At 36.3% G+C, this 144179-nt stretch overlaps 9 protein-coding genes and 1 pseudogene across 12 annotated transcripts; 8 read left to right on the top strand and 2 right to left on the bottom strand.

Moving 5' to 3' along the window:
- The first annotated feature begins 14085 nt into the window (after positions 1-14085).
- Positions 14086-22805, top strand: LOC132187246 (Mitochondrial substrate carrier family protein). 2 transcript variants are annotated; one of them, XM_059601492.2, is made up of 6 exons: positions 14086-14224; positions 14377-14517; positions 18143-18237; positions 20285-20618; positions 21408-21645; positions 22299-22805. In XM_059601492.2, exons 1-6 carry the CDS (start codon positions 14168-14170, stop codon positions 22547-22549), a joined length of 1116 nt encoding a protein of 371 aa, XP_059457475.2. In that variant the 5' UTR covers positions 14086-14167; the 3' UTR covers positions 22550-22805. The 2 variants fall into 2 exon arrangements, with proteins under 2 accessions (XP_059457475.2, XP_059457476.2); XM_059601493.2 differs by lacking the exon at positions 14086-14224 and having other exon boundaries at positions 14258-14517.
- Positions 22806-36842: 14037 nt separating this feature from the next.
- LOC132187390 (stearoyl-[acyl-carrier-protein] 9-desaturase, chloroplastic-like) lies at positions 36843-39292 on the top strand. Of its 2 annotated transcripts, none has more exons than XM_088517150.1 (4): positions 36843-37176; positions 37631-37703; positions 37814-38300; positions 38544-39292. In XM_088517150.1, exons 3-4 carry the CDS (start codon positions 37824-37826, stop codon positions 39096-39098), a joined length of 1032 nt encoding a protein of 343 aa, XP_088373276.1. In that variant the 5' UTR covers positions 36843-37176; positions 37631-37703; positions 37814-37823; the 3' UTR covers positions 39099-39292. The 2 variants fall into 2 exon arrangements, with proteins under 2 accessions (XP_088373276.1, XP_059457671.2); XM_059601688.2 differs by having other exon boundaries at positions 37544-37703.
- A 14147-nt stretch (positions 39293-53439) lies between these two features.
- Positions 53440-53877, top strand: LOC148584894 (uncharacterized). The gene has a single exon (XM_088517560.1). The coding sequence runs from the start codon at positions 53440-53442 to the stop codon at positions 53875-53877; it is 438 nt and encodes a 145-aa protein (XP_088373686.1).
- A 7216-nt stretch (positions 53878-61093) lies between these two features.
- LOC148584893 (uncharacterized) lies at positions 61094-61531 on the top strand. Its single transcript, XM_088517559.1, has one exon. The coding sequence runs from the start codon at positions 61094-61096 to the stop codon at positions 61529-61531; it is 438 nt and encodes a 145-aa protein (XP_088373685.1).
- A 920-nt stretch (positions 61532-62451) lies between these two features.
- On the top strand, positions 62452-63492 carry LOC148584892 (uncharacterized). Its single transcript, XM_088517558.1, has one exon. It carries the CDS (start codon positions 62452-62454, stop codon positions 63490-63492), a length of 1041 nt encoding a protein of 346 aa, XP_088373684.1.
- Positions 63493-73443: 9951 nt separating this feature from the next.
- On the bottom strand, positions 73444-86182 carry LOC132187193 (reticulon-like protein B22). The gene is made up of 4 exons (XM_059601416.2): positions 85770-86182; positions 85245-85386; positions 79680-79749; positions 73444-73607 (listed from the first exon to the last, which is right to left on the bottom strand). The coding sequence occupies exons 1-4, from the start codon at positions 85997-85999 to the stop codon at positions 73492-73494; spliced, it is 558 nt and encodes a 185-aa protein (XP_059457399.1). The 5' UTR covers positions 86000-86182; the 3' UTR covers positions 73444-73491.
- Positions 86183-91753: 5571 nt separating this feature from the next.
- On the top strand, positions 91754-92719 carry LOC132188468 (uncharacterized). The gene has a single exon (XM_059602922.1). The coding sequence runs from the start codon at positions 91793-91795 to the stop codon at positions 92396-92398; it is 606 nt and encodes a 201-aa protein (XP_059458905.1). The 5' UTR covers positions 91754-91792; the 3' UTR covers positions 92399-92719.
- A 1101-nt stretch (positions 92720-93820) lies between these two features.
- Positions 93821-110153, bottom strand: PUM5 (pumilio 5). Of its 2 annotated transcripts, none has more exons than XM_059600748.2 (10): positions 109980-110153; positions 107700-108320; positions 105437-106905; positions 105194-105335; positions 104960-105067; positions 98367-98579; positions 98165-98275; positions 96726-96920; positions 95332-95503; positions 93821-94321 (listed from the first exon to the last, which is right to left on the bottom strand). In XM_059600748.2, exons 2-10 carry the CDS (start codon positions 108219-108221, stop codon positions 94299-94301), a joined length of 2955 nt encoding a protein of 984 aa, XP_059456731.2. In that variant the 5' UTR covers positions 108222-108320; positions 109980-110153; the 3' UTR covers positions 93821-94298. The 2 variants fall into 2 exon arrangements, with proteins under 2 accessions (XP_059456731.2, XP_059456732.2); XM_059600749.2 differs by having other exon boundaries at positions 107700-108261.
- Positions 110154-130656: 20503 nt separating this feature from the next.
- On the top strand, positions 130657-131220 carry LOC132187882 (uncharacterized). The gene has a single exon (XM_059602313.2). The coding sequence runs from the start codon at positions 130657-130659 to the stop codon at positions 131218-131220; it is 564 nt and encodes a 187-aa protein (XP_059458296.2).
- A 5227-nt stretch (positions 131221-136447) lies between these two features.
- LOC148584891 (zinc finger BED domain-containing protein RICESLEEPER 1-like) lies at positions 136448-138588 on the top strand (annotated as a pseudogene).
- Positions 138589-144179: the final 5591 nt, after the last annotated feature.

The following is a 144179-nucleotide window of genomic DNA, read 5'->3' as shown; positions in this document are numbered from 1 at the left end:
AAGAACATACAAAGAATGAATCGCTATTTAACAACAACAAGAACAAGAATGAGTTACATCGAAGATCAACAGCCAATTCTATGGCTTTTGACAAAAGAACTTCTCTTTTGATCTTCATGAACGCAAAAGATCGTAGCCTCTAGATATTCTCACCAATGACAGGTTATATAACCAAGAGAGTATAGGCTCTTGCTTGGCTCCTCAAAACTTAAACATTTGTTCTTCGTGAGTTAACACAAAGAACTAATATAGTTTTCAAAGAATTTCTAAAAACTATGATCAAGAACACTTGATTGACTATTTTTGATAGCCCTAGGCTTATCTCTATTTATTAGGCACAACTGGAAAGAGAAATTTCAGATCTAAGTAATGTGGGACATGAATCAAAATAAGAGTTCTAGTCCTACTAGAACAACGTGGATGGCTAGGGTTTAAGGGTTTAAACCCTAGCCTCCTCTATGCTTGCTGCATGGTCCATGGAAAAAAATCCCTGGCCAAGCGGCCAATGTCTTGAGAGTTGGGCCAAGGATTTTAATCCCAGGCCTTTCTCACTGTACCCATTACACAAGCCCAAAAATAAACTTATGGACTTATGCTTTCACGTTTCATTTAAAGTCCATGGGTTTTATCCTAAGCCCAACTTTAAATCATTTCTCTAGTCCATGTTTTACTTAAATAAAACATATAGCCAATACATAAATAAGATAGCCTATTATATGGTTAACATATATATGAGCTTAGTAAGGGACCTAAATGAAAAAAAAAATAATCATTGGCTTAAATATTTACGTAATCATGTCTCCTGACATTCGTTACGTGATAATATTTTAATTACAATTAATTCCACTAAATAATTGTGACTGCACTCCAATAAATATTTTTGCTCAAAACAATTAATTCATTTGACTTAACAATAACTTGTGACTCCTCCATTAAATCTTGCGTAACAGAATTAAAGATGCACTCTCAAGCGCACGAATCGTTTTGCAATATAAGGATGCAAATGAGAGGTCGAACCCACAGGGAATTGTATTTTTAAAAACTAAATATATCTAAATCTCTCAACCTATTTCTAAAAGATGAGTGATTTTTTTGTTTGCAATAAAAAGAAAACATAAATTAAACAAAGCTAAATTAATCAACAGATAAGGTACTAAGGTTTTGGAATCTACAATCACCAAATCATAGCAACATATTCTCATATTCATCAATATATATCCGAAGTTCTCACAATAAAAATTTTATGTATGTTCTACTATGCTTGAAATATAAATTAGATCATTCAATGAATCTGTTCTTTGCACAAATAACAAAAGATATCTAGTTTAAAACCAAATCATCAAATGTATCTGTAAATCACAAAAGATATCCAAGAATCATCCCACTAATTGAATTGAAGTAGAACAATTGAAATACTAAAGCTCATAAAATCGTATAATATCAACTTACATGAAAATATTGTTGCTTTTCATTGGTGAGGCTTCATCCTCAACCTTAGTTGATAAATTAGCTACACATGACTAAAATAAATCCTAAACCTAAAGAAAAACTAAGCTAAAGGGAGAACTACTATGAAAATTTCGTACTAAGCAGCCTCTGTAGCCTCCTCTGGAGTCTACTCTATTTATAGAGCTATTTCTAGGGTTTTCTAGGGCTTTTTTCCCCTAGAAATGGCATTGGGCTTTGAAGCTACTGAATTTGATAAGCGGCCCGTCCGAACGGGCATTTTCAGCTTCCGGACGCTTGTGCTTCTCCCGAATGCGCTCGAGCGCGTGATTAGTGCGCTAGAGCACACACCCGTTCGGACGAGGCTTTTTACCATCCGGACGGGTTCCACTCAGAACCTTATGCACACTTGATCCTTTGCTCCTAAATAGCTTGTTTTCCAAATTTTGCATTCCTCACCTCAAATCAACAGTTTTCCTTTAGCAACCTACAAAACACTAAAACCATAAAACTAATACAAGACGTTAGATTATAATACTGCTAAAGGATTAACAAATGTAAATTAAGGGGCTCAAATATGCAATATTTGGCACTCATTGGTGTTTCTTTACCTATGAATGATTTGAGGATGTTTTGGGAATTTCAACGCTTTAGTTTTTAAGTTATTCCATTTGAGAGACTTCATATTTGCTCTGGATAGTCATAGATTAATGAGCTTATTAGATATGCTATCTTGTATTAAGTTACAAATATTTTTGATGTTTTATTTATATAGAGTTAACTAGTTAGTTAAATTCCTTCAGGCTTATTTTCATTGTAAATGAGTCAGTGGGAAGCTCGTCGAGTTAACTATAGGTTAGTGGACGTTACAACTCTTATAGCCCCAATGGCCACGACTCCAGTGCTTCTTGGCCCTACACCTATTTCCTAGAACTTGCAGTGCAAATATCCACCTAAATTAATAGGCAAATAAGTGTACGTTTAACTCGCAGGTGCACAAGATCAAAATAGTAGTATAAGGTGCAAGTACAAGATCATTCCCACGAGTATTGCCATAAATTATGCTTAAAATAAATTCCGTAATTAAAACAGAACAAAGATTTATTTTTGAGTTAATAAAGATAAAGGTAGGGCTTTGATATCCACCATTAATCATCCTCAAATAATATGCTTTAATCATATTATGAATACCTAATGTTTGTCAACCTAAGGGTATGGGTGTATACTCCTTAAGCTATAGATTTCCCTAAGCAACGAATTAGGCATGGGTGTATAATCTAACTATTTTTTTTTCTTAAAGGATTTAGCATGGGTGTATACTAAGTTGTTCTTTAAGAAAGCATAAATCTATGGAAATCGACAAACACACGAAACCTAGGGCATGGCTATATACTCCCGGTTTTCCATGTTGATTAACCCAAGAACCCGTGAGGAATTCTTTTGTTACTTTATTAAGCCCAGGACTCGATCATCCAAATTGACTTAAATAACTAATCAATACCACATCCATATAATGGTCAGTTACATACATATGAGGAATTCAATAAAACATGAATTAATCAAGTTAAGCATCACAATATGATTATCACAAAGGCACAAATATTGAAATATTAAATAAACATAATTAGGGCTTCAATCTAGCCATACTAAGGAGTTTAGTTACACATGAGTTTGATGTTAAACATCTTCATAAAATAAAATAGAAAGGAAAAGCATAAACCTGAAACTTGAGCTTGAAGAGCCTCCAATTCTTCTCCTTAAAATTGTGTGTCTATTCTATAAGCTTAAAGGTCTATTTATAGGCTTTAGGAACACTCTAGAAATCCTAAAAATCGTAGGTTTTGAGTCCTAGTTCGCCTAGGGTTTTGAAAACCCTAGTTAGGGTGAAAAAGGGCACTTTCCATAATAGGGCCGCTGCTGCCTTGCTCTTCACGCACGGGTGTGCTCAATCGCGGCTTGTGTGTGCTTGATCGCAGGTCTACAATCGAGCCTTCTTCTTGTGCGCGTGAGTGCAAGCCTGGGCTTGTCTGGACATTCTCTGGTAGTGCGCTCGAGCACAGGTCCACTGCGATCGATCGCACTATCAGAACTTAAGCCCAATATTTCTAGAAATGCTTCTTTTTCTTCCAAAAGCCTAAAAAAACACAGAAAACACATAAAAGAAATAAAATAGCACAAACTAACAAAACTAAGGAATTAACAAATATAAGTTAAGGGCTAAAATATGAATATTTTGGCACTTAACAGAACTCCAAAAGGCAACATTTGGTAAATCGCTCTAGCACTATAGCGGAATGCAAGTCTGTGGAAAATACCATTATTGAGCTCATCTATATCTCGTTTCTCTTTCAAGAATTGGGTGTTGCTCTTTCCAAACCCTCCGTCTTATGGAGTGATAATATTTGTTCCACCTATCTTTCCTATAATTTGGTGTTTTAATTATGCGTATACTAAACATGTGGAAATCGACTATCATTTTTTCTGTAACCCTGGTTGGTTGATGTACGGTTATCTCTAGTTGTGAACAACTGGTTGATATTTTCATAAAGCCACTTGTTTCATTTCACTTTCAGTTTCTCAATTCCAAACTCAACGTCACTGCCCCATTGTTGAGTTTTTGGAGTCATGTTAATTCTAAAGATACCGTACCTTCACTAACGGAAACACTAGCTGGCAGCTGTACCTACCACTCCTCACATGGAAAAGGATTCAGATCTCCTCATATTATTGAAAATATGAGATTCTCATATTACGAAATCTTGATTGTTCATTATATCTGATGATCTATGCAAATGCCAATTGCTTTTGTTTTACTAAGGCAATAAATTTTGTTTTCAACGAGCTAGTTGTTTTCAAATACCATTTTGTTTTCCCTCCAAAAAAAAAAAAAATTCCTCTCTTCTTCCTCAAGCTTCTTCTTTATGCTTATTCCTCATCACACCATGAAAGCTTTCTTCTGATTAGTGTTGGATTTCTGCCCTCGAACATACAAAAAGAGGGCTCCAACACAATGTAAGTACTCTTCTCATGTCTTTCTATCTTTTATATTCTATTTTCTCATATGGTCAAGGGCGGAGGGAGGTTTTCCCAAAAAAATATATCACGCTATATTTTCAACATTACATTTAGCCACTCACACACTCATAGGCAAACGACTCGAGGGGCGCTGAGATATATTGATTTTTTTTCTACATAGTTTCAACTTTCAGCCTTTTAGGTTAGACGAGCGAAGATGATGACACTATATTATTTCTTTGGGAAAAATTCATATATCCCCCTCAAACTACCACCCAATTGATAATGTCCCCCCAAACTTTCAATTGCGACAATGTCCTCCCTAAACTACCAAACAATTGACAATGTCTCCCTCAATGACACCAAAAAGACAAAAGTGACCCTAATTTTTTTTCAATAAGATACAAATACTCCAATAAATTCAAAAAATAATAATAATAATAATTTTCTTTTCTTTAATAAAAAAAAAAACAATTTATTTTTTAAAATTTTCACACCTTGAATTTTTATTTTTCTTTTTTAATTTTTTTTATTTTTTTATTTTATTTAATTAAGGGTATTTTCGTCATTAGGAGAGTCATTGTTAATTTTTGGTAGTTTGAGGGGGGACATTGTTGCAATTAAAATTTTTTAGGAGACATTATCAATTGGATGATAGTTTTAGTGGGGTATATAGACTTTCCCCTATTTCTTTAAAACGCATCCTTTCAATAGTTTTGTCTTAGACTTTTAGTTGACACACACTCATTTAACTCCAAACGCAATGTTTAAGAGTACTAGCAACAGACTCTCTATAGCTCATTCTCTTCTCTATGTTTAAGGAAAATCTCAAAAAAACCACAAAAAATAATCCACATCAAAAGCCCTAAATATAACCAACATCAAATGGCATCTACAATGTTTCTCAATGCATTGGGAAACACGGTACATGCCAAATGCATTATTATATTATAAAAAACTGATTGTCTCCTCTCTCCTTCACATGTCCGAACAATTCTCTCTTTTCTACTCTCTCCTTGGTTGTAGTGATAAAAGGAAATAGTATTTAATTCATATAGGAAAAAATAATAGAATCTATTATGAAGTGTTTTTTATAGAGAATCAAAAAGTAGTTTTATTCCCTAAATTGAAGGAAAATTGTTAAGAAGCTACTGCTAGTGCTCTAAATAAGTTGCTATGTCCCTTTGTTTTTTAACGTGTCAATGGCACTGTGGCAATGTGACCATGTGAAACTTCAAACTTTTTATTTTTATTTTTTATTGACTTTAAGCTGCGTCAAACTTTATTTGGTTTGAAAGTCACCAAATATATATGTACCAAGTTGATCTATTTAGATGAAAAAAAAAAACTATTGATTTGTGACTTGGATTCTGCCTAACCTTGAAGTCTACGGCCATCAAATTCTTGTTACCGTAATTCTTTCAAATTATTATTTTTTAAATAATTTAATCAATTGCTTAGCTATTTGTTCTGAACTTTTAAGTAAGTGAGAGGTGTGCAATGAAAATACTGGTCAAACCCAAAAATCAACCCTTCTTTCAACAATTTCTTTGTCTTTAAAAAATTAAGGAATGTAATCAAAGTTTTACATTGATTAAAATTTTATATTTATATTACTACTATAAATAAATTATTTATAAATATATATAGTTTTTATTATGTATTTTATTTGAATGGGATATACAATTGTAGTTACATGGTATTGTAGATAACAACAACGATTTGGTTGAGCTCGTGTTGAAATAAATTTAGCACTTATGTCCATTGTCCGCAAATCCTTGTTTAAATTTTAAATAATAATAAAATTTATTGAATTGTTTATTAGTTTCTTAGATATGCATTGACATTTTTTAATAGTTTAGAATGAATATCAACATTATTGATAAGTTGAGGGAATATTGACATTGAGGTATACTTACTTTTTTTAACTTTTTTTTATTTATTTTTTTATTTTCACAATTCTTGCCATTTTACCAAAAAGCCTCTACCAATTTCTAAATTACCAAACTATCCCTCATGTCTCCCTTTTTAAAAAAATAGAAAACCTAATGGCAAAAATTGTATATTAGACCTAATTCGAAGCCCATTCAATCCTACATGATCCAAATTTATGTACACTTGGCCCAATATCAAAAATCCCAATCCTAAATGGGAAAATCTATTTTACAGAGCCCATTAATAAATCCTCACATCATGTATATTAATTTTACCAAAAGCCTTGGTCCAAAGATTTGATCTGTAATTAATTTTCAAATTTAAATTTAATTATCCTGATTTTAATCAAACTTCGCCTTATAAGTATTCTTCTCTTAAGTTCTTTCATTACTCTTAATACTTTATTATGTTATTTTTCTATTGGCTCTCTCTTAGTTTCACGATTATCTCTTATTTACAAAAGAATACAGTTTTTTCATATGATTTTTTTAGTTTATTATTTAAATATTAGCAAAAAGTTTATATATTCTCTTCAAACTATCACCCAAATTAACAATGTCCCTCATAAGGTCAGCAAAAAGACAAAAATGACCTTTGTCAATAAGACAAAAATACTCTTATTAATTTGGAAAAAAAATTAAGGCTGTGTTTGACAAAGGGCCGGACCGGACTAGACCGGACCCAAAAATCAAAAAAAAAAATTTCTCAAAATCAACTCCAACATTCTTATTTTTTACGTCACATCAATTATTTTTTATTACTATTCAAATAAAAAAATCACTACAAAACAAATTTTTTCACTTTTTTATATAAAACATTCTTACTTTTTCTTCTTATATCAATCAAATCTGCTAAAGTACCATTCAACTTCCTTTTTCCATTCCATTGCCAAACACAACCTTAAATTTTTTTATTTAACAAAAATAATTTTTTTTTTGTTTAAAATTCCACTCCATTTTTTTAATTTTTATTAAGGTTATTGTCATCGTTGGGGGGATATTGACAATTTTTGGTTATGTCAAAAGACATTATCTCAATTAAAAGTTTGATGAAAACATTATTAATTGGGTGGTAGTTTGAGGAGAGCCAAATATTTGATCAAATTTTGTTGGCTTTCAAAATTGGTCATTGTATCACTTATAATATAATTGATCTAAATTCTATATTTTAATTTATTTTGGTTTTAATATAACTCATCCTTTAAATTATTAATATTTTAAATAATATTGATTTATTTCTATGGTCTAAATAAATTTTATATGAGTCGGTGGATAGTTAACGTCATGGCTTTTCATGAATAGTCAAGTGTCCAAAAATGACAAAACGTGTATGGAAATTGCTTGTTTTTCACGGTCTAAAGACTAGATCAATTTGTACAAGTGGCACTTCAACTTTAGCGTGATGGATGGGTTCAGATGATGAACGCTCTTTTGAAGTGGTCCTGGTCACCTTTGGCTTTGGATGGAGGTATCTCGAAGACGACGAAGAGAACAAGAGAAACGAAAAAGGTTAATCACATGGGTGACCAGGACCCTTTGAGTGAGACCCAAAAGTCAGCAGTAAAAGTGACATTGAGGCCTTACATCTTATTATTGCACGTTAAATTAGACATTTTGTATTTTTTAAAAAAATATTCTTGAAGTTAGTAATAAATAAAAATTAAAAATAACCATTTGAAAAATAATAATAATAATAATGGGGCTAATATGAAAAGGGCTACCCTTTTTTTTTGTGTTTTTTTATTATTTTTTTCTTTTATTATTTAATAATTTTAATTTTTGTCAAATGGTTATTTTTTTTTAATAAATCTAAGGTTATTTTGGAAATAAAAATACAAAAGTGTATAATTTGAAATGTCGGTAGTAGAGTTTGGAGGCATACATGTAATATACGTGATAATTCTGGAGTTTAAAGTGTATTTTTTCCTATAATATATGAAAATTGTGTTAATCAGGTCATATCAAGCATTTCAATCAATTTAACTCGTTTATATTTAACCTCTTTTTTTTTTTCCAAAGGAAGTCAGGTTGGGTTGAAAAAAATGTCAAAAATCTGAAAGGGTTTCCAATGTTGAGTCCTACTTTTTTCAAAAATCTAAAGCCAAATATAACGCTACCTCTACATACTATAAGAAGTCGGCTCGTGCTGGTCGAAATCGGATTGGTAGCAAGTATGAGGTTGAAAAATATGTGGTTTGTACAACCTTAGCCAAACAGATAGGTGGTCGACCACCCCAAGGGCCTATGGGGTGAATCGATGATTGCTGAACCTACTTTTTATTTTTTTATTCATGGTTTTGTTTTGCCTTTTAATTTTGTTTTGTTTTAAAGGTAAATTGCAATTCACATGGACTTTATCAGAAAAATTATCAAATTTTGTATAGAATGATCCTTTTGATACAAGAGCTCGTCACATGCAGTTTTAAGATAATTTTTATACCTAGATATCAATTTAATATAAGTTTAAACCTTAGGGACTAATTTAATAATTATTTTTCAAATACAGACTAATTAAAAGAAAAGTAAACAAAGAATTTATCCTACTTCTTATTGAGCAAAGTATCTCCATAACAACTAGGTTTGCAAAGACCTTTTTTTATTATGATTATTATTTTTATAAATTAGGTTTGCAAAGACCCAATTGGCTGGCAAAGAATTTTACAAACTTACTGTTTTTGTCTTTGTTGAGCACTGCATAAAACTTCATTGGTCTAACATCCTTGGACAAGTCCTTTGCTGCCAAGAATGAATCTCCTAAGGACTTCTATTTGATGTCTTAATTAGGAAAGCAATTTGGCCTTCTAGTAGCATAGACAAACTGGCATAATAGATATAAGCAACTTACTAAATAGAGGATTCCAAGCACTACACCTTGACTCCGCACCATAAATTTTGATAAAAATATGAGTAATACTATTTAGTTGACTCTCATACAATTATCATATAATTATGATGATGTGATAGTAAAAATCAACATTTAGATTAACAAGAGCTTATAAAAAGAAAAAGAAAAAATCATTAGTTGATATTCACTGCCACATTATAGTTGTATGTAATCGTATGAGAGTATTAAATATCATTTCCCTAAAAACATATATATTGTCTTCTTTGGATTTTAACTTATTGACAGCACAATGCTCTACAAGTATGGTCTTATCTAGGGGTGGGCAAAAACCCGCCCAACTCGCAAACCCGCCCCGAACCGCCCCGCCCCGCCCGGGTTTCATGTGTTTTTTTTGCGGGTTCGGGTAGAATTCTTTCAACCCATGCGGGGCGGGGCGGGTTGCGGGTTTTAAATATTTTTTCATGCTGGTACCCGCCCCGACCCGCCCCGACCCGCTGCATAAGTATAAAAAGAAAAAAACCCTAACCCTACTCCATTAAGCGTCTCTCTCTTTTTTTTTTCTGCCGCCTCCCCCTTTTCTCTCCCTCTCAGTCTCTCGTCTCCCTTGCTCTGTCTCGTCTTCCTTGCTCTCTCTCCGCCTCTCAAGCTTCTCTCTCTAGCCTATGTCGCCGCTTCACCTCCTTAGATCACCGTTGCTGCGCCGCTCCCACCTCCACAAACCACGATCTTGTAGATCTAAGTTTTTTTTTTCTCTCTCTCCACGATCTTTGGTTTTCTTTTTCGTTCTTTGGTTTTCTGCAAGGTTGTGTGTGTTTGTTTGTTTCTTGGCGTTCTGAGAGGATCAGACGAAAATGGAGGAGAAGAAAGAGGATCTGGAGAAGAACCCGCACAACCCGCAATACCCGCCCCGATCCGCCCCGTCCCGCAATACCCGAACCCGCACGGGTGTTGCTGTTTGTGCTCGGGTGGCGGGTTGAAATTTTGAAACCCGCAGGGTGCGGGGCGGGTTGGGAAAAAGGCCGATACCCGCCCCGCCCCGACCCGTGCCCACCCCTAGTCTTATCCTAGAGATGACATCATACACAAAGGAAGACCATATCCATTCACTTCTGTCCCTTCCACATTTCTCTAAAATCATATATATTGTCTTCTTTGGATCTTAGCTTATTGATAGCACAATGCTCTACAAGTATGGTCTTATCCTAGAGATGACATCATACACTGAGGAAGACCATATCCATTCACTTCTGTCCCTTCCACAGGAGAGAGAAGTATACAACAATTTTTTATTTATTTTTTTTAAGTGGGGACAATTACAAATAAGCACTTAAAAAAAAAAAAAAACTTACTAGATCCAAAATATAAAGATCAAAAAGAAAATTTAATCTTGACAACAATTCGATCACAACTCTAAATAAGATCTTTCAAGATGGAGAAAGCAATCAAAAATGCTGTTGGTGAAGTTCATTGAACTATTCACGATAGACCGTGTGCATATCAACGAAGAAAACCAATTTTAACTTAACTCCTGACTATGCCCATGTAATATCATATATGATAGATGGTGTGTGACTATCACTAAACCCTATTAAGTTATATGCGGGGTTATATTCACTTATATCAATTTTGGCTCAATTTGTTATGATGTACAAAGGTAAAAGGAAAAAGTCCACATACCTCCCTTTAAACTACCACTCAATTAACAATATACTTCAAACTTTCAATTGTGACAATGTCCTTTCAAACTACCAAAACATTATTAATATTCTCCAAGACTAGTAAAAAGATAAAAATATCATTTTATATTTCTTAATAAGACAAAAATAACCCTATAAATTATAAAAAAAAATTAATTAAAAAAAATGATTTTTTTTTTAAAAAAAAATTGATATAAAAAATGAAAATTTTTATTTAAAAAAAAAACGATTTTTTTTTTAAAAAAAATTTTGTTTTAAAAAACGAAATTGTTTTTTTTTTTTTTAAACCAAAATTTTTAATTTTTTTTAAACGGAAATTTTTATTTAAAAATAATTATAAAACAAAAATAAAAATAAAAAACAAAAATTTTCAATTTTTATAAAAAGAAAAAATCGAAATTTTTTAATTTTTTTCTTATAAAATGGATTTTTATTTTTAATTTTAAATTTGGTAACCCAATGGATTTTTTTAGAAGTTTTAGTATTTTTTGTTTTTATTTTACTAAGAGGGGACATTAACAATATTTTGGTAATTTGGGGGGACATTGTCACAATTAAATGTTTGAGGAGGATATTGTCAATTATGTGATAGTTTGAGTGGAGTACGTGAAATTTTTTCAATTTAAAAATAATTTTAAGTCTTTTATATTTTAAATTATTTATTTTCAAAAAATGGAAAACAGAAGCAAAATAAGAATGATTTAACAAAAAATGTGAATCCCACATTACTAGCTTAAAAATTATTATTAAATTATGTGAAGTTCTTAAAATTTATTTGTTGTACATGGTTCTTCATCATTCCAAAAGAGGTTCTTAAAATTCAAGATATCATTAGATGGACGGACCAAAATCACGCAATAAAATCATGCCGATTTGCACTGAATCTCCAATTTCGAATTAGTTTAATTTAATGCAGACAAATGATAGAATTCATTATTTTTTTAACAATCTTTTAACAATTTTTCATAGTGAACGGATGAATTCATTATTAAATAGGGTTCACATAATGATGATTTACGTCAATATTTTTCGTATCTTTTTCTTATCTCATCCTACAAATTAAATATATTAACCATTAAATTTGTTGACTCATATGGCTTCACACAAATTTAATGGTGGATTCATCCATTCACTATAGAGATGATTAAAAATATAATGCATTCTATTATTTTTTAGGGTCCACATGAGTTTACAAATCTAATGGTTGATCTATTATATTTGTAAAAACAAATAATTAAAAGATGGTTTAAAGATGGTTATGTATCTATGGTACATTTCCATAATCTCTTCTTTTTCAAATAAACTATTACAAATCCAGTAGTTTATTTGAAAAAGAGATATATAAGAGATGTACAAAAGATATACATACATATAACAAGTCACAATGATATATAGTACATTTTTATTCTACAACTTAAGGGTGCCAATGCGGTTACAGTTAGTAGTTATTGGCAAAAATCGCTAATCGTAACTACCTTAGCGGTTATTAAATTTCACTAATTGCAACTGTAAGTGCTAGTTACTAGCCGCCGGTTAGCGGTTAGTAAAACATGTAACCATCCGTTTTTTCAAAATTGGGTGTTTTGGGCTTTTTTTGGGAATTTTTTGGGCTTTCTTAATATAAATATATAACCAATTTTCAGTTTTGGGCTTTTTTGGGGGATCACTGTAGCATTTTTACCTCATTTATTTTTTTTTATTTTTTATTTTGCATTTTTAGTGTTTTTTTTTTTGGGCCAAATTGCTATAAAAAGAGCCCATATTTAAAAATAAAAAAAATTTGACCCCAAATTTACATTTACTTGTACTTTAAAAAAAATTCCTTAAATATAAATCATAACCTGTTAAAATTTAATATGATTAACTTGAATAAAGTATTTGAATTGTCATTCAATCATATGATTAAGTATTGATCTTATACATTTATATTATTCATATGCATACATGTATAATTATAATTTATAACATATATAGACTTATAAGTTTATAACATACATTGGAACTAAGTCTCTAGGTACTTAATTGTTATATTAGTATGAATTGATATACTTATGATTTATGTCATATTATATATGTATAATTTGTTATTATATAATTATATAAATTAGAATGATAATACATTAATACTTCAATTGTGGTTATAAGTAACACATTGTTTAATCTAATGTCAATTACTTAATTTGATATTATACGAATTACATTATCATTGTACATTAATAATATGATTCACTTTAATAAGTATTTGAATTATTATTGAATCATATGATTAAGTATTGATCTATACGTTTATATTATTTAATATGCATAATTGCATATATGAATAATGTATAATTATAATTTATAACATACATTGAAACTAAGTCTTTAGGTACTTAATTGTTGTATTTAGTATGAACTTGCATACTTATGACTTATGAGTTATATCATATTATATATGTATAATTTGTTATTATATAATCATATAAATTATAGTAATAATATATTAATATTTAAATTGTGATTTAATTATCTCAAAAAAATTGTGATTTAGTGATCAATTGATTATGTTATATGTATAAATATTATTATAATTATAATTATAAAAATATATTATATAAAAATGCGGTTAGTGGTTACGGTTAGGTTAAGCGATTAGTGGGCGGTTACCCCTACTACAACTATGTCACAATGTTGAGGTAGCAGTTTAATTAATTTTTGGATTATTTTTTAACCATAACTGGTATCCCTCAAAATTTTTAAAATATGAGATTCTCAAAATTTAAAATTTAAGTCCTCCATTACATTTAATGATCCAAACAAATGTAGAATTTTGTGTGTTACCGAGTAATTTTAGTTTTCAACACGTCAAACCCATTTTCCTCGGTGACACAAGAAACTCTGTATTTATTTACACCATTAAATAAAATGAGTGGTTCAAATTTTAAAATATGAAAAAAATTTAAAAGAATCTCAGCAAAGGACACAATATCAAGAAAAAAGTTGAATTCCTTTTCCGACTAGAATCCATAACCTGCACGCGCTCCTTTTTTAAGTCTCCAGTCAAAAAGGCGCCCAAATTTGGTCCTCCAAAAAGAAACCCTAAACAAAACACAGACCATAAGGTAACAGAACACCAAAAGAGAAGAAAAAAAATAAAACATTCAAACCAAAAACCTCCAAAGACCGAAGTCCCCAAAGAAGCCAAAAAAGAAAAAAAGAAAAAAAGAAAAAGCAAAAAATATCTCTCTCTAATGTCCCAAAAATCCTCCTCTCACTCTCAGGCACGTCAATTCTCAACAAAACTCTCTGTATGTCTTGTTTGCTTCCGCTGTTCTTATATGTTTATTCAAATGGACATTCATATGCATATTATATATGTGTGAAATCCCATAAAGAAAGAATATTGTAATATTTTTGCTGACGCAAGTAGAAAAAAAAAAATATGGCATTTGAATCGCAGTCGCTAAAGAAGAAGAGCTCCGCTGGGGTTTTTGGGGACGTGTTGTACGGCACCATGATGCTTCCCAAAGAGCTTGAGATCGAGAAGGAGAGCAATTTCGAACTGAGGTTTCAGGTTCCTGACGTCGGGCGTGTCATCAATGTGAGTGTCAGATCTCTGTTTTGTTTTGTTTTTTTATTTTTATTTTTATTTTTATTTTTATTTTTTTATGTATGAGTTTTGCTTGGTTGCCGGGAAAATTATGGGAAAAAGAAAAGAAAATCAAGAGAGGCTCTGGGTCATTTTAAAGGGTCAAGAAAGGAAAGCCCAACGGAAAGGAACGCCGGCGTTGTTCTTTTTATCATGAATAATTAAATAGTTGTTACAGGCTCATTTGAATCTTTGCAGTTCTGGGATTTCTTCTTTTGATAGATAGTACGACTCACTCACTCACTCATATGGGATTGAACCCTTTACTTGGGGATGCCATGTGTAACACCCTAGCCCGTTAAGGCTTAACGGGCTATGTTTGTTGGAGTAATTCTATTCATTACGCATCCTCTCCTCCCAAGGCTTGTGGCGTGGTTCCTCCAATCAATACCAAATGCTTTGAGGGACTATGCCATATAGGCTTTAGGAGATGAGGGAGTGATGGGGATGATCTATAGCATTATTCATGTTTGTTAACCATGAAGTCTTAGAGGCGCCAAGTTTACATAATAGGATACACAAAGCACATCAAACCACTAAGATGCATGCCATGAAATAAATGTTTTATGGAAGCATAAGGTCAAAAATTAAATTGTCTTAACAAAAATCAAACGAATAAAGTGGCTTTTCCATTTGTGTCCAAAGGCACTTATTTCAAAAATAACATCAATAGGTAATCATGTAAATGCAATCTCCCCAGTAGCCTAAACATCTCAAACTCCTATGGCGTTCATGTCATCCCCTGAAAAAAAAAAACAGAAGGGTGGGCGAAATGCTTAGCAAGTTGACTTCTTGACCCGTTCTAAAACAATGTAATTAGAATACGTTATACTTGAAATTCTTACTTAGAAATTAACTTAGCTTTTCTTATAAAATTCTCAAAAATGTTCTTATGGGGGCTTAGGTCAGAAATAGTCCATTTAGACCTCTTCCTAACTAGGTTTACCATCTAAGGCCCATAAATTTCAAAAGCCCAAACTAGGTAAGTTTGCTGAAACAACTTATCCTTTTGCTTAATGACATACTTAGAATCTTTTACTTAGTATGATATGGATCAATTTGGGTTCTCTTTATGTTTGGGACAGAAAGTTCCAGGACATGAATGAATGCTTATGATGAATTCATATAGTTTAACATGTTTTATCAATGTTATGCAAAATATAATGTAAAACTAATATTTTCAAGACAATTTACTTGGCCATACTACCATGAATTGGCGAGGGTTTACTTGGCCGGTGCATGTGTTCTTCTTTTATAAGTTTTTGTAAACTTTTGTGTTTAGATCAGAACATAAAACGAATGGCTTTCATAAAATTCTTTTGACATTCTAAGAAATCTATGCAACACTTAACAAATTTCTACAAGTCTTAAAACTTTTATCGTATCATTTGATGTCTTTAAAATGCTGCCTTATTAGATTATTTTCAAATCATGATTTCATATTTGCAAACTAATGTACCCTCATTATCTAGGCTATATGATTCGGCCATGATAGCATATGAAAATTAAAAGGAATTGAGCATATAGATGAGCATAAAATCATGTGATCAAGGGAGAGAATCTAACCTACATGCATTTGGCTACCCAAGAAATTTTCATGTCATTGACCAGATTATGACTTCTATGTAAAGATGGAGATATCTAAAAGGTATTTATGCCATGAAATCAGTGACTGATCATGTGAACATGCATGAGATTTACAACTACACAAAATCGGCTAACTATATGATAGCATGTTATTATCTTGAAGAATCTGATATATAATGCTCAAGAACCTCACCAATCATGCTCTGAATGCATTCTTAAAACACAAAACATGAAGGAAATAAGATTACTCATGTTGGATTTCTGATGTGGTAAAAGAAATCTGGTTGATTACTTGCTGTAATTGCTGCTTTGGTGCAGGAAATAAGAGTGGTGATTGGGTGATTCTATAGCTATGTAATTTCGGTATTTGAGAGAGGATTGTGAGAGGACTGAAGGGTTGAAGTGTGTGCTGGAAAAATGAAAGATGAACAAATGAATTGGATGAGAGAATACTAAGTGGTTGAGTGGATTGAGAAGCTCCAAAGTTGACTAGTTCAAATAGCTAGTTTTTAGGAATTGGAATTTGAAATTTCAAAAGGGCTGCTGTAGTTGATTCTTTGGCATTTGAAACTTGAATTATGGGAGTCTAAATGTTGGTTTAACAACCCAAAAATCGTAGGTCTGGAGGCATGGTTGCTGGTCATTGAAGTTTTAACTCAAACTAGCTAGATTGTAGGTCTTTTTGCTTGAAATTCGAATGACAACTAATGGCTGATTTCTAGGTCTTTTAAATTCGAATTTTGGAACTGAAATGCTGACAGTTTGAACCAAGAATTTGTGTGGAATGAGGGCCGTCTGTTCCTCCCTTATAAAACTCGAATTTCAGCCCACCTTTCATGCAATTTTTTTTTTGATAAGTAATATCAAATTTTAACTTCTAAAAACCTAAGTTTGAAATTCAAAATTTTTCCTACATAAACTATATGAACTGGGACTTATTTTTTGACTAAAAATGCATGGAATGTATTGTCTAATTCATGCTAGCCATCTTTTTTAAAACTTGTTTCAAAATTTTAAAGCACTACATGCATGCATTTGGCCATCTAGGTTTTAGTTATAAATTTTTTCTTTTTAAAAATGCTAAGTTGATGTTATGAACTTACCTACATGTTATCAGATGCGAGGGAATACTACTTAGAGCACCCTTCAATAGCCATTGAGGATCTAATGCAATCAGCATATCACATTAGAATAACCCGAATTAGATAACGTGCCAAAGAATCATCTTGCAAGTGAGCATCTTGCATCTGCAAGAGTCTCCTATCCAGCGAGTATAGACATGGACTTCTCTCCCTCTCTTTAATGTGATTTTCCTAATAACATTCTTTGTATGTCCACTGGTTCTTGCCCTTTCCATGTGTATGTGTATTTTTTCATGAACGCTTTGTATAACAGTATTGTTTACACCCCGGGACTTCCCATTGGAAAATTTTGTACATGTTATGCTGTGTGATGTTTCCCCAATTCAGTGACTTTTCTGTACCTACAATGTGGTGCGGTAGGATATATTCTTCCTGCACCAGGGAATGAATATGTCTAGGACTTCTTGGATAGGCTTTTGTGGGTTGCAGTACTTCATGTTCCAGTTTCTTCGTGGACTTTCCTACAGTAAACTTTTGTTGTTTTTGTTTTGATAGGTAATCAGAGAAATTTTATAGAAACTTTCCTACAGTAAACTTGAGTGAGCTACGTGTTCAAGTAGTCCAAATATCATATTTCTTTGGCTCTAATGATCATATCCTTGGATTTGATAACTGGGTTATTAAATAATATCTTTGTCTAGTGCGGTTTGTTGTTCCCATGTATATTAAGTCTTGTGTTACTAGAATTTCATTTTTTCCAATTATTGCACAGATTTTTTTCTACTATTTATTTCTCCCTATTTAAGGTTACTTTTGGCACTTCATTTAGGAGCTGAAAGAGACAGTATTTTTTCTTGTAATTTTTTGTAATGGGTTCTGTCAAATTGACATCCTTTGATGTACTTCAGGATTTCTTGAGGACTAGAGAAGTTGGTGAGTTTCTTAGTGGGGCTTTAGCAGGGGCTATGACCAAAGCTATACTTGCTCCTCTTGAGACCATCAGGTTGGCTTTGGTTATTTCTTACTTCATGAACTAAATGCATATCCTATCACATTTTATATATGATGTTTATAAACTCAGACATCTACAAGCATAATACTTTACGTATCAGTTCAAATCAGTAACAGAAAATTTTCATAGTTGGAAAAGTCAAAGGAGTGTGTAACTTGAGTTGAGATTTTCGGCTGCCTTCGTCAGACATGACCTTTTCTTTTTTTCTTTTTATTTATTTTATTTATTTATTTATTTATTTTTTTAATTGGAGAAGAGAGATATTGAAGGAAAATTCAAATTTGAGGTATTAGCACTAAATTTATGATGATAAAATCCCTTTTAAATGATACCGTCCCTAAAGGGTTAACCTTCCACCCATAGGTTTTAGTTTTAAATCAAAAAATATTAGAAATTAAATATTAACTTATAAAAATTTAACAAAAAAAAACAAAAAAACAAAATCTAGCAGGACTAGGAAGAGAAAGATTTTTCTACATTTTATTTTTTTTATTTTTTTAATAAAGCCACATCAGACTTTGGCAGACACTTGTTTGACTCTTGGCAGCCTGATAGCAGGACTCGTGCAACTTCTCAAGCTTACTTAAACGTCAAAGGCTTAGAACCAAGATTATTGGCATTACATATTTCTGATTAATCATTATGGAAAATGGTTCTTTATGCTACATAGTCTCCCTTTTGTTCCTTCGAAGTTCATTTTGTTGAGGTTAGGGGTGACTACTAGACATGGAAGGTGACTTATAGGATAAACAATTGGAGGTAGCTTTTCCCAAGGCTCCATCCCATACAAAGCTGATTTGATCTCAGGTAGAGGCCAAAAGACTTGGAGCCTATTTGTGATTGCGTTTAAAAAATAGAGCTTTTAAGTCAAAAAGCGCTTATTGGCAAAAGATTCATTTTTAAGCTTTTGCCAAAAGTGCGTTTTGGTCATTTTTAGAGTAAAAATGTTAAAAAAGTACTTTTGAAATTTTTTACCAAACATACTAGCTTTTGTTTGGCACGGATTTTTAAGTACTAAAGGTACTTTTTAAGCTCTCTAACGCAATCCCAAACATGCCCGTATGGGCTTAAGCTAGCTGGAATCTTAATGTGACAATTTGGTGTATTTGTCAAGTGGGTAGTTGTAATTGGTTTCTGTGTAATGCTCTTTAGACCATTGCAGTTATTGAGCTGATTTATTTTGATACATAAATGTTGTTGATTGTAGAACTCTTGTTCTATCGGAACCACAAGAGCTTGAGATAGTAATTGATTTCCTTGAGGTTTGTTAAGTAATTAATTAATTTTTTAATACCATGTAGTTAAGTTTATATGATGTATGTTGGCAGTATATACTTATATGCCATATCATTATTCTAGAATACATCCAGGTAAACTTTCCACGTGATGAAAGAATCAGTCGTTTTTAAACTGGTTTTATTTTAAGTGAATGGCCTTTGGGTCAAATGGCACTGCCACCCTCAATAAGTATCGTGATGAGTGTGGTATTGACCAATGGGGAAAAAAAAAACAAGATAAGAATGGTTACATTTTCAAGGGTTTATGCCCTTTTTTGAGCACATACTATACGTAAGTAGATTATTTTGAACATTTCTATTAGAGGTATTTCCTTCTTTTTCTTTATATGCCAATCTCCATTTTGGTACATGTTGCTCATTTTTTAAATAAAGTAATGCTGAGCGTTGACTTACTACTAATTCTACTTATTTTGTTTCTTAAAGTTGTGTAAATCACATGTTCAATCGATATCATACCTAGTGGGACCACCAAAAGACAGTGAACTCTCACATACCAAAAAATCTTGAATGACCAAGTTACGGTGCTCACATACATCAGTGACTATCTCAACCCATCCAAGTCAATCTAGGAAGTTAAATGATGTTCAAAAGGTTTCCTTATCCACACTGACTTTCTGAAGATTTGGACCTTAATTAAATTGGACAATCTGAGGCGTTTCTCTTTTTTATTAGATTTATCATAACTAAATGTGAGAAGTGTTAATATATGTAGTCTGACTTATAACATGTGAAATATTCAGGACAAGAATGGTGGTTGGTGTTGGATCCAAACACATTGGCGGTAGTTTCGTTGAGGTGATTGAGCAGCATGGTTGGCAAGGATTATGGGCTGGCAATGCAATCAATATGCTCCGCATAATCCCAACTCAGGCAATTGAGCTTGGAACATTTGAGTGTGTGAAACGAACAATGACATCAGCACAAGAGAAATGGAATCATGCTGAATGCCCGAGGATGCAAATTGGTCATGTGAGTTTGAACTTTTCTCTCTCCTGGATTTCTCCAGTCGCCGTGGCTGGTGCAGCTGCTGGAATTGTTAGCACTCTTGCGTGCCATCCCCTTGAAGTTTTGAAGGTATTTGTCCTATGGGACATCCTTGTGAAAATAAAAATTTTAGAATCTAGTCAGGCACTTCTTCTATGTTGTTCTTGGACATTAAATTTTGTCTTTTATCTATTATTACACAAAGAAAATTTGGTGGGGACACCAGACACAAGCCACCCATCACATGCATGTATGGACATTGACGTTGGAGGATGACTCGGCCAATGACCTTGTGGTTGGGTGCTTGAGAGCTAGAGACATTATTATGGGCACTTGCCGCACTTCTGTTATTTTCCACATTTTTATTTGTTTTGTTATTTATTTTTCGGACTGGTTGTGTTATTTTTCTGATTTTGGGCGTTATGTTATTTTAGTGGGCTGTTAGCCCAAGTATCACTAGGGTTAGGACTAGGGTTTAATCCCTAGTCTATTTAAGGATAATATTTTACTTTGATAAGGAGCTTTTGATGAATAAAATTGATGGAGTATTTGTCTTCTTCTTTCTGAATTTTCTTCTCCCGCTTCTTCTGCTTATTCCTTTTCTTCTCTTACTTCTCTTCCCTGCTTCTCTCTCCCTTCAACTTCTCAACTTCTTGTTGCCCTGCATCACAATCTATGCTGGTCTATTTCATGATGATATTATATATCCCTTACGTTTATATTTGGAAATGTCTTTATTGGCTGTTTCAGTTGGCAGTAAATTTTGTATTATGTATTCCCTTTTGTTAATCTTCAATGATTTTGAAGTTTGATGATATTTAAGACATCAAAGAATGTTGCTCCGAAACTGATTGTTTTCCTTCTAACTTCTTATTACAGGATCGGTTGACTGTCAGTCGTGAGGCATACCCTTGTTTAAGCATTGCAATTAGCAAAATTTATAGGGATGGTGGGATTGGCTCCTTTTATGCTGGTATCGCACCTACACTGATTGGAATGCTTCCTTACAGTACTTGTTACTATTTCATGTACGATAAATTGAAGAAATCTTACTGCAAAGCAAAAAATAAGAAGTCTTTAAATCGTCCAGAGATGCTGCTGCTTGGAGCTCTTTCAGGTGAGAAACATGGCCTCTATAATATCATAGGTCTTTATGAAATTCTCTCTTGGTTGCTTTCAATATGCCTAAAAGAAAAGCTCATTCAATTCCTTTTGACAAAGATAATGAGAAATTGACATCCCTCTCCACTTCCCAGTCATTTTTTTCTCTTCCTGTTGATACTGAAAACGTTATGAAGCCTAATGTCTGAACTAAAACTCAAATCTTTCCCCATGTATGAGCTTCACAGAACATATTTATTAGGACTCGATTTCTTATTTTCTTGTATTTGCATCTTGGAGACAAGGTTTCACATGTATAAATAAGAAAAAGGTAAAAAAAAAAAAACCCTCAAAATCTGTTTAAATTAGCATGTGATTGAGTGCCAAAAATGGCAAACTTCCTTGGTCAATATGCCTCGTATTTTTGACAGAGGGAACATCATGCTTGACAAGTGTAAAGGACTGATGGGGCCGATTGCAGCATTCGGGAGCATTTGTACTTTATCACTGTATTACTTGTATGCAGTATATTTGAAGCTTTACATTCTACTCTAACTATGCAGCTTGCCCGAGGAACCTAAATCTATAATGGACTTGTGTTTGACTCAACTATTTAATTTTTTATTTTTTATAAGTAATTGGAATTTCATATACTTTATACGTTGCCAGGTTTTACGGCTAGCACAATTAGCTTTCCATTGGAGGTTGCCAGGAAGAGACTGATGGTGGGAGCTCTACAGGGCAAGTGCCCGCCCCACATGGCGGCAGCACTTTCGGAAGTTATCCGGGAGGAAGGTCTGAGGGGACTCTACAGAGGGTGGGGTGCTAGTTGCTTAAAGGTCATGCCATCCTCTGGCATCACTTGGATGTTTTATGAAGCTTGGAAAGACATATTGGTTGTTGGAAATGGTCATCTATGACAAACGTCCACCATTATTACACACATTGTTTAAATTACAAGGTGAAAGTTATCAATTAGGATGCTGAAGTCTGTAGATGGTTTTGCCTTCTTAATAGGCTGGGGAAGTTATGGTTTTGGGCGAGGGCTTCCCCATGTTATCCACAACATTGTTGACTTCCGACCAAAGTTTTGGTCATCTTCAATTTTGGTACATCAAAGGTTAAATGTATTTTTTTTTTTTTTTTTTTTTTTTTTTTTTTCATGTCAGCATAATAGAATGTTTACCCTATGTGTTGGATCTTTCTTTTCCTACCTATTTTCTTTGTACTTTCTGCTTTCGATCAGCCATGTGGCTTAGTGACCTCAGCCAGGCATAAATATTCTATAATTACAAGGAATGACTCAAAAGCACAGCAACCCACTTAGCAACATGTGCTCTATAATTAGCCTTTCTTCCCACTTTACATGCTACCCAAGACTTCAAAGGAGAAACAATCCATTTGTTTTAGCATAAACCGAAGAACACTAGAGTGAATTTTCTTATTCGTCAAACTTTGAAAAGTTGATGGAGTGTTAGTCAATCCAAAGGACATTACTAGAAACTCGTGAGAATATAGGCAAGCTGTTTTGGTTGCTTGACCAAAACAGTGTTGTATTTCCCTTTATACAGAACAATACAGAGAGCCATCTAAATGTTAAGTTAACAACTACAATGGTAAGCGTACAACTAATACAAAATAAAAGGAAAGTAAATCAAATGAATACAACTATTGTGAGATATATACAGCTGCAGACATTCATGTAAGGAATATGAATCTTGTCACTAGTTGCCAATATGATATGGTGAATCCTCCTGTGTCTTAATGCGATTCTTGATGGAAAGTGCTGGATGTGTGGGAGATTTGATTTGATATTGTATGCTCTTATAGCTGTCTTGTTGATTGCCCGCGATACTAGTGCTTCTGTGCTGATTTTCAGGAATACCTTTAACAATAGTGTCATTCATGTGTCCTAAATACAGTTTTAGGAACATTTTCCATTTAACTCGAATTGACGGTATCTTTATCTCAAAATAAAACTTAAAAGAGTATATTTTAGAGCCATGCAACTCATCCAATAGCTCATCTATCATAGGAATTGAGAATTTATCTTTGATTATCTCATTGTTTAAGGCACGGTAATCCATACACATCCTCCGCAACCCATAAGCTTCTCGGGCTAGCAACACTGGAGATGAGAAGGGGCTTTGAGAAGGTGTAATGACCCTTGGCAAAAGCCAGATTTAAACAATCTTTGCGTTGGGGGTGCGTTATACGAGTCCAAAATTTATCCTTCAGGGGTGGGTACATAAAGTGACCCTTTGAAGAGTTTCTCGTCATCAATTTATATATGGGTTTTGAATTTCGGTTTTTCTTTTCTTGTTAGTAAATGAACTTCTTGCATTGTTTTTTGTTTGATTTGATGATTATGTCGTTTTTTTAGTCTTATGATTCAAGGTTTGTTCTTTACTCTTGCGCTATTTTGTATTTGTTATGTACTGTAACTTTGAGCCACTTTTGGGGTTGTTTCTAAATTTAGGGAATTCTATATAGACTAGGAAGCCTTTTTGAGCTTGATTCGAGATCGGTATGTTAAAATGTTTGACTAAGGTTGTTGGTAAAAGGTAGGGGTAAAAATGCGGATGCGGATGTGGTTATTAAAAATATTAGCTTCCGCATAATACATTTATCACTTTTATGTATTTTGCATCTGTATCTGCATTTGCATGGTTATTAAATGCAGTTATTATCCGCTATCCGCATATCAGGTAATGAACATTTTGAGCCTTAATGTTGTAATTCCTGCTTTTAGAAAATACAAAAAGACATTATCTATAGTTGAACATTATTGTTCATATCACATTTGCTAATCATTATTTTATAAATTAATCCGACAAACATTAAAAAAAATAAATTGAAATTCAAAGCATAAATTTAGTATAAATATAACACATTCCTTCAACACCAGTGTGAATGATATAACACATGCAGGCAAATAAACATACAACACATTGATGCGTTTGAAGCTTCATTTGATATTCAAGCTTCTCGAGAGATGTAAGCAATAAAGAGAAGGTCCTTAGTATGTTTTTCACAACCCCCGATTCGGACCTTTTAAACGGGAGAGGAGTCAATTGCTTATAAAAAAGGATAAAATAGTCTAAATAAACGATTTGGACCTTTTGAACTAGAGATGACCATATTGCTCAGGGATCCAACTCAACTGCTATATTGTGGGAAGTTAGTGTATTTTAGAGGGGTAAAATTGTCCAAAAAAATTAAAATAACAATTTTACTCTTCTAAAAAACACTAACTCGATACTATCTATTTTATTTGAAATGGAGAGGATCCTAATTTTGTATTGGAGCCATTAACCAATAAATTTTACGAACCATAAACCATTCATTCCTTGAACTAAGTCAGCAAACATCATTAAGGAGACATTTAGGTTTTTTTTTTTTTTTTTTTTTTTTTTTTTTTTTTTTTTCTTCGAATTTTTACTTTCTGGATCAATCGAAATGTCGATAAAATCCCTATAGTTAGATTTTTTTCAAAATGGTTAACAATCGTTAGTCTCATTGAAATTGTGTGTTTTACAATATGCCATATTAGTCGAAATTTTTGATCCTACGTGTCCACTGTGGACACGTAGGATCAAAACTCACCGTTTTGGCACCAGCCAAAGCGGTGAGTTTTGAGGGTTCTCTTCCCCAACATAGTGCTCCTTCCCCAAAAATACCATTTCGATGGAACTACAAATACCCATTGACGCCAAGCTGAGCAGGATGCAACTAGCGGTGGTGGGGACTGGGAGGCCAAATGTCATGGACATGATGGCTGAGACCGTGGGGTTGGGGGTAGGAGACGAGAGGGTGACGTGGGTACGCAGCAGCAGTGGAAGTAGCGTTTGCCAGCGTGGATGGGTTTGGGAATGAAGCCACTGCCGGAGGAGGCGAGTTGGTAGCGAAGTTCCCGAGCATGAGAAAATTGTTGTTGGGTTGGTCTGATGGCTTGGGGGGGCTGTGAAGAGTGAGTGTGAGTGTGGGTGTGGGTGTCGGGGTGCAGACATTGGGTGTAGAAGTTGAGACATATTGTTGGGTCTTGTTGATTGCGGTGGTGCGTTCGTGTTCATTTGTGTTTGTGTTTGTGGTGATGGTGGTGGTGCCAATGGTGGCGGGAGAGAAGGGGGGGGGGGGGGGTTGACATAAGAAATAATTCATTACCACCAAATTACCAATTGCTGTTAATCTGAATCCAAAACCTCTCACCCACACCCATGCCCACACCCAAGAAGAAGAAAAAGAAAAAGATACAAGTAGTTGCCAGAGAAATAGAAGAAAAGAGGCCAAAAAACCAGTTTCTGGAAATTCCGTCCAGACTTGATCAACAGCTCCAATCGATAAGTGTTTGTGGTCCAATTGGAGATTGGATTCTGAGGATTCTATATCGATTTGTGAGCCTGTGAATAGTAGCCTCTGTTTTGGTGAGATATTTCTTTATTTCTTCTAGAAGTTGATTTGTGCCAAGAAATTGTATTTCTTGAAGATAGCTACTGATTGTATGTCTCTAGTTGAGACTAGAGAAGACTCATGTATTCCCGTTATTGTTGATAGTGGAATTGTTTGAGTGGACTACGGTCCCGTGCTTTTTCTTTCTCACATTGGGAAGGTTTTCTACGGAAAAATTGTGTGTCTTGTGCTTGTGGTGTTCGGATATATATATTTTCCGCATATATATTGCTTTATTTTATAGTTTCCTATAGAGTCACACAAAGAGGGAGTTTGTGTATTGTTGTTTCTCCCAACAAAGTGGTATAAGAGCTAGGTGCGATCGAGCGCACTTAAGTGGTTAGTCATGGAGGCTAATCTAAGTATAATGGTGTCTTTGAATGGTTCAAATTATCATATATGGAAAGGTAAAATGGAAGACCTACTTTATGTGAAGCAATTTCATTTACCTGTGTTTGCTGCTGAGAAGCCAGACAGTAAATCTGATGAAGAATGAACTTTGATGCATAGACAAGTCTGTGGATATCTTAGGCAGTGGGTAGATGATAATGTTTTGAATCATATTGATGGTGAGACACATGCACACACACTTTGGAAAAAACTTGAGAAGTTGTATGCCTGTAAGGCTGGAAATAATAAAATGTTTTTGATGATGTATTTGAGATACCAAGATGGAACTCCCTTAACAGATCACTTGAACACTTTCCAAGGAATTATTAATCAGCTAGCTAAGATGGGTATCAAGTTTGATGATGAGGTTCAAGGATTCTGTTTACTTGGTACATTGTCGGACTGTTGGGAGACATTTAGAATGTCATTATTTAACTCAGCTCCAAATGGTGTTATCAATATGGATTTGGCTAAAAGTAGTGTATTGAATGAAGAGATGAGAAGAAAATCACAGGGATCCTCTTCACAGTCAGAAGTTTTGGTTACAAAAAGAAGGGGGAGAAGTAAGACTAAAGGTCCGAAGAATAGAGATAAATACAGAAACAAGTCAAACCGGTTTGCTAATGTTGAGTGTCATCACTGTGGCATGAAAGGGCACATCATGAAGCATTGCAGAAAATTAAAGAGAGAGAACAAAGAGAAACAGAAGGAGCCAAGGAATAACGATGGGAAGAATGATGATCGAGTTGCCACCACTACTTTCGGAGACTTCTTCACTGTTTATGATGAGGATGTCATTAATTTTGCTTGCCATGAAACTGGCTGGGTGATTGATAGTGGTGCCTCAACTCATGTTACATCTCGACAGTATTTCTTCATGTCCTATACAGCTGGTGACTTTGGGACAGTGAAGATGGGTAGTGATGGCTTGGCCAAAATCGTTGGTATTGGAGATGTGTGCTTGGAGATGAGTAATGGCATGAAGTTGGTTCTTAGAGATGTGAAGAATATTTTTGACATCCGTTTAAACTTGATTTCTGTAGGTAAACTTGATTATGATGGGTATTGCAGCACCTTTCGTAATGGTTAGTGTAAGCTCACTAGAGCCTAGAGGTGCTATGGTTGTTGCTCGAGCCCAGAAGTTTTCTACTTTGTACATGCTGCAGGTAAAACTCTCCAAAGACATTATTAATGTAATGGATGATGAGTCTTCAGTAGAGTTGTGGCATAAGAGTTTGCCCACATGGGTGAGAAAGGCTTGGCAATATTGGCCAAGAAGAATCTTCGATCTAGGATGAAGAGTGCATCTTTGAAAAAGTGCACACATTGTTTGGCAGGGAAGCAAAACAGAGTCTCATTCAAGAGTTCCCCTTCCACAAGAAAGCCAGGTATACTTGATCTTGTACTTTCAGATGTCTGTGGCCCTATGAAGACTAGAACACTTGGTGACTGCCTTTACTTTGTGACCTTCATAGATGATCATTCAAGGAAGTTGTGGGTAATATACCTTGAAAAGAAAAGATCATGCAGTGGATGTGTTTAAGCAGTTTCAGGCCTTAGCTGAGAGACAAATTGGGAAGAAGCTGAGGTGCATTAGAATAGATAATGGGGGAGAGTATTTGGGTCCTTTTGACAAATATTGCAGGCAATAGGGTATTCGGCATCAAAGGAAACCTCCGAAGACTCCTTAGTTGAATGGATTTGCTGAAATGATGAACAAAACACTGGTTGAGAGAGTAGGGTGCTTGCTGTCACAAGCATAATTGCCAAACTCCTTTTGGGGGGAGGCTTTGAGTACATCAGTACATGTCCTTAATCTCACACCATGTGTTCCTCTTCAGTTTGATGTACCAGACAAGGTTTGGACTGGTAGGTAGAGATGTTTCTTATGATCATTTGCACGTCTTTTGATGTAAGGCATTTGTGCATATTCCCAAAGATGAGAGGTTTAAGCTGGATGTGAAGACCCGACAATGCATCTTCCTAGGCTATGGCCTAGATGAGTTTGGCTACAGATTGTATGATCCAGTTGAGAAGAAACTAGTAAGAAGCCGATATGTTGTGTTTATGGAAGATCAAACTATACATGATATTGAGAAGACAGAAATGGGAGTGCCTCAATACAGTGATGGTTTGATTGACTTGGATCCGACTCTTTTGACAGATTTGCCAGCATAGGTTGAACATGATGTTCAAAATGACCAGCAGGATCCATGTGATATTGATGTTCCTTTACATGATGAGGCTCATGATCAGTTGCCAATACCAGAGATACCACTAGATGTTCCACTCAGGAGGTGTACCAGAGACCGACATCCTTCCACTTGGTATTCTGTAGATAAGTTCGTGTTACTAACTGATGGGGGAGAGCCAGAGTGTTATGCAAAAGCCATGGAAGATGAACATAACTCAGAGTGGGTCAACGCTATGCAGGATGAGATGCAGTCATTGCATGACAATCACACTTTTGAGTTGGTGAAGTTGCCTAAGGGCAAGAGAGCTTTAACGAACAAGTGGATTTATAAGAACGCACTTCACAACCATGGTAAAAAGCTAGATTGGATGTCAAGGGATTCAGATAGAGAAAAGGTATTGACTTTGATGAGATTTTCTCTCCTGTTGTGAAGATGTCATCCATCGTGTGGTTCTTGGTTTAGCCGCTAGCCTAGACTTTAACATTGAGCAGATGGATGTGAAAGTTGCCTTCCTTCATGGTGATTTTGAGGATGAGATTTATATGGAGCAGCCATAGGGTTTCAGGGTGAAAGGAAAAGAGGACTATGTGTGTCGGCTTAAAAAAAGTCTTTATGGTTTGAAGTAGGCACCCAGGCAGTGGTATAAGAAGTTTGAGTCTGTTATGGAGGAGCAAGGCTATAGGAAGACTACTTTTGACCATTGCGTTTTTGTGCAGAAATTCCCTGATGATGATTTTATTATCCTATTGCTTTATGTTGATGATATGTTGATTGTTGGCATGAATTCTTCTAGAATTGACAGGTTGAAGAACCAGTTAAGTCAGTCATTTACAATGAAGGACTTAGGGCCAACAAAGCAGATTCTTGGGGTTCGTATTCATAGATGCAGAAAAGACAAGAAGCTGTTTATATCACAAGAGCAATACATTGAGAAAGTGCTTGAGAGGTTCAACATGAACAAGGCTAAAGTGGTTAGCTCTGCTCTTGCTACACACTTTAAGTTGAGCACAAAGCAAAGCCCTTCAACAGACGAAGAGAAGGAAGATATGGAAAGAGTTCCATATGCCTCAGTAGTAGGAAGCTTGATGTATGCAATGGTTTGTACGAGGCCAGACATAGCCCATGCAGTTGGTGTTGTTAGCCAGTTTCTTTCAGATTCAGGAAAAGAACATTGGAATGCGGTAAAATGGATTATGAGATATCTGAGGGGCACTTCCAAGTTGAGTCTTAGCTTTGGGAGTGGCAAACCAATGTTGGTTGGCTATACAGATTATGATATGGTAGGAGATGTAGATATTCGTAAGTCTACTTCAAGTTATCTGATCACTTTCTCAGGAGGGGCTGTTTTTTGGTAGTCGAGGTTACAAAAATGTATTGCACTTTTTACAACTGAAGCAGAGTTGATTGCAGAAACGGAAGCTTGTAAAGAGTTGTTATGGATGAAAAAGTTTTTAAGGGAGCTTGGTTTCAAGCAACAGCAATATATGTTGTTTTGTGATAATCAAAGTACTATTCACCTTGCTAAGAACTCTTCATTTCATTCAAGATCGAAACACATCGATGTAAGGTACTATTGGATAAGAAAAACTCTTAATGACAAGTTATTAGAACTTGAGAAAATTCACACCGATGATAATGGCTCTGATATGTTAACGAAGGCTCTAGCAAGGGAGAAGCTTGAGACTTGTCGCTCGATCACCGGGATGGCGAATCCCTCCACCTAGTCAGGAAGGGGGAGATTTGTTGGGTTGGGTTTCCTTCCTAAGTGGAGGATGGCCTAAACTTGCCCAAACTTGTGTAGCCCATGTGTGTTTTTATTAAACCCATATGGAGAGGTTCATTTGGGATAGGGTTTGCTAAACTTAATATCATTTTGTTGTTACAAAGAGAGAACAAGAAGAAAAAGCAAAAAGATACAAGCAGCTGTCAGAGAAATAGAAGAAAAGAGGTCCAAAAACAAGTTTTTGGAAATTCCATCTAGACTTGATCAATAGCTCTGATCAACAAGTGTTTGTGGTCCGATTAGCTGAAATTTCTTAGGGATGTTTGTAACATGCGACTCTTCATTATGAACGGTGGAGATTAGATTCTGAGCATTCTATATTGGTTTTGGAGCTTGTGAACAGTAGCCTATGTTTTTGTGAGATCTTTCTTTATTTTTTATAGAAGTTGATTTGTGCCAAGAAATTGTATTTCTTGAAGATAACTGCTGATTGTATGCCTTTAGTTGAGACTAGAGAAGACTCATGTATTCCCGTTATTGTTGATAGTGGAATTGTTTGAGTGGACTACGGTCCCGTGGTTTTTCCTTCTCACATCGGGAAGGTTTTCCTCTTAAAAATCGCGTGTCTTGTGCTTGTGGTGTTTAGATATATATTTTTTCCGCATATATATTGTTCTATTTTATAGTTTCCTATAGATTCACACAAAGAGGGAGTTTGTGTATTGTTGTTTCTCCCAACAATAACTACTGCAAAACACACATACAGAATAACGAAAAAAGATCAAAACATTAATAGTAGTAAAAGAGAATCATTAAAAGTATGCAATCTAAGACATGAATTAAAAGAGATATCAAAAGTGCGCACGGAAAAGGATAGAAAATCAAACCAAAGATTGAAAGTATTCAACTGAAGCCTCAAGAAATCTTTAAAAGAACTTCAGAATCAATGTAAAAAGGATGAAAAGAAAATTGAAAATCGATATTGAAATCTTTGAATACAGATCAAATCTTAAGAAACCTAGATTCATAATTCAAATAATTAGCGAATCCTTTGGCTGCAGCTTCATCCCCAGACCCATCCACCCTAGCAATGCTACTTCTGCTGCTGCTGCGTATAGGCCTGGGTATCGGTCAAAACGGTCCGGTTAAGGACCTTATCGGTTATTAACCGATAATTTTCGGTTAAACGGTTTATTAACCGATACCGAACCAATAAGAATTTTAACCGATAATTTCGGTTAAAACGGTACACGGTTAAACGGTCCGGTTAAACCGGTTAACCGATTTAACCGAGAGCTTTATATTGATTTATTTTGTTGGGCCAAAAACCAAAAATGAGTTTTTTTGACTTTTGAGAGCCCAAATACTTTTTGTTGGGCTAAAATAATTTATTAAAAATGAGTTGTTTTAGGGACCAAATACTTTTTGTTGGGACCCAAATATTTGTTTTTTGGGCTAAAAATTGAAGCTTTTTTATATTGATCCACTTCAACTTTTTTTAAAAAAATATATATATATTATAAAATACATTTTTCCAAAGCAAATTGACTAATTAACATAATGAATGCTAATTAGACTAGCAAAACTAGTTAATGAAAAATGCTTTTACCAAAGGCAAAGAAATCTCATCAAATGCCATCACTTAAAAAAAAAACATCAAACCTACCCAAACCCAAATTAAAATAAAATTCATTAATGAATAATAAACAAAGTATTAACTAATTAAAGTCACTTAGCAAAAGGAAAATAAGTCATGGGCAACACCATTACACAAATTCGGAAACCTGTGTCACTTGTGGGAATTTGGAAACCTCTCTAAAAGACTAAACGACGCCGTTTTGGGACTAGGACTTAAAAAAAAAAAAAAAAAAAAAAAAAAAAAAAAAAAAAAAAATTCCGGTTTCTTATCGGTTAACCGGTTAACCGATAAGAACCGCTTAACCGGACCGGACCGGACCGGACCGAATTCCGGTATACTTTTTTTAACCGATAAGGATATCGGCATATCGGCTACGGTTTATATCGGTTCGGTCGAAGCCGGTAGACGGCCGGTTAAACGGTAACGGTTAATTTGCCCACCCCTAGCTGCGTACCCACCTCGCCCTCTCATCTCCTACCCCCAACCCCACGGTCTCAGCCATCCTGTCCATAACAGTTGCTAACCATTTTGAAAAAAATCTAACGGTAGAAATTTTATTGGCATTTCGATTAATCCAAGGAATAAAAAATTGAAAAAAAAAAAAAACTTAGAGATTTTTTAGTTTTGGCGAGTTGACTCAGAGACTTATAATATATTTATCTTTTTTATTTTTTTTTTATTATTTTTTTTTATTTACTTTTCTAAAAGTACTCGCATCCTATTTTAAGACTTTAGACATTCACTTTCGTTATTATGTTTAAAATATTATTTTTAATCTATTTTTAAATATTTCTAAAAAATGAAAAAGAATTATGTTAAATTTTTGTATTAATTTAATTTTTTTTTCTTTTTTATGCATTGTTGAGCTACAATTTGTTAATTACGAGTTTGTATTTCAGATGACATTTTGATTTTCTATTCTAATTTTTTTTGGAATAGAGCTTGGAAGGATTAAATTAAGAAAACAACGTATACCGTTAGTCCACAATATAGTTGGGGTTGAATTTTTGGGACTAATTAATGAAGTGGTTATGATCAATTTAGTCAATCTTTTTTGCTGGGATGTGACGTGTGAGATATGGGAAAGGAAATAGTTTGGTAACCAAGGGGCTCACAAAGCTAACTCTTTTGTCTTTTTATTTATTTTATTCAAATAAAGTTGAAGAAGGAAGGGAAACTATCTCTCTTGTCTTTACCATATCAAGAACATGAAAAACAATTTCATTTTTTTTTGTCTGTGTAAATAATTATATTAATTATCAGTCTTAAGATATTATCATTTTTTTTTTCACTGCCTTCCTTGAAGCCCCTCCATCTTTTTAATGTATTTCCTGATTTTGTTGCTTCTTTTTCATGAATTAGTATATACTTCTTCGTATTATATTGGCTCTTAATTGAAAACGAAGCACCAATGACTGTTTTAGGAGTGCAATAAATGTGTCTTATCATTTTCGTTTTTTATTTTCCCGTCAAGTCTTACTAACTAAGATTTTAATTAAAGGTCTCAAAGAGGTAGCTTAATCGGTTAAGACCACGCTCAATGAAGCGGAGGTCACTAGTTCGAATCCTTCTCCTTCCTCTTGTGCGGACATGTAAAAAAAAAAAAAAAAAAAAAAAAAATTAAAAAATATTGACTAATTTATTTATTTTTTAATGATAATTAGGAACTTAAACATTTTATTTATTGGAGGAGTCTTAATGTATGTTTGAGATTGCGTTTGAGAAATATAACTTTTAAGTCAAAAAATATTTTTGGCAAAAACTTCATTTTTAAGCTTTTATTTAGCATCTTCGCTCCAATGAAAAGAATTTTACTTCAAATTTTTTTTTGAGGAAAAATATACTTTACCTCTCAAAGTTTGAGCCGATTTTCAATTCGACTTCTAATGTTTCAATTTTTGCAATGCACTTTCCTAAAGTTTAAAAGTTTTGCAATTTAACCTCTTCGTTAGTCAAAGCAGTTTTGACTGACGGAGCAAGTGATAACTTATGCATGTTTCTTCCCCAAAATGCCCCTACCCATTCTCAGACCTGACAAAAAAAAAAAAAAAAAAAAATCTTCATCTTCTGAGGAAGGAATGGGTCGCCGTGACCCGCAGTGGGTCTCGGCTGGGTACGGCCACCAGACCCGCGTGGGTCACGGCGACCCATAAATCATGCTTGATTTGGATACTCCAAGGATGGAATCCTCCGATCAGTCCAAAAACCAAGAAAATCTAAACATGGAGCTTTCAGCAGCATATGCAGAACTTGATGGTTTGAAGAAAGAAGTAGAACAATTGAAATTTTCACCAGAGAAGCCAATGGCGCAACAAATAGCAACCAAGGATTCATCCTTTCAAGATGAAGGTGTATCCCATATTCAGAAGGAACTAAAAGATGAACTGAAGTTTTAGAAAGAGTCCAATGCCGATTTGGCTATGCAGTTGCAGAGGAGTCAAGCATCAAACCTTGAGCTTGTTTCTATTTTTCAGGAGCTGGAAGAGACCATAGAAAAGCTGAAGATTTAGATAGAAAATCTTTTAGCACCGCACTCACAATTTGGTGATATTGAAAACTTTATCCAAGTAAATAAAGAGGAAAACAGAATTGAAAATATAGGGTTAATGACTTTGATTGACGGAATGGGGTTTTGGGTACAAAATGGTAGTTCATGAGGGTAAAGTAGTACAGTTGACAGTTCATAAGGAAAAAGTTCCAAGGCGTTGTAGTTCATGAGGGTAAAGTAGTACAGTTGACAGTTCATAAGGAAAAAGTTTCAAGGCGTTGTAGTTCATGGTGGCAAAAGGTAATTTTTCCTAAATTAAAAAAAATACAATTCTCTCTCTCTTGTTTGCCATTCAGGTCTGACACGTCAGTTTAAAAATCTTTTTAGGTTCATTTGTTTAACTCCCAAACACTTTCCTATGCTATATTGTGACCAAAGAAGATCTCTTGCGTACGTGTGAGATATGGGAAGGGCAATAGTTTGGTAACCAAGGGGCTCACAAAGATATCTCTTTTGTCTTTACCATATCAAGAACTTGAAGAATAATTTCATCTTTTTAATGATGTTTGTCTTTGTAATTAATTATATTAATTATCAGTTTTAATAGATTATCATTTTTTGCTAGCCCTCCATCTTTTTAATGTATTTCTTGATTTTGTTGCTTATTTTTCATTAATTATTATGTACTTCTTATTATATATATATATATATATATATATATATATAACACTTCTTCTTATTATATTGGCTCCTAATAGAAAAGGAAATTTGGTTTTTGTTGCGGAATTTTCACACGCAGCACCAATGACTTCTACGTTATTTTTGCCAAAACAATGTCGTTTTTTTATCACTTGCCACATAATGTCGGCCCTAATAAGTGTATATAAGAGGCAACTTTGGTCGTCACTAATAGATATTTCATATAATTAAGCTAGTTTTTTTTTTTTTTTTTTTTTTTTTTTTTTTTTAATTTTTTTTTTTAATCCTGGCTAGCTTAAAAGAATTTGTCTTCAACATCCCAAAAATTGCTATATAAATCTCAGAAAAGTAAATGTATAAATTTTTGTTTCAAATTGAATAGATTTTTTTTTTTTTCTAATCCACATGGGTTCAAAATGCATGTGTTTTCACATATATTTTCAATTCTTACATATATTTGTAAAAATAAAAAATACTTGTCATTTTAATAAATTAAATTAGAAAAAAAATTCTCCGACACATTTTGCCTTTAAGCTAGGTTGTAACCTACCACCCAAGTACATTAATTAACAGGAAAATGTGTGCCCATCTTGACTCGTCGGCTTGGGGATGGTATAATTAATATGCATGCAGTTCCCCAAAGAACCTATATAAAAGGGCTTGAACGCGAGCATGTCTCCAAATATATCATCAACGAGTTCCTACAAGCAAGAGAGTCAAGGTACACTTGATTGTAAGAAAAGCTTATGCTTTGATGTAAGACCTTCATTCTTGCAATCTAATGTTTTGAATGATTAGATTTTTTGACAAAATATTTGCAAAATTAAATTTTATAAATAGAATTTTCTCTCTATAGTTTGGTATAAAGATGGCTATGCAATTCTAGTTTGGCTTATCATCATCTTTTGATTTTTATTTTTTAATTGATTTGCTTCTAAAAATAGATAAATTTATAGTCTCTAAGAAGTAGCTCAATCAGTTAGAAATCATGCCTCATGAACAGTGACGGAGTTAGGATTCAATTCTTGTAGGGACGGTATTAATAAGTCTTTTTTTTTTTTTTTTTTTTTTTTTTTTTTTTTTTTTTTTTTAATGAGGAAATAAATAAACAATAATAATTAGCTTTTGCATGTAGACATTCACTTTACCGTTACTAGTAAAATAGTTGCATAAGATATGGTTAAATTTTTTTTAATTTTAATTTTAATTTTTTTTTTCTTCTGAAATTACATATACTTTGTATTAATTTGATTTTTTTTCCTAACAGCATAAACTAAACATTGAGTGGATTAGAGAAGTTTCATTGGGTGGGTTTGATTTTTGGAGCTCCGTGGTTCTGTGTAATTGATCAACAGTGTTAGGGTTTCGATTTTTTGGCAATGGAAGATGGAGGAGGGATTTTGATTGTTGGAAATTTTTAGTGGGTGAATTTTCTGCAGATTTTATAAAGCAAATGGGTTAACCAATTTTCTAACAGCCCATTCCTCTTAGCCCAATTATAATCAACTAACAAACTAACCAAACTCACCATTTTCTAACTTTCTATGTACAAAATTAGACAGCTTCTCTAATAATGGATGCCAGATGCATTCCACTGCTTTTCCAAGCCATTCTTTGGCTCACACGTGGCCTTGAACTGCGTGCTTGGTTTTCAACTCACGCTTAACGCTTCACCTCACGAATCCTCTATTCATCTTCTCCCTTTCTTCTAAAATCTACCCGGTCAACTCAGGAAAAAAGAAAGGAAAGAAAAGTGGGTATTAGAGACTGAGAGACAGGTTTTGAGAAAGAGGGGAAGGAAATGGTGAGAGAAAAGTGAGAAAAAGAGGGAAAAAAGAAGAAGAAGCAAGAGTAGAGAACGGAAGAGAGAAGCTGAGATTACTCAGAGAGTCAGCCATTGGACGCTGTTGGAGGTTTTTCTCTTTTCCTTGGTGACTGTCCGACTGTTGGGTCAGGAACTTAGGGTAAGTTTAATTTTTTCTTTTTTTTCTTAGCGTATTGCCGTGCTGGATCGTTGAGAGTAAAAATTGAATTTTTTTTTTTTGTTTTTTTACCAGGGGTGCCCTCAAAATTTTAACTTAAAAATACTTAAAAGAATTTTTTTTAATTTTTTTTTACCCGGGCCCCCGCCCCTGGGTCGCCTCCTGTATATCCGCTCATGAAACGAAGTTACTAGTTTGAATTCTCTTCACCATTTTCCTCCCATTACGTAGACATATAAAAAAAAAAAAAAAAATTAGGAATATATTTTTGTCTATTTTCATTTAAATATAATGCTAATAGACATATTTTATTTATTTATTTTATTATTATTATTATTATTTTTTTCAGTGCTCACTGTTTTAGCAACAAAGTAAATTAAGGTTAAAAGCATGGCTGCAATGCTCAACTATTTCGCCTTTCAATCCCTTCCTTCAGTTGCTCTCCTACCTGCAAGAGCTCAGAGATCTCCCAAGTTTTCTGTGACTTCCACTCTCTACACCAGCTCTAAGTGAGTCCATTCTTTAAAATCTCTCATCATGCTTTTAAGTTGTTGACTATTTTAGCTGCAACCAATTACCTAACAAAATACTAATTAATTTTTTTTTTCTTTAATTCTAGAGGGAAAGCAATGTCTTTAGGTCATGGTAATGTTAACACAGTCCATCCCATGCTACCAGAAAAGGTTGAAATATTCAAATCTATGGAGGAGTGGGTCAGGAGTGACATTTTAACTCTCCTAAAACCTATTGAGAAATCTTGGCAACCACAAGACTTTTTGCCAAATCCTACCTCATATGGATTCATTGAACAACTCAATGAACTCCGGGAGAGAACAAAGGACATTCCAGACGACTACTTTGTTGTCTTAGTCGGTGATATGATCACGGAAGAAGCCCTTCCAACTTACCAAGCACTTATCAATGGCACAGAAATTTTTCACGATGAAACGGGTAGCGATAACATACCTTGGGCAACATGGGCAAGGGGATGGAGTGCAGAAGAAAATAGGCATGGTGATCTTCTCAACAAATACCTCTATCTTTCCGGACGAGTGGATATGAAACAAGTCGAGAAGACAACACACTATCTGATTGCATCAGGAATGGTGAGATATGCAATAATTATTTAACGTACATTTTTTAACTTGCTCATAAGTGTTGTCACTAACTTATAACGAGACCATAATATTATGTCAGAATTTTTATGTGTGGTATGGAATTTCACGTCCAATAATAACAACAAATATGAGTAATTAATATAATACAACTAAATAAACACATAGTTTTGATAAAGAACTTTAAAGTTAGAATGATCAACGAGTTAATGTCCTATATTTCTCTCTAATTAGGATGTGGGCACTAGGACAAGTCCCTACTTTTTTACTATCTACACATCATTTCAAGAAAGAGCAACATTTATCTGCCATGGAAATACAGCTAAGCTTGCCATGAAGCATGGGGACGAAAAGCTTGCCCAAATATGTGGCACAATTGCCGTAGATGAGAAGTGCCACGAAATTGCTTATACCAAAATAGCTGGGAAGCTTTTCGAACTTGATCCAAATGAAACTGTCATAGCATTTGCTGACATGATGAGGAGGAAAATATTAATGCCAGCCCACTTAATGTATGACAGCTATGATGAAAATCTTTTTGATCACTTTGCAAATGTTGCCTCTCGGACTGGTGTGTACACAGCCAGGAATTATAGAGAAATATTGGAACATTTGGTGGCTAAATGGAACGTTGAGAAACTAACTGGACTTTCCGGTGAGGGACGAGAAGCCCAGGACTATGTATGTGGATTAGCTCCAAGACTGAGAAATCTAGAGGAGAGAGCTCTAGCAAGGGCAAAAAAAGCATCCCCCATTTCTTTTAGCTGGATTTTTGGTAGGGAGGTGTAGCCATAGATCTGGCTCGTCCTAAACGCTGGAGGTGAAAAAAAAAACTACAGTAGCCATAATTTAGCAAATTATGGGGGAGTTTGCAATAAACCAAATATTCTCTTCTTTGTATTTTGTAATATTATAGTCATCTAAGTTGCTTTTACTCAGAGTTCATTAGTTTGAAACTAATTATTAGCTTTCCTGTTCATTTGCTGTTAACTGTTTGTTCTTCTTGTTCCTTTCTAGGCTTTTCTAGTTGTTGGTTAAATATAATTTTGTAATGATCACTTATTAGAAAAAAAAAATGTATTAATATAATTTTGTAAGATTATTCTTGCAGTTGTTTCTTTTAGAGTTCCCACTTAATTTTCACATTAAAGATTTTTTTTTTTCTAAATTGTTTTTAAAAAGATAGATAGTATTAAAATTCAATAACATTCAATTCGTAGGATATATCCCCATATCTTCTCCAACCTTCGCTTTTTGAAAGTTATATAGTTCAAAATGGAAAAAAATTAAAAAAAAAATAAAAATTAATAAATGATCATAAGATAAGTTGGAAAGTCTCATTCAAAAAGTCTCCTCTTCTCCATAAATGTGTTAATACATTATTGGCATCATCAGGATAAATGTATAACAGTTTCCGACGGGTCTATTTCACTTCATTATAAACTATATTTCAGTTGTCCGTTGACCAGTTCATTATAAGGGATTCTTATATTCTAACATTTGAATCCTCTATTTCATTTAACGGTCTAATCAAATATAAAAGTTTATGTGTTAGTGAGGTAATTAATTATAGTTTTTAATATGTCAAATTCACTTACCTCGGTAACACAAATTTTTATTTTTGTTTAGACTATTAAATGAAATAAAATATTCAAATTTTAGAATAAGAAAATCTTATATTTAAAAAAATACGAGAGAATCCATGCCAGCATGCAAATGTAACTACATATGATGTATGCTGGCCAAGATTTGAAATGAAGGGATCCTTGTCCCCTCTTTTTAAGACTTTTCTTCTTTTGGGCATTTAATTCCCAATTTATTCAATATAGGTGGCAAATGATGAGGTGGCTTATTTTCCTGAGTGCCCATAAATGTGTCCTATCATTTTCATTTTTTTTTTATTTTACTGGATAAGTCTTAATAGCTCAGGCTTTAATTAAAGAATATTGATTTTTAATGATAATTAGGAACTTAAACATTTTCTTTATTGGAGGAGTCTTTATCATACTAATTATATTTGGGAGCTTTATTCTACTGAAAGTTTTAACCAACCATCTAACTGACATAATGGAAGAGTGGGGCTTGAGACATGATATATGCTGAGCATATATAATTGACAAATCTAGCAAACCAGTTTGGGCATAATATCCAAATCCACTTCTACTCGAATGAACTTGAACATTTCTAGTTCTTACTTGATTTATGAGAAATTCCTATATAGAAAACTTATCTAATTTAAAATCAAATTACATCAAAGTGTTTTGAGTCCCAAAGTAACCAACCTAAAAACTAACAGCTAAATATTAGTTAATTTGGCGATGGAAATGGGGGTTTTGTCCCTCTCCTCCCTCCACTGCCAAAGTTGATAGCTAGGAGTAACTACCGACCTTTTTTTGACTCAATGGCAATTTCGTAATTAACTGCTACCACCAAGTCACATAAACCACAATAAAATTACAACCACAACAACACAAGGATTTTCGTTATGAAATAGAAACCCTTAATTTCAAAAGTAAGATCACTTTAGGACAGTCAAATCTAAGATAACACTTAAATATAAAAGATTAAAGTACATACATCGACACTTACAACCATTTGTAACGCTAAGACTTCGTATAGAGATAAGATCCCCGCTTGCCTTCCTATCTTCTCGATAAGCTCCAGCTCCCCGTTGGCCAATCTTCTATACATAAACTCTTTATTGGCCCACTGGTAGACTTTAAGTGGTTGAAGGAAGTGTATAATATGGTTTGAATGACAAACTCCAAGAGAGGGCCAAGGAACAATAGCTTTTCACAAAGCTCTCTCGGCTCAACAATGGTGAAACTATGAAACTCCTCACAAGAGGTTCTAGGATTGAAGAATAGTCTATACTTCACACCCTACAAATGGGACATCCTATCCTATTTATTGGAAAGGGAAAAAGACTAATAAACATGTAAATAGGTTGCATTTTTACTGTAAGTTTTCGCGTGGTGTAAGGACAGTCTGAAATCAGTACACACTGTTAGTAGGGTTTCATTGCTAACTCCCACAAACAACCAAACAACATAAGCTCAAACAAGTGGCCGAATTCTCTAAAAGTCCATTAAATCCGTTAGTGTAGGCACATCAAGGTGACAATTCTAATTACAAGGCTCTCGGGAGTTTACTGGAACAACTAGCTAAGTATGGTCAAGTGACACATTAGGTGACAATGCTCTCGAGAGTCTACTAGAATTGTAGCGACCCGGAACTTGCTCGTAGGCTCACACAAATAACCTTTTTGCTTGATACTTCTCCATCAATGGTTCTTCGAGAAATAACCAGTGTAAGCATGACCTGGTGGCGTATCAGGTGATAGTGCTCTCAGGTTGAACTGTGAAGTCTTAATTCACGAAATCCACAAGCGCGGTTAGGTGATGATGCAAGTATTGGATTTACAAATTACATACAAAGACTTCAATTTTTACACCAAAACACTAAGGACCTATTTTGTTTGAAGAATTAATAGACCCTAGAAATGAATAGTTATTCTTTTGTTTGGTAATATACTATTGTGAGAATAAATTAATTGTAAAAAACTTGCCACAAAGCCCCAGCCCTCTTGACGCCCACTGCTGAAGAAAATTGCAACCTGTCTTCCTCAAGCGAGAGACTGTCTTCCCAACCAAATATCTCTCTCTCCATCTCTTCTATTGATACTGCAAGTCTATCTCTCATCTCTCATCCCATCTCTCTGTTTCTCTATCTCTGCACTTTCCCTATCGTACTATTCTTTGTCTATGGGTCTATGAAAAAAAAATTGATTACGGGTTTAGGAATTGCTAAAGATTGGTGGAACGGTGGGTTATGTTTGCATTGAATCTAGTAAGATCGTGTAGGACACATGGGCGGAATTAAAATATTTAGTTTAGGGTAAAAGCTAATTTTTAAAGGTATTTTTCAATTTTGTTTTGTTTTTTGGACCACCCCTTGCTTGGGTCCTGGCCTCCAAGCCAGGGGTAGTTCTGCCCCTGATAGGACACAAAAATCACCCAAGTTCTCTTGAAGTGGGAGAAAACAGTATGATCGTATTTGACAAATATGTATGATATAGTATGGGCCAAAATGGCCAAACCTAAACTCTAATAAGCTAAATAAAATTTCTGCTTGAACAAGAATCACATGTGGGAATTCAGTGGAAATAACTTCAGCAAATAGAAGCATGAAAAGCAAATAAAATCACTTTTCTATATCTTTGCAGAACACTACCATTGACAACAAGTCCAGAGACATATGAATCAACTGAATAGACAATGTAAGTATGACCAACCGTCTCCGTTAATACAACCACTTAACGCCCATAACCTAATCAAACTGTAGTAACATAAATATAATTAGGGACACCTATTATGAGAAGCCTTTTTTTTTTTTTTTTTTTTGGTGAAAATGAAAGTCTACTTAAAACATACTACTTATCAGTTAATGAGATAATTCTTCTAACAAACAATTAATTAGGTTATTATCCAACATATGAAGATTATCCATATACAAGATTAAAAAACATATGTGCCAAATACCGTGTAGATGGAAAGATATATGATGTCATAGAACTCAACCTTTTTCCGGCATGTTTGGTTAAATCAAGACAAAAGAAAAAGATGAAGTATGAAACTGGAAAAGTGGGGACTATTGGATTTTCATTGATGTCCTGATGCAGTACTGGATTGAAAATCCTGGCATGTTTTCAATACCGTATGTCATATTTACTCAATTTTATAGTTTTATTTTATTTGTTTAGAAAGTTCAATATATACTTCTTGAATAATTTAGATATTAAATATATTTTATAATATAATACATGTATGATATTATAATGTTAACAATTATAATGATAAGTAACGATGTTAACCATGCGCATTTCACGCCTCATCCCAACTAGTGTTTGACTAAATAAATTTCAATTGGCAGGCACAGCCCTCCAGTGAGGCCCACCACCAACAGACCTCCCCCACTTCTCCAACTGTCAACACCTCGTTAACCGTCTCGGTTCGGTAATTTCTCCCAAAACTTTAACATTGAAGGCGACACCATTTTGGGTCTTTTCCCTTCGTTTAAACTTCGTGGACCATACGTCGACGACTGTTTAGAGTGCAAGGCTCTCTGAGACTCCTCTAATTATTCCAAATTTTTTCTCAAAATTAATTTCGCCTAAAAAGAAACTTTTGGAGATTTCCACAGACACAAGCACGTTGCCCGCTGAGCTTCAGAGGCTCCTCAATACCATCCGAGAACTTGACGAACGCTCCCAATGTAATGCGCTCATGCTTCTGCTTTTCTAATTTTCCAATATCTTTTTTGTGTTTGTAGTTGAAAATTTTGATTTTCTGGGGGTCAAAGCAACGATAAACCAGACGAGGCAGCAGACCCAGTACTGCTTGGGATTGGCTTCACAGAGCTCGAAGAAGGGGAATAATAATTACTATTATAGTAATAATAATTATAGGAAAAAATATAAAAAGGTCTTCCAAATTATTAACTATTTACGATTTCACTTTTTAATGTTCAAGAATCAAAATGTAATAAAGTAGTTTTCAAATTATTAATCAGTTATAATTTGATCACTCTATTAGTCATCACCATCAAATAGGATGAAAAATTCAATACGACGTCATTTTGACAAAATTAAGTTACTAAAATACCTTTTTTTTTTTTAAAAAAAATCAATTTAAAAATACTCCCAAAACCACGTTGTTTGGCAAACCCAACACCCCCCCCCCCCAAAAAAAAAAAAAAAAAAATTTACAAAAAATAAACGTCGCTCGCCAATGCCCTCCGCAGATCCAAGCTCCTTTTCATCGCCACCAGACCCACCATCAGGGCTTCCCCACTACTATAACACCCAAGTCTCAACCCACAGACCCTTTATCTCATCATCGCCATTGTTATTTGTCTTCAACCTGCTCATGGCCTGACTCCCTCAGTGTCTTCACAGCCAGGTACCAAACTTGAATCCTGAAACCAACAAAGCAGCACAGATGACAGAACTAAATTCATTACCCATATGCGAATGAATGCAACGAATTGGTCCAGAGGGAGAGTGCGAGAGAGAGAGATCTGGGGGAAATTGGGCGTTACCATCGGGCGAAAACGGTCCAGTTGTAGAGAGGTATAAGCGTCTGGCCAGGGACAAAAATCCTGCCATTGGAGGAGAATATAGAGGACCAGAGAGAGAGAGAGATGAGCCATCCCTAGGCCTGTGGGGGGCCACCCCATAGACCACCCCGTCGTTTATTTATTTGGGAGACTAAATTATATTTTTCCCATAATTATAATAACAATCAAGAAGACGAGGCGGCGATTGAAAAAATGCGAAAGGATATTGAGGCAAACCAGAATAATCCGTTGAGTTTATGCACCGAGAAGGTTTTGTTAGCACGACAAGCTTGTGACCTGGTAGGCTTCTTTTCTTGATATAGCTTTTATGCATTGCTCAACAATGTTATGTGTTATCACGGTTGTATTTTATAATTGGTTTTGATGGTAGAATGTTCTTTTGCTTTTCTCAACGTACTTAGGGTGTGCATAGTTCATGAATAGGGAATGGTTTTGCTTTTCTAGTAGATTTTGTTCAAATATGTGGTATTTGAGGTTGAAAGAGGAATCACAATTGAGCAATGCGTGATTGGGGCTGAAGGGTTCTAGGATTACCATGTTTAGAAGTATTATATCCAATAGTAAAAGTAATTATGGAAATGTTTCTCTAAAGCCTTATTCTTTTGGAAAAATAATCGAGATATCATTGAAAGCGTAAGGCACCTCAGGTACACAAGATCTCTAAAGCCTTCTTTATGTAAAAGGTTTACCATATCATTTCAATAGGGAGAATGTTCCCAATATCAGAACTATAAATAGAAAATGTTGGCGAATAAGTCGCTTCATTGTATGTTCACACCCATCTTTGATTTAAATGCTTGATGACTAGTCAATTTGAAGTGCATTTTTGTATACCACATCAATCTAACAAATATGGGCACCCCAATTAGTTGTCAAATAACTAAGTTTGTGGTGAAATTTTGTTAGTCGCCTCTATGCGTTCACTTGTTCCATAGGATACTCGGCAAAAGCCGGCATAGATGGACAATTCTGTGCTAAGTGCATAGGACTAGCACAGATGGAACAGCTATCAACATTGAAAGTGTTGGCAGCATTGATGGACTGACCCACAGCGAGAGCATCGACCTTCTTGGTGAGGGCATCTATCTTTATCCTCAAATTAGTGTCCTCCTTAATCTCATAGATGCCTCCTTTCTTGGGAGCATGAGTGGACTGGTCCCGACAACTCGAAAAATCTCACTGCTGTGAGTTGTCGGACAACTTGTCCAATGCCTTATACGCTTCATCCCCCGTCAGACTCAAAAATGCCCCCCTATTCATCGACTCGATCATGCTACAATTGGATTGGGTCAATCCTTGGTAGAAGAACTGGACGAGTCTCCACTTCTCATATCCATGAGGAGGGCACTTAATCAGTAGATCCTTAAAACGCTACCAACTTTCATAAAATTTCTCGTCTTCCTCCTAAGTGAAAGACTTGTTGTAAACTTTCATCATCCGGAAAAACTTGTTGTAAAACTTGCTCAACAAGATTTCCCATGATGTAATTGATCTAGGCGTGTTGGAATCTAACCATGCCCTGGCTTTATTGTGCAGGGAGAAAGGGAAAAGTCTAAGGTGGACAGACTCTTTAGAGAAATTCTGAAATTTAAAGGTGGCATAGATGTCCTTGAATTTCTTTACATGATTGTAAGGATTCTTAAGTTCAAGGCCATGGAAGGAGGGTAGAAGTTGGATGACGTGTGGCTTCAAATTAAAGTGGGTGGCATTGGTTGCTGGCAACACTATGCACGAAGGGGAGTTTGTCGCAACTAGTGCGAACAAATCCCTAACTGATGTGGTGTAGTCCACATTCCAAGCTCTAGCTTGCTCCGCATTTTCAGCTCTAGCATCCTCATTCTCAACCCTAGGCTGCTGCACATTTTGGGGTACGTCTCCCATTTCAACTCTATTCTCACTCTCAACAGGTGCTCTCCGATTTCTCCTAAGGCTTCTATCAATGTCGGGATCTAAAGGTAACATATCTAAGTTCAGGGATCTCCGACCAAGCATACACCAAACAACAAATGCTCAAACAAACTGACTAAACAAAAAGAAAATATTCACAAAAACGAAGAACAACAAACAAAAGATAATGTAATAAAAAAATTAACAAAAATAAACCAAAAGGAAAACTCTAAAACTATACTTAGCTGCTTCTGGTCTGTTGTTGCTGGCTGCAGAGGTGCGCTTGATCGCAGCTTAGCTGCGATCGATTGTAGACGCGCTAGTGCGCTTGAGCACCGATGGTTTGCGCTCAAGCGTCGGTCTGCTGTGCGCTCGCGTGCAAGTGTGGAATTGTCGAGTGCAGGCACGTGGACATTGCTACGATAGGCTCAAGTGCGCTCGAGTGTAGGTGAGGCACGCTTGATCGCATTGGTAGGGACCTAATTTTTGCCAAATCTGCAACAAAATTCAAAAACAACTTTTTTTTTTTTTTTTTAGATCAGAATTGCAGAAACAACAAAAAATGAAAATAAAATAAAAATTAAAAATTGCAAAAGACAAATAAAACAAAAATCTAACTAACTAGTAGAAAAAAAAAAACAATTTAAACAAAAAATTAATTTTCACAAATCAAACAACTCCCCAACAACGGTGTCAAAACTTGATGTGTGCAAATTTAATAACTCGCAAGCACTCGAGTCATGTGTAGTGTAGATTGTGCAAGTGTGAAGTCGAACCATAGGGAGTTGTGTTGCAAAAATTAATTTCAATTTAAACTAACTCTATTTTAACCTAGTTCCGTAGTTTTGAATAATGTCGTGTAAAATGAAATAATTTAATTAAAATGATTAAAAACTATTAATGGAAAAACATTAAGGTTTTCCGAATCCACCTTGCCAAATCAAGCAACTCATTCTTACATTTTATACATACAACCGGCAAACAATAAGCTTTATACATTGTTCAAATTTATAGACATGCATATTAAATCATTCAATGAATCCAACAGTTAAATGAATCACAACGAATATTCAATTGTAATCAAATCATCCACTGTATTTGTTTGATATACAAATCACAATGGATATCCATTCTCAATCAGATCATTCGATGAATCCATGGATGAAACACAACGAATATAAAACTTTGCATGAATAAAAGACACAACATTCAATCAAATGAATTTAATCAAGCAATTGAATTGAATTTGAACAACAATTTGATCAAACATCGAATTGTATACATAAAACGACAAGAACGTGATTGTTTATCAATGACGAGGCTTCATCTTTAACCTTAGTTGAAGGTTTTAGCCTTTCATGATTACAAAACTCATACTAAAAATGAATTAAAATCATAGAAAGCCTAAAACTTACAAAGAGAAACGTAGACGGAGCGTAAGAACGACAACAAGTCAAAAAATGGCTCTAAACTGCACCTTCCAATGTGTGTTTACAAAAGAAAATGTGATATTTAAACTAAAAATTGGGGCTTCAGCGCTGCCAGGTCAGCGCAGGTGCGCTTGATCGCACACTAGGTGCGCTCGAGTGCACTTGGGCATGTTCTAGGGTTTCTGCGGCGCAACACTTGGGTTCTGCGCATCTGGGTGATTGCACGAGTGTGCTCGATCGTAGTCTCCCTACACTCGAGTGCACTTCCAGAGAATGCTCTACTTCACTTCTTCAATTTCTTCGCAATTTCCACACCGAAGACCGTAGTTTTCTCTCAATGATATGCAAAACACTTAAAACACCAAAACTACCCAAAAACATCAAAAAATAACAAAGCTAAGTATTTAACAAATACAAGTTAAGGGGCCAAAATATACAATATTTGGCACTCATCAACCTCAAAATTAGTACCCTCCTGGATTTCCTCCACAGGCTTAGAATCAATTCCACTCATCTCATCAAACCCAACCTCCAGTTTATCAATCCACCACTCAAGTGTCATCACCTGCTTCACAACTATCATTGGAGGACACACTAAAAGCATTCATGTAATTGATCAGCCAGTCCATACAAGAGGTTAAGAATTCCACCATGGTCAACACACAAGCAATTGCTAAGATGGAAAGCCAAATCAGTCAAATAGCGAATCAATTGGGTGGGAGAGAAAAAGGAAAGTTCCCCAGTCAACCTGTGCCTAACCCAAAAGGACAGTTTGTTGTTGGAAGTTCTTCTGACCCTACTCATGGGTAGGAGCATGTGCAAGCAATTGTGACACTGAGGTCAAGGAGACAAGTGAACAATAAAGTGGCTATGCCTGAAGAGAATCCTGATGAGTCAAAAGGGGAGAGAAGCCACAACAATCCTCAAAGAGATTCTGAACCAAACACGGCCATTCCTATTGTTGATGTCTCTTCCAAGAAATTTGTCCATAAAGCTCCTTTTCCAAAGAGACTTAAGGCCCCCAAGAAAGGTGCATAGTTTAGAAATATATTAGAGGTGTTTAAGCAAGTCCAAATAAGCATCCCGTTCTTATATACTATCCAACAAGTGCCTTCTTATGCAAAGTTTCTCAAAGACTTGGTTACAATCAAGCGAAGGACAAATGTTCCGAAGAAAGCCTTTCTGACTTTGTAGGTCAGCTCTATTCTTCAATGTAAAATCTTGATCAAATATAAAGGCCCTTACTGTCCTAGCATTTCTTGCATGATAAGGGATAACCATGTGGAAAAGGCTTTGTTGGATTTGGGAGAAAGTGTGAATCTTCTGCCGTATTCAGTCTACCTACAATTGAGATTAGGAGAATTGAAATCCACTTTAGTGACACTTCAGTTGGCTGACATATGTGTGAACTCCTGAGAGAAATCATTGAGGATGTGTTGATTAAGGTGGACAAATTTTATTTCCTAGTGAACTTTGATAAGCGTCGAATGTTACATATTCAAGCCTCTTAACTCGCATATGTTATTCGTTATCATTGTTATCTATTTGATTTTGTGTTGTTGTAGTGTTTTCAAGTGTTTAATAAAGATACAAGAAAAACCATTAATTTTGGGCTTAAAGCAGACTTTGAGAAGACATAGAAGATGTGGTTAAGGTTAACCAATCATAATAGAGGACCTATATTATGTGATTAAGTTTAATCAAATCAAGGAAATGATTAAATCGAAATTTCTCTAATTGGAGTTAAAATTGGAGTGGATTCAAATTTGGATTTTGCACATGTCTCAGTATTTTGACAATAACGTTTCGTTCAAGTATCAAAGTGAGGTGAAACTAGCGGCATTGGAAAGCTAACTAAAAATACTACAAATCATTGTGAAGTACAATTTGCCTAATTCAGATGTTTGCTATGCCAAAATTGTCCTGCAATAATAGAATGGAAATCTGGACGAATCCTATTCCGATTTGTACTAGGATTGCTTCCTAATTTGACTAGGAAACTGGAGTATGATTTTTCTAAGATTCCTAGGGTTTCTAGGGTTTGTTTTACATCCTATAAATAGGCATCTAAGTCTTGAAGAGAGGTGTGCTTGGTTTTAGAGAAATAATTCATAGAAAATATCTTCTTGGAGGCTTGTAGAGTTGAAGAGAAGATGACCATGGCATGAGGCTATTCTAGCACCACCATGAGCAGCTAAATTCGTAATAGGGTGTTGATGTAGCCCTTTCCAAGTAACAATGATTTAATTATATTTTAATTTGGATTTTTCTATATGCATGATGGTTGTATAAGTGTGAGAATTGATCTTAATGTTTATATTCAATCATTGTGAAATTTTTTTCTTGTCTTAGAAAGCTTTTTATATTGATTGAACTCAATCCTTCATATTTTATGTGATTATATGAATGATTGTTATACAACGAATGTATTTGACACATGATCAATAGGATTTGATAGGCCATGCCTAGGGAATGCGAATTTGTCTACACCCTAGTTTAGTGTAATTTAGGTAGACAATTCGTACTAACCTAAGATGAGTTATGCTTATTCATTGACTGTGTGTAACTTATTAAGATATTTGATAGTCCATACCTGGGGAAGACAGATTGTACCGCATCTATAGGTTAGGCAGTCAGTCCTTGCCAACCAAAGATGGATTATACTTATTTCTTAATGATGATATTTTCTTGACTACTCGAGTGAGACGAGCCCTATATCATGTATAGTATGAATTCCCCTTGTTAATTTATTATTGACCATTGTTATGCGGTTAGTGGTAAAATCAACCCCCTATTCTTTCTCTCATTACTATCTATCTTTACTCTTATGCATTTATTTTTAGAAAACAAAAACAATTAAACAAACTTCTTTTAATTAAGTTATATTTGAACTTGACAAACTTAATAACAACGCTTGTACAGTTCTTAAGGTTCGACACCCTCTATATAGCCCTATCCTACAAGAATCTGTCCTATTGCGAGTGGTAATTTTATTATTTATTATTTTTGCACACAAAAAGACCACAACAGACTTCATAGTGCTAGACAAATAAACTATCCAAAATATGGGGATACAAATTCCTGTGATATTAGGGCGACCCTTTTTAGCTACGGCTAATGCCCTAATTAACTGTAGGACTAGAGTGATGAAGATATCATTTGGAAACATGACAGTGGAGCTAAATATCTTCGATATCAGTAAGCAGCCACTTGACAATGAGGAGGTTAGACATGTTTGTTTAATTGAAGAGATGGTTGAGGAGACTATTAGTCAGTCAAGTATTGAGGACCCTTTGGAAGCATGCCTTGCTAAATTTGGATGCGATCTGGACCCGGGCAAGTTAATTGAGCAAGCTGATGAATTGTTGGTTTCTGCTCTAGTGATGAGAGCTAATGATGGGCAAACCACAGTGATACCTGTCCATAACCCACCATCACCAGTGATAGAGCCACTCAAGTTGGACCTACAACCTCTGCCTGACACCCAGAAGTACAAATTCCTTGGTCTTTATTCTTTGCCTTTGATCATAGCCTCTAACTTGGTTGATGTTTTAAGAGTGCACAAGAAGCTATAGACGGGACCATTGATGACATCAAAGGAATTAGCACATGGTGGTAATGCATAAAATTCACTTGGAAGAGAATGCCAAACCATTGCGAGAACCACAGAGGTTGTCAAACCCTGCCATGCAAGAAGTTGTGCGAGCTGACGTGATCAAACTTTGGATGCAGGTATTATATATCCGATTTTTGATAGCAAATGGGTCAGTCCCATTCACGTTGTGCCGAAGCAGTCTGGTGTGATGATAGTCAAGAATAAGGAAAACGAGTTGGTTCCTATTCGTGTTTAGTCAGGATGGCGAGTGTGCATTGACTACCACAAGTTGAATTCCACCACAAGGAAAGACCATTTTCCCCTCCTGTTCTTTGATCAGATGGTGGAACGATTAGTTGGACATCCCTATTACTACTTCTTAGATGGTTATTCTGGCTACAACCAAGTTCCTTTAGACCTCAAAGACTAAGAGAAGACCACTTTCACTTGTCCTTTTGGTACGTTTGCCTACCGTCGCATGTCTTTTGGGTTATGCAATGCACCCGCTACTTTTCAGTGGTGTATGATCAGCATTTTCCCTGATATGGTTGAATGATACCTTAAGATATTCATGGATGACTTCTCGATCTTTGGCTCATTTTTTGAGGAATTCCTGCACCTTCTAACACTAGTGTTAGTGCGGTGCAAGGAAAAGAATTTAGTTTTCAACTAGGAAAAGTGTCACTTCATGGTGAAGCAGGGATTGTTTTGGGGCATGTAATCTCCCATCACAACATTGAGGTCGACAAAGCAAAGGTTGATTGATTTTCAACCTTCTTCCCCCGCGTACAATGAAGGAGATTCAATCATTTTTGGGACATGCAGGATTCCACTGGCTATTCATCAAAGATTTTAGCAAGATTGGAAGGCCTTTGTGCAAATTGTTGGCCAAAGATACCCCATTTGTCTTTGATGATGATTGTTATAAAGCATTCGAGGCATTGAAGAAAATTTTGAGTTCCACACCTATCATCCAACCATGCAATTGGGATGTGCCATTTAAAATAATGTGTGATGCCTCTGATTACTCTGTCGGTACTGTTTTGGGGTAGCGTGCTGAAAAATTACCCCATGTCATCTATTATGCCAGGAAGACTCTGAACGATGCACAACTCTACTACTCCACCACTGAAAAGGAGTTGTTAGCAGTCGTTTTTGCCTTGGATAAGTTTAGATCCTACCTTTTAGGATCTAAGGTCATAATTTATTCGTATCATGTTGTGTTGAAGTATCTTTTTTTTTTTTTTTTTCCTAAAAAAGGTGCTAAATCTCATCTCATCCGATGGATTTTGTTGCTGCAAGAGTTTGAAATTGAAATTCGGGACAAAAGGGTTCCGAGAATGTGGTGGCTGACCATCTATCCAGGTTAATTGTGGACTTTATTGAAGACACCGTGCCAATTTCTGAGACGTTCCTTGATGAGCAACGGATGCACATCTCCCATAATCCTGCACCATGGTTTGCTGATATTGTGAACTATCTTGTCACCTGCCAAATGCCTTTGCATTGAGGAAGACAAGATAAATCTAAGTTTCTGGCTGTGGCAAAATACTTCTTCTGGCACGATCCGTACTGGTTTAAGTACTGTCATGATCATATAATTAGGAGGTGTATCCTTAAGAGTGATCAAGCCAATGTCATATCCTTTTGTCATGATCATGCATGTGGAGGCCATTTTAGTGCTTGAAAGACAACTGCAAAAATTTTGCAGTGTGGATTTTATTGGCCCTCCATTTTTTCATGACTCTCATGCCTATTGTGTAGGCTGTGAGCGCTGCCAAAAGATATAGAGTATGTCTTGAAGGAATATGATGCCCTTTAACCCCATTTTCATTCTAGAAATTTTTGATGTTTGGGGCATCGACTTCATGAGACCTTTCCCAAACTCTTATGGGTACCTCTACATTTTCGTTGCTGTTGATTATGCTTCTAAGTGGGTGGAGGCCATTGCTTGCAAAACTAATGACCACGGGGTTGTGATTCAATTATTGAAGGATAATGTTTTTGCGCATTTTGGTACTCCTCGAGTGATTATTAGAGATGGGGAAAGCATTTTTGCAATCGGGTTTTTAAATAGCTAATGAAGAAGTATTATATAACCCACAAGGTTGCAACAACGTATCACCCACAGACGAGTGGTCAAGTTGAAATTTCAAATAGAGAGATCAAGCACATTTTGGAAAAGATTGTTAACCCAACAAGGAAAGATTGGTCTCTACGACTTAATGATGCACTGTGGGCATACCAGACAACATTCAAGACCTCGATTGGCATGTCTCCTTATCGACTTTTGTATGGTAAAGCATGTCATCTTCCTGTGGAGTTGGAGTATCGAGCGTACTGGGCCATCAAGCAGCTAAACTTTAATCTTCACAATGCTGGCTTTCAAAAGAAGCTCCAACTCAACGAATTTAAGGAGTTAAGGAATGATTCTTATGATTGTGCCAAGCAGTACAAGGCACAAATGAAGAACGCCCATGACCAAAACATTTTGAGAAGATCTTTTGAAATTGGTTAGAAAGTCCTTCTGTACAATTCGTGTCTGCATCGGTTTCCAGGCAAGCTCAAATCTCGATGGACTAGACCGTTCATAGTTCATAAAGTTTCTACTCATGGAGCCATTGAGATCGAGGATCCCAAGAATGGAAACACTTTCAAGGTAAATGGCCAACAGTTGAAATCGTTCTTGGAATTGAAGAACCCAGAGATTGGACATAAACATAATCATAACCATAATCATAACCAGAGATCCCAAGCATGCTCTTTTTGTGTCTTCCCAGTGTTTCTCGAACTTGTTTTTGGAAATCTATAACCAAAATGAAGTTTGCAAGGCATGAATCTATGGAAGACTCGTCACCAAAAGCTACCGCATGCTCCTCCACGTGCCGGGTCCTTGCCTGTTTTGCCATGCGTTGCCTTAGTCATCCAATCACCTTGATGACCACACTAGTCAATAGATCGACTGCCAACCATTCTATAGCCGCCAAGAACAGCCCATTCCAATATACCACAAGCCATCGTGTGCCAAACATAGTTTCTAGGAAGCACGTCCATCACACGTTTGTTGCCCTTCTGTGCATCAGATCCATGCCTCACACGTGCCCACACAATGTCCTCTAGCACTTTTACGACATGCCCCACACGACTGTGATGTCCTGTAGGCACCACATTCGTGCTCCGCTAATTGGGTTGACCCAATCCATGACCCACTCCACTGGGTTAAGGTCAACCCGGTCCAAATTAGGTTAGTTCGGTCCACTGGGTTTTCAACTCAAATTTTAGTCACCATCTTCATCTCAGAATCCTAGAGTGAGAGAGAGAAAAAGAGTTTATCCTTGGTTTCATTCCCTTCAAGTGGTAACATCTCAATCTCCAGCTTGTTGGTTGTTAGCTTTCAACTCATTTTGTTTATGTTACCGTTGTTTCCTTGGTTTTAATGGCTCTAAATAGTAAATCTAGGTTATGAGCTGTAGTTATGGGTTTTAAGCTTAAATGTACGTCCTTTCAATGGTTAGTTTTTCCTTAATCTTTGGGCGTACTTCTCTTTGCATGAAGGCTTTTTAATGAGTTAGGTTTATAGTTAAAAACTCAAAAGGGCCTTAGGATGTATTAAACTAGGAAAGTTTGGATCTTTAATGGAAATAGAGGTTCTAAGTGATTGTTGAACGTTTGGTAAGATTATCAAATGATCGAAGCTTAGGCCAAATGGTCTACACAATAACCAAACGCTCAATAATCCGTTATAATGACCATATCTGGCTTAATTTAAGTTTTGTGGTATTTTTCTTCTAGGTTGAGGCTTGATGTTAGATCACTTGATAGATTTGGACGTTGGAGGAAGTGTGTAAGAATACATGACTGAAAATTTTGACATGGTATGTAAAACTCACACGAATACTTGTTATTTGCAATTCTACATGGCATGATCTTGGCTTGTAATATTTTCCTTTGGCTTCATGATCGATCTTAAATGTAACATTGGATGGATATTTGCGTTATCTTTTGATGCCTTAGTTTTAACTCTAGTGATTATCTATTTTGGTTTATTTAGTGGCTATCTTGTTGATTATTTAAGTGAAGTCTTCCTCCTTATATAATCCCTTTTACAAGGAGAGATAAATGTCCCCTTGTGTTTCCATTTTGTTCGAATGAGAATAAGGTAGCATCAGGGGTGAACCCAAGCCCAGAATTTTAAAACCCCCCTAATTTTTTGTTTGTTTTTTTTTTTTTCTTAATATACCCTTAAAAACATTTTTTTTGCCCCCCTCCCCCTCGATTTTTTATTTTATAGTTTTACCCCCCCAAACTTAAAATTCTAGTTGCCCACAGCCACTCTTAAGTGTCAAAATATTCATATTTTAGCCCTTAAACTTATGTGTGATAATTCCTTAAGTGTTGTTAATTTGTGCTATTTTAGTTATTTTATGTGTTTTCCATGCTTTTGTAGGCTTTTGGAAGATAATGAAGTAAATCTAGAAGATTTGGGCTCAAAGAGAAAAATTGGGAAAAGTTGGAGCTCCTGATAGTGCGATCGAGTGCACTACCAGAAAAGACTAGCAGTGAGTGCAGCCATGTGTGATCGTGCTCACACAGAAGAGTCTCGATCGCAGACATGCAATCGAGCGCACACGGGTTGCGATCTATCGCACCCGTGCGCTGGTGACACATCAGAGGCGGCCAGACTCTCTTTCCTTCCATATTAGGGTTTTTCAAGTCCCACTTGTAATAGGACTAAAACCCTACGAATTTTCTAGGTTTATTAGTATGTCAAAGACTTCTAAAAGCCTATAAATAGACCTCTTAGCTTCTAGGAATAGTGTGGAGAAAACAAGCTCTGGAAAGGAACTGAAGGCTAGATCAAGATGAGTTTGAGTTTTTCTTCTCTTCCACCTTTTATTTTTGTTATGTAGTTTATATTTTAATTAGGGTTAGATTGAAGCCCTAGTCATGTCTATTTATGATTTCAATATTGGCGCCTTTGCTACAATTATATTTTGATATATTTAACTTGATTAATTCCTGTTATCTTGAATTCCTCATATGCGTTTGCTTGGCCAACATATGCATGTGGTATGGACTAATTAATTAAATCAATTTGGATGATCGAGTCTTAGGTTTAATAAGAGTAACAAAAGAAATCCACACCAGGTTCATAGGTTAATCAACATGGGGAATCAGGAGTAGACACCCATACCCTAGGCTTCGTGTGTTTGTCGATTTCCACAGATTTATGCTTTCTTAAAGAACAACTTAGTAGACACCCATGCTAAATCCTTTAAGAAAGAAAAGAATTAAAGTAAACACACATGCCTAATTCATTGCTTAGGGAAATCAATAGCTTAAGGAGTAGATACCCATACCCTTAGGTTGACAAACATTAAATATACCGGTATGATTGGCGCATTGGCATATTGTTATCATAATTAGTCTGATTAGTGGTGGATATCAAAACCCTAATCCTTTTTAGTTTTAGTTTATCTTTTATTTTATTTCTTTATATTAAATTAAATCGTGACAATTGAATTTTATATGTTTAATTAAATAGGAAATTACTTCTAAATATAATTTACCAATCCTCGTGGGAATGATCTCGTATTTGATTGTTATACTATCGTTTGATCTTGTGCATTTGCGAGTAAAACGTACCAAGTATTTGCCTATTAATTTAGGTGAGTATTTGGCACAACAGCCATCTAGTTCCGCTCTTGGGTAGCATGCCATGAAATGAATTACCAAGTAATTGTTAGCCAACTGGCCCGCTCGTAGCCCATTCAACGTCGTTGGCCTGTTCAGTTCAATTTTTTGACCAGATTCACCGGCTCCATATGGTTTCAGAGCATTCAAACCGGGTTGAACCTGGTTTTAAAGCATTTGTGGCTGGTTCAACCCGGTTTCAAAAAATTTCATATCGGTTCAACCTGATTTCAGACAATTTCAGACTCATTCCGCCAAATTTCAAAACATTTCAAACTAGTATAGCCCAGTTTCATAACATTTAAGACCAGTTTGGCCTAATTTTAGAACAATTTTTGTCGAGTTCAACCTGATTCAGAACATTTTCGGCCCAGTTCTACCTAGTTCATACCAGCTTTGGCTCGGTTTAGCGTGTTCAATTTGATTAAATTCGGTTTCATACCATTTTTGACCTGGGTTAGTGAATTCAATCTGGTTATGTAATACCCCTAAAATTAGCATTGGCTAACCTATCAGGGTTACTAGCAATCACCCTAGTTTAACCAACTTGTGCCGAAATGGGGAATCGCTCTTCTAAGCATTATCAGAGTTGAAACTATTAAATCATCAAATGGACAAGAATAATCCTCAAACTCAAAGGCATGGAGCATCTAACAATAATGAAAAACAAACTTGATAATTGCATGTAAACCTTAAAGCAAAGTCTGTAGTGGCAATCGTACCACTCTTGGGTTCTAGAAACATGTTCCCTATAAGAGTAATAACAACATAAATCTAACGACTTAGTAAGTAGACCTCACAATTGGGTATGACATGAGCTCATTATTAAACAGAAATAAATGTGCAGCTTTGGTAATCATTAAAAAGAAGGTGTTGTCTTCGTTAATACACTTTTGAAAATATGGTTTGGTTAAATAAAGGGTGGTGTACTCCCGGCGGCAATTGCCCAAGTATTTTAATGCAGAAAAACTAGTGCTTTATAGGTCATAACTCTCATGTACGGTCTACCTGAGATATTACCCCTTCTCAGCAGGGTTGGCATTGTCCCGAGGGACCTGTAATACAATGCCGGTGCCCCGGCCATTGTACGCTACCGTCCACCACTAGCAGCCCAACCGAGTTCGATCTCGGGTGACCCACACTACTAGTGATGTCGGTCTTGTAATGACCAACCATTAGGGAATGGTTGCGCCGGTCACGAAAACCAGTGGATCCAAAGCCACACACACATACATTGACCATAAAATGAAGTCTATATAGTAAGCCCATGGCCATTATTCCGCACATACCGGTGTACCATGTCATATGATGCATCTTATCAACTAGTTATTAAAGCAATTACCAAGTTATTACAAAAAGTAAACATGTTTATATCATACACATGGTCAGTCAACTAACATATCCACGTTTTTAAGGAAAGTGTTCATAAGTGTTTACTTACCTCGTGCGCTCGTTTGAGTCCTCCAACATCACAAAAAATCATGCTATAATGAAATACGACACATCGTTAGGCCCAGTACTAGAGGACCTCTATGAGTAAGATGCTAAGTCCTATCTATTAAAAGGGTTGTTGGACTCTAAAATACACAAATGAGGCTAAGGGCAGACAAATAGGTTCCTGGCTATACGTACGGACTCGAGGGCGTATGTCAGGTCAGTCAGTTAGGCATTCCGGCCAAAAGCTCCAAACTGTGTTTTTAAGGCTTCTATTTAATCTAAGGGTTGATACATCTTAGCCTAGGCTACTAAGCTACACATGCAACGTAAGAAAACACATTATCATGCAACAAAAAGAATCAAAGAGATGCTTGAAGGTCTTTTGAAAACATTTCTTGGTTTTGTAAGAAAATGAGTAAAAAGCTTCACATAGTGCTTGATAAGTGCCGAATATTGCATATTCAAGCCCCTTAACTCGCATATGTTAATTCTTTGGCATTGTTATTTGTTTGATTTTGAGTTGTTTTAATGTTTTCAAGTTTTAAATAAAGATGCACTAAATTCCATTGATTTTGTGCTTAAAGCACACTTTGAAAGACCTAGAAGATGTAGTTAAGCTTAACCAATCATAATAGATGACCTATATGAAGTGGTTAAGTTTAATCAAATCAAGGAAAGGATTAAATCGAAATTCTTCTAATTGGAGTTAAAATCGGATTGGATTCAAATTTGGATTCTGCACATGTCTCAGTATTTTGACCATACCTTTCTTTTCAAGTATCATATCGAGGTGAAACCAAGGGCATTGGAAAGCTAACTCAAAATACTACAAATCATAGTGAAATAGGATTTTCCTAATTCGGACGTTTTCTATGCCAAAATTGTCCCGCAATAAAAGAACACAAATCTAGACAAATCCTATTCCGATTTATACTAGTATTGCCTCCTAGTTTGACTAGGAGATTGAAGTATGATTTTTCTAGGATTCCTAGGGCTTCTAGGGTTTGTTTTACACCCTATAAATAGGCCTCTAATCCTTGAAGAGATGTGTGCTTAGTTTTAGACATAAATTATCTTTTTGGAGGCTTGGAGAGTTGAAGAGAAGAGGGTCATGGCAGGATGCCATTCTAGCACCACCATGAGCGGCTAAACCCATAATAAGGCATTGATGTAGCCCTTTCCAAGTAACAATGTTTTAATTGTATTTTAATTTGGGTTTTTCTATATGCATGATGGTTGTATAACTATGAGAATTGATCTTAATGATTATATTCAATCATTATGAATTTCTTCTCCTGTCTTAAAAAGTCTTTTATATTGATTGAACTCAATCATTCATATTTTCTGTGATTATATAAATGATTGTTATACATCGGTTTTGACTGATACATAATCAATAGGATTTGATAGGTCATGCCTAGGGAAGATGGATTGTACTACACCCTAGTTTAGTGTAATTTAGGTAGAGAGTTTGTGCCAACCGAAGATGGGTTATGCTTATTCATTGATTGTGTGTAGCCTATTAAGGAATTAGATAGTCCATGCCTAAGGAAGATGGATTGTACTACACCCTAGTTTAGTGTAATTTAGGTCGACAGTTCGTGCCAACCGAAGATGGGTTATGCTTATTCATTAATTGTGTGTAGCCTATTGAGGAATTAGATAGTCCATGCCTAGGGAAGATGGATTGTACTACACCCTAGTTTAGTGTAATTTAGGTAGATTGTTCGTACCAACCGAAGATGGGTTATGCTTATTCATTGATTGTGTGTAGCCTATTAAGGAATTAGATAGTCCATACCTAAGGAAGATGGATCGTACCACATCTTAGTGGTTAGGTGGACGATTTGTGCCAACCGTAGATGGATTATACTTATTTCTTAAATGATGGTATTTTTATTTAATCTTGACTACTCGAGTGAGATGAGCCCTATATCATGCATAATATGAATTTTCCTTATTAATTTATGATTGACCATTGTTCTGCGGTTGGTGGTGAAATCAACCTCCTATTCTATCTCTCATTACTTTTTATCTATTTAGTTATAATCAAAACAAATCAAACTTCTCTTAATTAAGTTTTATTTAATATTGACAAACTTGTAACAACACCTGCGCAGTCCTTGAGGTTCAACATCCTCAATATAGCCATATCCTATAGGGATTCATATTATTGCGAGTGGTTTATTATTATTAATATATTTTGGTATACAAAAGACCACATCAATTTTTGGTGCCGTTGCCAGGGACTGCTTAACGGTTACGATATTAAGTTTTAAAGATTTAAATCTAGCTTAATTTTTTTTTTCTTTACTTTTCTTCCTAATCTTATTTCCTATTTTCTATTTTGTTTTTGTTTTTGTTGATTTTGATTTTGTTTAGGTCTGAAGCTGCCCAAGAGATCCATCATGCTGCGCTACAATCTCAGGGCCATCTGTGAGCTTTTATTTTCTGTTTTTATTTTTGTTTCTATTTAGTTTATGTTGGGTCGTCGTTCTTTATCATTGCCTTTAATCTCTTGCGACCTTGACATTGAACGCACTCTTAGACAACTTAGATTCGAAAGGAATTCTAATTTGCTAAGAGAGTGTCCCACTGAGACCATGGCCGAAGGACACCCCATGGCTTTGAGAGATTACTATCTCCCAACCACTTACACTTCTCCCTTATGCCTTCGGCTGCCGGATGTTACAGTAGCCCAATATGAAATCAAGTCCAACACTATTCAAATGCTACCATGTTTTCTTGGACTTGGTAACCTGGACCCTTACAAGCCCCTCAAGAAGTTTCTTGAGGTCTACTCCACCATTAAGCTGAACGGCTTCTCTGAAGATGCCTTAAAGATGCGTCCCTTCCCTTTCTCACTTAAGGAACGAGCCAAGCATTGGTTCAATTCCTTAGGACCTAACACCATCACTTCTTGGGCTCAAATGCAACAAGAGTTCTTAAAGAAGTACTTCCCCATAGGAAAGACCAACGACTATAGGAGAGCCATCATGGGTTTCTCCCAATATGATGTGGAACAATTTTATAAGACTTAGGAGAGATTAAATGACCTTCCCAGGAAGTGTCCACATCATGCAGTCCCGAAATGGTAGTTAGTTCAATACTTTTATGATGGCTTAATTGAACCTCATAGACAGATGGTTGATGCCTCCTGTGGTGGAACCTTTATGATGAAAAGTAAGGATAAGGCATGGACTCTATTTGAGAACCTTAGTGACAATTCTACATATCATGCTAGTCGTACACGACCCACATCCAAGGCCCCAAAGACTGAAGGTCTTTTTAAGATAGGAAAGCCTAGTAATAGTATGAACCCTAAGATGGCAATACTATCTCGAAAGATGGACCAAATGTTGGTAGCTATGGCCGCTTCCCCTCACATAACCACAAAGCAAGACCCATGTTCATTTTGTTTTAGTCCTATGCATCAAGATACTGACTGTCCTTCTACTAGACAATTTTCTGACATTCCTAATGAACAGGTAAATGTAGCATTCTTAAGACCAGGCAATGACCCATACTCCAATTCTTACAACCCGGGATGGAGAAATCATCCTAACTTCTCATTGAGAGCTCAAGCTTCAGGCAACTCAACTTCAAGATTACACAATCAAGCACAGACTACCAAGCAGCCCTATTAGCTTCTTCCACATATCGACCCCCACAACAGCAGTATCAGGCCGAGCCACCTGCTTCGAGGAATTTTGACTATGTAGAGAAGATGGTAGCTAATTAGGAGAAAAATGTTCGAGAAGGTGTTAGCTGCCCACAATAGACTGGATGCCAGTAATCAACCGCTGCACTCTTACTCTCAATCTCCATCTCTAAGATAGAAGCTCAAGTCAGACAAATCACTAAGATAGAAGCTCAAGTTGGACAAATTGCCAATGCCCTCAACATGATGGAAGAAGGAACGATTCTAAGTTAGCCAGTGGCCAATTCTAGGGGACAATACATGGTGGAGGGGAGTACTTCTCATCTGAAGCAAGTCCAAGCTATCATAAGACTAAGGAATGGGAAAGTGGTCGACAATCATGTGGAAGAAAAGAAAGATGAGCCAACAGAGGCCCCACAGAATATGCAGAGGGAAAAAGGTAAGCAAGTAAGCACTGGGGCTTCTTCATCATTTGCCCCCACTCCTGAGATACCATATGAGCCTCGAGCCCCTTATCCAGAACGTCTCAAGACATCCTCTCATTTCAAGAAACAAGGAGAAAAGATACAAGACATGATGGAGGTCTTCAAGCAAGTAAAGATCAACCTCCCGCTCCTTGATGCCATTAAGCAAGTTCTTGCCTATGCCAAGTTTCTCAAGGACTTATGCACTCAAAAGCGTAGGATTAGGAGTCACATACCTAAGAAAGTCCGCCTCACCGAGCAAGTAAGTTCTCTCATCCAATACAATAACCCTCCAAAGTTCAAGGACCCGGGTGCTCCTACAATTGCTTGTGTCATTGGTGACCGAGCGATTGATAAAGCACTCCTTAACTTAGGAGCAAATGTCAACTTGCTACTTTACTTGGTGTATAAGCAGCTAGGCTTAGGAGAGCTGAAACCCACGAAGACAGTCTTACAGCTTGCAGATCGATCTATCAAGCATCCTTATGAGATCATTGAAGGTGTCGTAATCAAGGTGGACAAGTTCTACTTTCCGGTAGATTTCATAGTTATTGATACAGAGCCTATCCTTGATTCCCATAAGCTCATACAGGTGATCCTCAGACGACCTTTCTTAGCTACGGCTAATGCATGCATAAATTGTAGAATCGGAGTGATGTCCATATCTTTTGGGAATTTGAAAGCCAAGTTGAACATCTTCAATGCCACACATCAGCCGCCGAATGGGAAGGAATGTTTCCTCCTCGACACCATTGAGGGCCACATAGAAGACCCACCTCCCATCCCCCAACCTAATGAGTGTTGTGAGGACCCCCTTAGAGGAGAGGAGTTGATCACTAACCCCCTTTTGGGAGAGACACATAGAGAATCCTCATAGGGAAACCGAAAATATGCAAGTGTAGACAAGAAGTTTGAGGGTGAAGAACGAAATCCTATCTCTAGAGGAGTGCCTTCTTGTGCTAAAGAGGAAGGGTCAGAAAGGTCTGATTAGACTGCTAAAGGCTTGAGGAAAGATCCTTCAAAATGGAGATTTGGATTGACAGATCTATAGGATCAAGCATAGGCCCTTTGCGCTCGAGTCCTCCAACAAGCCAGGGTACATGATCTTCTTCCAGGTTTTATCTTCTCTATTATTGCTCCATTTTTATAGTTTGATTATATTTTGACAATAATGTGTGCATTTCACTGTTTTGTTGGTTGGAGTATCTGTTTCTTTTTCAGGACATGTGTTTTTGCAATCAAGTTTGGGGGATGATATGCCCCAAATCTGCTCATTCAGGTATTCATATCCTCTTGCTCTTGTTTTTCAATTCTACACACACATTGGGGAAAATGTGTGATTCAAGTTTAGGGGTATGGAAAAACAAAACACCGTACAATAATTTTGTTATGTTATTCTTAGGCATGTGGTTGAGCTTTAATTTTGATTTGAATTTCATTGGTGGGCTTAAAGTTATGAACACATAATCATTTGACTAGGAAATTTGAGTCTTGTTACTTACTTTTGGCAACATGAAATACTTATCGTTTCAATTTGATTTACCATGAGCACACTAGCACATGTCTATAAGGCATAAAATTTGAGACCAATTATGTTTGTTTTCAATATCTTGAATACAGTTGGGTGACTTATTGGATGAATAACCTTGGCATACATAAAAAATTAAAAAAATTAAAATAAAAAAAAAAAAAAAAATTTGATCATATTTTAGTTTTTCACTGAGTAACTGGATCTCTTGCCTCATTAATTATTGAGTGTTCGCGTCAAAAGTGAGAAGTTTGGTTTGATAGATAACATGGCTAGCTTAACTTCGTAGCTTTTTTGACTCGAGTTAGTAAGTCTTTAGGGGTGTCTTTACACCTCATGCCCTAAAACCATTTGGTTTGAGACTCATTGGCTTAACTCTCGATACATGGGTCAATTAAAAAACTTAAGGGAGCTAAGTATTGCACAGCCTGTACAAAAAAAAAAAAAAAAATGTATGCCTTGGTTGTTTCATTTCATAGGAAGTCCAAGAAATTCTGAGATGCTGATTCATTTATATTTGAATTATTTTGAAGCTTCATGATTATGTGTTAGTTCACTCTGCACTAATAGGAACTTGTTGTATCTCAAAAATGCCATTTGTCAGAAATTTAACTTGTGATTTCTTGAAATTTTGAAGATAGAGTTTATCTTTTTAAGCTTGCCAATGAATAAGAACCATTATTTTTGTGATACTTCATCCTTTTGAATAACATAATGATGAAAATATTTGTGGGTAACATTTCTGTTAAACCCTAACGAGATTTCACTCATCCTCTTGGGATGCCTAGGAGTTTAAAATGCTTGTTGCATACGCTAAATGCAATCGTACATCCCACGAAAGAAGTATTTATCCTGTTGTTTTTCAGTTTATTTTCTATTTTGTATTGCTAAGGGATTAGCAATATGTAAGTTTGGGGGTGTGATAAGTGCCGAATATTGCACATTCAAACCCCATAACTCGCATATGTTAATTCCTTAGCATTGTTATTTGTTTGATTTTGTGTTGTTTTAATGTCTTCAAGTTTTAAATTGTCAGATTAGGTGACTTGAATTTGTTCATCAACCTTACCGTGGGCCCCAAACCATTATAGCATCCCATACTTTTTGACTTGTATTGCTCTCCCACGCGTCCATTTTGTCTCTCCATTCATTGAGCTTTTTCTAGAAGCTTTGTGAAAAGGCTTTGTTGTTTTATTATTGAAGCCATTCGGTCATTGAGAAAGCAGAGGTACCAACTTTAGTTGATATATAGAGAAAGAAGAAAAAGCTTAAATTGCCGAGAGAGAAAGAGACTTGTGTTGCAGAGAGAAGAAGAGATACACCATTTTTCTTCAGTTTGATCTCACGTTTGGAGTGCTGAAAAGCTTAGAGAGAATTTTAGAGAATATTTTCTCTTTTGTATCTACTTCTCTTTTGAGTGAGATTGGGGTGTATTGGGGATTTTGGGTTTGAGTGGTTTTATTTGTACTACTCTTTGTACTCCACTCTTTTATTAGTGAATTTCTCCTGGATCGTCTCCGCCAGTGGATGTAGGCTTGTTAAGCCGAACCACTTAAATCTTAGTGTCTTGTGTGGTTGTGTTATTTTCTATTATGCACTTTTCTGCTTCTTTGGTGATCTTGGAATTTGCATTTGTCACAACAAACTAGTATCAGAGCTCGGGTATTTATTTTGTGGGATGGCTACTGCAAAATTTGAAGTAGAGAAGTTTGATGGTCAGAATAGCCTTTGGCGCATCAAGATGCAAGCTTTCTTACGACAACAAGGCTTGACGAAGATTTTGGATGGCGAGGTGCCATCAACATCATCAATGGAGGAAAAAAAGGAACTTGAAGAAAAGCCCATAGTACAATTTTGTTGTCTATTTTAGATGGAGTTTTAAGAGAAGTCGTTGATGAAGAAACAACCGTTGGGCTTTGGAAGAAGCTGGAGAGCTTGTACATGACGAAATCCCTCATTAACCGATTGTATTTGAAGCAACGGTTATATACCCTCAAGATGAAAAAAGGTATGCCTCTTTGTGATCGTCTTGATGACTTTAATAGAATTATTTTAGATCTAAAAAATATTGATATTAAAGTAGATGATGAGGATCAAGCCCTAATTTTGTTGTGTTCACTACCAGATGCCTTTGATAATTTCGTTAATTCAATGTTGTACGGTAGAGATAATATTTCCTTAGCCAATGTTAAATCTACTTAAAATTCTATGGAGTTGAGGACAAGATTGAATAGTAAAGTTAGTGATAATCAGGCAGAGGGTTTATTTGTTAAGGGTTATTCAGAAAATTCTTCTAATTTTAGAGGTCGATCCAGTAAGAGGGATTCAGGTAAAGGTAAATCAAGAGACTGATCGGAGTCCAGGTCAAAGAAGAAAGTAAAGTGTTACTACTGTAAAAAGTATGGGCATTATAAATCCGAGTGTCCAAAGTTGAAAAATAAAGAGGAAGGTGACAAGCAAAGTTCCTCTTCTGTGGTTGGTGTTATCGAAGGAAATTCTAAGGGTTCAGACCTTGTCCTTGCAGTTACCATTTCTGATGATCATTCTAACGACAAGTGGGTCCTTGATACTACTTGTACATTTCATATGTCCTGTAAAAGGGATTGGCTTACTACCTATGATTCAGTCAATGATGGTTCAGTCTTGATGAGAAATAATGTCGCCTGCAAGATTGTTGGTATTGGTATGATCAGAATTAGGATGCATGATGGGATTTTGAGGACTTTGACGAATGTTTGACATATACTAGATTTGAAGAAAAATCTTATTTCATTGGGCACTTTGGACTCCCTTGGATACAAGTATTTCGGTGAAGGTGGAATCATTCGGGTTAGCAAAGGCTCATTGGTTATAATGAAAGGTAACAAGGTTGATGGCCTCTACTTTCTTCAACGTAGTACGATAACAGGTTGATCTGCTATGTCTTCTTCAGATGATCCAGATTCAGACACTACCCGGTTATGGCATATGTGGTTGGGTCATATGAGTGAGAGGGGTATGACAATCCTAAGCAAACGGGGTTTGCTTTGTGACCAGAAAATAGGATCTCTTGACTTTTGTGAGCATTATGTGTTCAGGAAACAGTGTAGAGTCAAGTTTAGTACAGGCATCCACAGAACAAGTGGTACATTGGATTATATCCATTCAAATCTATGGGGTCCCTCTCAGGTTCCATCAAAGGGTGGTGCTCGATACTTTGTTACATTTATTGATGATTATTCGAGAAAAGTCTAGGTGTATTTTTTGAAGAAGAAAAGTGATGTGTTTGTCACTTTCAAGCAATGGAAGACATTAATTGAGAATCAGAGTAGGAAGAAAATCAAGTGACTCAGAACAAACAACGACATGGAATTTTGTGGTGGTGAATTTAATAAATTCTGCAATGAAGAAGGCATCGCTAGACATCGCAGAGTTAGTCATACTCCACAGCAAAATGGGGTCGCTGAGTGGATGAACAGGACTCTCTTGGAGAGAGCGCGTTGCTTACTTTGAAATGCCGGGTTGTTTAGAGATTTTTGGGTTAAGGCAATCAATACTGCTTGCTATTTGGTCAACCGTTCTCCATCAACAGCCATTGATTGTAAAACTCCTTATGGGGTATGGTCTGGTACTCCTACTGATTATTAATTTTTAAAAACTTTTGGTTGTCCTGCTTATTGTCATGTGAATGATGGTAAGCTTGAGCCTAGGTCAAAGAAATGTATATTTCTAGGCTATATGGATGGGGTGAAGGGATATAGATCGTGGTGTTCTAATCCTAAATCACCTAAGTTTATAGTCAGTAGAGATGTTGTATTTGATGAATCTGCCATGCTTCACTCGACTCGAGAAAGGCATCTATTGTTTTCACAGGAAAGGAGCAAGGTTCTAGCAAGGACGTGGAGCTTCAAGTGGAGGCTTCACAGAGGGTGCGAGATAACACTCAAGATCAGCATGTTACAGATGTTCATGATTCCAGTTATGATGATGATGATCCACAAGAAAAGCAAGAGGCCAGTATTGCGGCTGGTAGACAAAGGAGGCAAATTAGGCCACCTCAAAGATATGGCTATGCAGATTTGGTCGCATATGCACTTACTATGGCGGAGGACACTGCAGTCCAGGAGCCTTCCACTTACTCAGAAGCCGTCACAAGTAGTGAGTCTGTTCAATGGGTTATTGCCATGAATGAGGAGATTGAGTCTCTTCATAAGAACCAAACATGGGAATTGGTGAAATTGCCTAAAGGCGCTAAAACTGTTGGTTGCAAATGGATCTTCAAGAAAAAGGAAGGAATCCCAGGTGTTGAAGGTGCAAGGTTCAAGGCACGTTTGGTAGCAAAGGGCTATAGTCAGAGAGAAGGTATAGACTTCAATGAAGTTTTCTCTTCTGTTGTGAGACATAGTTCTATTCGTGTTTTGCTTGCCATGGTTGCTTTAAATGAATTGGAACTTGAGCAACTTGATGTGAAAACTGCATTTCTGCATGGTGAGCTTGAGGAAACCATTTACATGCATCAGCCAGAGGGGTTCATCGCTGAAGGTAAAGAAGATCATGTTTGTCAGTTGAGGAGGTCGTTGTATGGTTTAAAACAATCTCCAAGACAGTGGTACAAGCGCTTTGACAGCTTTATGATCGGACATGGTTACACAAGAAGTAGCTGTGACAGCTGTGTGAATTACAGGCAATTGTCTGATGGTTCTTTTGTTTATTTGTTACTCTATGTGCATGACATGCTTATTGCTGCTAAAAGCATGTTGGAGATTAAGAGATTGAAATCTATGTTGAGTGATGAGCTTGAAATGAAGGATTTGGGTGCTGCGAAGAAAATCCTTGGTATGGAGATTCACATGGATAGAAAAGCTGAAAAGTTGCACTTGTCACAAAAAAAAGTACATTGAGAAAGTACTTGAACGCTTTGGTATGCATAATTCTAAACCAGTGAGTACTCTACTTGCAGCTCATTTCAGACTTTCAGCAGCGTCAGCGTCACAGAGTGAGGAGGAGGAGTAGCTCATGTCGCGTGTTCCTTACTCCAGTGTAGTTGGGAGCATCATGTATGTTATGGTGTGCACTCATCCAAACATTTCACAGGCAATCAGTGTCAGTCGCTACATGGCGAATCCGGGCAAGGTTCACTGGCAAGCAGTGAAATGGATACTCCGTTATTGGGCACTACAGATGTTGGTTTAGTCTATGATAGAGGCAGTTGTATCAATTCCAGTGTCACTGGTTATGTTGATTCAGATTATGCTGGTGATTTGGATAAAAGAAGATCTCTAACAGGTTTTGTTTTCACTCTCTCGAGATGTGCCATTAGTTGGAAAATGACTTTACAGTCGATGGTTGCTTTGTCCACTACGGAGGCAGAGTATATGGCAGCAGCAAAGGCAATGAAAGAAGCAATTTGGCTCAGAGGTTTGGTTAGTGATCTGGGTTTGCAGCAGGATGATACTGTTGTATTTTGTGATAGCCAGAACACAATACATTTGACTAAAAATCAAATGTATCATGAGAAGACCAAACACATTGATGTCAGATATCATTTTCTTCGGGAGGTCGTGACACAAGGTGATATTATAGTAAAGAAAATTGCTACGGCAGAAAATCCAGCAGACATGTTGACTAAGCCACTTCCGATCCTCAAGTTCAAGCATTGCTTGGGCTTGATTGGTGTTTGTCGTTTGTAATTACCCTTAGGGGTGTTGGAGGAGACGTCTTGAGGAGATTTGTGTTGAAGACTTGATGAAATTCAACTCAAGGTGGAGATTTGTCAAATTAGGTGACTTGAATTTGTTCATCAACCTTACCTTGTCCCCAAACCATTATGGCATCCCATACTTTTTGACTTGTGTTTCTCTCCCTCACGTCCATTTTGTCCCTCCATTCATTGAGCTTCTTCTAGAAGCTTTGTGAAAAGGCTTTGTTGTTTTATTATTGAAGCCATTCAGTCATTGAGAGAGCAGAGGCAGCAACTTTAGTTGATATATAGAGAAAGAAGAAAAAGCTTAAGTTGTCGAGAGAGAGAGAGACTTGTGTTGCAGAGAGAAGAAGAGATACACCATTTTTCTTCAGTTTGATCTCACGTTTGAAGTGCTGAAAAGCTTAGAGAATTTTAGAGAATATTTCTCTTTTGTATCTAATTCTCTTTTTAGTGAGATTGTGGTGTATTGGGGCTTTTGGGTTTGAGTGATTTTATTCGCACTACTCTTTGTACTCCACTCTTTTGTTAGTGAATTTCTCCTGGATCGTCTCCACCAGTGGATGTAGGCTTGCTAAGCCGAACCACTTAAATCTTGGGGTCATGTGTGGTTGTGTTATTTTCTATTCTGCACTTTTCTACTTCTTTGGTGATCTTGGAATTTGCATGTGTCACAACATAAATAAAGATGCAATAATTTCTATTGATTTTGCGCTTAAAGCACACTTTGAGAGACCTAGAAGATGTGGTTAAGCTTAACCAATCATAATAGAAGATCTATATGAAGTGATTAAATTTAATCAAATCAAAGAAATGATTAAATAGAAATTTCTCTAATTGGAGTTAAAATCAGATTGGATTCAAATTTGGATTCTGCACATGTCTTAGTATTTTGACCATAACTTTCCGTTCAAATATTGGATTTAAGTGAAACTAGAGGCATTGGAAAGCTAACTCAAAATACTACAAATCATAATGAAATAGGATTTTCTTAATTCGGATGTTTTCTATACCAAAATTGTCCTGCAATAAAAGAACGCAAATCTAGACAAATCATATTCCAATTTGTACTAGTATTGCCTCCTAGTTTGACTACAAGATTAAAGTACGATTTTTTTGGGATTTCTAGGACTTTTAGGGTTTGTTTTACACCCTATAAATAGGCCTCTCAGCCTTAAAGAAATGTATGCTTAGTTTTAGACAAATTATCTTCTTGGAGGCTTGGAGAGTTGAAGAGGAAATGGTCATGACAGGACGCCATTCTAGCACCACCATGAGCGGCTAAACCCGTAATAGAGCGTTGAAGTAGCCCTTTCCAAGTAACAATGGTTTAATTTTATTTTAATTTAGATTTTTCTATATGCATGATGGTTATATAACTTTGAGAATTGATCTTAATGTTTATATTCAATCATGATGAATTTTTTATTGTCTTAGAAAGTCTCTTATATTGATTGAACTTAATACTTTATATTTTCTGCGATTATATGAATGATTGTTATACAACGATTTTAACTTATACATGATCAATAGGATTTGATAGGCCAGACATAGAGAAGACGGATTGTACGACACCCTAGTTTAATGTAATTTAGGTAGACTGTTGGTACCAACCGAATATGGGTTATTCTTATTCATTGATTGTGTGTAACCTATTAAAGAATTAGATAATCCATACGTAGAGAAGACGGATCGTACCACATCATAGTGGTTAGGTGGACGGTCTGTGACAACCAAAGATGAATTATACTTATTTCTTAAATGATGATATTTTCTTGACTACTCGAGTAAGACGAGCCCTATATCATGCATAATATGAATTTTCCTTATTAATTTATGATTGACCATTGTTATACCGTTAATGGTAAAATCAACCCTCTATTTTATCTCTCATTACTTTTTATCTTTACTTTTATGTATTTAGTTATACTCAAAACAAATCAAACTCTTGTTAATTAAGTTATATTTAATATTGACAAACTTGATAACAACACCTACGCACTACGCAGTCCTTGAGGTTCGATACCCTCAATATAGCCTTATTCTACAGGGATTCGTACTATTGTGAGTGGTTTATTATTATTGATATATTTTGGTATTCAAAAGACTACATTAGTGCTTTTAAAACTTGTAACATTAGAAAAGCAACAATAACAACATCAAGAGTATAAAAATGGGCAAGGGGTTACCTTAGGAGATGGCAAGAACACAAGGCTTTCTTCATTCTCTCCAAATCCCTCTCAAACTCACAAGAACACTCACAAAGGTGATTACAAAGAGCCTAGGGGTGGAAAATGAGTTCAAGGTACGAGGGGAAATAGGTTAGTTATAGGTGGGGAAAAGCTGTGAGCACTATAGGCTAATCTAAAAAGTAGCATACGTACGGTACTAGGGGTGTACAAATGGTATTATTACACATTGGGTAAAAGGGTTCAACATACATCCTGGTGTATTGCCCACTGGGTCAAGAGCTAGTCAGCGTACATACAGGTGGTCTCTCGGCGTACGTACAGTGGTCCCCCGGTAAAGACTAAAGACAAGAGTGTACGTACGGTGATCCATCGGCGTATGTCCTTACTAAAGACAAGGGCGTACGTACTCCACTATTGGGCGTACGTACAGCCGAAAATAGGTAGAGTCTGGGTTTTGCCTCAAGGCTTTTTGGTTAAGTATGAGGGCTTGGGTTATGCTAAGGTGGCTTATGGTTTTCTACTGAAGGCTGATTTAGAAGGCTAATAACTTGTTGACTAAGGAGTTAAAACTCTTTTTAAAACGATTTTAAAAAGTTGGGTTATTACAAGATAAATTCAGTTCGACCATTTTTCAACCCAGTTCAATGGGCTCAATCCGATCACCCCTGGCTACAGACCATTTTCAACTAGGTTCACCCCTTGTTGCAGACCATTTTTGACTTGATTCAGCGGGTTTAGTCTTGTTCACCTCAATTTCAAACCATTCGTTGACCACTTTCCACAGCCATTTTCTAGCAGCCTCCTCCAGCCATCCTTGGCATCCTTTTCCAGCAATCTTCGGCAGATTTTTTCCGGCCACCGCCTCCGGCAATCTTACAAGATCATTTCCCTTTCTTTTCCAAACTCAAGCTTACACCTTGAGTTTGAAGAGAGATGTTAAAACATTTTAAATTCACCTTTATTCTATTTCCTATTAGGATTTATTCTCTTCCTTAATTATTCTAGAATTTACTTGCTCACCGCTCATAGCTATTATATAAATACGGACTTATATAATATTGTTTCGTACACTTCAATAAATTCAAGATGTAGCTCCAATGCTTCATCTGTTCCTCTCTCCGCCTTTGCTCTCTTCTCTTTTTCATTTTATACAAAATTCTACAGGGAGCAGCAAAGAACGGTTTCAACTTGGTCATTTTGGCCGGAGCTAGAAAAAAGTTTTATTACCGTCGTTTGGAACAAAAAGATACAAGGTTGGGTTGCAGCAGTTTCGGCGTTGGTAAGCAAGGACATATTCTCCCCCACGCCAGAGAATTCGTATATGTTGTTCACAGTTATCTAAATTTGAATGCTATCTTAACCATGCTCTGTACTTGTCACAACCAGTGCTCTCCACTTGTAACTCGATCAAGAGGGTGACCAAAATAGTAGGAAGAAAACGGTGAACATTCATGATGAATTACAAAAACGTGTAGTCTACATTATCTCCTGCTCTGGAGTAGTGCCATTTCTTCCCCTCAGAAACTGAGACACACATGTGCTGGTTGATTGAAAGTTCTCCGTCAACATGTAAACACAAAACAAGCAGAGTCCTGTCTCAAGATGAAGAAAAAAAAATCCAAATAAGAGTTACTGACATTTCACTCAAGATTCAAAGAAACAGAAAAGCATTGAGATCTATTATGCATATATTTGGACGTGACTATAATGGAAGACGATACACAATAAATGAACTTTTCACATTTTAAGCCTGCTGTAATAGTTTCTCAAGTGACTATTCTTCTTTGAAGAGGTGGTTTTTGGGGCCCGAGTAAAACCGAGGGAAGTGGGAAATTGGCTGCAAAGTGGTGCTGTGAGTGCTTTGTTTTGCGGGGTGAAAATCAGGGCATTACAGGGGGCTGTATTTTATGTTTGGCGTGGGGAGAGAGAGTTGTGCGTCTAATGTGATTGTGTTGTGCCTCTTACGTGTGTGAATTCTGTAAATAGATAATTAAGGGGAGTGGGTTTCTGTTAGGGGGGGTATACTGGTTTGTGGTTAAGTGAAGAGGGGGAATGTGCGTGTAGGGCAGAAGAAGAAACTAATCAGAATTGTTTGTGGCATTTCCAGCCTTAAGTTGTTTAGTAAAATTCTCTTCCATTTACTGAACTTTCTATTCAGTTTTGTGAAACCCAACAGGGCTTCAAAAATTTTCTCCAAACCTACTCCAGTAATATCACATATCATAAAGTATTTAACAATAATGTTATATGCGAATCGGTCATCACATCCATGACAGCATGACAGGGAAAATGCTTAAAGCTAACCCAAACAGCTAGACATGGAAACTACAGCAACATTAGATAAGCCTTCAGTATTATCAGATAACAATGAAAAAGGGAGTATTTTATAAATGGTGAAATCCAAGTATAATTCCTACCTGATACAGGCCATCCACAAGTAAATTAAATTGCCAATGTATCAACGTTCATCTAGGACCAGAGTAATTGTTGTTGCGTATTGTCTCTTAAGTCATGCCAATTACCAAATTATATGCATAATATATGAATGCAATATGGATGCAATAAGAACAGCAAGCCTACATCTTGGAAGCTGCCTCCAAAATTCTAGAAACACTGATTCTTCGCTTCATTAAATGGTTCCCAGAAACAGTGTAAAATACTTTTTTGTAATCTCTAAACATGGTTATAAAATGTATCAAAACTATTTCCCATGATTTAGTTTACCTAATGCCAAAAGGTAGCCAACAAGATGCCATCTCAAAATTATCGAAATAGTAGTCAATCAGATGACCAACTTGGTTTGTATTTCACCAAACACTTGACCAAGCTAATAGAAATTTCTACCATGAAAAGAAAAATAAGCCAAACAGATGAGGGCATTGGCAAGGAAGTATTTTGGGGAAACTCCTCTTATTGACACTCTTTTTGCACTTATCTCCCAAATTACCATTTGTGACAATTGACTCCTTCCAACTACCATTTAGGTGCAAAGAGATCCCTCTATTAGCTATTGGCATTAAAATGGATGGAAAAAAGATCACCTGACACACACGCACATATTTTGGACTTAAAATGTCTAAATTGTCCTTTTATGTTTGAGGCATGTAAAGAAAGGAAGGAGTTGGAAGAGAGGGTGGCCCACCCACCCCTTAGGGTTAAGCGGTTGCTGGTCTGATCACACCCTCGGGAATTTCAGGGATGGTTCAGCCACCCTTGTAACCCCTAAAAGGGGGTGGCTTGACCACACCAAGGTTTTGGCTATCCCAAATCACCTTGGGATGGCACGACTACCCCTAAGGTGATGGTTCAACCACCCTCAAACCACCTAGGGGTGGCTCGCCCATCCCTTAAAGTGTGGTTTGGCCATTCCTGAAGGTGTTTGGGGGTGGTTCAGCTACCCCTAGACACCACGAGGATGACTCGGCTAGCCCTGAAACACCTAGGGGTTGGCTTAGGCACCCTCGAAACACCATGGGGGGTTGTGTAACAGCCTAGGGAAAAGCACTAGCCACATCTGCGCTATTACCCCAAAAGAACTAGTCAATTTGGAACTTCCCTAGAATTCATTATAAAGCCCAGTTTCACCTAACAACTAAGCAATGTGGGACTTAGCAGCCATGACTATCTTTATAAACCACCAGCTCTATATGGGCTTCTTCTCATCTTCCCAATATGGGACCGGGGTGTTACAAACTCCCCCTCTTAAATTTTTGACATCCTCGTCAGGGTCACGTCATGTAGTGCTCCAGTACCATATGACCTGGCATTACTAGGCGGCTTTGATACCACTTGTAACGACCCAGGGAAAAACACTAACCACATCTGCGCTATTTTCCCAAAAGGACTAGTCATTTTGAGGTGATAGTGCAGATATGGCTAGCGCTTTTCCCTAGGTCGTTACAGGTTGGGGGTGGCTTAGCCAACTCACTTGGGTTTCAAAGGTGGTTCGACCACCCCCTAGGGGTTTTGGTGTTGCTGAACTACCTCACTCTTAAGTTTTTTGTTGAATTCTTTTTAAATTATTATTTTTTATACATATTCACAATTGTCGTTTATTTCCCTCCATAGACACCAAAAAAAGCATGAAGGCACCATATTCCACACATTAGCACTCTGAGTGCTACCAGTCCACCAACAAGCATACAAGTCGACTACTCGTCTAGGCATAGCTCAAGGCAGCCCAAATCTACTGAAGAAAACATTTTAAATGGCACAAACAACCTCACAATGGAGAGGATGGTCCATAGACTCCCCACTTCTTTTACACATGCAATACCTATCAACCACAATGACAGGTTGCTTCCTGAGATAGTCTATGGTAAGGATCTTTTCTAAGGCCGCAATCAATGGAACCTTTGTCCCTAAACACTCTTCCAAGGAAAACGAAAGTCATTGTTAAAACCCATGGTACTGCAAAATGATTTAACTTCAAACAACCTTATTTTGGAGGAGACCTATCAACCACAATGACTGGTTGCTTCCTAAGATTGTCTATGGTAAGGATCTTTTCTAAGGCCACCATCAACGGAACCTTAGTCCGCCAAACACTCTTCCAAGGGAAACGAAAGCCATTGTTAAAACCCATGGTACTATAAAATGATTTAACATCAAACAACCCAATTTTGGAGGGGACCCACCACAACTTGTCTTCACCTTCCCGCCTAACTCTAACTAAATACAACACCCTAACGAACGGGGCAAAGACATCTACCTCCTAATCATGCGCTGCTCTAACAAAGCTCATGTTCAACTGAGTGGAACCACCAGAAAACTCCAAGTGTGCCACAACTTAAGCATCATTTGCACAAGCAATACCATATACATCTAGAAAGTGTTCCTTTAAAGGCCATATCTCCACCAAGGCTCTCTCCAAAGCCCATAGCACCAAAGCCATTTTCCTAAGAGAGCACGATTGAACATCAGCAAGTTCCGAACCCCCAATCCTCCCTTCGAGAGTGAACAAGCCTTGGACCAGCTTACCAAGTGATATTGGAACTCTTTGCCTAGTCAATCCTATAAGAAATCATGTTGAAGTTTCTCAATATGGTTTGCAACACCCTCAAGGAAAGTAAAGAGAGACACAATGCAACACCCTCTTGATAAGGGTAACCCTACCATTCTTAGACAAATACATCATTTTTCAACTAGCTAACCAATGCTCTATCTTCTCAATAACACCGTCGCAAATATGCTTGGCCTTATAGGAGGCCCCAACGGTAGGCCAACATATCTCAAAGGCAGAGAAGAAATTCCACAACCCAGAAACTCAGTTAACCCATCCACATTATCAACTTTTGCAACAGAAACCAATTCTGACTTAGGCAAGTTTATCTTCAAGCTTGAAATAGCCTCGAAACATAAGAACAGGCACCACATATGATGTAGATGATCTGGTTTGGCCCCACAGAAAATCAAAGTATCATAAACAAACGGAAGGTGAGAGATATCAATCCATGTACCCACAGATAAACCAAACAAAAACCCCCATTCACTACAGAAAAATCATCTTACCCAACGCCTCCATCACAATGACAATCAACTACAGCTACTAAAAAAATCGGTGGGAGTGCCATTCACCAAAACCGAGAAACGCACGGAGAAAATATAATGAGCTAACCAAGAGCACCATTTCCCCCTAAAGCTGCACCTCCTCACCATATACAACAGAAAATTCCAATTAACATGATCATAAGGTTTTTCTAAGTCCATTTTGCAAATAACACCGGGTTCTCCAAATCTTATTCTACAATCTAGGCATTCATTGACAATAAGAACAAGATCTAGGATCAGCCTACGTAGGATGAACGCATTTTATGACTTAGAAATAATCTTCTCCAACACCATCTTAAGCTTGTTTGCTAGAATCTTAGCAATAATGTGAACATCCTTGGGGTCAACAGCCCCTAGGATCCAAATGAGGGCGATCAAGGTAACATTTAGGCTTCTCTCAAACTTAACTCTAGCATGGAAGTCACGAAAGACCTTCATGGTGTCCTCTTTTAAAGTAACCCAGCAAGCTTGGAAGAACGCTATAGAATACCGTCAGGGCCCAACACCTTGTCACCATTCATAGCTTTTACTACCTCCAACACCTCCCCTTCCTCAAAATCTCTCTCCATCAACTAGCATCAGCCTCATCAATAAAATCAAAAGAAAGACAATCCAATAAAGGCCTCCAACTAAACTACTTGGCGTACAACTTTTTATAGAACTATACAATGTACTCGCAGGTTGGTAGATATTGTACCAGCAATCAACAAGGAATTAACGGATTTCTTCCTTCTGTTGGAATTAGCTATTTTGTGGAAAAAACTTCATGAACTTGTCATCTTCCCTTAACAACAAGATCCTAGACTTTTTGCCTCCAACCCACCTCCTCCATGAGAGTGGCGGTGTGTTTGGCATATATTTTTGAGAGGAGAATGAAGAAAGGAATGGATTGATGTAATATAAAGGTGGGTTGATGTGGCATAAATGTGAAAGAAATTTTAAAACTTTTTTGTAAGTGAAAACTGAATCAAGTTGTTTGCTAATGTAAAGAAAAAAATTTTATTTTTTTTTTCGGTAGAAAGGAGAAAGGAAAAAGGAAAAATGAGTAGGTTGCCAAACAGCCCTCTTTCTAACTCGCTAACAACTTCTGCCTTCTTCATTCTCTCTTCATCACCTAGGGTCCTCTCTTCTTCAACGATATCACAAACATGTAGCTCTTCCAAAAGGATCTTCTTCTTCCTCTCAACATTGCCAAAAACCTCCTCATTCCATCAATTTAAATCAACTTTCAAAGCCTTGAGCTTGCAAGCTAAAATGAAGCTCAAAGAGCCTTGGAAGTGATAAGAGTTGTACTACCGTTTCACCCTATCCACAAAACTCTCAAACTTTAGCCACCTGTTTTCAAATTTGAAGGACCTACTACCCCTTTAAAAGTCACCACAGTCAAGGAGGATTGAGAAATAAGTCGAGCAAAGTCTAGAAAGCCTCATTTGGGACACACTAGGAAACTGAGCTTCCCACGTCGGAGACAAGGAATCTATCAATTATGAACCAAGAGGGTGATTCCTGATTATTCGACCAAGTAAAAGTTTTGCCATCAAGAGGAGGTCCATCAAGCCCTAATAAAAAATGAAGTCAAAGAATTGCATCATAGTTGGGTATAAACAAGCTTCTCCCAATTTCTCACTGGGAAATCTAGAAAGGTTAAAATCACCCCCAATGTACCAAGGCAAGTTCTAGTAGTTGAGCATACTAGTCAAGTCATCCCAAAGAAGCCTTCTATACTTATCAGAATTAGGGTCATTGACACCTGCAAAAACCTAGGAGAAATGATCCTCAATGTTTCTAAAAGTGATAGCCAATGTGAATTTCCCCACACATTCGTTGATCTTCTCCAATACTCTCCTATCCCACGTAATCAAAACACTACTTGAAGCCCTTCTGGAATCCAAACAACACCGATCCACATGATGGCAGCCCCACAAACCACGCACAACACTATGAGGCATGATGTCAAGCTTAGTTTCTTGAGGAAGTAAGTTTCAACCTTCCACTCTGTGAGTAAGTTTCTCACCTTCAGACATTTATCAAGCTTTTTTGCTCTAAGTACCAAAACAAGTAGTAAATCCCAGTTGCAATATATGTATTATATACAGATATGCCAGGGAACATACCAGCATAGGCAACTGTAACACCAGAAACTAATCGTCCCAAAGCTGATAGTATGTAAAGACAAACCACCACCTGAAAAGAGATTTATGTCATGTATTAATTCTCTGGCCACAACAACCATAACAAAAGGGTAGTAGTTTTATTCTCTGATTATGTCACCACAAATTAAAATGGAATGAGCAACCTTAGCACAAATTAAAGGGGGTGTGGGTGCGGGGGTGTGCGGGTGTGTGTAAGTGTGTGTGTGTGTGTGTGTTTTTGGGTGGGCGGGGGGGGGTTGGTGAGGGGTGGGAAGTTGGAGCTGGGATGGACTACTTGCCAAGGATATAGAGTTGCACAGAACTCAGGCCAATAAGTTCCCCAATAAAATCAGTGTAGGTACATTTTATTACTTGGAAAATGAAGACCAATAGGTGCACAATGCACTTCATAAAATTAACTATTTAGTGATACAGGGAGTGATAAGCTGGTTTTGTTTGATTTTAGTTAGATTCCATTTTAGGAATTTGGATATTTTATAATATTTAAATTTGTAGATATAGGCAGAAATTTGAGTGCATTAGATTTAATTTTGGGTTTTAATGATGGATTTAACTGGTTATTTGGCTTTGGGCCTCTAGTAGTTAAAGTCCAAAGAGTCTAAGTCAATTAGGGTTAGGTATTAGACGCTTATAAATATGAATGTAATGCTTTTTAATGAATTCTATATAAAAAAATAAATAATAAATAAAAAAATAAAATAAAAAAAATAAAAAAAATTGAATGGAATCATTTTTTTTATTTTTCTTTCTTTCTATGATGGCTGAATGAAAAAAGATGGCTATGAAATTTCCAGCAAGGATTGTGTGATGCAACCCTTTTCAAAGGTGTGATGCCGAGGAATCCTACATGTGATGCTTAGGAAAACTAGGTGCGATGTTTAGGTTTCTCTCTTTTTTTCTTCTTTCTATTTTCTTTTCAGTTTCCAGCAATTTTGTTTTGAATTCCAGCCAATATTAGATCCGATTTTTCATACATTATTTCCCTATAGTCCAATCTCAAAGAACCCCAATCACCCATCCATCAAATAGCTCCTGAAAAACCCCAAAATACCAAAATTACCTTCTTGGGTTATTGTTCACAGCCCAGGAACAGCAACTTAGAATTGAATTTTCCCCTTTGTTTTGCCTTCAGACTAAATCCCATTCCTAACCTTAATTGAAACCCTCAATCTCTAATATGTTCAGCTCTTTTCACTACAAAACCCTAACCAAACAACCCGATAAACCCCTAGTTTTCCCACCAAAATCCAGGCAGTGGCTTGTCCTAAACCCTAAACAAGTTGCAGTTTAAATTATCCCATATTAGATTTGGTATCAAATCTGTTGTTCTACATCGATTTTGGTATCATAACTTTTGTCCTACATCAGTTTTGGTATCAAAGCTAGGAACTGCATAATGTTTTCACATCGTGGAAGATCCTACAAGAGTGAATTGATTTGGCCAGAGGGTAAATCACTTCTTAATAGAGAGGTTCTTCTACGAGATCTTCAGGATGATCTTCTTGATCAATTTCTATACTCTGAAAAGGTAATTTTTGTGTGATTGATTATGCAACAAAAAGAATTATTTTTTTTGATAAGTAATAATGATATAAAAAAGCGCAAAGGGGCAACCCACATACACGGGAAGTATAAACAGAGAGTGCCTAAGAGGGAGAGAAATGAAAAAGAAAATCAGAGAAACTAATCACTAAAGGAGTTAGCCAAGCGGCCGTCCAAGAGTAAAGAGTAAAGAAGAAAAAATGAGTCAATTCATCTATGGTCCTAGTGGAATTTTCAAAACATTTAGCATTTTTTTCATTCCATATACACCACATAAGACACAGAGGGATCATCTTCCACACAACCGCGCTTCGAGATCGTCCTCCCGACCACCAGCTATCGAACAAGTCGCTCACCCTGCAAGGCATGACCCAATGCAACCTAAACCACTTAAAAATCGTATGCCAAAGAGCACTTGCGAGCTCACAATGGAGAAGAAGATGATCGACTAACTCTCCGGTCTTCTTGCACATATAGCACCACTCCACTACCACTATGTTTCTCTTACGCAGAGTATCATGAGTCAAAATTTTGCCTAGGACCGAAGTCCACCCGAAAAATGCCACTCGCAGAGGCGCCTTAGTATGCTAGATGCTCTTCCAAGGAAACTCCTCTTGATTAGAATTGGACAAGGCCCTGTAGAGCGACTTCACCTCAAACTTGCCCTTCTTGGACGAAGACCAGCAAAAACGATCTACAATGCCTATGGAAACCTTGCAAGAATACAACCGATCAAAAAAAGGAGAAACCAAATCCATCTTCTAGTCTTGGACGGGCCGTACAAAAATGACATTCCACTTGACAACCCCAACAAAAAGAATTATTTTTCAAGTGTGGAATAGTTAAAAGTGAATGTATGAGTATTATTCGATTTAAAAGTGGGCTGAGATCTAAATTTAAAGAAAGATGCCTCGTGTGTGTGTGTGTGTGTGTGTGTGTGTAGGATGAATCTCATGTGTATTTTGAAGATGTTGAAGAAGCTATTGATACGGCTGTTGTGTAGGAAACTTTCATAAAGGTTTTGAGATCTTTAAAAAAAGTGAAGGAAGCCTCAATTTGTAACCCAAAACAGCAAGTTGAAAAGTTGGTAGAAACTTTTGTTGTAAAGAAGGTTCCTAAATAGCTTGATTAATAGAAATTTCAAAACAAAGGCAAAGAGTAGTAGTTTAAAATTCCCATTGTAGTAAGACATCACCAAACCAGCCGCTGATCAGGCTACAAAAATGCCAGGAGTACAAATTAAGTTCTCCAAGGACTGGACTGATGTTTCTTTGAAAGATTTACAAAAGTTCTTGACACCAATGCATGAGTACTCAACAGAATTTAGTTAAGCATAAAAGCTGTCTATTGAGAGACAAAAAACATGCCAAGTTAGAGTCAAAATCAAAGGAAGATATGATAACTAACAAATGTGCTGATAAGGTGTCATTAGGTCATGAATTAGAATTGCGGAAACCGGCCTTGGCTACCATTTTCAATGAAGTTAAAGTTGAAACAAAAGAAAACCACCACGTGATTGAAGTATACATGGGGAGAACAAAATGACAAAAATACCCCCTTCATAAAAATTCTGAAAAAAAAAAAAGAAAAAAGAAAAAAGAAAAGCCACCTAACTTGAAGGATCAAAAAGAACAAGAAACTCATGAAAACTAATCGCCCAAAGGAAAAAGAAAATGTCCAAAGATACAGGGTGTTGAAAAATAAAGACTCAATATCCTTCAATGTCCTCTTGTGGTCCTCAAAACTTCAATTATTCCTTTCCCTCCAAAGACACCACAAAAAGTACGAAGTTACCATCTTCCATACAACAACATTCCGAGTGTTGCCGGGTGTCTACCAACAAACATACAAGTTGACTACTCATCTAGGCATAACTCAAGACAGCCCAAACCGATTGAAGAAACATTTCACATAGCATAAGTAAAACCTAAGAAGAAAATGATCCACATACTTCCCATTCCTTCTGCACATACAACACCTCTCAACCACAATGACACGCCGCTTCAGAAGATTGTCCATTGTAATCTAAGGGCATAGTTGTATTTTAATAAATTTAATAGGGGTATAACAAAATATTTACAACATGTGATGCTTTAACCTACTAATTTAATGAACATTTTTAAATGAAAGGGCTTGGTATATTTGTAGGGTACGTTGCAACTTTTTGGAGTTGTGGAGGACATTGCAAATGTGTGGTAGTTTGAGCGGGGTAAGTGTAGTTTCCCCTTCTAGTTTTATTCAATTTTAAGAGTTTGTATATTTTTATAATTTTCATATTTTAGGGGCCGACAGAAATTTGAGTGCATTATATTTGCTTTGGGTTTTATTTGTAGTTTTCATTGGTTATTTGGCTTTGGGCCTTTAGTAGTTAAAATGCAAAGAGTCCAAATCCATTAGGGTTAGGCATTAGATGCCTATGAATATGGATTTTAATGGTTTTTTTTTTTTTTTTTCTTATGATGGTTAAATGAAAAAAGATGACTGTAAAATTTCCAGCTACGAGAACTATGTCAAGCAACCCATCTCGGAGGCGTGATATTGAGGAACCTTAGATGTGATGCCGAGAAAAACTATGTGTCAAGGTCTACGTTTGTGTCTTTTTCTTTTTCTTTTTTTCTATTTCCTTTTCAGTTTTGAACAATTTTGTTTCAAATTCCAGCCGATATTGAATCTGAATTTCATATATTATTTCCTTAGTGTCCAATCCCAAAGAACCCCAAATCACCTATCCATCAAATAGCTCCTAATTAATTTTCTCGGGTTACTGTTCACAGGCCAGGAACAGCAACTTCGACTTAATTTTCCCATTTGTTTTGCCATCAAACTAAATCCCATTTCTTACCCTAAATGAAATCCTCAATCTCAAATATTTCCAGCCCTTTTCACTACAAAACCATAACTAAACAACCCTAAAAACCCCTAGTTTCCCACCAAAATGCTAGCTGTAGCTTGTCCTAAACCCTAAAAGAAGTTACTGCCCAAATTCTCCTACATCAGATTTGGTATCACATCCATTGTTCTACATTAATGTTGGAACCAGAGCTTCAGTCCTACATCATTCAAATAACCTTACTACCTAACTCATGGCAATTTAGCAAGCCAATATGCTAATAAGCTAGAAATCTTGTCCTGCACAACCCTAAAATGCTATTGATTTGATTGAACTCTTAGTCCTACCAGTAGTTCGACCAGATAAGAGAAAGGAATTCAGCACAAGAATGACAAGGAAACCACCAGAAAATAAAACCCAAGAAATGCTATGAGGAAATAACCCTAGATATTCAATCCACAAAAAGTGCCTCCAGAGCAGTCATTCTCCACACAACTTACTGACACAACAGTACTTTACACAAATATTTGTTTCTCAAGGCATCAAATAACCAACATAAATTGTGATATGGTTTACAAACACTGTAATACAAGTTTAATAACCAATGTGCTTTAACTCAGCAAGGTGGAGGGTGAGGTCATGGGTTCAAGTCGCACCGGGTAAGTGTATAATTTACCAATAAAAAAAAAAAAAAAAAAAAAAAAAGTAAAAGTTTAATAAACTGGCTGACCTTCAAATCCAACATGATAAAGCAAGAAAATATGTCATCTTAAAAAGTGAAATTATCCCTGCTTTCTTGAGTTCTAGAATATGCTTCATCTAATACAACAATTTGGGCTACAGATTCCTTTGTGGTGAGGAAAATCTGTTGCTTTTTCAAAATAGTTTAATATTTATGGTTTCTGCTGAGACAAGCATACAGTCCAAAAGTCTAAAAGAAGATGTTGATGGTTGTAGCAGCATTAGTTTTGTGCAAGCCATACACTTAAAAGTAACATTATTTTATGTGCAAGCTGTATAATTAAAACTTACAGTGCCTTCTCTTTCCATACCAATGATTTTATTTAAAATTTGAAAACCTTAAGTTCTAGAAACCATGTAGAAGCCCAAGCCCGATATCGAGATAGAAAACAATTAAAGTTGTATAATATTACCTTGAAAAACAGCCTCTTGTCATGCCCCGTGGCAGCAACCCTCAAAACAGACTCAGCAGCCCCAATAGTGTTAGCTAACCACGCAACAATGCTATTAGCAGTGTCCTGAGAAATCTGCCACTCAAGTGGATCCACGGGCACCCTATAGAACAACGTTGTCCAATAAAATTAGAGTGTTTAAAAATGATGAAAGTCCTAATTTCACTCTATTCAATACACACAGAAATAACTCAAATTATCAACATTTTGAAATTAGTAAAACAAGAAGAGCAAGAAAGCATAAGAATCAGAGTGTCTATTCAAACTTTGAAACAAGCAAAACCCTAAAATTTAAAACAATAAATTAAATTGGGTCACAATGGAAAATAAATAATTTTTAATTGAATTATGCAAAATAGGTTATTTGGTAAATTTTTTCAAAAAAAAAAGGCCAAGCAAAAATTGAAAACCCTAAATTTCCCAATACAAAGAAATGATTGAAATGAGTGAGAAGAGTGAGAAGAGAATAATCAAAATATAAATTACGAGATGTTCAATTGGCGGAAGAGAAGGCCGAGAATGGCGAGGGAGCAGATGAGGACGATGAGGACGTCGGAGACTAAGGAGAGAAGGCTGGCTTTCCTGTAGGCGCAGTGGTAGTACACCAACGTACCACTGATCAGCACTATCAATGGCTTCCCGAATCGGCTCCTTCTCCTTTGCCTGCTCCCCTTGCTCTTATTATTGTTGTTGTTGTTGTTGCTGCTGCTATCCATTTCCCCTCTCAAAGCCACCACAATTCACTTGATCATTGCCATCATCTCCTGTGTTGTATTATCTCTGTGTTGCTTCATCTTCTATTATTAATTTCTGCTATTACAACCTCTCTCTCTCTCCCTCTGTGTTGCTCTTCTTCAACCTTCTTGTAATACTACAGATTCCTTTCTTCTTCCAAAAAAAAAAAAAATAAAGAAAATTGTCTTGTCTCTACTGAAGTAAATTGTCGGATATCATACGGTGAAAAATTAGTCATTTAAATGCATTATCAAATTATATAATAATTTTCTAAGAATCTATTAAATAATATTACTTAACAAATAAATTATGGTAATATTGTTACGAATAACAAACAAATAAATTATAGTAATTCTTCAATTCAATCTCTAAAAGTCATTGGAGAAGCTGCAACTTTCAAAGTTGGGGACCATACCAGCCGGCAACATGTTGACCAAGAAATCATCAGAAACCGGTACTCGTAATTGTTTTTTTTTCAAGCATTTAAACAAGAGAAACTAAAAGGCCTCAAACTATGACTCATCAATTTTTTCAACTCTTAATATTTTTTTATTTTTATATCATATTAGTTATTTTTTATTATTATTCGAATAAAAAAGTGGGTAACTTCATTTTAGACTTGTGAATTAACACACGATTTGAAAATCCCCAAAACTTCAAAACCTCTTAATTTGAACGGTTGAACCTCTAAACTTTCAATTACAGTCAATTTGAACCATTCCGTTAGATTTAGCCGTTAACTTCCTTGATTTACCCCTAAAAAGACCAAAATATCTCCTTTTTTTTAACTTTATTTTGTTAATTTTTTAAAATTTGGAATTAACAATAAATTTGGAATTTTATAAAAAAGTCAAGGGTATAAACGTCATTGTCTCACTTTTAACGTTTAAAATATAACGGAGTGATTCAAATTGATTGCAATTGAAAATTCAAGAGTTCAAATTGAGAGTTTTTGAAGTTTGGAAGGCTTCTTAAATCGCTTGGTAACTCAGAGTCTAAAGTGAAATTACCCTTTAAAAAATATTACAAAACAAATTTTTTTTTATTTTTTTTTTATATAAATACATTCTTACTTTTTTGGGAAAACTTCACTTTGGCTCCCTGAACTTCCAGCCGATTTTACAAACCCTCCCTGAACTTTCAAATCTCTTACTTTGGACCCCTAAACTTTCACTTTCTATCACTTTGGACCCCTCTGTTAGTTTTCAATGTTAGACTCAAACGATTTGACTTTTTATGCTCATTATACCCCAACGTTAAAACTACACCGTTTTGAGCTCCAAAACTACAACACCCACCCAGCCCAAAACGACGACATTTTGGGCATTAAAAATTTAAAAAAAAAAAAAAAACAAAAAGAAAGAAAAAATCCACTTTACCTGAAGTTTCAGGTGTTTTTTAATTTGAACCCCAAAGTTTAAAAATTGGCAATGTACCCCCCTAATGTTTCAAAAATTTTCAATTTAAACCTTCTGTTACTAATTTCCGTCAAATTTTACGAAAATCTATGAAATTACGTAATTACCCTCAGACTTTTTTCTTTTTTTTAAAAAAAAAAAAAAAAATTTTGTCCAATTCAACGGAAATTAGTAACGGAAGGTTTAAATTGAAAATTTTTGAAACATTAGGGAGGTATATTGCCAATTTTTAAATTTTGGGGTTCAAATTGAAAACCCCTAAAACTTCAAGGGGGTAAAGTGAATTTTCTCTTAAAAAAAAAAAAAAAAAAAGCAAAATATTAAAAAAATAATAAAAATTACAAAAAAAAAACAAAAAAACAAAAAAACAAGAAACAAATTGGAGCCACCCCCTTGGCCAAAATGGGGTGGCCAGACCACCCCATTTTTGGGCAAGGGACCCCATGGCCGGTCTGGGGGTGGTCGAATCATTCTCATGGCCAAGGGGGTGGTAAAAGCCCAAAAAATGAAAAGAAAAAAAAAATTATTCACAATTTTGGGCTTTTCGGGGTGGCTGGACCACCCCCAAGGGCCTGGGGGTGGTTTCGGCCACCCCCATACCGGCCGTAAGGGGTGGCCGAAACCACCCCCAGGCCCTTGGGGGTGGTCCGGCTACCCCCGAAAGCCAAAATCTGTGAATGGGTTTTTTTTTTTTTTTTTTTTTCTCATTTTTTTGGGGTTTTGGGAGTGACCAAAACCACCCCCAGGCCTTTGGGGGTGGCTAGAACCTTTTTTTTTCGTTTTTTTTTTTTTTCTTCTTTTGTTTTTTTGGCCTCTTGGGATGGCCGGACCACTCCCTTGGCCATGGGGTGGTTCGACCAACCCCAAACCGACCATGGGGGTGGCTCCAGCCACCACGATTTTTCTTAGGTTTTCCTTTTTTTTTTTTCTTTTTTTTTTCTTAATATTTTGCCCTTTTTTGAAAAAAGAAAAAAAAAAACAATTTTAATGCCCAAAACGACATCGTATTGGGCTGGGGTGTTTTTTTTTTTTTTTTTTTAATATTTTTAATATTTTGCATTTTCTTTTTCTTTTTTTTTTTTAAGAAAAAATAATAATTTTGATGTCCAAAACGATGTCGTTTTGGGCTGGGGGTGGGTGCTGTAGTTTTGGGCATTTTTGGAATTTGAAGTGGACTGAGTGGGGGTATAATGGGCGTAAAAAGTCAAATCGTTTGAGTTTAACGTCGAAAACTAACAAAGGGGTTAAAAGTAAGAGCAAATCAAAGTTCAGGGGTCCAAAGTGAGAGATTTGAAAGTTCAAGGGGTTTGTAAAATTGGCTGAAAATTTAAGAGGCCAAAGTAAAATTTCCCCTACTTTTTTTTTTTTTACATCAATCAAATCTTATAATTTATGACCAATTGCTATAAAATGGCACTTCTTGAATCTTTCCTTGCCGACCTAGTAAGTTTTAATTGGTCATTGGATGAATTCAGAGAGGACTCCAAAGTGCATCTTAAAAAACAAAAACAAAAATAAAAAAGGGGAAAATGCAGTTTACCCCCTTGAAGTTTCAGGAGTTTTTCAATTTTAACCCCAAAGTTTAAAAATTGGCAATCTACCCCCCTGAAGTTTCAAAAATTGGCAATTTAAACCTTCCGTTTAATTTTTCCGTTAAATTGGACGGAAAGTTTTTTAAAAAAGCCTGAGGGCAATAATGTAATTTTATAGATTTCCGTCCATTTTGACGGAAAAATTAAACGGAAGGTTTAAATTGCCAATTTTTTAAACTTCAGGGGGGTAGATTGCCAATTTTTGAACTTTGGGGTTAAAATTGAAAAACCCCTGAAACTTTAGGGGGGTAAACTGCATTTTTCCCAATAAAAAAACATGTCATTTAGTACCTTCTTATTAATTTTTGGGTTAAATACTAAAAATCTCTCTAGAGTTTGGACGCTTTAATTTTTCCTCCCTAAGTTTTGATTTATATCACAGAAGGTATCTGTGATTTTGATAAAGACCAAATTGATCATTTAATCCATTGACCGTTAATTGACTTAACGAAAGTCCACGTCACTGACATGTGGACTAATTAAAATTCGACACTTGGCATAAGTGGCCATGTCACAGTGATGATGTGGCCACCTAATTAAATTTTTTATTAAAATTTTTTTTTTCTAAAAAAAAAAAAAAAAAAAATGGGGGTGGCCGAAACCACCACCAGTGGGTACTGGGGGTGGCTCGACCACCCCCATGGAGCTAAGGGAGTGGACGAAACCACCCCCATGGAGCTAAGAGGGTGGCCGAAACCACCCCCAAACCACCATTGGAGGTGGTTTCGGCCACCTCCTTGGCTCCATGGGGGTAGGGGTGGTTTCGGCCACCCCCATGGGCAAAGGGGTTGGCCGAGCCACCCCCAAATGGCTGGCCATCCTCAATTTTTTTTTTTCTTATTTTACGAAAAATATATATTTTTTTAATTTTTTTTTAATAAAAATAAAAGATTAATTATGTGGCCACTTATGCTAGGTGTCGAATTTTAATTAGTTCACGTGTCAGTGACGTGAACTTCTGTAAAGTCAACTAACGGTCAATGGATGGAAGGACCAATTTGATCTTTATCAAAACCACATGTACCTCCTGTGATACAAATCAAAACCTAAGAGAGAAAAAATAAAGTAATCAAACCTTAGGGGGCTTTTAGTATTTAACCCTTAATTTTTTAGTATTTTTTTGTTGATGTGTCATATTTAATTATTCTTAAATCAATCTTTAAAAAAAAAAAAAAATCAACGTCAGTTGATAATGTTAAATAAAATTTTTTAATCTAAAAACAATGATATTGGACGCATTTGACGAACAATTGATGATTAAATCGTAAATTTAGGCGAATAATGTAGTTTTTGTTAGAGAATATATTTCTCTGAAGAAAATATATTAAAATGGTAGTCCATTATTTATCTTTTATAAGAGAAAGTGTAATCAAATTTGATGGATTTATTGCCATATTTATCTATTTCAATTTTCTTTTAAATAGGAGTCTTTGTATTATAATATCATCAAGTGAAATAAGAGCAAATGTACCTTTAGGGCTTTATTTATAGACGTAGGTCATAGACCGAATCATGTGTCTATTTATTTTAGGGAAAAACTTTACTTTAGATTACTAACTACCGCTCGTTTTGAGAAGACTCGCCCAAAAATTCAAAAACTCACAATTTACACCCCTGAACTTTCAATTTCAATCAATTTACCTCATTCGTTAGTTGTTAACTTCTAACGGAAATGCCTAAAAAGACCAAATTACCCTTTGATTTTTGTTTTTTATTTAAAAAAAAAAAGAAGAAAAAAAAATAAAATTAAGGGTAATTTTAAAATTTTATAGAAAAGTCAAGGGTATAAACGTCATTTTATTACTTTTAAAGTTTAAAATCTGACAGAGGGGGTAAATTGATTGAAATTGAAAGTTCATGGGTGTAAATTGAGAATTTTTGAATTTTGAAGATTTTTTTAAAATGTACAGTAATTCAGAGGTTTAAAGTGAAATTTATCATTTATTCTATTTTCACTATTATCTTATTTTTTCCATTTGATTATAATTTTCTTTATTTTCCATGTACTGTAGTTCACTTTTCCGTGTACTTTTAGATAACAGTCATAGTATTGATATGCAGGGGAAGTATTTTCAAGTTACAATAATACTGTATATATATATATATATATATATATAAAAGTGATTTTCTGTCTTTTGTTGGGAATTAGCCAGCTAGATAACGTTCTTTAATTCAATTATAAAACACAATTTTGAAGACTTTTTGTTTTCTTAAGCAAAAAAGTAGGAGAAGGCAATCACGGTAGCTTGACTTAGTCCCACCAGTGCATCAGTAGGGCTTAAGATGACTAACGCTATCAAGTTAGTTTGAAGATTCCCCTTGTGAATTTCAACTCGTACAGTAGTGTGTCCAAAATGCATGAGAATTTTCTTGAGAACCACGGAATTACCACCACTTATATATAATAAACTTTTAAGACTATTTCTAAACTTCAGCAGGATACTTGTGTCACAAGAAATCGTAGTCAAATCATCCGTTGGACGAGTGAGCTACCTGGTGAACCCCACTACATATATGTTGGTCCCAAAGTGGTTCAATGACTCATTGACATATTTTGAACCTCCAATGTGTCTACTCTTGGAAGGTTGGCTAACTAATGTACTTTCTTCACACTTCCTACAACCACATCTTATCAAACTCACACGGTTCCTTCAACATTTAGGGATCTATAAATACCAAGTGCAGATACTCTTCAATTCATCACACTTGCCAATATTGGAAGTGAACCAACTCTCAAACCTTGCCTGCTCCTATCATTGAAACCATGGCCTTTTCCAAGTATTGTTTCCCTCTGTCTATGTTCATAGCATTGTTATTCTCAAGCACAGACACAAGTCTAGCAGCTCGTCGGCTCTTGGACACACCGGCGGCTCCACCTCCGGTTGTGACGCTGCCTACAATCCCATCTCTCCCCAAGCCAACGTTGCCTCCTCTGCCATCAGTGGCAACACTCCCTAAAGGCACATTGCCACCATTACCAAGTACGCCTTTGCCAACATTGCCGACTCTGCCAAAGGCCACATTGCCACCACTTCCAAGCACGCCTTTGCCAACGTTGCCGACACAACCAACTCTGCCAAAGGCCACATTGCCGCCACTACCAAGCACGCCTTTGCCAACGTTGCCCACGCAACCAACTCTACCAAAGGCCACTTTGCCACCACTACCTAGCATGCCTTTGCCGACGTTGCCGACGCAACCAACTCTGCCAAAGGCTACATTGCCACCACTACCAAGCAGCCAACTCCCACCTCAGCCAACACTGCCAGCAACTCCATTGCCCACCATCCCAACCACAATCCCGTCAATCCCCACCATTCCAACGGCAATCCCAACAATTCCTTTTCTCTCCCCACCCCCATCAAATTGAAGAACTAATCCTTGGGATGCCACATTTCCATTCTTCTATCCTTTAGTATTGTTTGGAAGATTCTTTACGCCATTACTTATATTGTGTTTGAATATGTTGAACCTGTCTGTGATCTACATCTGTGTTTTTTACACGCTTGAGTGGGGCCATTTGAATTTGTTTGTGTGAGAGATTCTGATGAATTTGCTTGTAGGAGAGATTCTGATGGTTATTCCTATCATTGTCAAATCATTCTTTGTATTTTTAGAGTCACTTGTGAGTGTTATTATTATTGTAATCACCTTACGATTATTGAATATGATTTCTTATTTATGTCAGTCACCAGCTTTTCCTCGAATTGACCGACAAAGTTTTCGATCTTCTAGACTTGATTAGAGGAATTTCTCCAGCCCCTTCTATTAAACTTAAATGTGTCCAAAACACATATGATTCTTACATGCATTTTGGACACATGTCAATTTAATAGACTTAGTTAGAGAAAATTTGTTGAATCCAATTCAAATAAAAACTTTATCCAAATTGACCACTATCATTCTCATATGTTTTTTGAATACATGCCAATTTAACAGATTAAATTATAAAAAAGTTGTCCAACTCGAGTAATTCTATGTGTCCTACTTGTGTCACATTAAAAATGATGTAGCTATTAAAATTACCCCTTGATCAACATTCAATAATGATCAATCATAAGCCCAATGATAATTTTAATAGCCACATCATTCTTAATGGGATACAAGTAGGACACAAGTAAACCACCTAAAATTACTCATCCAACCCTATTCGGAGAATAATTTTATCCAAATTGACTACAAGCGCACGCATGCTCTCCACTTCTTCCTCCAATTACTCAACCTTAAAAACCCTTAGAATTAAGTTACCTTAAGAGTTAGGCAGGTTTGGAATTTATGTTTATTACACTTCAATATTTCTTATCTTCCTCTAATTACTTTGAAAAAATAAATGCACTATAGCATATTTGGACGTCCGACATATTGTGCGACCTCCATAACTTCCTGATTTATCACACATAATGGTCACTCCGTAATTATTAGTGCTCTGAATATAATTTTCCTAATTTCTCAAATTCTACCATGGGTGCATTTTAAAATCGTAAGATATCATTCTTTCGATCCTACGGTTGCTCCCAATCTAGGGATAAATCGGTAAAGGCATCCATTAACCGCTATTAACCACATAATTGTAAGCGGTTGGAAAAAATCGTTAACTGCCCAAAGTGGTGTGGTTTTAGGGTTAGGTTGAAATGGTTAATAACCACTAACCGCCTACCCTTTTATATTATTAGGACAAGATAATTTTCATTTTGCTCATATATATGTTCAAGCAAATCATTTTGTTTTATTGATTTAGATTTGACAACATAAAAAGGAAATCAAGGAAATAACGACCACAACAAAAATAAAATCAGGACATAAATGAAATGTAATCACAGAATAAATAAGAATTATTGGGTTTCCTAACACTTGCATACATAATGATTACATAAAATAAATTGCATGCAATAAAAAGATGCCCTCATATCATTTCCTACTCAAGCAATCAGATACTAGAGAAAATTCAAGAACAGCGACCAAGTCTTCGCACAAGAAACCTCAGAAGAGCGTATTTTCCAGGCATTAAGATTACTTTGACATTTTCTATACATAGATAACATAGACACAATTAGACGATATATAATTACATAAATTTACTTGGCCATACCAAACAGGCAGCTAGCAGTAGCAGATGCAATAATACAAATACATTTGCAAAGAATGAAATGTGTTTGCCCATCTCAAATTTGTGTACTTGCAAAGTAGTTCTTGCTATGTACTTACTACCTCCCTCCACAAAGCAAGGCCTGCATTTAACTTGGACGAAATGCCATCACATTCAGAGCACCTTAAGATTCCAAGCCTTGGCTTTCTGCATGTTAGAAATGAACAACAGAAAATTAGATCAAGAAAGAAAGCCACAAAAATCATGTATACATAGTTTTAGAACATATATTGCATATCTCTAAGGCATTTCCAGTACTCTGATCTCAGACGAGTATCATTGTTGTAAATCTTCAGAAAAATATACCATGTGTACCTGTAACAGATACATCTCCGTGTGCTTGTCAAGTGCTTGGGGGCGTTTGCAGGTGTGGCAGTGTGCAAGCATCAAGCATGCATGTGTAGATCTAGTAAATGGATTCTGATTTGTGCTTAGTTACCCACCTTGAAACTTTCTTTCTAAGACCTAGCTAGATGGTTACACACCAAAAAGTCACCTAAAACTAGCTCTCACTAATCTACTTCTATCCCAGAGACAACCAAGTTAGGTTCCCTTTGAGTTTGCTATACAATTTAGCCCAAAAATGAAATAAATAAATAAATTTAGGCTTTACAATTATGCCAAAAAGGAGCGAGGGCATGTAGATTTATTGCTTAGAGATATGGGCTCATACATCAATGGCTCTATAACTTTTTCTTGCAACTAATGTAGAAACCATGGTATGTTCAAAGAGAAGCCCTCTGACTCTGGTACAATCAAAAGGAGAGATGTAACACTACTTAACATTCTGGCAGTGAGCACTGGCCATGCCATTTTTCTCCTGGATGCTAACCTTTCATACCTAGGGGTTAAGGCTAAAGATTTAAACCGTACAGCAATTCCAATATTACAGGAAACTAGGAGGCCAAGAGTATGGTCCAAGACTCCAAGGAGCTCTGACTGAGAAGCAGCCTCCAGATAATAATATTTTTTCCCATTTGGACCTTTTTGCCAAGTGTTAAATAAGCGTTGTGGTGAAGCAAGGTCAGATGTTTACAAATAAGTAGATGGCACACTACCAAGCTATTCTTTAGTCCCATTCCCCATAGATAAAATGGAGACCAGATAATCATGGATTTAAAACATGAACCTGAATTGCAGATAGAAAATTTACGCACCTTCGCCAACTAGTTGTTCAAATCGAGCAACTATGTGTTTCCCATAAGTGTATTTCTTCAAAGCATGAAGATGGACTCTTATACGATTTAGCAATATTTCCCGCTGTTTATCATTGCTTATTTCAAGAATCTTCTGAACAACGTAATTCGCAAATTGGTCCTTCATCATTGTCTAGCACAAAGGAGTCAAACAACCAACTCAGAAGGCAGAAAACAAGTTCCAAGTTGCATTATACCGGATTTGATATTAATTATTCCACTAACTGTATTTTTGATAAGTAATATCAATTCATTCAAAGCATAAAAGGGCACAATCCTAGTACACATGAAATATACAAGAAAACCCCTAAAGTAAAGAAAAAAAAGAAAAAAAATTTCAAAACCTCAGAAAAATTAGAAATAGGCAACGGTGAATAATGTTAAGCAGAATCTTGAATCCCATCCTTACCTCAATACAGGAATGTCTATATTTGACTTCACAACAAACTCAATAAAGAGAGAAGAACAAGCAGTAGCCTTGGATAAACTACAAAGTTGGTTTATATTATCAGACGATGTCAAAATGTACCCATTTCAAAGGGTTAACAAAGCTCAAAATAAAGAGAACAGGATTTCAAATTAACATTGAGGACAAAATAAAGTCTATAATTAGACTATATGGAGGTGTTAAGAGAAAATTTATTATCCAGCTAAAAATCACTAGGAAAAAGGTCTCAACAGTTAAAAACATTGGGTACTCAATGCAATTGGGTATGTGTCAGCATTAACAAATTAAAGCAGCAATTTAAATTAATTTGAAATGAAGCCCTTGCCCCTTTCGAAATGAATACCCAGAGATATGTCATTCTGGTTAGTAAACACATGATCTAAGATATTTTCATAATTAGCCTTTGAAAGCAATAATATTGTGACAGGCCAAAAAGTTAAGTCCCACATTAGGTAGGTAAATTGTAAAGGTATTATATGAGTGTTAAGTCCCACATGAAACTGAACTATAAGTAACTCAAGGCAGCACCAATTGTCACTTTGACAACCGTTCTTAGAGTATAGCATAATTGTGACTAGCGCTCTTCCTGGGCCATAACAAATGGTATAAGAGACACTTAATAACATCTTGTAATGATGGGGGAATAAATAATTATACGAGCCCTAACAAGGACATTAGGGATTTGAGTTGAGAATTTTGACAACCTAAAAAGTTGAGTTCCACATTGTGTGGGGTGAATTGTAAAGAGATTCTATGAATGCTAAATTTCATATTGGTTCGACTTGAAAGAGCTCCAATTGTAACATTGACTAATCCTTTTGAGTATAGAGCAAACATGTCTAGTGCTTCTATGAGTCGTATATTACCCTAGAAAAATAAAATAAAATAAAGAAAGACAGAAAGGTACCAGTAAATTATCATTATCCTCAGATTGCCCAATAATCTCTTCAATCAAGAGCTCCCGCTCGGGAGTATCTCCATGCTCCAAACATTTCTCAACAACATTTGAAGCGTATTTATGCTGACTCATTGTGACAACATTCCCAGTCAAGTTTCTGATAATTTGACTTCTTGCATGGGGCTTTCCCATCTCCAAAATATGCTGCAAGCAGTATGAACCATATTACTATTAAGCTCAAAGAGAAATATCAGAAACATTGAACAAAACGAGAGAGAGAGAGAGAGAGAGAGAGAGAGAGAAATATCAGAAACATTGAACAATATCAGAAACATTGAACAAAACGAGAGAGAGAGAGAGAGAGAGAGCTAAATTTTCTTTCAGCAAGAAAGGAAATGAGTAAGCCTAAAGACTAAAATAACTTGGAAAGCAAGCTGAGAACTGGACCAGCTGCACCTGTGAAATCAATTAGAAACTACCTGACTGCACACCAATTGACCAACACTAATGAATTCTAAAGTATAACCCTTCTGTTAACATGCTCACAGCTATAAAAGCTAAAATTATAAGGTCAAACATCAAAGCAAGATAAGGATCTGTGTTATAGCAAAATATCAATAGGAGAAATTAGTATACGCTGGAAGTGAGATGTAAGAAGGCATTGGAAGGGCATCTAAGATCGCATCACGGAAAACACCTTTCAATGCCTCAGTTAAAAGTTCATTCTTTCGTATATTTCTCTACAAATACTTTCCCAAGACCTCCCTTCACGACACACTTTCAAACACACCATCTTTTTATTTATTTTTTTTATTTTTATGAATACTTTTAAACTCATGATATCAAAATCTTTCCAATAAAGGCCCTGCTATTCTTTTCACCAAACATCTAGCACAAGCAACAAACACTAAAAACACTATTGATTTCAATTAATTACTTTCAACAGAGCCATTGTTTCTGTGCCAGCACCTTGATCAGACCACCTACCAACCTTAAAACAATCACCATGCCAAGCAACAATTACAAATTGCCTGGTATATAAAAAGCAGATTATTCATATATAGCAATCTATAGAACTGTCACTCAAAAGACAGCAGCCTCTTCAAATGATGCTTGATAACTTCTGCCATTTGCCATCACTTTCACAGAACACAATTTTGTCATTATTTTGATAGAGCTAAATCAATGGTGAACTTCAGTCCCTATAAGTGGGCTAACAACCCCTTCTACCACCCCTCCTAAGACATAATTTATCAACTGAGAAAACAAATGAGAATCAATTAGTTCAGAAATATTGGGGGTGAGGAATTGTGAATAAAACTCGACTACAAAAACTACCTTCAAGGAGCAAAACACAACCAATTAAAATAAATTATTAAGTTTCCAAGATTCACGAAAGGGATGTCAATGCTATTACTGAAAATATTTTTACATTAAGCAAAACCCACCTGCGTGACATAATTGCCATACTGATCTTGAGCAAGACCATAAGCAGACTCCAAAATTTCGTCCATCACACATTGAACTTGCAGCTCATCTGAGCAATGCTCCAAAACTCTCTATCACAAATCAAAACACAAAAATTTCAATACCAAGATACAACAAAGTATAATTAGAGCCTTTACATCCAGCAAACTGTTTGTTAATTACCTGTATGACACGGCAACCATAAGGATGAGTAGAAAGCATTGCAACTTGACCACGGAAAGCAGAAATAATAAATCCAATTTTCTCTGCAGGGATACATTCTATACATTTCTGTATAACATGATTTCCATTTTGATCACGTACACATCTCATGACATGTCCATCAAGCTCGTGCACGAGTTGTATTTTCTGATCAAGCTCTATAACATCAAGTGCCTAAAAAAAATCAATTACAGATCAAGAGTCAAAGAGAATGCTACTGAATTGGGGACAGTTTTCCCGGAGCCCTAGTGTGGGCCATGGCCCACAAAGGCCCCTACATTTTATTTTCGGAAGTAAAAATTTATATTGATCTTACTTGGATCCTTTATAATTATGCTTTCACCAGAAAATTTTGAAATACTTCCATATACCCTAACAACCAATTAATACATTCACTTTGGCCCCCAATTAATCATATGCTACATCCATCCCTGGAAATATAGGATTGAATAATAAATGGTTATTTATATGGCATTCAAACTGATACTTTGAATTCACTCAAATTCATACAGGTTTTTCCCAAAACATAAATTGAGAAGAAATAAATAGAAGAGGACCATTTGGTTACCCCTACTAAGAATTATGTTTTTCACTCTTTAAGAGATAAATGTTAATGTAATGATTAAATGACTAAAATTATCTCTTCCTATCAACTTAAACTTTTAGGATAAATTGTAATTTAACATGGTAGAGCCGATGGTGGTGTTGATATGGTGGAGTGGCATAGGTACAGACAAAAAAAAATTCCCAGGAGTACGGACAAAAAAGTGCAAGGTGTGAGCATGAACAGGTGTCCCTGGAGAAGCAAGGAGGTTCATGGCATAGCACAACACGAGTCCATGAAGTAGGGACAAAGGTGCGTGGCGTGGGCAAAACTCACATAGTCCTCAAGTGATCTTGGAGAGGGCCCATAAGATTTATAAAAGGCTTCCATTTATTGGAAAGTGTAGGAATGTGGTGATGGACTCACACATAAGGGGGGAGATTGTTATATATGTGTGAGTGTAAAAATGATACAATCCCACATTGAAAATATGTAAGAAGTGTGAGTGGTTAATATAGCATTGTTGGGCCCAAACCCATAGCCTACAGTTTTTGAGCTATGTGGTGTCTCAACATGTTATGTTATGGGCTCACTAAAAGACTCCCCAAGGTATCAATCTCCGTAATACGTGGTATCAGAGCCAGACGTCCTGAGTTTGAACCCTGACTCTATCAAATCACCCCCAATTTAAATTAAATATTTCACGTATTGAGTCTAACCAATTAAAAGGGAGTTTGAACCCACACGTGAAGGAGAGTATTAAAATAATAATTAAGTGATTAAATTTACATATTTCTATCAGTTTAAGCTTTTAGGATCAATGAAATACTATGCAACCTATATATATTAAAAAAGTACAGAAATTAAGAAATAGGTCACATTTTTAAACTTTAATTCCTAAGATCTTGAGAAGTTGTCATTTTACCTAAAAGATCAATAACACAATCTATTGTTAAAAAGGATCTTGCGTTTTACTAGAATTCACTATAATTTTGAGCTAGTGACCAATAACATGTACATACAACCTGACTTTGTGCCCAGCAGCAATCTCTATTAACACTTGCAAAAGAAATAATCTAGTTTTAGTTAAAAACAAAATCTTAGATGTATTCCCCAGTTTCAGTAACTAGGATTTCTTTCCCCAAAAAGGGTTTGAAGAGTTAAATATTGTTTATAATATAAATTAAATGATTAAATTCATCACTACTAATAAAAAAAAAGAAAAAAAGAATAAATTCGTCACTTCCTATTAGCTTAAACTTTTGAGATAAGTAGTGATTTAATATGGTATCAAAGCCAATGGTTTAATCTTGTTCCTGATATGGTACGTCCCTTCCCACTTCCCTTCCTTTCCCATCTTTATTTGCTTTGTTTTTCTTCTTTAACAAAAAAAGAAAAGAAAAGAAAACCCTTGTTTTGTTGCTGATCAAAGGAGACTGAGGCTTTGGACTTAATGCCCATGCCCGTGTTAGGAGAGCGATGGCGTCGAGATCACCGTAATCAGTGGTGTGATGTCACCATCATCGCCATGGTTGGCTCCGTTGTTGTTGGGTTTGGTGTAGCAGTTAGACCCATGACCGTGGTTGTAGAATTGTAAGTGTTTTCCTTGTTTCCAAAGAATGCATCAGGGTAGTCGATTGGTGTTCTCAATGATATCTATGGTGGTTGGTGCCTTCTGTAGTGGCCGGAGACAAGTTTAATGGTGGTGTGGTTCTTTCAGTGAGTGGGTTTCAGTGGATATTGCGTGGGTTTGATCATCAATGTTCTCTGTTGTCGTTATCGCTACACGGTATGGTTCGGAAAATTCTCTGAAGTGATGATTTAACATGGTATCAGAATAAAGGTCATGAGTTCGAACCCTAAATCCGTTAATGCACCCCCATCTCAATTAAATATTTCATGTGTTGGGCTTCTCATATTAAAAGAGAGTTTAAGTCTACACGTGAGTGGAAGTGTCAAAATATAAATCAAATAATTAAATTCATCTCTTCTTTAGCTTAAGCTTTTGGAATAAATGGTAATCTAACAACTATAATAAGCATGAATCCCTTCATCACATTTTTTTTGAACACAATGAAATAAATTAATTAATTAAAATGAGAGCAAATGGAAAAGAGCATAATCCTGACTTTGTCTTCATAATCCTTTTGAGGTGACTCCTTTGTCAAGTGCTTCCTAAGAAAGAGGTAATCCTAAGAAAGAGGTAAAAAAAAAAAAAAAAAGGAACAAAAGGGAGCCCTTCACTTTTGAGAAGAAAAATATCCTAAGAGAATTTCTTCCCATGTATGAGATACATCCAGTGTCCCATTTCTCTCAGTTAGTGACGCTTCCCAGAAAATTCTCTCATTCTGAGTTGTTCAATTATAAGGGAAAGGGAAAGGGATGTGAGAGCGAAAGAGCGGGTGGGGATCTCCCCATAATCTGCATAAGGTCGTACAGATGATTTCCTCCCTTCATGTGTCACATTATAAGTAGCAAAACTTGCTTCGAGGACCTTAGGTCTCTTGCAAAAGGTGGGCCTACTAAACAAGGCCCAAAGCTGCAGTGTCAGGCCTGTAAGCTCATCTAGTAAACTCACTCCAAACAAGGGGCAAGTGGGACTCAGTCAAACATAATCATTTTACAATAATCAATAAAAACTAGCAAGAGAGCAAATTCCCCCATAGATAGTCCTAGAAGCTTATCCTTCCAAGCAACACCCCATAGATAATTCTAGAAGTAGTCCCTTAGAACACAGAAAACACAGCCTATAAAACCTCATGGGCTAAATGAGCGGTTCTACAACAAGAGGATAATGCAGACAACCATCGATGGGTGTAATGTCATATGAAAGGAGGCCCACTGAAAGATTGTGTACCTAGTTGGAATAACCTCCTAAATCTATGCTGAAAGCACTTAATGCCATGAAGAAATGCCAAAAACTTGTCAGAGTGTCAGCTTCTCAGTCATTCAAGTGCCTCCAGCACACAGGAGTGATAAAACCAACCTTCTCATCGAGAAACTAATAGCTTCATTAAGCTATCAAATAGATTTTGGACGGGAATATTTATTCAGGTGAATCATCATCACACAACGGATTCTTTTTCTGAGCATCACACAACAGATTCAACCAAACATGATTCTCTCTCCAGCAAAGAAACATTTAATGAATTCACAGCCAAGCAAATGCCTACATCCCACAAAAGTTCCCCTCTGTTACATTACCTTGTTCACAAGACACAAATTTGACAAAAATCAATTTCCATGACAGACATATCTCCTCATCTAAATCCTTATAGAAACTTTGCTCATTAATGAAACTTCAGTGATGCAATCACTTGCTTTATGTTTTTTTTGATAAGTAAATTGTATATATATAAAAAAAAAAAGCGCAATGCGCCTCTAAGTACACAAGAGAGTATACATATGTAGCCCAAAATAAACCCAAAAAACAGACCCCAAAGAAACCCAACCCAACTATAACCACAACCAAACGAAAAACCAAAGCAAGAACCCAAAAAACCCAAACACTGAAGCCCACAAACCCACCACCAGCCCTAAAAAAATACCAGAACCCTAATGCACCTCTGGAGGAAAGGAGAATGCATTTTTGGTCCCAACACAACCCCGACGGCAATAGTACCGCTTCGGAGAAAGTCTCTCTCTAACCTCATAGTTGATGGAGCATTCTAAATTCTTGATTTCCCGCTTCCCTTTTGCCTTAGAGGTAAAGGGCTCCCGCTCCTCTTCAATATTCGAAAAGAGATTCAAAAGACTCTTCTCATCACCTCCTTCACCATTAGACAGTCCCACACTGGAGGCGAAATTCACCGCATCTATAACCACCTCCGAATAGTTCCCCACCCCCTTCTCGGAGGGTTCCGCTACAACGTCGGCAAACAGCTCCTTGTTCTTCTGCAACTGCTTGGCAAGCTTCTCCTTCACCCTCCGGGCATACCCTATTTGAGATTTGGAAACAGAGGAATAAATCGGAGCACCACTCTCCAACATTCGAGGAAAAGGTTCGCTTATTCGCAAACCCAGCTCAGCCGCATGCTTTCCCGAAATAGAACAGGTCTGTGAATCTTCGACTACAACCTTAGAGCCCTTTACCGACGATGAAGCCTCCTTCATCGCAAGCAGAGAGGAAGAAGAAACATTTCTAGACCCTAAAAACCCCCGACATAGCAACCCTTTCGCCGGAGCAGTCTTAACGGGTTCAACCTCCTTCGCCGGAATAGCACCAGCTCCCACCGGAGGAGCAGAGACCACCACCGGAGACAAAGGAGAGACATGGGTACTCACTGGAGTCAACAACCAGTTCTGGGTATTCTCCGGCAACAGAGCAACCTTCATCGGAAAAACAGGGACCATCGCCGTTTCAAGAGACACAGACCCTAACGCACGAACCTGTTGATTTGACTCCGAATGCACCTCCATCAACGACAGCCCCACCAACGCAAGCTCGGAATCATCGCTGGAAACCCCGGTGCGACCACCGGCGACCAGCGCAAATACCTCAGATACGCATGCCTCCCTACGATCGGCCGGAACATCAAACTCTCCCGGCAAGGCAGGTCCACACTGTTGAGACTTGGGCAAACACTTAACATGACGCTTCATACCCCTGCGGCAAACTGTCTTGAAATACCCAGCGTGTTTGGGCTTAAGGAAAGACCCAAACTCACGAACACCCAACCCAACTAAAAGTCCTTTAACTAACCCAGCTAGGACCCGGCCCAAAACAGAACGTAAAAGACCTAGCAACGTCTTATTCTTCTTCTTCATATGATCCGCCGCCGGGATAAAACATGTAACCAGATTAGCAGGATCCGGCGACTCCAACTCCAAACAATCCACCATCACCCGCAACTCATACTCACTGTACCCGGGCTCGAAAGAGTCCTTCATCGGGAAAAGATCAATGAGTTGCGAAGATCTAACCCTCCTCCCAGCGGAAGGCTCCTCAGAACCTCTGCAAAGGAGCGCCCAGGGTGACATCCAGAGATGGATTCTCCCAAACCAAGCTTGAGCTGTGTCCCCGGAACAGGGTGCGCAGAGGCTGTTGGACCCAACAACCTCCGCAACTCATTTGCAAACCGACGCCATCCCCTCCCTCCACGGCCCGCGGGTAGCCAAATGATTCCTTTACGACCTCCCTCAGCAAAGACGGCCACCTCCAGGAAACTACCTGCCTTATTAACACCCCCATGCACCATCAAAGCCTTATCACCCTCACGGTATGACTTGGCAATATCAACCTTCAACAGAGATTGACTCGCCTCCTCGACCATATCCACCAACCATGAAGCACAAGGTTGGCTCACGAAAATTACCCCTACGAACCCTGTTCTCTTTTCCTCCAACCGAAGATCAGGACACCCTTCCTTCGCTGACAGGCAAAAGGATTTCGCTTCTATGGAGAAGCGCCGTTCCATAGCGGCTGACCAGAGCCTAGCGCACAGCGCCTAAACAACGCCGCCGCTAGGGCAGAAAACTATCTTGCTAACCTAAAAAATGTAAAGGGAGAGAGCTGCAGTAATTGGAAAAGCAATTTGAGCATCTACTCCCTCTTTGTTAGGGAGTAGATGCTCCACCAAAACTATCCACCAATCACCTGCTTTATGTAAGGGGTTAGGGTCTTGGGAGATTGTCCATTAGTGCATACTATAATCATAAATAACTTGATTGTGACATTCTTTCCTCATAGCCATAAATCAGAGGCCAAACCCATATATTGCTTTTTTTTTTTTAGAGTAATTCTTCTTTTCTTCAATTTCTATTCGAGATTGAACCCTAGTTCTAAGCCTTGACACAATAGAAATACTTCTACACATGGAGTAATGCAAACACTGTTGTTTTTCCCTTCTTCCTTTTTTTATTTTTGATTATTTTAAGAGGTTGAAAAACACGTGCTTAACATGTTTTGTTTTCTGTTGAAAGTATATGCAAATACTTAACAGGATCAAAATTGAGCAGCACAATTGGCAGAATTATAAGCCTGCACATCTATCATCAGAGTCTAGCATACCTTCTGGATTACACGACAGCCATACATCTGCAAACTTAAAGACAACATCCGTCCAGCAAGTTGATCAGCAAGTTCCTTTCGCTGCTCAAGACTTCCGTGTTCAAAAAACTGTAAAATATCAACATGATTCTAATAATCAAGCAAGCTATTCATGAAAGTTAAAACATCAAGCAAGATATAACGTGATAAAAGAAAAATATTCGAATTTAATGCACACTAATTTTGAGAGCATACCTTTTGAATAACATAATTACCAAAAACATCTATCATTAATTTCGAAGCATGTGGAAGAACTTCTTTGAAAACAGATGCCTTGTCTTCAATACTGCAATGTTCCAGCTTTTGCTGAATAAATCGGCTCCCATGTTGATCAACACTGAAGTTTAATCATGAATGGAATCACATCATTTAGATGAAGGGAGGAAAAAAAAAACAAAAAAAGAACAACAGAGAACATAATTTTGTGTAGATGTGTGCCTGAATTCAACAATACGCCCTGCAATATCTGAGAGTTCAAACTTTCGGGCATTGCTGGATCTCAGTTCTTCAAGAAGAGAGTGTCTTTTGGAGTCATCAAAGTTGTTGAGTCCTCTCCTTCCTTGCCATCCAGAATATAGTCCTGCATTTCTAATTAAACCTTGAGGAAACCTCATTTCATTTTGCCAACCTACATGATTCATTCCACCAACCGGAGATGATGGCGGTAATGGACTAGGAAGAGGTGATGGTGGAAGTTGTGTCATGACATCCAAGTTAGGAGGATTTGGAAAATAACTACTACTAGTAGTTCCAACTTTTTCTGGACTTAGAATGCTCATACTCCCATTTGTTGGAGGGTAGAGTTTCTGATGACTCATATAAGAGGCAGCAGTTGACTCTTTCTGTAAAGCAAAAGGATCAATCTGGCTCCCAATAACACCTGCAGGTGCCAACCGAGAATGGAATGCAGTGTTATATGCATTATCAATAGGATGTGGATAGCACAGCATATGATGAGGATCCACAAAAGAAGGTTGAAGCACTAATCCATGCTGCCCATAAATTTTCCTTAGGTATTGCAGATCACCAACAAGCGGGATGCCTTCCCCTGTTGAAGGACCAGCAGTTCCACCACTAAAGCTTGGACCAGAAGTTGCATCAAATGGTAGTGGAATCGCACCATGAGAAGAGTATGCAGCCATATATGGGGGATGATGTGCTGAACTCAAAGCATATCCACCCACACTATATTGAGGAGCAAACAACCCTGATGGATAATAATTTGGGTAATATGGATTTGCTGATGTCATATAAGTGGCTGCTGTTTGATATACGGGAGGTGTGAATCCAGGAGAATGCAATGAAGGCTGTACCTCAACAGAGGAGAAATTGGGATGACTATGGTGAACTTTTTCCATAACACCACGAGAATGATTTGTTCCTTGAGAACTTACTTGGGCCTGGAACCCCTGAACTTGATATTGAGTACGCCAATGTCCTGCTGGATAGTGTTGCAACATATTCCTCTTATAAGACAGTGGCTCTTCTTGTTTGTTCCTGTCACTCGCTGCATCAGATGCTCTAGTTTTAGAGTCCGTTCTGGAGCCATCTGGCCCAAGGGCACCACTAATTGATGCATCATCCTTTAAACCAGCATCCTTATCATTTGATTCACTGTTTTCTAGCGTTGGTGAGCTCCCTCTATTGTCAGGACACCTTGAGCTCGTAAAAGAGGTCACTAAAGGATTATTATCGGGCACCAGTCCAAAAGCATGTGCATCCGGAGCACAAGCCTCTGAAGAAACATCAGTACAGCCTGAATTTGGTTCTGGTAGCTTAGAAGTATCAATAGAAGAAACATTCAACGAAATTGCATGGACATCAGAATCAAAAGGCCCATCCATTGCTGCAGGGCCTGATGAACGAGAGTGACTATAAACTGGAGAAGGGGTACGGGGAAAGTCTTCCTACAAATCCACCAAGAAAATGAAATAGAACATGAATGGAAGACACACAAACAAGAATTTGGCATGGTAGTTACTTTAATGAAATCCCAAGGACTACCAAATGGACACCAATAATTGACAACTATCATAAGCCAATGGTTTAAAACTATATTCCACTGAAACTTCTGTCAGATATTTAACAGGTTCGCTACAGTTCATATAGTGACAAATGCTGTGATAGGGTGACAGGCAATGATGAAGATTTATATCACCAAATTCTAGAAATCAAAGTAAGGAGACAATTTAATGAGCAAGCAACCAATATCGCATCTTGGACATTTTTCTTCAAGCATATGAGCAAATAGTTGAATAATATACATCTTGTCATTTCTAGATGGTTAATTGTCACTCAAAATTTACAGATGGAAAACATAAACAAAGTAGTTTATGAATCTCACTCCATTAAGACTCCAGAAACACCTGTAAATTTTTCAGGCTTTAAACTCAATTCCCAGAATATCTCGCTTATCATCCTTTCTCCACTAAATGAATTTCAAACATAATTCAGTCTTGATCAAAGTATATATAACACTTTTAAGTGGTTGCCCAGTGTTTGTGGCTTAACAAAATCAAAATCAAAAGAACATTAGATATTCTCAACCTTAAATTGAATTTATTGCACATTGAGTACCAATCCAATCTAACAAATTGTTATCTGCATGTAGGATCATCTTTTAAATTCACATATATCTCAAACTTAAATTTATTTGATTGAGGATAATGCATATTAGTAAAACACTCATTTAATTCTATACCTGTATCAGATCAACCAAACTTTTATGGCGACTAGCCAAAGAAGCTGTGTTCTGTCCAGGAATATGTGCATTACTACTTTCAGTCAAATTGTTGGAAGCTGGCCTGGGTGAAGCATCATCCTCAGACTCCTCCCTATGAGTAGAAAGGGAGCCTCGAGACAAATGGAAGGATCCATTACCACAGTCATCTACAGAAGTCAAACTCCAATTATTGCCAAAAGCCGGATCAAAGCACAGTTGTTCCTCAGGCACGTAATTAGCCAAGCTCGAATTCAGACTAGAGTTGTGTTGCATTAGAAGATTCTTAATAGATGCTAGTGAACCTTCCATACTTGGCGGAGCGCTTCCACTTCTATTAGGAACTATTTCAGCTTGATCTCCAAGAAATCTTTGCTCCTTCGAGAGTAATCTCGACTGCTCTGCTGCCATATTTCTCAATGGAAACCCAAAAGCAGAACGATCCTTAGAAGAGGGCCACTTTCTGCTGCTTTCCACCATTCTCATAGGGCTTTCAGTTGCCATCCTGATTTTTTCTATCAACTATTGCATAGAAAAAATTCTTCTGCACCAGAGTGAGCCAACTCAATCCAATCCCCCATCAAAGAGCTTAACAGTTGCTGACTGTACATTAACCAAATTGACAATGATAGAAAACATGACAAAATTCAATTTGGTAATATAAGGGTGCGAAAAACCATCTGAAGACATAACAAAAGAGGACATACCAAATATGCAGAGAAAGAAATGACATGATCAATCACTAGCCAGTTCATATAAAACAGAAGTTGACGACTTGATCAGAGAATATCACACTATGTTATGTTTGTTGGTGATAATGACACAGCATTTTCAAAATATTTCCCTGAATCTCATTTTCTGACGCATAAACCGAGTGGCCAATGTTCCACATGGGCAAAATTGAATTACAACATCTACAGTATTACACCATAATGTAACATTAATACACATCTAAATAATGGTTACCTTCAAAACAAACAGCTATAAATACAATTTAACAATAACCCTGAGAGCACATACAAAAATCAGTAACTTTGAAAAATTAGCATCAATCAATCTCAAATATGCCTTCCCCACCAAAAAGTATCTCCCCTAGTAAACAACAAGTGAGTAGCAAATACAAATACTATAATTCACCAAAACATCAGAAATACTGGTCTACCTCTCAATGTTACATGACAAACTCGGTTACTAGAACATAATGTGAATTAGACAAATTCATTACAATTTCCTCATCCATTCATATTATCGAGATGCAGGTCTATCAACAAAAATGCCTATACGTATACTGATCCCAGGACAAATCATCAGTTTAAGGTAGCAACTGTCCATTTATTACAGAAGACAAAGGAGAAATGAGGTTCGATTTTTTAGTAGCAAATATTAAGAATAATGTATGAAATTTGCTGACATATTGCTTCACCCAATAAGATCATTGCAAGGGTGGACAGATATAGATTCATAAAATCCAGTGGAAGAGCCCCAATATCAAAGATTTTAATATAAGTTGCTTAACTACAAAAAAACGTGTGATTAAAAACTCAGTACAACCAGGAGAGATAAATGAAAAGGTAATAAAATTTATGGTGAATTCTTTAAACAAGTATAATATCACTGCAGAAGGAGATCTGTACTTCAAGAGGACAGGCAGGGCTGGTGGGAGACCCTCTCTAACCAGCGCAATCGCCAGAAGTTAATTGACTCTTTAATCTTTCATACTCCACAACTAAGAAAGGTTTACTACGTTATTTCTGCAATGTTTTTATGATAATAATAAGTGGGTTATCTTAATCCTTTGTATAGGGTACAACTAAAAACTTCTTAAAATCATTCAACTTAGGCGAAATTAAGTCAAACTTCATCAACATTTTAACATAAAATGGTCCGATAACATTTTCCCATAATCTCACCCTTCAGTTTAAAAAATTTGTGACAGTCAACACGAGAGCCAAGCTCGTCAAAACTGAAGAAAACCCATTAATCATAAAGCTGCAACCATAAACCACATATAGATATTCATCGATAACTCAAACCCAAATAATAATATTCAAGCGAGACGTGATTTTGAAATATTAAACAAAATAAGATAAAAGAAGAAAGCTTTCACAGGTTTGAACAACAAGAAGACCGCAAGAAAGCTCTTAGAAAGAAGCAGAACAATGATAAGTTATATACAATAACAAAAGAAAAAAAAAATAAAAAAATAAAAAAAAAAAATTATTGAACTTTCTTGGACAGTGATAAGCATTTAGAGTCTCTCACCAGGTAACAACATCAGCCCTCAAAGTTTGGAACACAGCCCCCAAGTCTGATGGAAGCTCTCTAGAATTCTGGTCCTTCTGGAAAAACTACAAGAACACGTTTAGAGTGGGAGAGAGAGTTTGTTGGTTTTGCAAGGAACAATGCCGTGGAGGTTTGAAAGCATATAAATTTTTTTTTTTTAGTTATTAAAGCTTTATTTTACAAGAATAAATAAATGGAACTACTTTATGCCATCCTCCTGCGTATTAAAACTATGTAAAATGAGATTGGGTTAATGGAGTAGTTTGTTTGTACATTTGGGGTATTTTTGCCATATGGGGGAAGGCCTATATTCATATTTATGGAAAAAACTATACATCAAATGCTGACACGTGCCCATTTCAGCTTTGTTCTTAAAGCAGGTCCCAACACGTGGCAATCTTCCTTATGCTGACATCAGTTTTTTGTCTTCTCATAAGTAAGGATGTGTTTGGAAACGTCCAAGTATACCATTGAGGACCCTACGAGATCCTGATCCCCATGTTCATGTGAGCTCGCCTCAGTTTTAGGTCAATTCGGTCTTAAAACTGAGGGCTGAATTGAAATCAGGACTTTTTGCGAATTTGATACCAACTCATAAGATTAATGCCATCAAGTGATGGTTACTTTCAATGCTCCAAGTCTCCCGCCTCCTATCTCCTACTTTATGGCCACGTCAACAGATACACCTCAACATTAGAAAAAAAAGAATTTCTAGAGAAAAAAAGAATTTCTAGACCAAGGGGTGAAGGAATGTTACGGAAACGGAAATAATCCAGTGATAAAGTAGATATTATATTAGAGTGCACTTATATTTAATAAGAATTAGATTTCATTTAATATTAATTTAGATTAGTTTTGTTATCAGTATTTTTAGATTAGAAATAAACATGCCTCTATTTGTATTTCAATTATTTAGTCATTTATTTTAGAGTCAGTATTGCATTAGTTATTTTTATATGGATTTATCTCCAAGTGAGTGTATAAGTTCTACTCCATTCTAAGTCGTTGTAATGTTCCTATTTAAAACATGGTATTTTAATAAAATGGAATCAGAAAATTAGTCTCAAAGCTTGTGTATGAAAAAAATGGTTTTTAGGTTTTCTTAAAATCTAGGGTTAAATACCTTTTTCCCTATGTGATTTAACAACTTTATTTCTTGCCCCCTAAGTTTAATTTTTATTACACGAGGTACATGTGGTTTACATAAAAATTGAGATGGTACCTCTGTCCAAAATTTGACGGAAAGCCACGTCAACACCATTAACAAATTGAAACTTGTTCATATAATTAATTAAAAAAATAATAATTTTTTAAAAATTAAAAACATTAAAAAATATATTTAATTAATTTTTTTTTAAAAAAAATTTGGGGTAGCCTAGCCACCCCCATCTAGCCGACTCGCCACCTCCAAGGGGCCAAATAGGGAGCTACTATCTCCGTTTTTATGTAAACCACAGATACCTCATGTGATAAAAATCAAACCTTATGGAGCAAAAAATAAAGTTGTTAAACCACAGGAGAATAAGGTATTTAACTTTAAAATCTAAAAGGTCCTTAGAATCTATTGCATAGCTTCCTTTAGAACCTAAATTCTATTCCCATTAAGTATTCACGTAACATTTTTTTACTAATAAATTCCTTAATTTTGCATCAATATTTTTCTATTAGCCTGGGTCGTACGTATTTGTAATAATAGAGCTAGATATATCAATAGTATTTTTATTTTCTTCTAATTTTTTCTTAAGTTCTTCATCAAGAATTGTTATATTACATATTTGAACATCATTATCATTACTTTCAAGGTCATCTTTTTGTTGTATTATTTCATTATCTTCTAATTATTTTTGATGAATTTCTTGTTCATGTATGAGTTTTTCACCAAAATTATCCTCTATATTTTGTTTATTGTTTATTTAGAACTCCTCTTTGAGATTCAATTAGTTTTTCTGTTTTCCTCTTCTTCTTCTTCTTCTTCTTCTTCTTTTTTTTTTTTTTTTTTTTTTTTTTTTTCATATCTAGATGCATATTTTATAGTAGACATCTTTAATTGAAAATATTAACAAATTAAACAAACTCGATTTATAAACCAAAAAAAAAATTAAAAATTAAAAAAAAATTAAAAATCAAATAACAAATAATAATGAAAGTGATTGATTGAGTTTTTGGTAACTAATATTTTTTATCGGTGATCAAATATAGAAGGATTTTAATAACTTAAAGACTGAATTGCTAGCAAATGACAAAATTATGGAGAAGAAGAGAATAATTCAAATTTGAATAAGGCTTGAATAGGGAAATAGAGTGAAAAAAATAGAAATTTATAAAGAGAGGAGTTTGTAATTGAATAAAAGATTTTGGAAACTTTCCATCTTATAGAATTTATTTATTTATTTTTCCCATTGGATTATAAACGTTGAACACAATCTTCAACATAGCATAATTCCTCTATTTTGAAAGTTGGAATAAATTCTAGATTTTGTTTACGTTTTGGACATGTGTAGCATAATTAGGGTTGAATTTTGAAGCATACTCATGCATATGATCAAATTGGCAGTAAATTTATTGTTGTCCGAAATTTTGGCTGCTCAATGCTCCTCAGAAGGCCAAAAAAATATCTACCCACAACCTTCAAGAATGGAATATTTAAGATTGAATTTTATTTAAGAATGTCTTTATTATTATTTGATTCCCTTATTTATTGTTATCAATTTTTTAAGTCTTATTTATTTCGGAATGTTGGAGAATCAAATGATATTAATGTATTTTTTTCAACTAAGTAGCTAGAGGGCCTTAATAAAATTATATTGACGACAATTAGGTCTTTAATTTTTTTTAGGAAAATTATTTTATTAGGATTCATTAATCGGGGGCCTTTTTAAATTACTTATTTACATCATTATGGGGCTTTAATTAAAGAATATAGACAGTAATAAGGTCTTTAATTTTTTATATGAAAATTATTTTTATTAATATACATTAATTGGGGGCCTTATTAAAAACTTATCATTCAAATTTAGATCACTTGCTCATAGGATCATATGATTTAGTATATATGCACACACTAACATAAATTAACTACTTAGTTTTTTTTTTTTTTTTTTTTTAACTGAAACTCGAATATTCCATTACTCAATATATTGTTGTTTAGCCATTTCAATATCTTGGATACACAGGGGAATAAAATCCCTCCATAAGTGATCTGCATTAAGGTTCAAACCTAGCTTTGCCATCCGATGTGCCGCTTCATTTGCTGATCGCTAACATGATTAGCTCTCCATGATTAGCAGTTGTGAAGAAGGATCTTGGCGTCTTCCATTAGATGTCCGAATTGTGCTCAATTGCTCTCATCACTTCTTAGAGCTTGAACCACCCCTAACGCATCTCCCTCAAGGATTATATCAGAAAATCCCAGTTGCCTAATGAGCTCTACTGCTGTCCATGCCGCTATAGCTTCTGCGATCTAAGGATCAGTTATGTAGGGCCTTGTCATGCACTTTGTTGCCAGCACCTCTCCCATATGGTTTCGGACGACACACCCACTCCCATCCTCTTCTCGCGAGAATCTATAGCAGCATCCCAATTACATTTTGTAGTCCACAAAGGAGGCGCCTTCCAAGTTTTTAGCAGTTGCTGTATGATGTTCCTGCCACCGTTACGTGCTGCTTGTTCCACATTCACTGCAGCCTCTAGTTGGTTTGTTGCTCGTTGGATCAGTTGATGAGGCAGTAAGAACTCCCCTTCAAACATCATTTTGTCCCTTATCAACCAGATTTTTCTGGCAATACAAGCTACCAACTCAATATCCTCATCCTCCAATCATCCTAGTAGCTTGTCAAATATGTTCAAAAATGCATCCTCATTGCTTGTTCCTTTTTGCACTTTCCTAGAACATTCCAGCTAAAACGTCCTTGGCAGCAGGACAGCTCTAGAGAGCATGTCCAACAATCTCTACTTCAAGTCTACAAATCAGGTAGAGAGGGTCCGTTGTTGTTTTCTGCTTGAACAAATTTTCCTTGGTTGGTAAGATGTTATTGCCCTGCCATAAGAACATCTTCACCACCCTCAGGACATGTATTCTCCATATCCGCTTCCATAGGTTTCGCAAAGCTTTGGATGTTGAGCCTCCACCAACTCTCTGTTGCCTCAAGTCCTTGGTCAAGTGATATGCATTGCGAACAAATAGTGCTAACTTCATCCGGATTAAAGAGTTGCTCGATCAAGGAAATATTCCACCAGTTTGTGTCATTGTTTATTAGCTCACACACCTTCGTTGTCCTATCAAGAACTCGGGTAGGTGTTTGCACTGCATGCGTTGTGGCTGTTGATAGCCACCTATCTTTCCATATGGAAATTGATCTCCCATCTTCGACTCTCCAAACCATGCCTTCTTACAAGAGTGGTTTCGCGTTCCAGATGCTAAGCCAAGCATAGGATGGTTTCTTCCCCAATAGTGTTTCCATGAACGTATCACTGGTATAATATTTCTCTTTGAGGATCGTAGTCACCAAGGATCTTGTGCCACCATGGGTAATGGGTAGTCCAGTAATGTAATGACCCAAATAATTAACTAAGTTTAGGTAGCTTAGTTAGAGAGATAATTTGAACTTTAGGTCACTAGGAACAGCTGAAAGGGCATTTTAAGAATTTCAAACTTTCTGATCGAACGTTCATAGGGGGGACCATGTGAATGTACGCCTGCAAAAAGTACACGAACGTATGCGTGGGGACCGGCCGAACGTTTGTTGACTTTTGGTTGACCACTAGATAATGTCCGAACGTACAATGCAACCTTTAAACCATTGGTAAAAAGTACACGAACGTTCGCCCTTATAGTACCAAACGTTCACTACTTTTCAGAATAGCCCCTGCAGTAGGGCTGGCAATTTTGACACGACCCGACAACCCGACACGAAATTAGCGGGTTTGGGTTTACCTTAAACGGGTTTGGGTCATAAACGGGTCGACCCGTTTATGACCTGTTTATGAGTTCCTGGCGGGTCGTGTCACGGGTCGACCTGTTTGTTTGTTTTTTTTGTTTTGTTTTGTTTTTTTTTTGTTTTGTTTTTTGTTTTGTTTTGTTTTTTGTTTTTAACCTAAAAGAATTAAAGAAAAAAGACAAACTCTAAAAGTAAAAAATGCATCCTCATTCCTCCAGCAGCCCAGCTCCAGGCACAGCCGCACGAAACAGTGAAAGTGTGAAACCCATTCCTCCCTCTCGGCCTCACTGAGCTCACCAGACCTCACGCCACGCCACGCCACCGCCCACGCCCACGCCACTGCCGGTCTCTCTCTCTCACCGCTCCTCCACTTGTCAGTCATCAGACTCCTCACGCAGCCACGTCCCAACTCCCACGCCACGCCACCGCCACTCCTCGCCTCCTCTACCGCCGCTCTCTCTCTCTTCCGCCGTTGTCGCATCCGGTATGTATATATCTCTTCAGTCTCTTGCTCTCTCAAATCTAAATATCCGATGCTCTGATTTTGTGGATTGTTGATGTTCACTTGTTTGGTGTTATTGTTAATGTATGGGTTAAGGTTAACGACATAAGGTTTTTTGTTTTTTGCTTTTGTTTCTGAAAATCAAAGAGGATATTACTGGTTTGAAACAGCCAGTAATCAAATTGAGTAGAAAAATATCTTTTACTTTTTTGGACATTCAAATGATAGCATTCTCTTAGGGATTGTTTATCCATTCACTGTTGGAGGTTTATAATGCAGTTGGGTTAAGAACAACAAAGCCGACAACCATAAGGGCTGGAACATGATGAGAGGGACATGAATGTGCATGTCAATTTGTCATGCAAGAGTCCTGTAAATATTCCACCTAATTTGCATATGGGTTCAAATATTCGAGCCTTGGATTCCCTCCATTGTTGCCTGTTGTGATGGGAACATAAAACACCCAAAACACTTGGAAGACTTTTTTTGTCCAATTTTATTGAAATCCACAAAGCTTTTATGCTGGAGGAATTCAACTTTGTCCTCAGTTGGCTGCGTTTCCCACATGGCTAATTCAAGTTTAAGCCATAGAAATGGAATCAATATGGCTTTAGGGCATCAATAACTCCCAAATTACACTTCCATTACCTCAATAAAAGGTTCATACACAATATATCCATGTCAGATGTTTATTCTAACCATTTTGAGCTAATCTAAGAAGGAAAGATGGGGGGTGGAGGAAGAACATAAACAGAGAAAAAAGAGAAACCCTGGATGTGTAAGAAAGGAGGTAAAAGAAAAACTATCATCCCTTGAGAAAGTTCCTGCATATCTTTTCCCAAAACTTCCTATCCGGCTCAGCTGTCTGCAATCCAAACTTTACTTTATTTTATATAAAATTCATTAATTATATATATATAAAATTGCTAAACACAATTTGACAACAAACCATGTGTTTGATGAATGACAAAGAATTAATGCCTACTTAATTCTAGTTTTGTGATAGCATTATTAAATTTGGTTTGATTCTTACTTTTGAACTTATCTTTAACTAACTTACTAATGATTATGTGTGTAGGTGTTTAACGAAGATTCGGTTGTATTCGATGATGATGTGGTTGAAATAAATACAATAGGAGATGAAGATCCTTCTGTTCATACGAATTCGAAGACGAACAAAAGGGTCCAGAAGAAGCGTAAGAAGACCTAAGTAGTTTGGACCCATTTTGATGAAGTTCGTTCTAAAGATCCAAATGACTCAAGGATATGGGCAAAATGCAAGTTTTGTGATCATAAATATATAGCTAACAGTTCACATGGAACTGGAAATCTGCAGAAGCATATGAAGGCTTGTGGGGGGAAAAATGATCAATATTTAGCAATTGCTCCTATTTAGAGATCAAGGAACTCTGTCAGTAAGTACCTCAAAATTTGATCCTAAAAGATATAGAGAATTGTTGGTTGCTACGATTATTAAGCATGACTTGCCATTTTCATATGTTGAATATGATGGTGTAAGAGAGATGCATAGATACTTGCGTAGTGATGTACCATTAATCTCTAGAAATACTGCTAAGGTAGAATTGGTTAAGATGCATATGTTGGAGAAACAAAAGGTTAAGTCTTTGTTAACTGGTTGTCCTGGGAGGATTAGTTTTACATCTGATTTGTGGACTTCTTTGAAAACTGATGGATATATTTGCTTCACTGCTCATTTTATTGACAAAAATTGGGTATTATCTAAAAGGGTGATAAGTTTTTCATTTATGCCCCCACCACATAATGGTGATTCTTTGGCTGACAAGATAGATAGTTTGCTACAAGAGTGGGGGATTGATAAAAAGGTTTTCTCTATAACATTAGATAATGCTTCTGCAAATGATGGTTGTGTTGAGACACTAAAACAAAAATTAAACATGAGGAAAGCCCTTCTTTGTGAAGGTGAGTTGTTTCATATGCATTGTTGTGCCCATATTCTTAATTTGATTGTGCAAGATGGATTGAAAGAGATCACTGATGCTATCCAAAATATTCGAGATAGTGTTAAATATTTTAGAGGATCACAAGTGAGAAAACAAAGTTTTCTTCATGCTGTCAATCAAATGTCATTGGACAGTAACAAGGGGTTAAGACAAGATGTGCCAACCAGATGGAATTCGACATATCTTATGCTTGAGAGTGCTATTCACTATAGGCGTGCTTTTGCTTATTTGGAGATGACTGATAAAAATTATAAATTTTGTCCTAGTTCACTTGAGTGGGAAAGGGTGATTGATATTAGTACTTTTTTGGGCTGCTTTTATCGTGCTACATGTGCTTTTTCTGGTGCCAAATATCCCACAGCTAATTTATACTTTCCTGTAGTTGCATTGATTTATGTGAACTTGAGGCAAGAAGTGGGCGAAGATGGGTATAAGAGATTAATGGCAAATCAAATGCTCGCCAAATTTGAGAAATATTGGTCAGAATTTAATGTAGCATTGGCCATTGCAATTGTCTTGGATCCTCGTTACAAGCTTCGCCTTGTAAAGTACTACTATACGAAGATTTATGGAGCTGATTCTGTAGAGTATAATAATGTTTTTAACAAGTTAACCAAACTTTTTATGGAGTATAGTACTCCTACAACTTCAAGCTCCACAGTCGTTCGGCCACAAGAAGACCCAGCTTAGGAAAAGGTGAATAATATCATAAGTTTCTTAGCTTGTTAGTAACTTACTAACTTAGTATATTATATATACTCATAATTACTTACTAATTTTATGTTTATATTCTCTCTGTTCATGTAGGAATTTCTAGCATCTGATGGAGTCGATTCTGATGCAAACAAGACTCAATTAGAACTTTATTTGGATGAGCCCAAGTATGTGGAAAAGAATGCGACATTTGATATCCTTTCATTTTGGAAAGAAAATGAATTTCGTTATCCTGAAGTAGCTGCCATGGCTCGTGATATTTTGAGTATTCCTATTTCGACTGTTGCTTCAGAATCCACCTTTAGTGTTGGTGGACGTGTGATTGATCAGTATAGGAGTCCACTTAAACCTGATATTGTTGAGGCATTAATTTGTACTAGAGATTGGTTATATGGAGAGCAAGGTAATATTAGTTATTTGCATATTTAATTTTTTTCATTTACTTGTATTTTTTTTTTATCTCAATGACATTAATTTCTCTTATCTTTTGATATAGAACAAGCTTTAATGACGGTAGATAACGAAGAAGAGGATGTTCTGACATTGGATAGTATCAGTTCCTGTGAGATTCCAAGTTCATCTGGACTTGGAGCATGTTAAAATGAGCATATTTGTGGATCATTCAACTATTCAAGAGTGGACAACAAGTGGCAAAAATGAGAACCCATTTTGTATTTGTAAATTTGTAATGATGTAGTTTTTTTTTTTGTTTTTTTTTTTTTGATTAGACAATTAAGCATATTAACTTATAACTATTAAGTGATTTGGTGTGGCTAGCCTGCTAGGAGTTTAATTTTAAGTGATAATTGCTAAAAATATTATTATTTTATTTAAAAACAAAAAAAAAAAATTATTTTTTAAGTTAAACGGGTAAACGGGTCTCACGGGTCGTATCGGGTGACCCGTGAAATACCCGGGTTCGTGTCGTGTCGGGGGGTCCGACCCTTTAATAAACGGGTCGTGTTTGGGTTTTGGCTAAACGGGTCGCGGGTACCCGCAGGTCATAAACGGGTCGACCCGCGGACCCGTTTTGCCAGCCCTACCCTGTAGCGCCTATAGCTTTTCTCATCTACAAATACCCTACCCCTTTCAACCCCTAAGTCCCATATTTTTTGTGAATTTTAGTTGTTCTTGGAGAAGGAGGTGAAGTTCTTGGAGATTTTGCTCCGAGGTAAATTTCTACGTTTAAGCTTCTCTTTATAGTCGTTATATTGCTTTTCAAGATTAGCTTAGTTGTTGGTTTGGACTTTTAACTAGGTTGTGTCTTAAACCTTGACTTAAGCTCGATTTAGCATTTTATTCTCGTTGAACGCATTTTCTTATGCATAGTAACATTATTTTGGGATAGGATGTCCTAGAAATCCTTTTGATAGCCTTAGGAACAGTTTCAGAGGTTTAGGAGAACGTGTGGACCAAATGAGGTTCCGCCTGAACCTTCCAGTTGAACGTTCGGCTAGGAGACCGAATGCTCGCCCAAAAGCAACCAGGCAAACGCCACTTGGGCCAGTTGTTCCATAGCTCCTATTTTCACGTCTTAGGTTTGTTCCAGTTTGGACTTAGGACTAATGTTAGGTTTTCTATAGATTTGGAGAACCCGGATCGTTTGGAGTAGTACTCGGAGAATTTGTTTGACCTAGGTGAGTTTTAACTCACATAATGCTTGCCATTTATTTTTTCGCATTGCACGACTATTTTGTGTACCAAAACATGCATATTTACAACTCTTACAATATATACCTTGCTTCACCATGAACTCTATCATTTGTGAAAATGTGTTACTTAACAAGATAATGATGATGAGATTTGTAAAAGCATCCATGTAAAATACGGACAAAACTAATTGCATCGTATGACATCGTACATTAGTACGTGCGAGATAACGGTCATGGGCTTACTATGCATGTTAAATTTATGGTCAAATGTGTGTGTATTATATGGTCCTTAGATCCAATGGTTTTTTCGTGACCGGCGCAGCCTTAACGGGCGGTCACTACATGACATCTCATTAGTAGCGTGTACCATTCGAGGTCAGACTCGGTCGGGCTGCTAGTGTTATGAACAGTATCATACAATGGTCGGGGCATCGGCATTATATTACAGGTCCCTCAGGATAGCACCAACCTTGTGAAGAAGAGGTAATATCTCGGGTAAACCATATTGTTAGACTATCATTGTTTCTTATACTATAAACATGTACTATATCTATATTGCATTCGTGGATAATTATCATATCTAAAATGTTGCATACTTTACCAAACGGAGTTCATCACTAAATGGCATGGGTATTGTGTGCATTATCTCTCACTAAGTCCTTGGACTTGCTCCTTTTTATTTTCCCTCCCATTATGTATAAATTACGCGGTTGAGCTAGCGTAGAGGAGGATACCTTCAGACCAGATAATGGTGGTTGCGCAGGATCTAATCCAGGTCATTTTTTAGGATATGGACTTGGATTGGCTGAAGTCCATGTGGGACGATGGAGTGACCGTCCGATCAGAGATGATAGAAATAGTGGTCGTGCTTGCACTACTTAAAATTAGGCGTTAATCTTATTACTTTATTTTCAGACAATGATTTGGGGTTGTAATATTTTGATGATCAGTCTTTGACCATACATTTGATGACCTATTTATAATATGATGCTTTATCATTACTCTGGTGATTGTGCTTGTGATGTTTAGTTATTACTTTCCATTCCTGTAGTTTAAAGTCTTCCATTGTATTCTCTCGTTTAGGCGAGATAATGATCCCTAAGTCTTGTCCCGTAAGGGATGTAGGCTAGGAAACTAACAATGAAGTCAATTATCAGTTAATTGATTTCCACGAAGCGTTACAAGTAAACTTCATTTGAGAGGGTGGAATGCTCCCATCAAAATTATTGAGCACCAGTATTTGTCGGTCAAAAGACCATGGCCTTCCTTCTAGAACCCTCTTCTTATCATCACTTTCAGTATATTCAAACAGCCATACATTGTGTTGGACTTCTTTAAACACCACTGAACCAACGGTTCTCCATATACGAGACAGTACAGCTTTGAAAGCTTCTTTGTTGATCTTCCTTTTGGTGCCAATTCTACCCACTAGGCACCGTTCTCCTTTCTCTCCCCGCCTGTGAGGGATATCCTTCTACAAAGATTTTTCAATTTGTCTTCAATTCACGATGACTATGAGTGCACTCTCCTTCCCCTTTCCCTTCCAGACCTTCTCTCATGCGGACGGTAGAAGACTTCTCCCTCAAGCACTAGACTTTCCTCAGAGAGAAAACCCTATAGAGGACTTTTATTTTTTGAAGATTGTTGTGAATTAACTACTTAGTTTATACACACACACACACACACACACTAACTTAATTACTAATATACATACTCAAAATTTATATATTAATTAAGTGTATAACATTATATACTAACTTAATGTTATTATTAAAATTATATACTAGTTAGTACTTAGTATATATACATTATATATAGGGTTAAATACCTTTCAGCCCCCTATGGTTTAACAACTTTATTTTTTGCCCCTTTAGTTTCAATTCGTATCACAAATGGTACCTAGGTAATGGCAAAAAAATGGAAATGGTACCTCCGTATAAATTCCGGCCAAAATTTAACGGAAAGTCAAGTCAGCATCATTAAAAAATCGACATGTGTCCATATATTAATTAAAAATTAAAAATATTATAAAATAAAAAAAAAAAAAAAAAAAAAAGGGGAAAAGGGGGGTGGATGAGCCATTAGCACCTTCAGGGGCGGATATAGTAAGGCCTGCATAGGGGCAGGCGCCCCTGCTTAATTTTTTTTTAAAAAAAAATTCATATATTCATTTTAAAAAACCCAGCCGAGCCATTTTTTTTTTTAAAAAAAAAAAAAAAAAAAAAAACTCTCTGCTATTGTTTCCAAATTTCACCTCTGCTGCCCGCCCCAATGCCCCCAGCCCTCTACTCCTAATCTCCTATTGTTTGATTTGTTTCAAATTGTTTGGCTTTTCCCATGATCCCATCAATAGATTAACAAGAACTCAAGAAGGAAAACTATAAGTCTTTTAAATCTAGGGTTTTGCATTATTGCATACATTTCATTCTTAATTCTTTATTCATCTTTTGCCCTCTACATGTACGGTATTGATTTCATTTGGTTATTAATGAATTTATCTTGTATGTTGGAAAGGTTATAATCTAGATTCGTTTATTTTTTGTGAAAGAAATTTGATGGGGTTGTCACGGACTCACGGTTGTGGCCCATTTTGTAATATTGAGTGTTTGAGATTTTTTCTATTTTCTTCTTCTGGGTATATGGGTAGATGATATATGCAATTTGTTTCAAATTCAGGGTATATGCGACTTGGTCTCAAGCAGCCTTGGGTTATAATATGTGAATGCGACAATATGGGTATATTGTTGTTTTATGATTTATGATTTATGAGTTATGAATTATTAAAATTTGTTTCTCTTAGTCTTATTAAAACAATATTGTCATTGTTTAGGTGTTTTTTATATATATACTTTGGGATTTTGTCAAGTATCAACGAGTTTCAATAGATTATTGCCATTCTCAGGTATGTTATTTTTTCTTTTTATTCATACATTTGTTGTTTTGTTAGATTAATAACTATTGGAACATGCTAATAATTTTATTACAATATCATTATAGACTTAGAGTGATAAGTATTAAAACTCTTAATTGCTTCTAAGAAAATATAAAATCTCGATAATTTTTCTCTCTAAGGCGCCGTTCTTAAACCTTAGAGGAGAATGAGCTTTTTGGTCCTATCACTTTCTACATAGAGGGTGGCGGGATTGAACACGAAAACTCTCTTTCTTTAGAGACAATGATTTTTTCTTAAACAAGAATGGCTGATGAATTGGTAAGGAGGTGGGAGAATTTCTCTTTGTCGGAAGAAGAGAGTGTTGGGGTGGAGGCCATTGGGAGTGTGGTTGAAGCTTTGGAATCAGGGGCTAGTCTTGGCTAGTAGGAAAACTCATTGCCAACAAGATTATTGGGAAGGATTACATTCGATCTACCCTTATTAAGGGGTGGAAGCTGACAGGATCACTACACTCCAAAGTTTTAGGGGAAAATCTATTCCTCTTGGATTTTGAACATTATTGGGACAGGTCACGAGTATTGGAAGGGCGTCCGTGGATCCTTGAAGGCCTATTGTTCGCAATTGAAGAACTGGATGGGTTCACACCCCTAGTAAGATGACTTTTGACTTAGCTGTATTCTGGGTCAGAATGTACGATCTTCTACTGGTTTGCATGGAAAGGGAGATGGGATCCAAACTTGGATCCATAGTGGGGAAAGTGGAAGAGGTTGATACCGACATAGATGGAACGGGTTGGGGCGAATACTTGTGAGTTCGGGTGCATGTAAGTCTAACCAAGCCAATTCTAAGGGGACACATACTGAAACTTAAGGACCAATCTCTCTTGGTGCCATTTCAATATGAAAAGATCCCAAAGTTTTGCTTTAACTGTGGGGTGATCAGCCATGGCCCTGTGGGTTGTTTAAAAGGTGATGGAAAAGGCAAGCAGGGAGATGCTTCAGAAAATGAATACGGCCCGTGGCTCAGAGTTCCACCAAACCGAGCTTGGTTGGAAAAAAGGCGGATTCGACTGAGAGACAAGGCTGCTAAAGATATGCCGGGGGCGGGCCAAGGAATTTTTTGATCACCGGCGACGGCAACGACGGAGACTAATGTTAATGTTGGGGTCAAAATAAGGAATGAATCTGCTAGAGCCAATGACGGGCTATCAGACCATGCACGTAACACGACAATGGGGGATTTTCCTTATGGAGCACAAGATCCGTTGATGTCTGATGGCATTAATGGGGTGGACAGCGATTTTCATGGGGAGAATATGGGAAGAAAGGGAGGGAAACAAAACTATCCATGTGCGAATGATATTGTACAGGAAAGCTCTGACTTACCCTTCAAAGTAGATATGGTAGTCAATGGAATGGAGAAAAGAAGGAAAGATTCTGAAGAAATAAATCCACCATCAATGGAGGTGGATGGTAATAGGGAAATTCAACAAAATATGCAGTTTCCAAACTTGGAAACTGCCAAAGGCGCAACTCTCTCCTCGAAAGGAAAGGCGTCAATAATGGAAGATAACCGATTGGGGGAATATATGGACAGTAATTTCATTACCCAAAAAGTTGTGATTGAAGATTCTGGCCAAAGTCAAACTAAGCTGAATCCGAATTTGGAAGCAAATCATGGGGAAGGAAATGTGTAGAGATTAGGCAACCTTTATATGGGTCAATGGAATCATATTAAATAAAAAATGATGTGGAATTTAATGGAAGGAAACAAGGAAAGGAAAAGTCTGACTGTGGATGTAGGAGAAGCCACGTCACCAACTCTGGGGCATGTGACTGTCTCCAAACCACTTGGGCTTTGCAAAAAGCCTAGGTCAGAAGGACCTAGACAGGAGTGTATTAGAGAAAGGGCCCATGAGCTCCCAACAGTACCAACTCACCCAATGGGTGGGAAAAGAAGAGATGATAAAGTTGTAGTGAATGATGCAAGCCACGGGCAGAGCAGCGTGCAATCCCATTTAGACCAGGGAGATATTTCTAGAAGAAAGCAAGTAAGAGTCTCGGACCTTGGTATTAGTAATGCAAACAATGCTCAGGCGGAGGCTGCAGTGCAACCCCGCCAGTCTCCATGATTGTTTTAAGTTGGAATTGCCGAGGACTTGAGAACCATCGGACAGTTCATGACCTATGCCGTTTGGTAAAGGAAAAGAAATCCGATTTTTTTTTTTTTTGATGAAAATCAAAATGCCTAATAAAAAAAGTGATTTTATTCGAGTAAAATTGGGATTTGATTATATGTTTGGAGTGGATAGTGTGGGTTGAAGTGGTGGTTTACTTTTGATTTGGAAAGATACGTTAACTTTTGACATTCAAAATTTTAGCCGTCGCCATATTAATGCAGTGATTGCTAGTCGTGGGGCCTGGCCTGATTGAAAATTAATCGGGTTTTATGGACACCTAAACACAGCCAGAAGGAAAGAATCGTGGGCTTTACTCCGACACCTCAACTCCTTCCAACCCACTCCGTGGGTGTGTGTAGGAGATTTTAATGAAATTAGAAATCTCTTAGAAAAAAGGGTACAATAATTCACCCTAGGGGGCAAATGGAAGATTTTCAGCATGCTTTGGAGGATTGTCGACTCCATGATTTAGGATTTAAGGGCCCAAAGTACACTTGGAATAATGGTCGCCTGGGGAGAGAATACATTGTGGAAAGGTCGGATAGGGTCTTGGCTAATATGGAATGGAGTGCCATATGGATGGACGTGGGTATGGATGTTTTGACCTATTGCAGTTCAGATCACCTTTCGATACTCGTTAATATGAACAAAAAGGGGATGTCTACCAGAAAAAATGGCAACCTTTTCGGTTTGAAGTGGGCTGGCCAAAATGTGGGGACTTTAAAAAGATTGTTCAAGAGTCAAAGGCTGTGAGATGTCCTAACACAGAACCATGGCCAGTTTTCAAGAGGAAATTACATGGATGCTAGAAGGTTATCAAGCAATGGGTCAAAAAACAGAAGTAACCGATGGAGAAACTTATTTTGGAGAAGACAACTGAATTAAGGAAAATTCAAGAAGTGGCAAATCCTCTCAATGTGCAAACTGAAAAGGTGCTTTAAGAAGAATTAAATGTCATGTTGGAACAAGAAGAGCTCAAATGGCGCCAACGGGCAAAAGAAAATTGGTTGCGAGACGGTGATTGTAATACTAAATTTCTCCACGCCTATGCGAACCAGAGACAACACAGAAATCAGATTGAACAAATTGTTGATAGAATGGGTCATACTTGTGTATCCTACGCCACGGTGGAGCAAGCATTCATAAATTTTTACCAGGATTTATTCACATCGGCTATTCCACGTGATATTGAGGATTGCACAACGGCTATTGAAGGCAGATTGTTGAAAGATATGAAGGCCTCTTTGACTGCTGCATACTCGAAGGATGAGATTTATCGAGCTTTGATGCAGATGGCACCATTCAAAGCATCAGGTCCTGATGCCTTCTTGACAGAATTTTATCAACAGCAGTGGAAGACCATTGGTCGGGAGGTATGTAGTGTTGTTTTACATTTCCTCAATGGATCTGAGTTGGATAGAAACATTAATATGACACATATAGCACTAATTCCAAAGAAGACAGCCCATAGCTGTGTATCTGACTTTAGGCCGATTAGCCTTTGTAACATCGTTTACAAAATCATTGCTAAGGTCTTGGCAAACCGACTCAAGATGAACCTTCCGCATGTTATTTCTACAAATCAAGGTGCCTTAATCCCGGGAAGGCTAATTTCGGACAATATAGTGGCGGCATATGAAACTCTATAATCAATGCACATAAGAATGTGGAGTAATGTGAGATATATGGGAATAAAGCTTGATATGAGTAAGGCGTATGATCGAGTGGAGTGGGCTTTTCTAGAAGCAGTTATGCATAAAATGGAATTTCTAGAGGCCTTGATAAATTTGATTATGGGTGTGTCAGCTCGGTCTCTTATGCCATTCTCGTAAATGGACAGACAGTCGGACACATAAAGCCTTCGAGAGGTGTCCGGCAAGGGAATCCTTTATCCCTGTACTTATTCATTTTGTGCACAGAGTCGCTCAGTGCATTATTGTCTTGAGCTGAGAAGAACGGGGTCCTAACAGGGGTTCCTACTGCCAGAAAATGCCCTAGATTGAGTCACCTTTTTTTTGTAGATGATAGCTTGAATGTTTGTAAAGCGAATTTGGTTGAATGGAAGAGATTAACTAAACTCCTAGAAAAATATAAAGTAGCTTCGAGACAGAAGCTTAACAAGGACAAGACTTCTATTTTATTTAGTCGTAACACGAGTACGGAAAAGATGCAAGAAATCACTCAAATGTCGAGTCTCCAAGCCACTCAAAGCTATGACAAGTATTTAGGGCTTCCAACTCTTATTGGGAAGTCACGGACACAGGTTTTTTTGGGCATCAAGGATCGAGTGTGGAAATGCCTCAATAATTGGAAGACAACATTTCTAACGCAAGCAGGGAAGGAGATATTAATTAAAGCAGTAGCACAGGCCATTCCCATGTATTGTATAAGTGTTTTCCTCTTGCCTATAGCTTTATGCAAGAAGATACAATGGTTGGTGCAGCAATTCTGGTGGGGGCATAAGGAGAACACTTTTAAAATACATTGGATGAGTTGGGAAATGATGGCTCTTTCCAAAGCCCAAGGTGGGTTATGGTTCTGTGATTTGGGAATTTTAACAAAGCCCTACTAGCAAAGCAACTTTGGAGACTACTACAGTGTCTGGAATCTTTGGCTGGGAAAATCCTAAAGGCTAAATATTATCCATCTTGCTCTATTTTGGAGGCAAGTCTAGGCAACCGACCCTTTTATGTCTGGCAAAGATTTATGGCAGCTCTGCCAGTACTCCGAAATGGTCTTATTTGGAGGATTGGAAATGGGGATGACATTCATGTGTGGGGTGACAAATGGGTCCTTGAAACCAACCACATACATGGTACAATCACCGACGACTGTACTTGATCGACATGCCCGTGTTTCAGAGCTTATTAACCTAAGCACAACAAAATGAAGAGTTGATCTTATTACACAAGTTTTCCGAGGTGACGTAGCTGAGGTGATCAGAAGCATTCCTATTAGCCCTCTACCAACTAAGGACCGACTTATTTGGCAGTGTACCAAAAATAAAATTTTCTCTGTTCGAAGTGCATACTTTTTGGAGAAGGAGACTATGGCAGACAGAGAAAGTGGAACATCCAAACCAACTGGCGATGTATCTTAGAAGGAGTGCTGGAACTTAAATATACCGAATGTGGTAAAGCTTTTTTTATGAAAAGCCCTACATAATCTATTACCTATTAGAGTGAATCTGGCCAAGAAAAGAGTAGTTCAAGATACATCTTGCCCCGTCAGTGGACTGGAAGAAGAGACGGTGGAGCACATCCTATGGACTTGTCCGTCCTCAAACGACGTATGGGGAGGTAGGCCAGTAAGAATACAAAAATGCAATGGAGTGGGGAGCAGTTTCTCGGATGTTTTTGAGTTAGTGCTTGAACGATGCGATACAGAGGAAGCTACACTTTTTGTTGTCATGGCAAGGAAAATCTGGTTGAGGAGAAATTCAGTAATACAAGGAGAAAATTTTCTCCACCCAACCAATTATTTCGGGAAGCACAAACTTCGTTGGAAGAATTTCAAAGGGTAAATCGCAACGCTCAAGAGGCAGTAACTAGTGACTGTGAACCAACAGTTATAGTATGGCAGCCTCCACCACGAAACATGTTGAAGATAAACTAAGATGCAAGGCTAAATTTGAAGGAAGGACGCGTGGGGTTGGGAATTATAGCCCGAGACTCAAATGGGAAATGTCTTGCTGCACGTAGTATGTCTCTTGCTAACCAAACTGATTCAACATCGGCGGAAGCCTTAGTAGTGGTGAATGCTATTATTTTCTGCAAGGGATTGGGCTTCGAAAATATCGTCTTTGAGGGTGACTCCATGCAAGTTATCAAGGCTATCAATTCAGAGGGGGCGTGTCTTAGTAGCAATCGTCAATTCATAGAATGTATCAAAGGAGAGCTATGTACTTCGGTCAATGCCAGTTTTAGGCATGTAATGAGGGATGTCAATAATGCGGCGCATACGCTTGCAAAATTGGCTACCACGCATGTCACTATGTCTACTTGGTTGGGGGTTATCCCACCAAGTGTGGGTGATATTGTATGGAGGGAGCAATCTCTCCTACTTGTGTGATCTTTTGACGGATCTTTTGAGATAATGAATATTCTTAATATTCCTTAAAAAAAAAATAGATAAATAATTTTTTCAGGTTTTCGAAAAATCTTAGGTTGCATCATGGGCAAGTCAAAAACAATTAATGCATTTTTTAAGAAAAAAGATGTTGATTCAAATTCTAAAATGTCTTCCTTGGCATCTAATTCCCAAACTGTAGCTCTTGAGCAAGAGCAACATCCTTCTAAGATGCCAAAAATTGAATCAATTGACATTTCTACTCTACAACATGATCTAGGGTTACGTCCTCAAATGTGGGAATATCTTGTTAATCAACAGGATGAAATTAGACGTGCTTATCTTAAAGCTGGTCGATATAGATTCATTCCTTCTAATAGTTATGAATATCCATTTTCGGGCAATGAAAAAAATCGCCGAAGATTTCTATCATCTTGGCATACAATGTTTGATTGGTTAGAATTTTCTCCTGAAAAAGATGCTACTTACTGTTTACCCTGCTATATTTTCTGTAAAAGGTCAACGAGACGATTTGGAGCTCATGCATTTACTATTGAAGGATTTTGTAATTGGAAGAAAGTTAATGATGGTGTGCATTGTGTTTTTTTGGGTCATATGGGAAATGGGTCATGTTCACCTCATAATAATGCTGTTAAGTATTGTGATAGTTTGATGAACTAATCGCAACATATTGATAAGGTGATAGATAAGCAAACTTCAGAAGAAAAATTGAAGAATTGAATGTGATTGAAGACTTCAATTGATTGTGTTTGGTATTTAACATCTCAAGAATGTGCTTTTAGAGGTCATGATGAAGGTCCCAATTCAAAAGATCGTGACAATTTTCTTGAGTTGATAAAACTTATGTCCGCTTACAACGAGGATGTTGCTAAGGTTGTTTTAGAAAATGCTCCAGGAAATGCAAAATTCACATCATGTTCAAAAAGATATTTTACATGTCTTTGCAAAAAGGGTACGAGATGCAATTCGTAAAGAAATTGATAATTCAAAATTTTGCATTATTGTTGATGAGGCACGAGATGAGTCTAAGAGAGAACAAATGACTATTATTTTGAGATTTGTTACCAAAGATAGTTTCATACGAGAACGCTTCTTTGATATTGTCTCTGTTAAAGATACAACGAAATCGACTTTAAAAGATAGCATATCTTATGTTCTTTCTTAAAATCGTCTTGATATTCAAAGTATTTGTGGACAAAGGTATGATGGTGCTAGTAATATGCTTGGTGAATGGAAAGAGTTGCTGGCATTATTTCATAATGACTGTCCTTGTGCATACTATGTTCATTGTTTTGCACATCGATTACAATTTGCATTAGTTGCTGCATATCGAGAGGTTGTTTCTATTCATGAGTTCTTCTCAAATTTGAATTTCATTATCAATGTGGTTGGTGCTTCATGTAAACATCATGATCAACTGCAAGATGCTCATGAAACAAATATTGCACATTTGATAGCTATTGATGAACTTGAAACTAGAAAATGAGTTAACTAAATTGGCACTTTGAAACGAGCTGGTGGTACTCGTTGGGGTTCTCATTTTCATTCTACTTATAGCGTATTAAGGATGTTTAATCCTACTTATGTAGTGCTTGAAAATATTATAAAAGAAGGATCCTGTTACTCTCAACGTGGGGATGCTAATGTTGCATATACAATGATTACATCATTCAAGTTCATATTCATTCTACATTTTATGTGGGAAATCATGGGTATTACTGATTATCTTTGTCAACATTTGCAACAAAAATCTCAAGACATCTTGAATGCTATGCAATTAGTTTCTAATACAAAAGCGCTACTCCAAAAATTGAGAAATGAAGAATGGGATAATTTTTTTGAAGAATTAGTCTCTTTCTGCAATCAATTTGAAATTGACATTCCAAATTTGGGTACTCGTTATGTTCAAGGCCGAGGTCGTTGTCAACGGGATCACATTACAGTGAAACATCATTATCATTTTGACATATTCAATGCTGCTATAGACGTTCAATTGCAAGAGCTCGATAGTAGATTTGGTGAAAGGATAATGGAACTCTTGACACTTAGTTCAGCTTTGGATCCAAATTATGCTTATAAATCATTTAATATGAATGATATATGCACTCTTGCGGATAAGTACTGTTCTCTTGATTTTCCTGACCAGGAGAAAATTAGTTTGAGATTTCAGTTGAAGCATTTTGAAGTTGATATGCTTAATCATCCGAAATTACAAAGATTGTCTTTCATTGCGGAATTATGTCAAGGATTGACAGAGATAGGAAAAATCTGATACGTATTATCTTATTGATAGATTGATTCATCTTGTTTTGACTATTCCAGTGTCTACAGTAACTACCGAACGAGCATTCTCAGCTATAAAGATTGTTAAAACAAGACTTCGTAACAAAATGGAGGATGAGTTTCTTACGGATAATTTACTTGTCTACATTGAAAGGGAAATTTCCGAAAGCTTCAATTCAGATTTGATACTTGATGATTTTGTTTTTCTAAGATTACGTCAAATGCAATTTTAGACACTTTGTATTTTGTATTTTTCTTTATTTTTGTACTAGTGCCTACATGTTAACTTGTATATCAATTTGGCATATGTTTATGAAGTCTCATAGATATGCTTTTTGTGATACACATATTGTGTTATAATTTATATTTTTAATTATGTTTACCATATTATAATAAAAATATAATATATAAAGAAACAAAAAAATATATATATATATATTTTATCATTATATTTTATTATTTTATTTATGCCTCTGCGAGAATGAATTCCTGGATCTGCCACTGAGTGCCATCCCATAGTTGCCCCAGCTCCAAAACGATTCCTCTAGTAGAAAACCATTCTTAATGCACGAGCATCCCCTCCTCCTAATGCCTTCATCGCCGCCGTCCACTCCTCCCATTTTGCCTTGATCACCACCACACAAAATATGAGATCCGAAAAAGAAAATTCAAGATAAAATCCTATTGCAATCCCTTGTTTGGTTGCTAGGAAACAAAGAGAGAAACAAAAAATGGAGGAAATGAAGCTTTTTTGAAGTAGAGCATGCAGATTTTGTTTATAAAACAATGCTAAACTAAGAGAGTATTGAGAAGATTATATAAAAGTAAAACGATGAGTCAAAGAGGTGGTTCGGCCACCCCCAAACCGGTAAGAGGTGGCTCCAACCATCCCATGGGGGTGGGTGGTCACCCCTAAGGGAAAAATGGGGGTGGCCAAGCACCCCCATGTTGCCCAAATTTTTAATTAATATATAAACACGTGTCTATTTTTAATGGTTCTGACGTGACTTTTCGTCAAATTTTGGATGGAATTTAGATGGAGGTACTATCTTTGTTTTTTGCCATTACCTAGGTACCATTTGTAATACAAATTGAAACCGAGGGAGCAAAAAATGAAGTTCTTAAACTACATGGCGCTGAAAGGTATTTAACCCTTATATATGATATACATTATATAGTAGACTAGTTAGTATGTATTCTAACATATGAAATTAATAATATTAGTTTTTTTTTTCTTTTCAACATATTGATTTTTTTTTTAATAATAAATCAAATTATAAACAATTAAACAATTTATACTAAAACAATTCTAAATTAAATCTTTTTTTTTTTTTCAACCCTAAGTCCCTAATTGGCTAATTATACTAAGACAAAAATTAACTTTAAACAATTTAAACCGTTAGTTTTTTCAACATATTGATTTTTTTATACAATTTATACTAAACAATTATAAATTTTTTTTTTCCAACCATAAGTCCCTAATTGGCTAATTATATTAAAACAAGAATTAAATTTAAACAATTAAAGTTATTAAAAAATTTAAACCATTCGTTTTTTTTTTTTTTTTCAATAAATTTAAAGTTGATTAGTAATGTGTCAAGTGAGAGAGTTATAGCTATATAACACGTTGTATATTGTAATGCATACGGTGTGGCTAAGCATATTGTCGTCCATATAGTTCAATGGCTAGGATTTAATCATCAAATATCAAAATTTGATGTACACTCAAGATGACTGCATCGAATTACAAGGCATAGATCTCACGATAACGCATGTATAGGGGATTAAATTTTAAAGGCGTTTCAATTTTTGGATGGCTCACATACGGGCCGTGAGGGAGAAACTCGCGCATTTCTCGGTGTTAGCTTGGCCGTTCGATTTTTCAATCATCCAATCGTAATCGTTCGTTTGAGAATATGAGATACAACTGTAAAACACTTTGTCGTAAGGAAATTATATGGTGCTTTAATTGTCCATAGGATCTCTTTATTTGATATAATTTGATGACTTAAAATCAATTAATAAATACAAAACGGTGATGATCAACTTATATGTTGATTTTAGATGTAAATACATGTAGGGAAAAAATCAGAAACTCTCATCGTGAAGTGCACACAAGATTGTTTAACCAAATTCCAAGGACCGAGACGCAACTTCAGCCTTCAATATTCAATGAATCAACACTCTTGCAATTCAATCTCTTCGACTTCATCCTTCAAATCATATCACACTTCATCTTGAATCCTTGATTCTTCCTCCTCCTTTTGCAAGTTGTTGATTGCAAAAAAAATTCATCAAGCAAACAAATCCAATCGCTGGTGATTGCCTGATTGGTTTTGTTCGAAGAATCGGAATCCATTGAATATCTAAGATTTTAATGCTGAGTGTTGTTGATTGTTGAAGGAATTAATGCTTTGCATTCAATGCAATGGCTCCCTCTCAACTACTCATTATCAAATTAAGGAAATCCAACAGTTTGATTTCCATTCTAGGGTTTCTAGCATTTGATCTAATGGCTTTTAAGCCATATAAACTATTTGGTTTTGAGATTCTAAAGGGTTTCAAAACCTTTTTCATTGAGTTGCAACCAAACGGCCAGAAGAAAATACAAAAAAGAAGAATTACCTAACCCATCTCTCCTCCATTTCCTTGATTTTGTGTCTTTCTCATCTACTCCTCACACACGCCGATGGCAGAGGCAAACAAAACTCTTGATCTAATTGATATGCTACTCATCATCGCTATTCGCTAGTACAACTTTTAGTCTATTGATTTGGTTCAATTGGCCTGGTTGTTTCTTGTTTCCTTACTCGGTCAGTCCCTTATTATGCTATCAATTTTCTTCCACACATAACCAAGAGGAAGAGCATTCTGAATGGTCCAAATTGAGAACCCCCACAATATCTCTCGATTCTTCAAGAAATCTTCAAGCTAGAGTTATGTTAAATTTCCGCTTTGATTTTCGTATCATTTTATTTCTATTGGTAGTTCATTTTTCAGTCTATCTAAGCTCGAATGTTAACATGACTTTTTGCTCTATCTTTTCAAGGGACAACTGTTAAATCTTTGCCTCTTTGATTTAGTTTGTTGAATCTGCAACTGCAAGCCACAAACCTTCATCCATATACAACATACTAACTCTGTCACTCTAAGATTATTTTAATTTGTGATGAAATTTGTAATTTTTTAATGTATAAACTAATATGTTTACATAATGATTGCTTTACTTACATGCCATTGTTTATGCTCTTATAGTATTTTTCATGAATAATGATTATAAAACCCTAGCTTGTTTATGATTTATTATTTATGATATGATTAAAATCTTAAAAGATTTATGCTTTGATTAATTTATGTAAAATCCTATATTATTTATCCTTTCTGTTTCATCTTGTTTGTCAATTTTTTGCCCAATGGCTTATGATATGAAGGTGAACCTCATTAGTGTTTGTGAAACCCTATCTTACTTATGTTTAATGGTTTTTAGTTCATCTTTTAAGTGAATCTTTTGCTAAATGGTTTATGGTATGAGACTCTAATTACTGCTGGATCATTTATGCTTTGGTTTATGTTGAATGATTTATGCTTTGGTTTATGCTCTGATTAATAATTTTTTATCTGATTTATGCTTTAACCATTTATGTCCTGGTTAATGATTTCTACTGAATGATTTATGCTTTGGTTTATGCTGAATGATTTATCCTTTGGTTATCTTGAAATTAATGATGTCTAATATGATTTATGCTTTGGTTTATGCTCTGAGTAATGATTTATACTAAATGTTTATGTTTTTTGGTTCATATTGTAAGTCAATTTTTGGTTCATCTTCTAACCCTATATTTTTCTAATAATACATACTATAATATCTTAAAAGAGATGGAGGGGGATGTGAACAACCTTGAACCAGTTGAGGTACAAGAGTATGAAAACGAAGGTTCATTTGGAATTAGCAATGATGTTACTTCTACTGACCCAAAAAATATTGGGGACCCGGTTGTAGATTCTGCCTCTAATGAAGTTGTTAATCAAGAAGATCCACTATTGGATGCTTATTAAAAGAAGAAGAGGGAAAAGACTTCTAATTTTTGGAAAGATTATACTGAGATGGAGATAAATGGTGTGAAAAAGCACCAATGTAATTGGTGTAAGAGGACATTCACCATATCCAAACCAAGTTTTACAAGTGCGCTTGACAAAATTGTTTGTTATTCAATGGTGCTAAGAATAAGCAGAAGCTTTTGTCAATTGATGGTAAGGTGGTTGATGGTGTGGGTACAATCTCTAATTTTAGCTATGATCAAAGGAAGGCAAGAGAGATATGCTTCCATATGATTCTATATCATAAATACCATTTTGCACTTGTGGAGTATGTATTGTTTAACAAGTTTATTAAAACTCTCATGCCCTTTTAGGAAATAGTTACTTGGGCTATTGCAAAGAAAGATTGTTTTGTCACTTATGACAATGAGAAGCAAAAATTGAAGAATTTGTTGAAAGGGATTCACAAAGTTAACATCACAACCTACATGTGCACTTTATGTCAAAATGTCTCATATATGGTTGTAACTTGTCATTTCATTGATTCTAAGTGGCATTTAAATAGGTGTGTGCTGAAATTTTTCATCTTCTGCCACTACACTCCGGATATTTTTATCGTAGATGCACTACATAAAAGTTTTCAAGATTGGGGTATTAAGAATACAATATCTTCAATCACGGTTGACAATGCAAAAGCGAATGATACAACAATTAGGATCTTAAGAGGTGTATTTAAAATGAGAAAGACTTTGCTGGTTGATGGTAAATTGTTCAATGTGTGTTGTTGTGCCCACATTACTAATTTGTTCGTGCAAGATGGGCTTAGTAAGGTAACTATGATAGTTGACTGTATTAGTGATGAAATTAAGTACTTGGTTGCATCAAAGGGAAGGTTGCTTAAACTTGCCGAAATTGCAAAGCAATTGCAATTGCCTTCCAAAAAATTATTATTGGACATACCCACTTGGTGGAATATTACATAGTTGATGTCGGTTGCAACACTTGAGTTCAAAGAGGCATTTCCCATGAATTCTAGTTTTCAATAGTTGCCATTAGATGAAGATTGGAAAAAAATTGAGAATGTGTGCCAACTATTGGGGGTCTTCAACCAACTAACAATCATTGTATCGGGAAGTGGCTACCCTACTTCCAACTTATTCCTCCCTCAAGTGTAGATGATGAAAGACATCTTGAATACAAAGTGTAAAGATCCAAATGAGTACATTCAATCAATGGCATGTAAAATGAATGTGAAGTTTGAGAAGTACTGGGGAGAGGTCAACTAATTAATGGGAATTGCTGCTGTGTTGAACCCAAAGAATAAGATGACTTTGATACAATTTTGTTACCCTATAATCTACCAAAGATGGAGATGCTACAACGAATATCAATCGTCTCCTTTCAGTATTGAATGAGTTGTATAATGAATATGTTTTAAAATATAACTTAAGTGTTATGAAACAAAATTCACAACGTAATGCTCCAAAAAGCTCTTCAAGTATTGGTTTGGTTAGTGTGGTCAATGTCCAAAGTGGTATGGATTTGTATGAATCATTTGTCCGAAGCGTTGAAACATTGTAGCAGCCTATTAAAACATAATTGCAAGCATATTTGGAGGAGAGTATACTCATTTGTGAAAATGGTGTGAAGTTTAATGCATTAGATTAGAGGAAAGCAAATACACTTAAGTATCGCATTTTGTCTATTTTGACTAAGGATGTATTGTCAACTCCGATTACCTCTCTGAGTTTATAGTTCACATTTAGTTTTGGTGGAAGGGTTATTGATCCTCACAGAACTTCATTATCTATAGAAATTATGCAAATGTTGGCATGTGGGGCAGATTGGGTTAGGGCATTACATGGGCCGAAAAAGACGAGTGATGTAAGTATTAATTGTGTTTTGTGGAAATTGTTATTTTCATTTGAAGTTACAAGGTACTGCCCATATTTCCCTTTTTTTACCTTAGGTAGAAGTTGACATGAAGGAGATTACTTATAACACCCCCAAATCTAGCCTTGGCTAGTCTGATAGGGTTACTGACAATTACCTCAATTCAACTAACTAGTAGCTAACTAGGGAACTGCCCCTCTTAGCATAATCAGAGTAAATGAATAGGAATGTGAAATAAATTTGACGAATCTAACAGCATACATTATCCTCGATCATAGACATGGAGCTACTAATTGAAATACAAATAATCTAATCGAACTTGATAAAATAAAGTGGGTCTCCGTCACATCTTAATGATCCGAAGTGGCGATCTCACCACTACCCTTTTCCTAGAAAGAGGTTTCCTACAAGATATAATAACTGCGTAAGTCTAAAGACTCAACTGGGATCCCCTCGAATTCCTTGAGGGATTTGAGATTCTCAAATCCTCGATCAGGACCGTCCATTTTTATCCAACGGTCCAGAACATTCCACTAATAACAAAATAATAAACTATTATTTACATTTAAAAAATAAATCAAAATCAAAATACTAAAATATTAATAAAAAAATTTAAAAAGAAATGGGGTGGCTGGCCATTCCATTTTTGCCACAAGTGGTGGCAGGCCACCCTTGTTGAGAGCCAAGGGGTAGTGGCTTCGGCCACCCCCCCCAAAAGCCAAAAAATTTTACGCAGCCAATTGGCGTTTTCTTTCCTAGATCTTTGAACACTTATGAACTTTGGTTTCTAGCTAATACAAATTTCATTTCTTTGGATTTGATTTCTGGGTGTGTATCGTTGTTGTCTCTCTCCTTTTAAATTATGGGTTTTGATTTTGTTATCGTATGGATTGGATTTGAGGCTCGTCTGGTAAAGGTTAATCTTGGTGGTTGCGTGAATCTGATAGACAAAGTGGTCTTATCCTTGGCCGAGTTGCACAGTTGGACTCTTGAAATGCTAAATCTAGATGGTTGTTGGAAGGTCAGTGATTCAAGTATGGTTGCAATAGTAGAAAACTGCCCATTGCTTGGTGATCTTGATGTTTCAAAGTGGTTGGCCACCACATTTTGCCACAGGCGGTGGCCGGCCACCCCAATTGAGAGCCTAGGGGTGGCCGAACTATCCCAAGGACCAGTTCGGCCACCCTCAAGGAAAAAAAAAAAAAAATTGATTTGTTTTCCTCCTTTTCTCTTCCTTCTCCAGTTATTCCCTTCACTTTTGGTTCTCTTTCTTTGCCGAAGCGAGAGACACAAAGCGAGCTTGAGAGAAGAGAATGAGAGGGAGATGGAGTCGGGAAGAGAGATGGCAGAGGCAAAGACAGTCAAAACAGTGGCAAGAGATAGAGAAGGTGAACTCAGAAGAGATGGCGAGAGAGAAGGACGGTGAACATAAATAAATTTATTTTATTATTTTGATTTTGATTTATTTTTTAAATGTAAATAATAGTTTATTATTTTGTTATTAATGGAATGTTTTGGGTTGTTGGATGAAAATGGACGGTCCAAATCGAGGATTTGAGAATCTCAAATCCCCAAGGGATTCGAGGGGATCCTGGTCCCTAAAGACTTAGCAAATAAACCTCACAGTTGGGTATGAAATGAGCCAGTTATTAATGAGCATAAATAAACAAGCAGTTTTGATAAGAATTTAAAAGAGGTGTTGTCTCTGTTAATACAACACAAAAATATCATTTTGTTTGAAATAAAAAGGTGTAATCCCAGCAGCAATCGCCTAAGAGTTTTAATGCAAAAAGCTACTGCTTTAATAGGTCATAACTATCATGTATTGTCTACCCAAGATATTACCTCTTCTTAGCTAGGTTGGCATTGTATCGAGGGACCTGTAATAAAATGCCGGTGCCTCGGCTAGTGTATGCTACCATCCATAGACTAGCAGCTCGAGTCTGACCTCGAGTGTACCACGCTACTAATAATGTACCCTCTGTAGTGACCCGCCAATTATGACTGCACCGATCACAAAACAACTATTGGATCCAAGGCCCATATAACACATCAACACACGTTTGACCATAGAATCAAGTATATAGTAAGTCCAAGGCCATTATACCGCACATACCGGTATACCATATCATACGATGCATCTTATAAATCTGATTATTAAGTAGGTTACCAAGTTACACAAAAAGTAAGCATGCTCATATCATACACGTGCTCAGTCAGCTGACATATCCCATGTTTTGAAAGAAAGTAGTCGTAAGTGTTTACTTATCTTGTACGCTTGTTTGAGTCGTCAGACATTTTGAATTACTGCTATAACGAAACATGGCTATCGTTATACGCAGTGCTAGAGGGTTTACTAAGGACACAAAAGGTCCTAACTGAATACGCCTAGCTAAAAGGTCACAAAAACCCTACTTTTATGCATTCTGTACTCTGGGCGAATGTTCTATTCAAGTGGTGAACGTTCAGTCACTGGGCGAACGTTCGCCAAAATTAGAGAACGTTCGGGTAGACTAAAAAATGCCAAGTTTTGGGCTTTTATCCTAAGGTCACCATGTTAAAAACTACCACCTAGGCTCCAAACAAGTTCATACACATAGTGAAGCATAATATACAAGAAAACCAAAGAAATAAATTATCGCTTCTAAAATGTTTGAAAACCACTCTTTTTCTTCCAAGGGGAAAAATGGCTCACAAGTCATGACATCTTATAAAACCTGAAGAAAGAAAAGATAATAGCAAGATAACAAAAAAGCTTAGTGAAAGTTCAAGAGTTACCTTGAAGATAGCAAAATTTCCCCCAAAACCTCATTCTTTCTCTCTAGAAACTCTCCTCTCACTTTAAGGTTAGGGTTTCTGGTGTAAAGGGGGGCTGAGGGATGGTGGGGAGTATTTATAGGGGTGAGGAGGTGGGTCCCCCTCCTGCAGAGGTGGAGAATGGGTTAAAAATGTTTTTCAGATTGTCACCGAACATTCGATACTATGAGCAAATGTTCGGTGTACTATTGCATAGTAGTTCTAGGGTTTCAGGTGGAATGTTTGGTCAATACCTAGTGGGTCAAACTGTGGTCAATGAATGTTCGGTGTAGTCCCCTGCCGAATGTTCATACTAAGGACAGGGTTGAACGTTCGGTGTGGTCCCCTACCAAACGTTCGGCCAAAGAGTTTAATTTGGGTTTTTAGGGCTAATTTCAAATGAAGGCTTGGTTAAGGTTAAGGTACACCCTTGGGGTTTACAAACATGATTTATAGGCTTAAGACTTATGGTTGATTTTGGGATAAATACTCTTGAAAACTTGGGGCATCACATTACCTTACCAAGAATACCCTAACTCTTTACTTTTGTTATTGTTAGACAAATTGTTAATTAAGTTTTAAAACTATTTTCAATTTGTAATATAATTGAATGTTGCCACTATGTATTTGGTTGGGGAATTTTGATGGACAATATGATTTTGTTGGAGTCTTGAAGCTCTTCTTGTGAGGTAATGTATGACTTCCTATTTAATAATTATGACATACTTTTCATTTACAAAGTACTAAATATATATTATTTTTTTAAAACCCTAGGTGGAAGGCTGAATGCTGGAAAGTCTAAAATAGAGATTGACAAATTGTGTTACCAACCTTACTTCTATAACTTTACATTTGTATTAAGATTTAGAGATGATAATATTATTGCATATTTGTTGTTTGCCTTCCTATTTAATGAATTGTTGGCAAATGTAGCTACATATTTAATTGTTGAATTCCTATTTAATTGTTATGGCAAATTGAATTTTGCATTATTAAGAAACTGCCCTTGACATTTTTATCAAATAAAAGTTCTTCACCTCACTAAATAATGCAAGGGAGTAAAAATTAACTTATCAATTTTTTATTTTTTATTTTTTTTGTTTTCATAAAAAAATTGTATTTTGTAATTTGTAATTGGTGGAGATTGTAGTGGTTGTGATGTACCTTCCATCATTGGGATGCCTTGGATATTTCAGTATAGAAATTGAAGGTTTGAAGCCTTGAACTTCAAGTATCGATAAGTTTGAATTAGATATAAGTTAGTAGTGGGCTAGTTCATTTACCAAATTTGAAGAGAATATGTCAATTTGCACTTTTGCAGCAAATTGATTTTTAATTTACAAGATTGTATTCTTTGTAAATCGTAATTGTTTAGCAAAGTTAAGTGAATGATAAAAGTAAGTGTAGTTGTAAATTTGTTTAGTTTTATTTTTGTAGTGGGGCTAATGGCATTTGTTTAATTGTATTTGATTTTTCTATGGTTTTTGTTTGCGTATGTTTTTATTTCTATATTCCAATTGTGAAACTCAGTTTTGAAAGTTCTAATTAGAAATTGATTTTTGAAGATTTAATTTTATGATTTTTTTTTTTTTCATTTTTTCAATTTTTTCCCCGTTACGGACGAGCTCGAGTTCAATTTCGCACAAGATTTCAACATTGGTGAGTCGAGCCGAGCTCGAGCTTTTGCACAAGTACATGCGAGCCGATCCTGGACAACCCCAACTCACTCGAGATCGGCTCATTTACAGCAGTAAGCATATCACATATAAAATGTTTTTTACATATTTATTACCAGTTCATCATATTTATTATGCGTGTGAAAGGTCCAACGATAACATTGAATATGGCTATGGGTGTGAGTAATGTAGTTATCACAGAAGGTCTTAGTCTATAATCCGTGTAATCCTTAAACATATAATGTTCGTAGTCGATATATAGAAGTAGGGCATTCCATTTTGAAAAGTTTGTTACACATCGAATTTTGATGATCTACCTTAATCAAGCGAAGTGGTGACTTCGGATTGATATGTAGGTGCTGAGATCCTAAGGCACTGAACGAATCAATGAGTTGTCTTTTTATAAAGATAGTGTCTATTAGGAAAAGACAATAACTCTTTAAAAGACTGCTTTAGATTTTGATTCTAAATTCTGAGGGAATTAATGTTTTATGTAGGTTGCTTTGATGTATCAAAGAGTGAGACCTATTACCAGTTTAAATAACCTCAATACATTGAGTGATCACATGAAACATTGTGGAAAAACCTTTTCTAAGAGGGAATCCAAATTGTTTGTTGGTGAACAAAGATATAAGAAATTGATCATTGTTCTAGATTTTATAAATATTATTTTCAGAGTCTTCGGCCAAAACATTTTGATTGGCATACCAAAATATATACATATACTTTGCACAAGTATGAGAATAACGTAAAATCAATGACTCAATGATAAAAAGGTAGAGAATTAAGTGGCAGTATCCTCAGCCTTAATTCCGCTATGAAATATTTCATGGAGGAATCATAAGTCAATGTTAAGTAAGTCAAATTGATTAATTGTTTAATCAAAAATATTTATTGGAGTGTAGTCACAATTATTTAGTGGAATTAATTGTGATTAAAATATTGTTACGTAATAAATGTTAGGGAGACATGGTTACGAACATATTCCAAGCAATAATGTTTTTCCCTATAAGTCCTTCACCAAGCTTATGTAATTTAACCATAATAAGACTTTCTTATTTATTGGGCTAAATGTTTTATTTATTTAAAACATGGGCGAGATGTTGGGAATAGGATTGCAAATCAAGCCCGGGACCTTGCCAGGACTCGCCTAGGACTTGCCCAGTACCCCACCAAGACTTGACCAGGACCCGCCCGGGATTTGACCAGACCTGCCATGGACCCCATTGAGACCTGTCCAGGACGCAGCCGGGTCCTCGCGCGGGACCCTGCTGGGACTTGATTGGGACCCGACATCAAGAAATATTTTTGGCGGAAAAGATTTTCCGGTATTTGGCATGTACGAAAAATTAGGCGGGGTCCCGATCGGGTCTTTGACGTTTTCCGGTATTTTGTGTGTACGAAAAATTATATTAAACTCTAAATTACGAAAATGTCCATGTCGGGTCCTAGGCCCGTCCCCATGGGGTCGCAATAGGGTCCAAGCGAATCGCAGTGGGTCCCTATAGGACTCGGTTAGGACATCTTTAAGACTTAGTCGGAACTTTTTCGTAATTTAAAGTTTAGTATGATTATATATATATATATATATATATATATATATATATATATATATATTAAAACAAAATCTTATTTTTAAAAACCTAATCAAGAAATAGCATGTCTTAAATAGAAGACAAATCTAATACCATATATTTTTGTTATACAGTTTAAAATATTCTAATCAATTAAATCAATCTTATTTTCTCATAAAAAACTACTAGCTATCATCCATTCTTATCTCTTCAATTTTTTTTTAACAAAAAAAGAATCAATCATTCTAAAAACTGCTGCATTTCCCAGGCTTGCCCTAAGGCTCCCATCTATTGAAGTATAGCTCCAAACACTCCTTCACGCGGCAATATAAGGTTAATCATTTTGCCGCGTAGCTGTCTACTTGGCAATTCTAATCCCTAGGGTGTGTTTATTAGACAACACCGAACATTGTCACATTATTCATTTCATTTTTTTTAAAAAATTAATATCAAAATATTCTTAGACAAAATTTTTCACTTTTCAATATCTTTTTTTTAAAAACTTTTTAACCTTTTCTATACCAATTATTATTTTCTTTTAAAAAATTTTTTTAATGTCAAAGTACCGTGAAAAATGATTTGTTGTTTAACAAACAAGCAAGGTCTAAGTAAGATCTTCATCCATTAAACTGACACCGACATGTCAAGTTAGCATCCCCCACCTGTTTGCTAATGTAGATTCAGCTCTGATGTACAAAAGTATTCGTAGGCATAGTTACCGAAATACCCAGGAATAATCGCTTATGATTAGGGGTAATTTTATTTTATTCTTTTTGAGGGAATAATTATAGTTTCTTGGAGCCAAACGTAATAAAAAAGTAAAAGAAACTGCTGACGTGACTACATCCCCACCGTTAGATGAGACGTTTATTTTATCGGCTTTGGTCAACGACTGACTTGTTTTATTTTTTCATTATCTATGGAAGCATTTACAATGATTTATGTGTTTTTGAGTTGTATAGAAAATGATT

This window comes from Corylus avellana, chromosome 6 (genome assembly GCF_965113065.1).
Source record: "Corylus avellana chromosome 6, dhCorAvel1.hap1.2, whole genome shotgun sequence".
NCBI lineage: Eukaryota > Viridiplantae > Streptophyta > Magnoliopsida > Fagales > Betulaceae > Corylus > Corylus avellana.
This window is presented reverse-complemented; position numbering and strand designations above follow the sequence as displayed.

Coding starts and splice junctions, on each gene's coding strand:
- LOC132187882 (XM_059602313.2), top strand. CDS start 130,657: ATGGGTATTACTGATTATCTTTGTCAACATTTGCAACAAAAATCTCAA.
- LOC132187193 (XM_059601416.2), bottom strand. CDS start 85,999: ATGGATAGCAGCAGCAACAACAACAACAACAATAATAAGAGCAAGGGG. Junction 85,387..85,769: donor TTCCGCCAATTGAACATCTC/GTAATTTATATT, acceptor GTTGTTCTATAG/GGTGCCCGTGGATCCACTTG. Junction 73,608..79,679: donor TGTTACAGTTGCCTATGCTG/GTATGTTCCCTG, acceptor ATCTTGAGACAG/GACTCTGCTTGTTTTGTGTT.
- PUM5 (XM_059600748.2), bottom strand. CDS start 108,221: ATGGCAACTGAAAGCCCTATGAGAATGGTGGAAAGCAGCAGAAAGTGG. Junction 98,276..98,366: donor ATGGTTGCCGTGTCATACAG/GTAATTAACAAA, acceptor GATTTGTGATAG/AGAGTTTTGGAGCATTGCTC. Junction 94,322..95,331: donor TGAACAACTAGTTGGCGAAG/GTGCGTAAATTT, acceptor TCTAACATGCAG/AAAGCCAAGGCTTGGAATCT.
- LOC148584893 (XM_088517559.1), top strand. CDS start 61,094: ATGGCCGAAGGACACCCCATGGCTTTGAGAGATTACTATCTCCCAACC.
- LOC148584892 (XM_088517558.1), top strand. CDS start 62,452: ATGGTGGAGGGGAGTACTTCTCATCTGAAGCAAGTCCAAGCTATCATA.
- LOC132187246 (XM_059601492.2), top strand. CDS start 14,168: ATGTCCCAAAAATCCTCCTCTCACTCTCAGGCACGTCAATTCTCAACA. Junction 14,225..14,376: donor AATTCTCAACAAAACTCTCT/GTATGTCTTGTT, acceptor TTTGAATCGCAG/TCGCTAAAGAAGAAGAGCTC. Junction 20,619..21,407: donor ATCCCCTTGAAGTTTTGAAG/GTATTTGTCCTA, acceptor TTCTTATTACAG/GATCGGTTGACTGTCAGTCG.
- LOC132188468 (XM_059602922.1), top strand. CDS start 91,793: ATGGCCTTTTCCAAGTATTGTTTCCCTCTGTCTATGTTCATAGCATTG.
- LOC148584894 (XM_088517560.1), top strand. CDS start 53,440: ATGAAGAAGTATTATATAACCCACAAGGTTGCAACAACGTATCACCCA.
- LOC132187390 (XM_059601688.2), top strand. CDS start 37,585: ATGGCTGCAATGCTCAACTATTTCGCCTTTCAATCCCTTCCTTCAGTT. Junction 37,704..37,813: donor ACTCTCTACACCAGCTCTAA/GTGAGTCCATTC, acceptor CTTTAATTCTAG/AGGGAAAGCAATGTCTTTAG. Junction 38,301..38,543: donor ATCTGATTGCATCAGGAATG/GTGAGATATGCA, acceptor CTCTCTAATTAG/GATGTGGGCACTAGGACAAG.